The 142,504-nt window shown below is 51.5% G+C and overlaps 1 protein-coding gene and 1 long non-coding RNA gene across 2 annotated transcripts; one reads left to right on the forward strand and one right to left on the reverse strand.

Moving 5' to 3' along the window:
* Positions 1-10,145: 10,145 nt before the first annotated feature.
* DSCAML1 (DS cell adhesion molecule like 1) lies at positions 10,146-113,160 on the reverse strand. The gene is made up of 32 exons (XM_089915893.1): positions 113,148-113,160; positions 111,305-111,451; positions 105,237-105,515; positions 104,910-104,971; positions 101,515-101,884; positions 98,948-99,244; positions 96,745-97,017; positions 87,097-87,375; positions 86,550-86,669; positions 85,481-85,657; positions 60,546-60,745; positions 59,551-59,647; positions 58,832-58,960; positions 51,976-52,143; positions 50,722-50,792; positions 45,009-45,249; positions 41,539-41,685; positions 39,082-39,237; positions 31,188-31,327; positions 25,037-25,190; positions 21,648-21,765; positions 21,105-21,268; positions 20,723-20,821; positions 19,787-19,975; positions 19,115-19,402; positions 17,281-17,436; positions 15,460-15,490; positions 15,193-15,311; positions 14,738-14,890; positions 13,927-14,121; positions 12,388-12,699; positions 10,146-10,612 (listed from the first exon to the last, which is right to left on the reverse strand). The coding sequence occupies exons 1-32, from the start codon at positions 113,158-113,160 to the stop codon at positions 10,146-10,148; spliced, it is 5,811 nt and encodes a 1,936-aa protein (XP_089772019.1).
* A 6,260-nt stretch (positions 113,161-119,420) lies between these two features.
* On the forward strand, positions 119,421-127,142 carry LOC111166902 (uncharacterized). The gene is made up of 2 exons (XR_016393933.1): positions 119,421-120,182; positions 126,566-127,142. It is a non-coding gene; the product is annotated as an uncharacterized LOC111166902 (long non-coding RNA).
* The last annotated feature ends 15,362 nt before the right edge of the window (positions 127,143-142,504 follow it).

The following is a 142,504-nucleotide window of genomic DNA, read 5'->3' on the forward strand; positions in this document are numbered from 1 at the left end:
ATGAGGCTTTGGCAGACAGCTAGCTGTCTCTGACATATTCTGTTCCCCCAGGCCTCCATTTTCAGGACTCTGCCAATTTGGATACACACCAGACAGTGAGCCCCTTGAGCTTAAGAACAGATCCACTGGCCCTTTGCATCCCCACTGCTTAGCTCAGTGGCAGGGCATAGGAAGGGTTTCAGTGTATTTGGTGAGTGAATAAATGCTTGGGTATCATCTTTCTTGTTACAAATACAGATGTCTGGCAGAAAACAGTTGGGCAGTTCCTCAAAAGTTAAACATAGAATTACTATTTGATCCAGCAATTCTACTCCTAGTTGTGTACCCAAAAGAATTAAAAGCAGGGATTCAAACAATTACTTATACACCAATGTTCATAGCAGCAGGGTTCATAATAGCAATATTCACAGTTTGCAAAAGGAAACAACCCATGTCCATCAATAAGTGAATGGGACAAAAAGTGTAATATATACACACAATGGAATATTATTTAGCCTTAAAAAGGAATGAAATTCTAATACATGCTTCAGCATGGGTGAACCATGAAAACATTATGCTGAGTGAAAAAACCTAGACAAAAAAGACAAATACTGTATGATTTCACGTATATGAGTTTCCTAGTCTAGTCACATTAACAGAGACAGAATGTGGAATGGTGGTTACCAGAGGCTGGGTGGAGGGGAAAGGGAGTTAGCGCTTAATGGGTATAGAGTTTTTCTTTGGGATGATGAAAAAGTTCTGGAAATGGATAGTGATGTTGCACAACATCGTAAATGTACTTAATGCCACTGAACTGTACGCTTAGAAATGATCAGTCACAAGAAGAAAACTGGAAAATTCACAAATATGTGGAGATTAAACAACATGCTACTGAGCAACAAATGGGTCAATGAAAAAATCAAATAAGAAATTAAAAAATGGCTTGAGACAAATGAAAATGGAAATATAACATACGAAAATTTGTGGGATGCAGCAAAAGCAGTTCTAAGAGGGAGGTTCATAGTTATAAATACCTACCTCAGGAAACAAGAAAAATCTCAAAACAACCTAAATTTATACCTTAAGGAACTAAATAATGAACAAATGAAGCCCAAAGTTAGTAGAAGGAAGGAAATAAAGATCAGAGTGGAAGTAAATAAAATAGAGACTAAAAAGACAATAGAAAAAAAAATCAATGAACTAAGAGCTGGTTGTCTGAAAAGTTAAAATTGATAAACCTTTGGCTAGACTCATTCAGAAAACAAGAGAGGGCTCAAATTGATACAATCAGAAATGAAGGAGGAGGGAATTCCCTGGGGGTCCAGTGTTAAGACTCCACACTTCCAGTGCAGGGACCTTTGGTTTGATCCCTGGTTAGGGAACTAGGGTCCCACAAGCCAGGTGGTGTGGAAAAAAAAAAGAAATGAAAGAGGAGGCATTGCAACTGATACTACAGAAATAGAAAGGATCTTAAGAAACTACTATGAACAATTACATGCCAAATTGGACAACCTAGACAAAATGCATAGATTCCTAGAAACATACAAACTTCTAAGACTGAACCATGGAGAAACAGAAAATCTGAATAGACCAATGACTAGTAAGGAGATTGAATCAGCAATTAAAAAGCTTCCCACAAACCAAAGTCCAGGACCAGATGGTTCACTCGTGAATTCTACTAAATATTCAAATAAGAATTAATACCAATCCTTCTCAAAATCTTCCAAAAAAATAGAAAAGGAGGGAACAAATCCAAACTCATTTTATGAGGCCAGCATTGCCAAAACCAGGCAAGGACACCACAAGAAAAGAAAATTACAGGCCAACATCCCTGATGAATATAGACGCAAAAATTCTCAACAAAATATTAGCAAAAATAATTCAATAATACATTAAAAGGATCATACATCACGATTAAGTTAGATTTATTCTCAGGATGCAAGGATGGTTCAACGCCTGCAAAGCAGTCAACATTATACACCACATTAACACAATGAAGTATAAAAATCATATGATCATCTCAATAGATGCAGAAAAAGCATTTGACAAAAATCCAACATTCATTTATGATAAAAACTCTCAACCAAGTGGGAATACAGGGAACGTACCTCAACAGAGTAAAGGCCATATATGACAGACAAACCCACAATTAACATCATACATAACAGTGAAAAGTTGAAAGCTTTTCCTCTAAGATCAGGAACAAGACAAGGATGTCCACTCTTACCACTTTTATTCAACATAGTATGGAAGTCCTAGGCAGAGCAGTTAGGCAAGAAAAATAAATAAAAGTCATCCAAATTGGAAAGGAAGAAGTAAAACTGTCACTATTTGCAGATGACATGATATTGTATATAGAAAACCCTAAAGACTCTACCAAAAAAACTGTTAGAATAAACAAATTCAGTAAAGTTGCAGAGTATAAAAATCAATATACAAAATCTGTTATGTTTATGTACACTAATAACAAACTATCAGAAAGGGAAATTAGAAGACAACCTCATTTACAATTGTATCAAAAAGACTAAGATCCCTAGGAATAAATTTAACCAAGGAGGTGAAATACTGTACTCTGAAAACTATAAGACACTCATGAAAGAAATTGAAGAAGACACAAATGAGTGGAAAAATATTCTGTACTTATAGATTGGAAGAATTAATATTGTTAAAATGTCAATAATCCCCAAAGCGCTCTACAGATTCAATGCAATCCCTAACAAAATTCCAAAGTCATTTTTCATAGAAATAGAACAAACAACCCCAAAATTTGTGTGGAACCACAAAAGATGTCAAGTGGCCAAATCAATCTTGAGAAAGAACAGCAAAGCTAGAGGCATCATCCTCCCTGGTTTCAAACTATATTACTAAGCTATAGTAATCAAAACAGTATGGTACTGGCATAATAATAGACACATAGATCAGTGGAATTGAATAGAGAGCCCAGAAATAAGCCCACACATATATGCTCAATTAATTTACAACAGAGGAGCCAAGAATATATGATGGGGAAATTACAGTCTCTATAATAAACTGGACAGCCACATGCAAAAGAATGAAACTTGACCACTATCTTACACCATACACAAAAATTAACTCAAAATGGGTTAAAGACTTGAATGTAAGACCTGAAATCATAAAATTTCTAGAAGAAAACATAGGCAGTAAGCTCCTTGATATCATTTTTGGTGATGATATTTTGGATCTGACTCCAAAAGCAAAGGCAGTAAAGGCAAAAATAAACAGGTGGGATTATTAAACTAAAAAGCTGCTGCACAGCAAAGAAGACCATTAACAGAATGAAAAGGAAACCTACTAAATGGAAGCTAATATTTGCAAATCGTATGTCTGATAAGGGGTTAATATCCAAAATATATAGAGTACTCATACGACTTAATAGAAAAAAACCAATCTGACTAAAAAATGGACAGAAAACCTGAATAAATATTTTTCCAAACAAGACACACAGGTGGCCAAAGGTACATGAAAAGGTGCTCAACGTCATTAATCATTAGGGAAATGCAAATCAAAACCACAATGAGAGCACCTCACCCCTGTTAGAATCGGTATTATCAAAAAGAAATAACAAGTGTTGGTTAGGATATGGAGAAAAGTATACTCTCGTACACTGTTGGTGGCACTGCAAATTGGTGTAGCCACTATGGAAAACTGTACAGAGGTTCCTCAAAAAATTAAAAATTGAACTATCACATGACCCAGGAATTACACTTCTGGGTATTTATCCAAAGAAAACAAAAACACTAATTCGAAGAGATGTCTATACCCTCATGCTCATTGCAGCATTATTTACAATAGCCAAGACATGGAAGCAACCTAAGTGTCCATCAATGAAGAATAAAGAAGATATGATATATATATACAATGGAATACTATTCAGCCATAAAAAGAATAAAATCTTGCCATTTGTGATGATATGAATGGAGCTTGAGGGCATTATGCTGAGTGAAATAAGTCAGACAGAGAAAGACAAATACTGTTGTATTTGAATCACTGTCAAGGGATTCCATGATCTCACTTATACATGGAATATTAAAACAACAACAACAAAACCCCCAAACTACAAGCTCATAGATACAGAGAACAGATTAGTGATTGCCAGAGGCAGGGTTGGGGGTGGGTGGGTGGTGGAGTGGGCTAAATGGATGAAGGGGGTCAAAAGGTACAAACTTCAGTTATAAAATAAGTCATGGGGATGTAATGTATAGCATGGTAACTATGGCTAATAATACTGTATTGCATATATAAAAGTTGCTAGGGCTTCCCTGGTGGCGCAGTGGTTGGGAGTCCGCCTGCCGATGCAGGGGACGCGGGTTCGTGCCCCGGTCCGGGAGGGTCCTGTGTGCCGTGGAGCGGCTGGGCCCGTGGGCCGTGGCCACTGGGCCTGTATGTCCGGAGCCTGTGCTCTGCGGCAGGAGGGGCCACAGCAGTGGGAGGCCCACGTACCACACACACACACACACAAAAATTTGCTAAAAGAGTAGATCTTAAAAGTCACAAGAAAAAAACTGGTAACTATGTATGGTGACAGATATTAACTAGACTTATTGTGGTGATCATTTCACAATGTATACAAATATCAAATCACGTACATACAATATTACATGTCAACTATACCTCAATAAAAAAGAAATATGTTCTTCATGAAAAAAAGTTAAACATAGAATTACCATTTGATCCAACAATTCCACTCCTAGTTATATACCTAAAAGAATTGAAAGTGGGGACCCAAACAGGTACTTATACACCAATTCTCATAGCAGCAGTATTCACAAACAAAAGGAAAGAACGCAAGTGTCCATCAATAAGTGAATGGGATTAAAAAAAATGTGATGTATACACGCAATGGAATATTATTCACCCTTAAAAATGAATGAAATTCTGATACATGTCATAACATGGATGAACCTTGAAAACATGCTGAGTGAAGTAAGCCAACAGAAAGGACAAATACTGTGTGACTGTGATTCCACTGACATGAGACTTCTAGAATAGTCCAATTAATAGAGACAGAAAGTAGAATGGTGGTTGCCAGGGGCTGGGGGAAAGGGAAATGGGGAATTAGTGTTTAATGGGTACAGAGGTTTTGTTTGGGAAGATGAAAAAGTTCTGGAAATGGATAATGGTGATGGTTGCGCTACAAGGTGAATCTACTTAATGTTACTGAATTGCACACTTAAAAACGGTTAAAACATTAAGGAAACAACCTCATTTACCATTGCATCAAAAAATAAAATACCTAGGAATAAACCTACCTAAGGAGGCAAAAGATCTGTACTCTGAAAGCTATGAGATACTGGCGAAAGAAATCGAAGATGACACAAACAGATGGGTAGATATACCATGTTCCTGGATTGGAAGAATCAATATTGTCAAAATGACTATACTACCCAAGGCAATCTACACATTCAATACAATTCCTGTCAAATTACCAATGGCATTTTTTACAGAACTAGAATAAAAAATTTTTTAATTTGTATGGAAACAGAAAAGACCCTGAATAGCTGAAGCAATCCTGAGAAAGAAAAATGGAGCTGGAGGAGTCAGACTCCCTGACTTCAGACTATACTACAAAGCTACAGTAATCAAGACAATATGGTACTGGCACAAAATCAGAAATATAGATCATTGGAACAGGATAGAAAGCCCAGAGATAAACCCACGCACCTATGGTCAACTATTATGACAAAGGAGGCAAGAATATACGATGGAGAAAAGGCAGTCTCTTCAATAAGTGGTGCTGAGAAAACTGGACAGCTACATGTAAAAGAATGAAATTAAAGAACTAAATGTGAGATCGGATACTCTAAAACTCTTAGAGGAAAATATAGGCAGAACACTCTGACATAAATTTCAGCAATACCTTTTGGGATCCACCTCCTAAATAATGAAAAGATAAACAAAAATAAACACATGGGACCTAATTACACTTAAAAGCTTCTGCATAGCAAAGGAAACCATAAACAAAAAGAAAAGACAACCCACAGAATGGGAGAAAATATTTGCAAATGAAGCAACTGACAAGGGATTGATTTCCAAAATAAACAAACAGCTCATGCAGCTCAATATCAAAAAAACAAACAACCCAATAAAAACATGGGCAGAAGACCTAATAGATATTTCTCCAAAGAAGACATACAGATGGCCAGAAAGCACATGAAAAGATGCTCAACATCACTAATTATTAGAGAAATGCAAATTAAAACTGCAGTGAGGTATGACCTCACACCAGTCAGAATGGCCATCATCAGAAAGTCCACATACAATAAACGCTGGAGAGGGTGTGGAGAAAGGGGAATCCTCCTACACTGTTGGTGGGAGTGTAAACTGGTACAGCAACTGTGGAGAACAGTATGGTGGTTCCTTAAAAAATTTAAGAACTACCATATGACCCAGCAATCCCACTCCTGGGCATATATCCAGAGAAAACCATAAGCTGAAAGGATACATGTACCCCAATGTTCACTGCAGCACTGTGCACAATAAGCCAAGACATGGAAGCAACCTTAATGTCCACCTACAGGTGAATGGATAAAGAAGATGTGGTACATATATACAATGGAATATTACTCAGCCATAAACAAGAATGCAATAATGCCATTTGCAGCAACATGGATGGACCTAGAGATTATCACACCAAGTGAAGTAAGTCAGGAAGAGAAAGACAAATACCATATGATATCACTTATATGTGGAATCTAAAAAATGATACAAGTGAACTTATTTACAAAACAGAAATAGACCCACAGACTTCAAAAACACACTAATGGTTACCAAAGGGGAAAGGTGGGGGGAGGGATTAATCAGGAGTTTGGGATTAACATACACACATTTCTATATATAGAATAGATAACCAACAAGGACGTACTGTACAGCACAGGGAACTCTACTCGATATTCTGTAATAATTTATGTGGTAAAAGAGTCTGAAAAAGAATGGATATATGTATATGTATAACTGAATCACTTTGCTGTACAGCAGAAACTAACACAACATTGTAAATCAATTATTCTCTAATATAAAATAAAAGTTAAAAAAATTTAAGAAATAGTTAAAACGGTAAATGTTATTTTGTGTATCTTTTACCACACATACAAAAAATACAAATGCCTGGGTTGCATGCCTGCAAATTGTGATTCAGTTGGGATTGGCGAGATCTGGGCTTCTTTGTTTTTTAACAAGCTTCTCAGGTGAATCTGATGTGCAGCTAAGATCCACTGGTCTAGCTCTGGTTTTTGGCAGAAGGGAGAGAGCAAGGTCATGGTCTCTCAGAAGGCTTTCTAGAGGAGGGCTTCTTGAACTCTAGGGTGTGTACGAATCCTCTAGGGATTTTGCTAAACTGCAGATTTTGATCCAGTGGTCCTGGGGTGAGGAACTCACATTTCTAACAAGCTCCTAGGTGATGCTGCTGCTGCTGGTCTGTGGACCATACTTTGAGTATCAAGACGCTAGAGACACGTGGTGGTCTTGTCTGGTGGAGATTTGGAAAGGAGCAGGAAAATGCTTAAGATGACGGCTCCAGATACAGAGTTCAGTGATGATGAGCTGGGGGTGAGTGAGCAGGAGGTGAGCTAATCCGTGAACTAGCTTCTGGGTACTGTTCAAACAGGCAGGTTTGTGGTTTAGCTAAAGAAACTGGGCACAAGTGAAACTGGCTTGTACTTCACTGCTCTGTTGTCTCTTCAAGTCCTTTTCCTCCTACACGGTCTACCTCTGGTCCAAGGCCGCCTCCAACAGAGCCCCAGAGCTGAACACCTCCCCTGCTATTACTGTCCCTGCCAGAGTCAGCCCATCAGAGCTGCCCACTCCATCCAGCTCAGCATGTTGTAGAGGCTCCCCTCCCTGAATGGCTAACAGTTCCACACTGGCTGCCTTCCCGCCAGTGAGTCCAGCTGGGTCACTTGGTGCTGGCGGAGTGCATCATCCTCGGGGCAGAACTGAAACTCAGCCTCTGAATAGTGAAACATGGGGCAGGATGACCCAGTGGCTAAGGAATCAGACGCTCTTGGTTTGAACCTCATCTCCATGTCTTCCTGCTCCTCTAACCTTGGATAACTTACTCAGCTCTCTAGGATTCCACCTTTCTCACCTGCCCAATGGAGATGGTGATGCCGACTTCCCAAGCCTGCCGTGAGTTTACATCAGCCTCAGCCAATCTTCAATGAGAACTCGGGGCTTGATCATTGTGCCTGCAGTTTGAGAAGTGACCTGCAGGTGGCGCATGCAACCCTGGGGAGGTGGCCCGTCCTCCAGTGATGGAAGGAGTCTGGAGGGCTTTTCCCCTCTAATACCGTTAGCAGGTTCTCCGGGTGCATCCGGGCTGAGAGGGAGTCTCCCCAAGGGCCTAGGAGTCACCCAGGAGCACATAACCTCTGCCCCCTCCCCTCTTTCATGCCAAAAGCTCTCCCCCTGCAATGTAGTTACCCATGGGCGGGAGCTCCTGTGTCCGCACTCGCTGGGGCTCAGGAAATGTTTGTGGAATGAGCTGCTTATTGGAAAGTGCTTCTATCCAAGGTCGTGCATGCCAGGGAGGGCTTCCCTGTGGCCCAGACTGACGGGTACAACTCACATCCTGCACACACCTTCCCTTCCTCCTTCCCTCCCTCCCCAGCCCTGGGGTCCCCTTCCCTTTTCCTTCTCTCTGTTTTGGGGAAGGGGTGGTGGGAACAGCAGGCTCACCTTCCTTCCAGATTCCGGGTCCACAACTCAGTCTCGACTTTGGGTGCTGAGCTCAGGACCCCCCTTTGTACTTCTGAGGGACACTTCCTTTTCACCCAGGGGTCCTGGCCACCGTGGAGGGGCACCGTGAACTCCACGCCCCTGGGCTTTTGCATTCTCCTGGATCTTTCCCTCTCCTCTGCCTATCCAAACCCTCACGTCCTTGGAGGCCCAGCTCACGTGCCCTTTGACCCTCTTCTCAGAAACGCCTCCTTTGCGTACCTGCACGTGGGTGCGATTCCTTCCACCTGGAATCTAATTGCAGCTCCTCTGACACCAGGTGCCCGCTGCCTCATTCTCTCTGGCTGCAACCCATTCCCCTCCTCCATGAGCCCTTTCCACATTTCCGACCTCTGATGACCCCATTCCTTCTCCCTTTGGCCTAATCTTGTCCTAACAGTCAGCCCAGAACTTCAGGCTCTGGCTGGACCCCCAGGGTAATATCATCTCTCCCTCCCTTCCCAGTTTAGAGGCATCTCTTACACAACTTCCCACTAGCGGTTAGCGTAGCTTTGTTCCCCTGGCTACACTGCTTTCTCCCAAAGGAGAGAAGCCAGTTGACACAGCCTTCCACCCCCATACCGGCTCCCCAGCGCTCTCGCCAAGGTTGCCTCATTTTACCGATAAGCAAACTGTGGCTCAGAGAGGTTTAGGAGCTCTCTCAAAGACACACAGCTGGTCCCCTGTAGGGCCCAGCACAGAAGTGCTCAAGGAGGCAGCTTGGCTAATGGAAAGCCTTTTTAAAAGTTTAACGTGCTGAGCTAAAGCTGGGCTTCTCGAAGTCTCTCCCTGAGAGACAGACGGCCTGGTACAGGGGCCTCTCCTCCCTGCCTCCCCACTGGCCCTTGCCAAATGGGAAAAAAGCCACCCTGTAGAAACATAACCTTTATTGCACACGGCGCTGGGTCTTTTTTCATAGAAAAAGGTATCAACACATGAGCATCTGCAAATTGAAGCAACTCCTGGTTTTCTTGGAACAGTAAAATCGCATGCAGTGTCTCTGAGCTGGGATTTTGGTCTTTGTCAAAACCACCTAGATTGGAGGGAGGGTGAGTAGGAGGGAAAAATTGCTGAGCCTTTGTGCCTCTGTCTCAAAATAAGGTGAGAGAAATATATAGATATATAGCTTGTCGATGTGTTCCTCTCTCTCTATATATGTATATATCTCTCCACACATATTTTGTGGGGTGGGGAATTTGACTTGCACTGTCAAATTCTTTGTGCCCTGGCTTCATGGAGAAGAAGAAAATAGTTTCATTTGTACAAAAGAGTTCTATGTACAAGCGTTCATGACTTGGGGGTTGTCTTTCCCTTGTTGGTCGGTTTTCATCTGTCAATTTAATATAAATAATGCAGGAAATCAGCCCAGCTGGTGTGTGACGGCTGGAGGTGCAGACAGGTCCAAGCAGAGGGCCACTCTTCTGGTTGTGTCCCTACACCAGGGTGTAGGATTTGGAGTAGGCCCCGGCTCCCTGCTTCTGAGACCTCCCTACCCCTGATGTGCTCATCTCGAGAAGTGAGTCCCTGGAGCCCCCCATTTTGGTGTGTGGGCCCCCGGCCCGCGGAGGCTCAGTGCTGGGGGCCGGAGGGGCGGCACTGGGGGCAGCCGGGGGCTCGGCAGGGGTGGGACCGGGTGCCGGGGGCGCCGTGCCAGCTGGGGGAGCTGGCATAGCTAGAGTCCTCTGAGGTAAGGTGGCTGTGGCGGCGGCCCCCGGGTGCGGGAGGCCCAAGGGCTTGCTGGCAGGGTCCAGGGTCAGGTGGCGAGCCTGGGGCTGGTAGGTTCGAGCCAGGTTCCTGATGGAGGCCTCGCGGGGCGGGACCACGGGGCAGGGCTCCCGCCCGTCTGCCTTTCGGAAGAAGGCCTCCGACTTGGCGTAGAGGGGCAGGTTACAGTAGTCACCTGGAATGCAGGAAGCAGGGCGTGTTAGCACCAGAGGCCTCTTGGAACCAGCGGCCAGCTTGTTTCCCCACCCCTACCCCTCAGTCTTCTCCCTGACCTAGCATAGGAGTCCCTCCACCAGACAGGCAGTAAAGAGTCAAGGAAAGATGCGTTACTTGGCCTCTCTGAGCCTCAGTTTTCTTATCTATGAAATGGGGATAATCATATTTCCCTACAGGAATACTGTGAGGCGGGAATGAGATAAAGTAAGGAAAGCGCTTAGGACAGTGGCTGGCGCACGGCGATGCTCAGTAAATTGATACCCATTGTTAATTGATCACTATAGCCGATCAGCTTCAGCTGGTGAAGAGCTCATTTCTAAACAGGGATGTCCTAAGAGCTCTGGCTGTTAGAAAGCATTTTTTTTTTTTTTTTTTTTTGGCCATGTCGCGTGGCTTGCGGGATCTTAGTTCCCCGACCAGGGATCGAACCCAGGTCCACGGCAGTGAAAGTGCCAAGTCTCAACCACTGGACCGCCAGGGAATTCCCTAGAAAGCTTTTCTTTACTCCGAGGAGGAGAGGAATGTCACTCCCTGTCACTTCCCCACGTTCAGCCCGATTCTGTCCTCTGAGGACCCCCAGAACAAGGCTTTCCCCTCTTTCTCACCGCGGCCTTTCAGACATCTGAAGTCAGCTACATTTCCCCGTCCCTCTCCTTCGTCTCCTCTTCTCCAGGCAGAATGTTCCTAATTTCTTAAAGTGCCTCCACGGGACAAGCTTCTAGGACCCTCACATGCTGATCCCTCTGCCCTGCGAGCAGCCTCGCCTGTGCACGTGCCTCTCTCCCGTCCACTGTGCCAGGCACTTTCCTTAGGTCATCTCGTTTAGTCCCCACAGCCCCCTGCATAGGTTAATACCTGCCTGCATTTTGCAAGTGAGGAAACTGAGGTTCAGAGAGATTAAGTAATTTGCCCAAATTCACACAGCTACACAGGGAGGGGGAGTCATTCAGGGCTGCTCGCCTCCTAAGTCTTTGTAATTTCTGTTACCCCAGGCTCTTCTCTAGATGACCCTGAGCCCCTAGGTCAGCACGGCCACTTAGCAAGGCCAGTGCTGAGCAGACCAGATTGCCTACTTTGACAGCCTGGGCCTTGCACCCCGTGGCCCTAATGTCTGCTGGGGGGCTTCCCTGCCCCCCTCCCCCTGGTTATCCTAGACCTGCCCTGCTGACCCCAAAGGACATATGCTCTGGCCAGGCCCCTGGAGTCAGATGGTTCCCAGTCAGGCTAGGTCATTGCCCACCATGAGCTTTGGCCACCACGGGCTGAACTGCCAGGATTGCTCCTTTGGGTCTAGATTAAATTCAAACAGTATTGAGACCAATGGCCATTGGGCGGCTGACCCCATAAGCAGTCTCTTTCCATCCTGGCATAGCTTCAGACTAAGGGAATGATCACTACTTAATGAGAACCTACTATGTGCCAGGCACGTATATCATTTCTAATGATCCTTACAACAATGCAAAGTATATGCTATCAGTTGCATTTTACAAATGAGAAAATTAAGGCCAGAGAGGTTAAGTGACTTGCCCAAGGTCACAGCAGTATTAAGAGGTTAAGCCAGGATGTGCGCCCTGATCTGCTTGCTCCCAAGTCCTTGTTCTTTGCACTACCCCCCGCCTGCCAAGGAGCCGTGCTGGGCTGGCAGGACCCAGGTGCAGTTAGGGCTAGGTCTAGCCAGGGCTCGTGGGGTTTGGGGGCAGGGGACACAGCAAGGGAGGTGGTCTGAGCGCTCACTCTTGTTGGCCCGGTGAGGGATGGGCACAGCCACATTTTTGCCGCGGTCGGCATCCTGGGGCTTGGGTGGGGAGGCGGTGAAGCGGCAGATGCCAGGCTCTGAGGGTGTGCTCATGGATGTCATGCTGTCAGCGTTCTCGTTGGTGCCTGTGGTCATCTGGTCAGAGGAGCTGTCGGAGATGAAGCACTCAGTGATCTCAAACTTGGCGTGCTGCAGTTGCTCCTCCAGCTTGGCATGCTCGTAGGCCCGGGCCAGCTCCTCGTAGGTGGAAGAGGCGCTCTCAGTGGACACCATGCTGTTCCGTCCTTTGTCTGGGGAGATGGAAGGCACAGAGTTGAGGGGAAATGAGTGGCACCCCCCATATTCATTGCAGCATTATTTACAATAGCCAAGACATGGAAGCACCTGTATGTCCATCGGTGGATGAGTAAATAAAGAATATGTGATATATATATATATATATACACACACACACATGCACACACACACACACACACACACACACACACACACAAAATGAGATATTACTCAGCCATAAAAAAGGAAATCTTGCCATTTGGAAAGATATGGATGGACCTTGAGGGCATCATGCTAAGTGAAACAAATCAGACAGAGAAAGACAAACACTGTATGATCTCACTTACATGTGGAATCTAAAAAACCCCCAACAACAACAAACAAAACCCCCAAGCTCACTGATACAGAGAATTAGATTGGTGGTGGCCAAAGGTGGGGGGTGGGCAAAATGGGTGAAGGTGGTCAAAAGGTACAAACTTCCGGTTATAAATAAGTCATGGGGATGTAATGTACAGCATGATAACTATAGTTAATAACACTGTATTGAATATTTGGAAGTTGCTAAGAGAGTAGTTCTTTAAAGTTCTCATTATAAGAAAAAATATTGTAACTATACATGGTGATGGATGTTAACTAGACTTACTGTGGTGATCATTTTGCAATATATTACAAATATCAGATCATTATGTCGTACACCTGAAACTAAATGTTATACGTCAGTTATATCTCGATAAAAAATAATGTGGGTTTATGGGGAAAGGGTGTAAATGAGATCAGACTGAGCAGTTTCCCTACCCATAAGCCCAGCAGCCATCTGAAAGCCTGACTATGGAGTGGAGCAGGCTCACAAGATCCTGCTCTCCGCCTGTGAAGGTAGTGGTGGTGGCAGAAGTGGGATATTTGATGTGCTGCCTAATGAAGGGCAGAACATCTTTCATTCTTGAAAATAAGCATCATCCTCTGAGCAACACTTAGCCTTTTCTCCAACAAACGTCATGTGTACCATTTTCTCTGTCATCTTTTGGGAGAGCAAAATGAAATCCTTGACCAAGCAGAGCTCTGCTAGGTCAAGTGTTTTTGTCATAGCCACAGAGCGAGTCAGTGACCAGCTGGAAATGAAATTGACCTGTGCCTTGGACTCCAACAGCTGGCAGGTAGGAGTTGGGAAAACTAAAGGTGGAGATGGATAATGCGAGAGCTGGAGGACAGTGAGCAGAATGAAGGCAGGTCCTTGGGCTTACCTGTGTCCTGGGAGAGGCTGGCACTATAGCTGTCACTCTCGGTGACAGTGACACCATGCTGGGAGCCCACAGTGCGCCAGTCGGAGGTGAGGGTGCGGGCGGGTGTGGAGGCCTGGCACTTGGTCAGAGTCCACTGGCTTGAGTACCGGTTCCGGGTGCTGTGGGCTGACTTTACATTCTTCCTGGACACTGGATCTGCACAGAGGAAGCAAGAGCTAGTACCCTCCAGCTGCAGGCATTCAGGCTTGGGCAGCTGGCATTTACCAGAAAGGGCAGCAGGAGCAAGGGAGGAGGCAGAAGCAGCCACAGAAGCTCCCCTGGGAAAGCTGAGCGAGCTGCCTTTCCTGGCCACACAGCTATCTGTGGAGGAGGAGAGCGGCAGTGTCGGGGACTGGGCGGCGTCCTAGTCCTCCCCTGCCACTCTGTCTTTTCCTTCAGGCTGGGAAGAATGTCACCTCATCTCCTCCTGCCTCATGACTGTCCATTCATTCCCTACAGTCCTGGATGTATTCTATGCTTATGTCCAGAGTCACAATGGAAGATGCAGAAGGCCCTTGGAGAGAAAGAACAACTAACCCTCTCAAAACTTCTAGGTAAGGAAACTGAGGCCCAGAGAGATAAGGTTAGTGACATGCCCAAGGCCATAGCTAGTGAGTCTATAATCAAGGTCTCTAGACTCTAATTCCAGTGCTCTTTCCCTTCTTCCATACTGCTCCTCCCTCCTTTTTTAAAAAAATGTCACCTCTGTCTTATGCTGTGCCCACGAAACCCCGTGTGGGAGGAGGGCTGTCTCCCCAGGGATAATGCATACTGGTGCCTGGCCGGATGTCAGACATGTCGATGAGGGGTCCTGTGCTCTGGATGAGGGCTGGGTGGTGCAAGGAGACACCGGTGCAGAAACTCTGAGGGTTGACAGCTTGGCTGAACTCAGCATCGGTCACAGGGATGGTGGCCTTGTCATCTCCTGGGGGAAGAAGTGCGATCAGCAGCAGTCCTTCCCTTTGGGCACCATCTTTGCTCCCCAAATCTCTCTTTGTCTTTATCCAACAATGAAACCAAGAAAGGTCAGGTCAAGTCTTCCCATCAACGGAGGAGGAAACCTAGTCCTTGTGAGAAGCTGCAGCGAGTTCCTAGGTTGTTGAGTTGTTGACGGGGCTGCTTCTGGAACCCTGGGCCCTGTGTGAGGACTGGTGGTTGCCCTTCGTGGGACGTGGCCTGGGGAAGCACACTCAGCAGGACAGAGAGCTCCTGGCACCTGTCACTCACCCAGCTGCTTGATGCCCTCCTTGTCCTCGATGAGTAGCTGGACCCTGGGGATGTCAATGTGTAGCCGTGGGCCCTGGGGTGGCCCCTTCACAGGGGTGTCAAAGCTTCGGTTGTTCTTGCTGTGGAGAGAAGGGCTGGAGATGGGTGACTCGGCAGCCATAACGGGTTGGGGGAGGGGTTTTGCAGGACAGTGGGGTCTTAGAAACCTGTACCCTGAAGGGAGGAAGGGGGAGGGGAGGAGAGAGGAAGCAGCTATGTGACACCCACCTTATTAACATTTCTGCCAAACTCTTTGCATCTGCAAAACAGTAGAGAGAGGGGACTCAGTGAGAATGGAGTCTGAGAAGGATGAGAATTGGAAGAGGCATGGGGAACAAGGTGGGAGAACTACCTAAAATGGGGCCAGGGCTTGTCTCCTGGGAAGAAATATAAGGAGTTCTGAGACAGTCCAAAACATAAGGTGTCACTGCTCCCAGTTCAGGATTTGGCTCAGTTCTGCTTTCCTTTCCTCAGATTTTTATCTAATAGGGAGATCCTCCCCAAAGCAAAGGGTATGTAAAGTGCTCCATCAGCTTCCTGAATCAACTCTAATCAAACAAAACATCACAGCAGTCTGGAAATGGGCATCAGTGGTAGGTCTATCCTCAGTTATCTGTTGGGGAGAGGAGGGAGTGGGGAATGAAGTAGAGAGGGTCAGTGGGTATCTCCAGATGACATCAACCAAGAAGTTTCATTTCCTTCTCTAGGACATCTGTCCCAAAAAAGTCCATGGATGGATTTGAGGGTCACTGCTTTGTCTCAGAGGAGCCTTGAATAGGTTCAGGACTGTCAGGTTAGGAATTGATGAGAGAGGAGAAGCAAAGGACCCAGGTAATCCACTAGACCTCCGATAACTGAGAATGATCTGTTAGATCAAATCTAGCTTCATGAACGAATTCAACCACCTATCTACCCACTCATGCATCCATTCATTATTGATCTCTCCACCTGTCAATCCATCCCACCCATACATCATGCATTCATTCAACTACCCATCCGTCCAGCCAGCCAGCCAGCCATCCACTGATCCAACCATTCCTCCATTCAACCATCAACCCATCCAACCATCTAATCATCTGTACAACCATCTATTCAACCATTCATCCAATCATCCATTCATACAACCATCTATCCATCTTATCATCCATCTGTCCATCCAAGTATCCACCCATCCATCCATCCATCCTTCCATTGATCCAACCAACTATCGATTCAACTGTCAATCCATCAACCATCCAATCTTCCATCCATCCATCCAACCATCCATCCATTTAACAACCATTAACCACCCACTGAACCATCCTTTCATCTACCCAACTCCTAAACAAACACCCTAGGCAGCCTTGGTCATTCCCTCTTCTGTGCTATTATTGTGCCTTGGCTGTGAATTCTATAAGGGCATGGGCTGTTCCTTCTTCATTCATCTTTACACCTCCAATGTCTGGCAGTATCTACAATACAGCAGATACTCAGTAAATGTTTTCCAGATGTGTGAACAGACATTTATTAAGCAACTAGTGGGTCCTGGGGAAATCAAGGTAAATCAGACCCATTCATGCCAGACTATGGTAGCAGGTGTTGGGACAGGGGATGATATTAAAAACATTTAGCACCTGACAAGGCATGGAAACAGCTCAGTCAAACCAGAGCAAAGTCCTAGAGGCCACTTGGAGGTCTACTCTTTAGTGGCTGGGTCCTAGGAAAGTCTCGGGGATCCTATATAAGAGAATGGAGCACCCAGGGTAGAAGGGAGCAACATCTATTTACCAATCAACATGGAAATGTTTAAATATTTTAACAAGCAATATGGTTTTACCACTGTGTACCTCTAAAAGTCAGCCCTGGTGAGGGCAGGCACAAAGTCCTGGGGGCATAGAGGAGGAAGCAGTGAACAACTAAGGGGTTTCAGAAGGCTGGAGTGGCAGCTCTCCCTTCAAGGGGACACGGGCACTCTCCCTTGTCCAGATGGTGCTGTGAGCCAGTGGAAAGTGGCCAGCGTGGCTGAGGGTCAGCACTCCCTCCCAGGAAGCCCATAGGAAACTCGCCCACCTCGGAGTCGCTTCAGCCGCTTTTCTTTCCTCTTTTTGCGAACGATGAAGAGCAGTGCCACCCCCAGGGTGGCCAGGATGACCGGGCAGCCAATGGTGAACAGCTTCTTCACATCGTCCCCCTCGCCTTGTGCAGACTTGATGGGCGGGATGGTGCCTGAACAGGGGTGAAGAAGGGAGTCAGTTGTCCCTTATGAGTTGAGTGTTATGCAGAGTCTCATGGGCAAGGTAGCCCTTGGACCTCTTTTGCTGCCTTTGGTCTCACTCTGATCTCTACTTCCTGGTGCAGAGCCCCAACTCTCCCCTCTGCTCCCCCTAATTCTGGTCCCATCAGGACAGCCATGAACAGTTGTGTAGTTTTCATACTGCATATGATATTAATGACTTCCTTTTAGAATTTCCCTAAAGTCTCTCAGAGATAGTCTACTCCGCTTGTTGGAGTTCAGTGTTCATTTCTAGAACGCTGAACTTAGATTCCCACATCCAGCTGGTAAGGTTGAGGGGGATGGTGAGGACCGTAGGAGAGAAAAGTCAGGGAAGTGGGATCGTGTGCTCTCTTCCCCAGATGGAGGCAAAAGCCACTCAACACCCTGCATTCTCTCCCTGCTCCCCATCCCGTGGGTGAAATCTGCTAACCTTGGGGGCTGCAAGGAGGCAATGTTGAGTTCTCCTGCTGACATAGCCTTCTGCCAAGCCCCGATGCTTGCTTGTTTCAAAGCCTCACTTAAGAGTCATCTCCTTCATGAAGGCTTCCTTGTTTGAGCCCATCCCCTTCCGATACCACTTTTATTCTGTTTCCTTAACACATAGGTAGACTCAATTTAGCTTGTGACAGCTGGTCCCTATGAATTCAGCCCTCTGTGTGCTTAAACGCATGTGTGTGCATGAGTGTGAGGTGCCCCCATGTGGCAGATACCAGTTAGTACTCAGTAAACATCCGTGTGCTCATCTACATTCCCCAGACTTCCTGGCAGTTAGGTTAGAGCCACGTTACTAGTTCTGGACAACAGAGTGCGACTAGAAATGATGAGTTATCACCTCCTGGCCAGGGCAGTTAGGAGCTGCTGTTTCTTTTTTCTCCCTCTCTTGTTGGTGACCACGGGAGCTACATGTTCAAGGCGGCATAGCTAAAGATGGTGGCCAGCCAACCCTCACAAGGTGTTATGAGGGTGAGAAACAAATCTTTATTGGATCAAGCCATGAAGCTTTTAGTGTGTACTTGTTACTGCAGTGCAGGCTACCTTGTCTTGGCTAATGTACCATCTGAGCAGAGGGTTCTTATAGGGCAGGACCGCAACTGCATCTTTACCTCCCTCTCATCTCTTTTTTCTTTTTTGCGGTACACGGGCCTCTCACTGCTGTGGCCTCTCCCGTTGCGGAGCACAGGCTCCGGACGCGCAGGCCCAGCGGCCATGGCTCACGGGCCCAGCCGCTCCGTGGCATGTGGGATCTTCCCGGACCGGGGCACGAACCCGTGTCCCCTGCATCGGCAGGCGGACCCTCAACCACTGAACCACCAGGGAAGCCCCCTCTCATCTCTTTGAAGCAATGGAGAGCAAGGGTTGCACCTTCAAGGGCCCTCTGTCTTTCGCGTTACTGACCTGCTTGTCTGCCTATCCATCTGTGTTGGTCACAGGTACATCTACCCACTTACCTGTCTACCCGTCTGCTGTTCCTTGGCCTGTCCTTTGCTTGCTTATTCACCTGTCCGCCTTTGTCCCTGACTATAGTCCTGCCTCTTTTCTATTTGCGTGCCCATCTCTTTACATGTCTGCCTCTCTGCCAGCTTCCCTGGCAGCGCCTTGCTCCAGCCCTGCCCACGCTTTCCGACTCACTGCCATCGTAGTCCAGGGTGGCGAACTGGGCGGTCTCGTTGCCGCAGCCAGCGCTGTTGCAAGCCCTCATGCGCAGCTCGTACCACGTGGCCTCTCGCAGCTCGGTCAGAAACACCTCCCCGGACCTGTTGGCGCGCAGGCCCTGCCAGGCCCAGGTGCCCTTGGGCCGGTACTCCAGCACGATGGCTGTGATAGGGCAGCCCCCGTTGCTCCAGCCCTGCAGGTTAAGCCGAGCATGTGTGGAGTTGATGTGGGTGAAGAGGTGCTGGTCTTTGCTGAAGGAGGGCTCTGGGGGGCCAGAGGGAGAGAGAGAGGTTAGAGAGACTGGGAAAGATTTCCCTGGGCAGCTGGGACCACAGTGGCTCCAGGGGATCGGTGGGAGGCGCAGATGGGAGTAGGGATGCTCCAGGGGACAGAGGGGGAGGAAGAAGGGGAGGAAGAGAAGGACAAGGAGAGAAGGGCCTGGCCAAGGAGGAAGACACATGCAGGAAAGAGGAAGAGGTGAGCCACCCATCTGCCATCCCACCGCAGGGAAGCGGGGCCAGTTTCTGCTACCGTGACTCATCCGATGCTGTGGTGATGGGAACTAGGTGGAATCTCCCCTTGAGTCTCCATGCTCCCCTGTGCCCTCCTTCCCTACCCCAGCAGCCTTCCACCCGCCCTGGGCCTTACCCCGCCCGTGGGTCTTGGCCTCGATGATCTCACTGATGCGCCCGGAGCCCACGCTGTTCTTGGCCGCCAGCTTCACCTTGTACCAGGTGCCACACTTGAGGCTGTCCAGCCTGAAGGACCGCTCGCTCGAGCTGACGAACACATCCTTCCACTCCTCGCTGTTGTCCACTGAGTACTGCAGCACGAAGCCTGCCCGGGAGGTTTGCCTGGCTCAGGTCGGGCAGGGTGGGGCCTGGGGTACCCCAACAGGCATCATGGGGCTGGGCGCCGCAGGGGGCAGGGGGTGCTTTGGCCACTGGGATGGGGTGGATGCAAATTCGATACAAAACGGAAAGGCCTTTGGGTGAGTTGTAGGGCTCTCTCCTGTCAGCGCTTGTGTTAGGGTTGAGAAGCCAAGGTGGGGCGGGGAGCAGAAACCGGAGCTGTGAGGCTTACAAGGAGTCCTATTTAGACCCTGCTTCTCCATATTTAGCCCCCTGGCCCCGAAGCATCAGCATCACTTGGGAGCTTGTTAGACATGCAAATTCTCAGCCTCCGCTCCAGACCCCCTGAATCAGAATCTGTGCTCTTACAAGATCCCTTGGTGATTCATATGCATGTTTAAGGTTGAGAGGCACTACCTAGAACATTTGTCTCCTTTTACAGATGTGGAAACTAAGGCCCAGAGAAGAAGACAGGCTTCCTAAGAAAACAGACTGCCTCAGGCTCGCACAGCTCACCAGTGGCAAGGAGGGTGGGTGTTGGAAAGCCCAGACGTCTAGGCTGGTATATTTTCCAGGGCACTTGGGTAACTTCCCTGTGGTCTGAATCGCCCCTCCCCCATTATTTCCTAAGCATTATGAGGACAAGCAGGGGGAGTGAGCGAAGCCCTTCCTCTGCCCCTGGGCCCAGAATTCCTTCCCCTGCCTCCCCCCTCCTCATCCAGACCCCTCTCACCTCGGATGGAGCTGCCCCCATTGTCACCTGGAATCCAGGTCAGGGTGATGGACGAAGCGGAGGTTTTGGAGACAGTTAGGCGGGGTTGGTCCGGGGGAACTGTGAGGGGAGAGCCACCAGCCCGCACCAGAGGGTTAATCTCTGACATTGGGGTGGGTTGAGGGTGAGGGGCTGGCTGTCCCACCCTCTCGGTGCCACCCTCACACTTGCTCATTCTCCTCTCTAGCCCTCCTGCCCCCGCTTCCATGGGGACCCTCTGATCCACCAAGGGTCTGTCTCCCCAGTGGCGGGTCTTCTTCCTTTCGACAACCCTCTCTCTCACGCGATGGAATTCCTCCATCCCTGTCGGCACCAGAGCCCCACCCGCCTCGCAGCGTCTCACCTTGCACCAGAAGGTTGACGATGATGGTGTCGAAGCCCCCAGTGTTGGTGGCTGTGCAGGTGTAGTAGCCCGAGTCCTCAGCCTTCACTGCGCGAAGCAGCAACGTGCCATTGGTGTGGATGAGCCAGTGCCCGTCCATGGACACGGGGATGGCCGAGTCTTCGCTGCGGGGGTGGGGATGGGTTATAGCAGGCATCCCCTCCTCCGGGGGCCTCCCCCAGGTCTGCAGGCAGTTGGAGCTGGGAGCAGTAGGGGGCTGGCTCGGGGACCCTGGATTCTTGGGCTGTTACTCAGTGCTTCCCGGGCATATCCAGGAATCTTGGCCTCTTCCATCACTCAGGGAAGGGAGGTCCTTGGCAGCCAACAGAGGGGAGCCAGGGAGGTCAGGCGTGTGTGTGAGAGTGGTAGCCGTGTACCTGGCTGGGCCCCTGCAGACCTGGAGGTGACTGAGTCACTGGAAGGGAGGGACATTTGTTCTCTTCATGGCTTTTCTGCTGTGCCCATCCCTGGGGGTCACCTACCCCTGCAGGGTTCTGCACACACCTGTCCTTGGTCCACTTCACAGCAGGGGCTGGGTCTCCCACTGAATTGCAAGGCAGCCGGACATCTCTCATCCAGGGTGTTGTCACAGTGCCCCCAAAGGATATGATCTTTGCTGGGGCTACAGGAAGGAAAGGATGAGAGACACCCCACTTTTACCACCAGCACCGCACTGGCTCCCCTTTCTCAGGGCTCCTGAATTTACAATTCAAGTCCTCTTTCCCCTACCTGACCACTACCTTGGGCTTGGGGTGGGGGGAGAGTCCAGGAAATTTCAGATGCGAGTCATTGATACGACAAGCGTTTATCAAATACCTGTTTGGGCCAGGTATCACAGGAGGCTCTGAGGGGCCACAAAATGAATCAGATCTATTCCCTGTCCTCAAGTTGCTCGCCATCCAAGAGGGAGGCAGATACTTAAAAAAAATCATCAGGGTGAAGGATACTATGGTAGGGGTAGAGACAAGTAACCCTAGGAGCAGAAAGGAGGAGGAATGAACTCTGGCAATGCAGTGGTGGTGGAGGCGAAGGCCAGGGGCGGCTTCTGGAATTGGCAGCTTTGACTTGAAACTTGAAGGCTAAGAAGGAATTCACCACACAGAGAAGGAAAGGCATGTCGGAAGGGGGAACGGCACTGAGTAGAGGCACGGGGGCCTGAAACACACGATGGGTGGGAGGATCCTTTGGGGCGACCAAAGCCCAGGGTGAGTGAAAAGGGGGCAGCAGAGCCGGGGCCAGAGCGGTGAGCAGAGGCAGGAGGAGAGCGAGCAGGGCTCTGCTGGCACCTCAAGGAGGCTGGGCTTCCCCTTGAGGTCACGAGGAGGCTTACACGTAAGTAGTGGTATGTTCAAAGCAGAGTTTTAGATAAATCCCTGGCTGCTTGCAGAGGATGGTTTGGTGGAGGTGATCTTTTTTTTTTTTTTTTTTTTTGTGGTACGCGGGCCTCTCACTGTTGTGGCCTCTCCCGCTGCGGAGCACAGGCTCCGGTCGCGCAGGCTCAGCGGCCATGGCTCACGGGCCCAGCCGCTCCGCGGCATGTGGGATCTTCCGGACCGGGGCACGAACCCGTGTCCCCTGCATCGGCAGGCGGACTCTCAACCACTGCGCCACCAGGGAAGCCCATGGTGGAGGTGATCTTGCAGGATGAAGACCAGGGACAAGACGGTGGCTGGAGTGCAGGTGAGAGGTGATACCGGGTGGTGGAGAACAGACTAGGGGCTCAAGGGAAGACATGTCAGGACGTGAAGTCTCCCTAGTTTTGGGGAAGAGATAGAGGGGGAGGTGAAGGTGACTTCCAGGATCCCAGCTGGGCCAACCAGATGGGTGCTGGTGCCCTCGTGGAGTTGAGGCCCACAGGGGGAGGAGCAGGGTAGGTGGGAGAGACGGGAAGATTCTGCTCATGCTAAACCTGGGGGACGCCCACGGGGGTAGCTGGAAAGCAGGTGGATATAAATGCTTTGGAGCATGAGAGAGATGACTGGACCGCACTGATGGGCACTCAGCAGCAGACTGACTGAGGTCACCAGGAGGGGGACTGCGGATTGACAGAGGAGTGGCAGAGCCCTGGGGTCCACAACATGCAGGCGTAGAGGAGGAAGGCATGTCCCCGGGGAGACAGGAGCACCCTGAGGACCCTGATGCACAGGCGGCATCACGAAAAGCAAAGGGAGGCAAAGATGCCAAGGGCCCAGCGAGAAGGTAGTTGTGTCAGGCACCTTGGAGATCTCCAGGCCCAGGGTTGAAAGTGTTAAATTAACCAAGCAACCACGTGCTTCGGGGGGCCACAGTCAGCCCCACTGAGCCACGGGACCCTTCTTGGGGAGAGGGAAGATGTAAGGTGGCTGAGGAAGCAATGCTTAGAGGTTTGGGTGCAGGGAATGGAGGTTCCTCTCCTCTGAGGGCAGCTGACTGGGGAGGACCGCCGGGGGCCAGAAAGACGTGGACTGGACAGAGGGGCCCAGTGAAAACAGCCTCCATCGCGGGCAGAGAGAAGTGTTGGGGGCCTCGGGGATGGTGCCAGGGGCTCTAGAGATCCCGTTCTAGGCCCAGTTCTGCCCTGTGGCTGGGACTGGCTCCTGTCCCTCCACCTCCCAGGGCTGCTGTGAGGACAGAAGTGCATGATGTCCACATTCGAAGAAGTGTGAAGCCCTCTGGGAACGTGTTCCATTTGATTTCCACAGGGGAAGGGGCCAGCCTTCAGCCAAGACACCCAGGCTCTCAGGCCATGCTCTGGGCCAGCGCCAGCTGTCCTGGGAGGATCGGAGGCCCTGGGCCCCTTCCCTCTTGAAGGATACAAGTCCAGAAGAAGGGGTGGGTAGCCCCTCTGGGAGGAGGGGCCAGTGGAGGTTAGACACCTGAGGCCGTGTGGAAAGAGCCCTGACTTGGAGCCAGAAGAGCTAGCCCACCGCTCTCAGCTGTCTTTGCAGACCGTGCCACCCCGGCCTCAGAGTGTCCACTGGAAAATGGGATGACAGCCCCCATTGGCAGGGCAGCTGCGGGCCCTCCGTTCAATGCCCGCTGACCCTGAGCCTGAGGCCAGGGAGGGCAGGCGCCTCTCGGGTCTCAGCCAAAGGAAGCTGGTCACCCCTGGAGGGTGGCTGGGCTGAGGCAGGCACCAACCACCCGAGCCCTGGTCCTGGGGCCCCAGGGCTACAGCGACAGGTGGCTGTGGGACGAGGGAGGGCCCAGGGAAGCCCAGGGTCAGAGTAGAGGCTGGAAGTCTCGGGCCTGTGTGGCTAAGTCCCATGCCCCAGGGTTAGTGCAGGGCAGGCGGCCCGGCAGCTCCGCGAGGTGGCCTCTGTCTCGATCTTGGGCTGAGGCCTCAGAACTGTCATTCCCTGTAAAGTGGGGGTACACGTGCCCCCATGCCACACTTATGCCCAGGCCAGGGGTTCAGCGGGGCACCAAGAATAGACATGGTCTTATTCACCCTGCACGCCCCATCTAGCCCACAGTCTCCTTCGGCATGCCCCCTGTAAATGTCTGCTGGCTGAATGAACCACCAATCAGTGCGGTCACCCCTGCCTGAGGTGTCCCGGCTTTGGAAGGAGGGGGCCGTCTTGGCAGCTCTCTGCGCCGTGGAAGCAGTGTACCTCACCTCAGTCCCCTCTGGAGGAGCTGAGCTGGGCTGGAGTTGGGAGCTGGGGACCAGGCTACATTACGCCCAGCGCCCCTGGCTAGCGGTGCTGCCTCGAGCCTGTTGTGAGGCTTTCTGGGAGTCAGGGGGCAGCAGAGGCCCGGTCTTGGTGCGTGCAGGAGGGAGGCGGGCGGCCGGCCAGCCCCTTACAGCCAGGTCACCGACAGGGTGGAGGGAGGACATTCCCTCCCGGGGGAGAACCGAAATTCTAGGCGGGGGCGGCTTCTGCCCTCTGCCGCAGTCCCGGGCTGCTCACCCTTGCCAGCAGGCTCGATGGTCACCTTCTCGCTGCCGTTGCCCCGGCCGGCAGAGGTGACGGCAGCCACCCACAGCAGGTATTGCTGTCCTCGGTTTAGGTGGGCGATCCGGTAGAAGAGCTGCTCCGGACTCGTCTCATACTCGCTGGGAGCCTGCGGGGCAGAGGGCAGAGGCGAACGCATGCTAAGACCCAAGTCCCCTGGGCCTCCACCTCCGCCTCCAGCCTTGCTGGGGGCCCTAGGCTCGGAGGAGGTGATGGCCGGGTTGGGGGCCGGGGAGGCAGGATCCTGCCTAGTCTGCCCTTTCTGGTTTTGGAGCCACAGTGAACAGAGTTTGCCCTGGACTTGGCACGGGGCTCGGCCCTGGAAGCTGACGGGCCTGCTCTGGTGTGTTGCTGGGTCAGCCTCAGTTTACCTCTTGGACTGATCTAGGCGCTGGCCACTGTGGCTCCAGGCCAGGAAATGTGAGTGTTCTAAGTGAGAGATGGAGGAGAAGGGAGAAGCGGGGAGGGAGGGTCTCAGGAAAACCCTGAGTAATGGGAGTCTCTGGGAAGAAGCTAAATTACTACATTTGCCTTATTAGGGCTGTAGACAGGCTCCCCCAGCCTGTCCCCACTCAGAGTCACCTCCCAGCCCTGCTAATTGCTGCTCCTTCATTCCTGCCCCCTCCCCCACCTCTGGGGGAGGAAGGGGTGGGAGAGGGAACTAAGACACCTTCGGGGGCAGCACTTTATTAATGATTAGTGGCATAGATCGCCATGTATATATTTGTAGGTTATATAAATCTATAAAAGTTTTTAACCAAATGACAGCTTTGACAAGTTGCCAACAAAACAATATCGGATCCCAGTGGTTTTACCAGTTGCTTTGATGAAAAGATTACGTTGTCTTGGAAACCAGAGGCTCAGATATTGAAATGAATTTGAGAAGGAGCTTTTGATAAGCGCTAGTTTGCAGACCTCCTGTCAGCCCCTTCCCTGGTGCAGGCGGGATGGGGCTGACTTTCATTTTATTTTATTTTTTGGTCAGCTGTGGGGAAGGGAAAGCAGGACAGCACCAGGGCCTCTTTGACATCAGGGAGGAAGTCTAGGGAGGGGGAGCAGCCCCGGAACAGATGGGGGACCCCCAAGGCCAGAGGGAGCTAATAATTAGTTATCTCTGCAGTCACGGGATCCTGCACACACACGCCTACATGCACACGCTCACACGCACACGGACATATAGACACATTCACGCACGTGCTGAGGAACAGACCTCCAGACAGATATGGGGTCACAGAAGGACATTCTCTGTCCGCCATGGGAGGGCTGAGGGGCCCAGTGACTTATAATAGGAGAAAACATCCTTTTTGGCCCCAGACTGTCTGCAGGGAGATGCTCAGGAGAAGGTACAGGCATCCCCACAACACACACAGAGCTCCCTGGCAAACTCCTCCTCCTGCCTCCCCTGTGGAGATCTGGCCTTGAATCCAGGAGGTCCCTGAAAGCCACCCTGAGCCCTAGTAGTTGCGAAGTCCTCTCAGGCTGCAGCACTGGGGGACCGTGTGGGTATCTGCAGGTCATATCTGAGCACAAGGCAGGGCAGGGCAGTGGCTTTGATACCTGCTTGCCTCACTTGCTATATGATCCACAGTGTCTCCCATGGTTTCTGGGGCCTCAGTGTTCTCTCCTACTCACTGAGAAAGCAATACAGCTCAGCCTACCCTGTGTGGTTACAGTGAGGCACATATGAGGCAAGGGGTGTGCAAGTCTTTTGTAAAAGGGGAAATGGTCTTCTCCTGGCACATTTTTCTGTGAGGGTGGAGGTGTGTGTGTGTATGTATGTGTAGAGAAAAGTTGAGTGTACTTGCTTGTGTGTGTCAGTGTGTACCTGAATGTACATTTGTGTCTACACAGGGCAGGAATGCTTTGGCTTCCCCCTGAAGGCATTAGCATATTACCCAGATCCTGGGTGCCTTCTTTTAACCTGGATTCCCCAAGAATGTCCTGAAATCACTTTCAGAAATATACAACTCTCCTCCCAAATAAAGTCCCAGTGAATCAAAGGTTAAAAAAAGGTAAAACTATGAAAGAAGAAACTATAGGTTAATATTTATCTGTCCTAATAACAAAAATAAAGGCAAAAATCAAAAATGATTTATAAATTTAAATTATACAAAAAGAAAACCTATGGTATAATAAAAACTAGAATCAAAGGCAAGCAAATACTTGAAACATATATGATCAAAAATGGTTATTATCCTTAATATGTAAAGAGCACTTACAAATCAATAAGAAAACCACGATACACCCAAATAAAAAATGGACAAAGGATATGAATTGACAATTACCCAAAGATGAAAAAAACTGCCAGAAAACACATAGCACTAATCAACCTAACTAGTAATCCAAGAAATATAACTTAAAACAAGACCTCTTTTTTTAAAAATCCCAACTGTCAGAAAAAGAAAAATATATAACACCTTGGATTAGTATGGGCACAAGGAAGAAGTATATACTACTTATAATGCTGTATAAGAAGTATAAATTGGCGCAAAATTTCTGAAGAGTAATTTGCAAACGTGTATGCAAACCTTAAGAATATTCCTACTCTTCGTGACCCAGGAATTCCTATAGAAATTTAACCTAAGAAAAAAATAAAACATGTACATAAAAACTTTTATGAAGAACTCTCAATGAAACATTATAATGGTGAAAAATTAAAAACATTAAATATAGAATAATTGGGGGACTGGCTAAATAGATTATGTACATACAGATAATATTTTAAAAGAATACTTGATGTCATGGGAATTCCCTGGTGGTAAAGTGGTTAGGATCTGCATTCTCACTGCCAAGGGCCTGGGTTCAATCCCTGGTCGGGAAACTAAAATCCCACAAGCCATGTGGTGCAGCCAAAAAAAAAAAAAAAAAGAGAGAATATTTGATGTCAAGAATATTTCAATAAAAAAGAATATTCGATGGTGTGGGAAAGTCCCTTCATATGTTACATGAAAAATGCAGATTATATCACATTGTGTAAAATTTTATTTTAATTTTGTAAAAAAACCAAAACAAAACCATGGTATACGTACAGATCAAAGACTGGAAGATTATACACCAAAATGTTGCCAATGTTTGTCTTTAGGGAATGAGAGTACAAGTAATTTTTACTTTCCTCTCTATATTTTATATATTTACAGAATTTTCTACAATAAAATTGTATTATTTTGATAATCAGAGAAAAACAACAAGTGTATTAAATTGTTTGGTAAAATTTCTAACAGGACTCAATGCAGCTCTGGCCAGCCCTAGGGTGTAATTCCTGGGATCCTGCACCATATGTAGTTTCCCACATCTATTCCGAGGATTCCGCACACACAAGTTCATACACTCCAGTATGTACACACACAGACTCACGTGCATTTGCCTCTCACCCCACACTCACTCCCACAGTCTTGCACCATCACACGTCCACGAGTGTGCCCTCACTCCTGGAGCTCTTTCATAAATGAATTTGTGATGCAGTTGTTTGGAATCTGGAATATATTTCTGCAAAGCAATCATATTACACAATCACACGTGGTGGTTAGGTCCCCTGGTCCCTCGTTCAGCCCAGTCCCTGCCTTGCAACATGGCTGAACTGCAGTTCTCATCACACTAGCACACCTGCCCCATCCCCCATGTGACAATGTCTGATGGGAAATCTCCCCAGGAGAGAGGAGGTTCCTCCATGCTCGGGGCATGAAGAGGAAGGAGGGAGGGTCCCCAGGTCTCCAGCAGCAGGAGGAGGGCATGGGGACCAGGCACACTGCTCCAGAGCCTGGGACATGTGTCCCCAGCCAGTTGACTGGGCATCCTGGAGCCTGAGTTAATGAGGAGGCTGCGTTTCCAGATACCAATCCCTTTGAAAGACTTCATTATCAGAGGAAGTAATGACCATACAAACCCAAGCTGGAGAATGAGTTCCCACCCTCTCATCAATTTATGAAGGGAAACTTGCCCAACGTCTAAGGCTTTACAATTGCCAGGCTGCTAGCAATTCATTCATCAAACACGTATTCTTTGACGATGATGTTCCAGGCACCATGTTCCACAGCTGGGGACCCAAAGATGAATAGATAGATGCTGCCCTCGTCCTCACAGGGCCCCTCAGACCAGTGCGGGAGACAGGTGAGTGAGCAGCTGCCAGCGAATGCATTCAGCGTGTGCTAGAGGATGAAGAACATGCCATGGGCGGTAGGATCAGCGGGGGCAGAGGGCTGGGGGCTGAAAGGCAGAGCGGCTGTCCAGACGGTGACAAGCCGAGTGTAACAAGAGCCTAGGACGTGTGTGTGTGGGAGGGGCAGGAGGAGGGGGCAAAAGGGGCAGAAGACGTGGCTGAAGATGTTGATTGGAAAATTGGTACAACCCCCCAACAATGGCAGGGTGTTCTCAACCTAACACCTGCGGACCCCGTGATCCAGCAGTTCCTCTCACAGGCCCAACAGGAACGCATACACAAGCGCACCAAGAGACACAGACAAGAGTTTTCACAGCAGCACCATCTGTAATAGCTCCAAACGGAAAACTACCCAAATGCCTATCAACGGATAACACAATGGATAAATTGTGATACATACACGTAATTGAAAACTATACAGAAGTGACAGTGAGCGATCTCTAACCACACAGAACAATATGGATGAAATTCACAAACCCAAAATAATGTTGGGTCAAAGAAGCTAGGCAAATGGTGTGTGTGTGTGTGTGTGTGTGTGTGTGTGTGTGTGTGTGTGTCTGTGTAATATAAAGTACAAAAAGAGGCAATGCTACTCTGAAGTCAGGATGGTGGTTACGCCTGCAGGGGGAGGGTGGTGACCTTCTGGGGTGTTGTCCTGTTCCCTGCTCTGGGAATCCCCCCTTCTGCATACTTGGATGTGTGAAAATTCATGGAGTTGTATAGTCATCATATATGTACTTTTCTGCATGTGACGTAGTGGCTGTGAGGATGGAGAGGAGGGGACGGAGTCATTGAAAAGGCATTTCTGGGCTTCCCCTCTGGTAACAGAACTCTGGCCTCACTGGTGAGGCACGGGGCCACCTACGGCTCGGAGGGTAATTCAGAAAGACCACAGGAAAGCAGAGGACAGAGGATGAGATGATGACACAGTTACCGAGCAATTTCAGGGCAGCTTTCCGGGCTGCCGGAAGCTCATCTGCAGGTGCTGGGGCTGCTGTCACATCACAAGTTGCTGATGGAGGGAGAAGCTGGCCTCCTTCTGCTCCCTGCTCTCCCCGGTCCTGAGCACATCCCTTGATAGTACTCACGCCTCCCCCGCAGGGAGGACCCCTCTGCTTTTCTCACTAGACTGAGAGCGCCCCAAGGGCGGGTGTCTTTGCACCTGCTCTTGTAACTATAAGAGGTGTGCTCTAGAGCAGTCACCCAGCAGAACTCTGGTTGAGTGGCTGGAGATAAGGAAAGAGGCAGAGGGAAGGATGCCTATTATGGGATATGGATGCATATCCCACGGCACCTGCCCTCATCCTCTCCTCCCTCTTAGCAACTCTCAATAGAGGGCAGGGGTTAGCCCCCCGCACTGTGCCCCAGCCTGGGGGCTGCCCACTTTGCTCCCAGGTTTAGGCAGATAGAGCTATCTCTCAGTCCTCTCCCCTAGGCTAGGCCCAGACCCTGGCCCAGAGAGAGATGCCCTTGCCTTCCCCCATCTTCTCCTCTCTCTTCAACTGGCACCATGCTGAGGGGGCCACTCAGGGTAGAGCTCCAGCAGCCCTCCAAGCCAGGACTGATCATACTGAAAAGTTGATTCATTTCCAAAGGCCATGGGCCAGCGAGTCCCCAGTCCAGAGCTCTGGGATCTGCTAGGAGCTTCCTTGGTCAGCCAGACCAGAAGAGCCGAGGCCCTGTCCTCCCACCTGCTTGAACGTGACCCCTGACTCAAAGGAGCTTCCAGGGCTTGTGATAATCTTGCAGCCTCTGGAACAGAGGACTGACCCAAGATGGACTGGGGTAAGGCTTTAGCCACTCTTGGGTGACCAGTGCCCATACTTATCCATGAATCCAAGAAGAAGCACAGATATAAGCAGCCCCAGGGTTTGGCTCAGAAGCCAGCTGATCTACAGGTACTTTCTCTTTCTCCTGTCCTGCTCATCATTTGGCCCTGGGCCCACTTACCGGCTGGCCAGACCCGGGGCTGAAGCAGAAGATGGTGTACTTGCGGATCACCCCGTTGGGCTTGGTTGGGGGGAGCCATGACACAACCACACTGCTAGCGGATGAAGGGACAGCTTTGATGCCAGCGGGGGGACCTGGAACTGAGCAGGGGAAGGTCGGGTCAGTTTAGAGAAAGGAGGAGCAAAGCCTTTGGGAAAGAATGATAGGGTGGGGAGAGTGAGGCAGATCAATCTGGGAGTGCTTCCTGAAGGAGGCATCTCTGAGCTGTGGTTTAAAGGAGGAGGTTCTAGCATGGCAAACAGGTGGTGATTATTAGGGGCTTGTAACAAAGTCTCTGAGATGGAAGCACTGGGAGGGGCCAGTTTCAGAACTGTTTGGCCAGAACCAAGGACTTAAGATACACAAGAAACAAACAGAACCCATAAGGAATTCATCTTGATCCCAATGACCCTAATCTGATCCCCACCCCAATGCTCTACTAACGAAGCTTGTACTTAGGCCAAACAAATATACAGGTCAATTTGCTTTTTGCCCTGTGAGCTCCTTGAGGCTGGGGACTCTAGAGACTCACAGAGCAGGCCTCCTCCCAAGGGTCAAGGGTCAGTGGTCAGCCAGTGGGTGACTGTGTTTCCTGTCATGTGCTCAGGGCACTGCCCTTGGGGGGCTGGCTAGGCCCTTTCTCTTTTCAGGAGGGAAAGTCTACTTTAGAATTGGCTGAGAAATCCATCCTAAGTGGATCCAATCTGTATGGATTCTGACCTCCCCTTGCTCTCATGTCTGAGCCTGCCTGGCCTGGCTGGGGCCCCAGGGCTCTGCCTGGGAGACTGGAAGCATCCTGTTTGCAGCCCACAGTCTCCTTCTTCGTCTTTCCCTTGTATTGTTGTGACTTGTCTTCCCTCCTGGGAGCTTTTATGCTCCTTTGAAGATTGTGATGGTATCCTATTCAACTTATTTTACCTTTCTGAGCCTCAGTTTCCCCATCTATAGGGACATAACAACCACATTAAAGGTCTGTAGTGAGAATTAGTGCTAATTAAAATAATTAGGCACGGTGCCTAACACACAGAAGACACTCAATAGATTGTAACAACTAGTATTTTTGCATTCCCTCCCGTGACTCTCAGCTTTTAGCACCTACTTCAATTTTTTAAATCTAATAAGTGGTCAACAATTCTAGGTTAAATAAAATAATTAAAAACAGCATCATCATCCATCCGGGGACCTGAACCCAGAAGCTCGCAATCATCCTTAACTCTGTCCTTTCTCACTGCTATAGCCTTGCCATTTACCTCTGTTAGGGGTCTCTGCAGTTTCGGGAGGCAAGGGGGTCTATGGATGGCCACTGAGGCAATTTGCAGTGTTCAAATCTTCTCTGTCGTTGCATACTTTTTTTTTCTTATCAGTTATTGAGAGAAATATGTTGAAATCTCCCACTACGATTATAGATTTATCTATTTATCCCAACACTACAGGTAGTGCTGTTGGTTTTTGTTTTATATATTTCAAGGTTATTAAGTTCATAAAAATTTAGAACTGCTTTATTTGCCTAGTAAATTAAGTCTTTTACCATAACAAAGTGTCCTTCTAAGAGTGAGTTTTTGCCTTAAAGCCTACTATGTCTGATATTAATATTCCGGTTTTCTCTTAGTTTTGCATGGTATGTCTATCTTTTTCCATCTTCCCATGCTTAACTTTTCTACACCATTATGTTTTAGATGTCTCCTATAAACGTCACATATTTGGGTTTTGTTTCATTGCTAGCCAATCTGGCAATCTTTATCTTTTAATTGGAGAATTTAGTCAATTTATCTTTAATGCTATTACTGATATATTTGGGTTTAAATATCCCATCTTACTAAATACTTTCTATTTGTCTCACCTATTGTTTTCTCCTTTGTGCCTTCTTTTGGATTGAGTATTAAAAATACTCTATTTCCCCCTCTCTGTTAGTTTTACAGTCTTTAATTACTTTTAGATTACAATGTGAATCTTTGCCTTACCAAAGTCTAACATTATTAATTGGCACTTTTCTTCTCAGACAATGCAAGGACTTAGAACTTGCATTTACCTTCTCTCAATTTACATGTCATTGTTGTATATTTTAATTCTGTATATATTTTAGATCCCCCTTCAAGATGATGACATGATCACCATTTTACGCAATCAATATCGATTTTGATTTACCCATATGTTCACTGTTAATTGCTCTTCTTTCCTTCCTACATCACTGAGTTTCCACCTGGGATCATTTTCCTTCTAGTGAAAGAATACCCTTTAGTATTTCTTCCAGGGCAGGTAGGTTGATGATAAATTCAGTTTTTTTGTTTTGTCTGAAAATGTCTTTATTTCATCTTAATCTTGAAAAATATTTTTGCTAGGTATAAAAATCACAGGTTGATAACTATTTTTTCATACATACTTTACATACACCATTGTATTGTTTTCTGGCTTCCATTGTTTCTGATAAGTTAGCTGACAGTCTAATTTTTGCTCCTTTGAAGTGGTCTTTTTTTCCTCCAGTTGCTTTTAAGATTTTTCTCTTTGTTTTTTAGCAGCTCTATTATGATAAGCCTAGGTGTGGATTTCTTTAAGTTATTGCCTGTGAGGGTTGTAGAGCTTCGTGCATTTGGGCTTGATGTCTTTCACAGCTTTGAAAAGTTTTCAGACATTTTATCTTCTGCTCCATTCTCTTTCTCCTCTTCTTTGGGATATCTTCTCACATCTTCTATGTCCTTGATATTCAGAATGTGGTCCATGGATCAGCAGCAGTGTCGCCTGGGAGCATGTTAGAAATGCAAAATCTCAGGTTCCACCCTAGATCTACTAAATCAGAATTTGAATTTTAACATGATCCCCAAGTGATTTGTATGCACAGTAAAGTTTGAAAATCACTGCTCTATATCTCTTATTTGCTCTTTTATTTTCCATTCTCTTATTTGCTCTTTTATTTTCCATTCATTTGTCTTTATAACATCAGAAGATATTATCTTCTGACCTATCTTCCAGTTCACTATTTATCTCTTTGGCTGTGACTAATTTGTTGTTAAACCCATCTAGTGAGTTCTTAATTTCAGTTATTAATACTTTTTTTTTTTTTTTAATGAGGAGTTAGGGGCTCTGGTTTAATTCTGTTCTGCTCTGTTGTTCCTCCAACACCTGTGTTTTATTAGGTATAGTTTGTTCTCTTGTATGCTTTTTTTTTTTTTAGATGTTGGGGGTAGCAGTTTATTAATTTATTTTATTTATTTTTGCTGTGTTGGGTCTTCGTTTCTGTGCGAGGGCTTTCTCTAGTTGTGGCAAGCGGGGGCCACTCTTCATCACGGTGCGCGGGCCTCTCACTATCGCGGCCTCTCTTGTTGCGGAGCACAGGCTCCAGACACGCAGGCTCAGTAGTTGTGGCTCACGGGCCTAGCTGCTCCGCGGCATGTGGGATCCTCCCACACCAGGGCTCAAACCCGTGTCCCCTGCATTAGCAGGCAGATTCTCAACCACTGCACCACCAGGGAAGCCCTTCAGTTATTAATAGTTTTTATTTCTAGATTTTCCATTTGATAGCTTCCAATACTCTTAAAATTTCAATTGTTAAGAAGAATTATTTTAAAGTCCATATTTGATAAAACCTATGTTTGGAACTCTTGTGGACCTGTTTGTCTTTTTTTTTTTCTGCTGGCTTTTGTTCACATTGTCACCATTATTTTTTACTGTATGCCAGACACATTATTTGCAAAATTGCTTGTGGAAATAATTTGAGGTCTCAGGTAATGCAATCTTCCTAAAGAGAGGATTCATGTTTGCTTCTGACAGGCACCTGCAATCTGGGGCACTAGCAACCTGAGGTCACCTCAATCTAATTTCTAGGACTGAGATGATTTGAGGCTGAGCTACTTTTGGTCCCGCCCCTTTTTTTTTTTTTTTTTTTGGTGGTACGCGGGCCTCTCACTGTTGTGGCCTCTCCCGTTGCGGAGCACAGGCTCCGGACGTGCAGGCTCAGCGGCCATGGCTCACGGGCCCAGCCGCTCCGCGGCATGTGGGATCTTCTCGGACCGGGGCACGAACCTGTGTCCCCTGCATCGGCAGGTGGACTCTCAACCACTGCGCCACCGGGGAAGGCCTTTGTGGTCCACTTTTAATCTTAGAGTTCTACCCTTCATGGTCTCAACTCAAAGTAGGCAGGGGTGGGGGGTGAAGGGGATGGGAGGAGGGTTCACCAGACAGACCCACACACCCTAGCAGGCCCTGGCCTCCAATTAATGTCTTTCTAGTACTGCTTAGTTTCTCAGTCACTGCCTCCAGATTCAGCAAATGCCCCTGAGGGGAAGAGCTGTTCCAAATACCAGGCTCACCTCCTGGGCCTCCATTCTTCCTTGGATCCTGGCCCAGTAACTCTTTACTTTCCTGCCAGCTCTCTGATACCTTGAAGCAAGTATTAGAAAATATTTTATTCATATTTCCTAGTGTCCCAGCAAGGAGGAGAGTGGGTTTGAGTTACCGCGTCTACCATTCCTGGAAGTGGGACTCCTCTGATATGTTTTCCTAAACGTGTCCGTCCTCCTCCCTTCATCCTCACTGCTGCTGAACTAGCACACATCTTCCTCTTCTCTGTCTAGATGCCCACAGGTTCTAAGAGGCCTCTCTGACCCAAGTCCTTAATCCCCCATCCCCTTCGTGCGATCAATCCTCCATGCTTCTACAAGAGTTACCATCCTAACATGCAGCTCTAGTTCAAGCCTCTTCCTCAGTTAAAGACCTTTAAAGTGGCCTAAAATCCAACCCAACTTTGCACTCCGAGGCCATGTAGCTAGGTCTGGTATTCACAGGGGAGACAAGCAGTAGGCAAGAGGTTTTGTAGCTCATGAACGGAGTGCAGCCAAGCCAGCCTGAAACCAGGCTCAGACTGAGAGATCTGGACTTAAGAAATGAGCTTGAATTGATATGTTTGCATTTTATCTTTTTATGTATCTTGGCTTTCTCTGAATTTTCTGGTAATTTTTTTCCTTTGGCAAAATGCAAATTCCTGAGGGGGAGTGGTAGTGGTAGGTGCGGAGTCACAGAGTCTTCAGATTAGGGTATCTGTCCCATGGCGCAGCTGGAATTGGAATGTGGGTCTGTCTGCTTTCCAAGTCAGCTGAGTAACAACTGTGATGACTACCACCTACAAATGGGAGAATCTGGTGGAGCTGGAGCAGCACGGCTGGGGCGGGCATGGCTGTCCACCTGCCCCTCTGCTATCATTCCTTCCTATTCCTTGCAAACAGAGTCTCACTCTTGCTTGGGTCACCCATGCTCCTCCACCCTTCAGAGAAAGCTGTCTCCGTCACCTTCACCAGAGGATTTATCAGGCTTAGAGTAAGTCAGCCATGATAATTCCCTTCTCCTTTCAGTGACTAGCTTCACTAGAGGCATATTGCCCCACTGTGGCCGATGGGAAATGAGCATAAACCTGTTGAGGGGATTTCTGGGAAAGGTTTCTTTTACTCCCAAGAGAGGCCCATAGGAAGAGGCCCATAGGAAGTAAAAAGGTTTCTTTTACTCCCAAGAGGCCCTCTCATCCTGAACTCTGTCTTGTCTGGCGTGATGCCTAGAGCTGCAGCCATCTTGAAACCATGGAAGGAACAGCTGACAGGCTGAGGATCGCAGAGCAGAAAGATGGGAACCACTGAGTTAACCAACCCTGGAGCTGCCCTACTCAAGACTTCTTGTTATATATGATAATAAATATGCTTACTGCTAAAATCAACCAAAGGCTTCCTAACCGATACAAGTGGTATGATGGAAAGTATAGAGGCTAGGGAGGCAAGAAAGCCTTGATTTGCCACCCATTGGCTTTGTGACCTTCAGCAAGTTGCCTTAGCTCTCTAGGACTCTGTTTTCTCATCTCTAAAATGGAAAGAATACCTATGCTATAGGGCTATTGGAAGGTTAAATCATGCTTATGATGGCATGTCACACACATGTCAAGTTATGACCACTGTTCTGGATGAGACCTCATCTGACAGCAGGCTCCTTTTAGCTTAGGCTTCCCTCAAGGACACCTGGGTCCATCAGAAGCAGTCATTTCATTGTCAGCTCTTGGCAGGCATAAAGCAACTACCGTTTGCTAGCACTTGACATTTTAGAAAGGATTCTATAGCTATGTTGTTTCTTACAACGTCTAGATGAGGCACTGTCCCCATTTTATCACGAGGAAACTGAGGGTCAGAAAGGTTAAGTGACTTGCCAATAAGTGGCAGGGCTGGTGCGCGCACGGCTGCTGTGTTTGCCAGTGTCCCTTCCACTCGGGGAAGCTGCTGCCTTAGGACCTGGCCCCTGCCTGTGCGTGTCCCTGTGTGTGGCTCCGTAGGCAGCTCAAGGGTAGGGGGTCGACGGCTCCTTGTAGGGAGGGATGGTGCTCTTAGACCTTTGGATACCCTTGTGGGGTTTTGCCTTGGTCAGTTAAACATGTGTAGGTGCTTACATCTCAGGCCTTGCATCAGAATAGGACACAAAAAGTCTGGGGGTCTGGGTGGTTAATTTCTAGAGGCCAAGAAGGTGCCAGTGTGTGTGTGTGTGTGTGTGTGTGTGTGTGTGTGTGTGTCCTTGAGGCCCTGAAAGGGGCCAGGCGCTGAGCGCCATCTCCGTTCGGTCTCCACACAAGAGCAGGTGGCTCTGCCTGGAGCTGTCCCAGGAAACCTCGATGGGGGGATTAATGACAGGAAAAGTAGGGCGGGCAGGTTGGTAAATATTTAATTGCTCAGAGCTTAAGTGGGGGAGGGGGATGATCTGATGGAAAGGGAGGGGCTTAGGGAGAGTAAGGAGCATTGATCTGAGCTGGTCCTGTCACCAAGTCACCAAGCGCGGGGCTGCACTGGGAACATCTCCATCATCACATTACAGCCGCTCCTTGTAACTCCTCTCACCCCTCCAGCTCCTTCTGCTAAAGTGTCTGGGTAGGGCCTAGACTGTGGGTCTCTGTATCCTTTGAAAAGCCCGAGGCTGCGTGGGAAGAAAGCCATTTCTCCCCTGGCTACCGTTTATTAAGCACCCAGTGTGCGCAAGACACTTAACACCAAACTGACTCTTCTGCCGCTATAGCACCTGGCTCAGAAGGGTTAGAATCAACTCAGTGATGGGGTTCGGGGGCGGTGAGGAAGGGAGTGGAAGACGAGCTTGGAGCTGTGCATGGTCACACACAGCACCTCCTGGACCCGGCAAGGCCCCTGGAGGTGTGCAGCTCCAGCTCAGGCAGGAAGTCTGGCCCTTCTCCCAACCTGACCCCTCCTGGGCTGACTCAGCTCCCAGCCTCCCCCATGTGACTCCATCACTCTCCCCTTGAGGTTTGGCTCCTTATCTCTGTTTTCTTCCGGTTCCACCCCCATGGAGAAGGGCTTTGAGATCACAGCTCCAAGTGGAAGCACATCCCATTCCCTCCCTGAGAGCCCCCTGCACACCAGAGTCCAGGGCCTGGCCCATTCTGGGGCCTCTGTGGGGTGATTGCCGAGTCTCTAACCTAGGATATGTGGGGTGATGCTCCCGTTTCCCCCAATCCCAACCACCTGTACCCAGAGGACACCAGGCTGAGCCCTGCAGGGGAGCAGATGCCATAAAGTATGCTCCTGGGGTGGGAGGGACAGGCTTTATCCGGCCTCTGACCCAGTGTGGCAGGGGGAGGGGGTACGGTGGCTCGTAAGGTTATGCTCGAGTCTCGGAGCACCTCACCACCACTTACAGTAAGCTGTGTTCTCCCAAAGCAGGGCCCCAGTGTCCTCAGAGTCACCCTTCAGCGAACCAAAGGGACAGGAGAAAGGACGGGGCTCTGCTCTCACCCTTCTCCTTGGGTGAGCAGCGGGGCGGCTGGAGGGCAGCGCTCAGCAGCAGGCCCTGGGAGCTGCCACGCGGTCCGAGGCCAGGCACTCACCGTCCTCCTTGGTCTGGATGTAGAGCACACTGCTGCGCACGCCGTCCCCGGCCTGGGTGTAGGCCAGCACCTGCACGCTGTAGTTGGTGAACTTCTCCATGCCTCGCAGCTCCACCCTCTCCCGCGTGGTGGTGATGTTCTGCATCTCGCCCCACTCTGCCGGACACGAGCAGCCCTTGAGTGCGGTCCAGGCCGGCCAGGCCACGGTCCCCCAGCCGCCGCCCCTCCGCCGGGCTGGGCTCGGGGCCGGCCTGCTCCACTGGGCTCAGACCTTGACTCCATGGTGGTGGCGACTAGGGGGACCCTCCACCTCAAGTTCACGGGTGCGGATCTGGGGCACTGCTCCTGGACCACATATCTCCCCAGGTGGCCCAGCCAGGGTGAGCGACAAATGCCAGCTAGGCCTTGGCCTCTAGTCAACCTTGCACCAAATTCAGCTTAATACTCTCCCCAGAGGACAGTCCCATCTCTCTAGCTCTCCAAGCCACATTCCCCTGTCTTCCACCCAAACCTCTCTCCATGTGAGGGACCCCAGGAGTGACTTGGACCTGGAGGGGAGCCTGGACCAGGCGGCCAGGCAGCAGCTGTTCCCCTTGGCTGCCCAGCCCCTCCTTGGGCTCTCGGCTCTCCCTAGGCAGTGGATCCACGGGGCATGACAGGCTGAGGGTGCCTCCCCTGCACCTGACCACTCCCGGACCAGCGCCCTGAACTCTCGAGAGGATATGGGGGTCAATCCCCGTTAGCTTCTCCCCACCACTGAGGACACCCTCCCTGCAAAGAACCCGCACAGAGAACACGGGCGAGGCCGGTGGAAGGGCCAAGCCTTCCTCGGGCTCAGCGAGGGCCTGTCGTCCTGGCTCTGCCAAGGAACGTGCTGTAGACTCTGAAGAAGGGCTTAGGGAGAGGGTCCCATGGGATGGCCAGGGCCTTAGGAGGAGGAAAGAGACAGACTCCTGAGCTCACAGCCCTACCCCTGGTACAACCGGCTTTTCAGAAAACAGCCCCAGACACCGGCTTGTAGAAGACTAGTGCCGGCAAACCTACCCTGGAGCCTCTCAGGGAGCTGGCACAGGCAAAGGCCCGGCAGAGGGCCCGGCCAGGGGTAGGCAGCAGTCGGCCAGATTCCAGAGGGTGAGGACGCCAGGCCCGGCCTGAGGGGACTCCAGGTCGGTGCAGGGGAACCTCAGAGGCCTGAGTGGTGGGACCTTCCTTTTTCGGAAGGTTAGAAACCAGGGTGGACCTGTCTAGGACTAGAGACAGAGAAAGACCCAGGAAGAGGGTGGCATGGCCATCAATCCACGTTGCCTCTGGAGACTAGAGAGGCTGATGCCTTCCTCACCTGAGGGCTGAGTGGGGAGCCACAGGCTTAGAAAAGTGGAAGCAAATTCTGGAAAATGAGGCCCCATCCCTGGCTCAGCACAGCTATGTGAGGCCATCTCATCGTATAAGGCCTTGGGAGACCTTCAGGTCTCTGTGTTTTGGGAGGAGATGATGGAGGTGTGGCAGGGAGAGACAACTACTGTCAGCAGGGCTTCTGGGCAGAGCAGAATCCAGGTCGGGATGGGGAGGGCCGCTGCCACGGAGGGATGACCATGAGCTGGAGTCCCAAGTCCTCCAGGAGGGAAGGGAGGAGCCAGGGGACACGTGGCAAAAGGCTGAGGATCTGGGGAGGCAAACTCATTTCCATAGTTTGGGATGCTGGGCCTCTGGCTTGCAAGACTACAGACTTCCTGGTCACTGCAAGGGCTCTGTTACACCACTGGGCAGGGGCTTGGTGTGTCTGGGGCTACACAAGCCTGTCTGGACTACTGCATCCCAGGGGAAGGCAGGCACCCGAAGTGTCGGGCCATTGTCTTGTTTTTTCTCCTTCTGCCATTCCTATCCCCCCAGCTCCGCTGTGCACCCTTCTCCAGGTCCCGGGCGGCTCATCTGCACAGACCACATGCCTCGCTGTCTGTCTGGCTGAGGGGTGGCTCTCCCTGGGTTCTGGTGACCCTGCTTCCTCCTCTTGCCCCTTCAGTCCTAGGCGGTGATGGCTTCCTGCTTCTGCTAGTCCCAGGGGCCCCGTCCTCCCTCCAGACTCCTTGGAAAGCAGCGCCTTCATTAAAGTCTCCTCAATTGCCCTGTTTGAGCGCGCCACCTGTCCCCTGACCGACATGGCCACAAAGTCCTAATATCAACACATTCCATCAGAAAAGCAAATGTGCCTGTCTCGCCCCTCAAATCCCTGCCCAACATACTGCTGTCCAGGAGCAGCTGGTGTCCGTCCCCACCAGGGAGATGACTATGTGTGCCCCACCCACCCTGGTCCCAGCTCTGACCCCGGGATGACAGGTATGGAGGAGGGGGTAGACTTCCACTCGACATCCCATGGAAGGTGCTCAGCTCTTAGTATGGATCTCCACCAACCCCGTGCCTCTCGCTCCACGAGCCGGCCACCACTCCCAGCAGACTCACCCCCATCAACGTAGAGTGACCAGAAGATGACCCGATAGCCTTTGAGGACGCCGTTGAGGGTGCTGCGTGGAGGTTCTGACCAGGAGATGACGGCCACGTCGGAAGTTATGGACAGGGCTCGGACGTTCTCGGGGGGCTGGCTGGGCACTGCAGGGGCGGGGGGAGAGTTGAAAGGCCTGGTTAGGAAGGTACAGGACACACCCACGCGCAGGTGGGGCCCTGCTGCCCAGCCAGAGGAACTATGGGTTACACAAGTGGGAGGCCCTCCTGATTCAACGAGTCGCAAGAGTTTTGGGCTGGTGACCGGGAAGTCAACCCAGTCTCCTTTCCTGGAGATTTGGGTGAATAGAGATCCTTACAGCTTGGTTCCTGGGCTCTGGGTGGCAAACACTGGGGGAAGAAGATGATGAACTCCAGGCGTGAGCCCCTGGGGATTCCCCAGTAGGCACCACAGCCCAGAGAGTCCACGTCCGCTGAACGTAACGGAACCTGGAAGACCAAGCCAGTGCTGGCGGGATCTGTAACTGATGCTCTTATCTGATGGCTGCCAGCCCTCTATGTCACCTGAGCTCGGGGTCTGAACCAAGGCCCCGCTCTAGGGACCCATGTGTCCTCATACCAAGCTGAAGGGAAGGAAAAGAAGAGGATTTGAAGCAACCCTGGGGCAAGGGGAGAAGAGGTTCTGCAGACACCTTTAGGACCTCTAGGATCATTACATTTTTGTCCCTTGTCCCTGCATCTGAAGACACCAAAACGCCTTGGGTGATGGAAAACACTCTGTAAGACCAACTTGGTGGTCTGCCCTGCCATTAACCCTCTCCATCTGAGATCTACCTTTGAGCCTAACCTAAGTCCCGTCCCCTGCAGGTGGCCCTGCTGCATGGTGATGAGAGACAGTGGTGACACCAGGCCGCAAAGAGCCACGTTGGCGAGTGACAACTTTGGTGGCACTTCCACTGGCTTCTGAGGAGCTGGGGGCAAAGGGAAAGGCCACGTCTGCTTTGCTCTGAGTGGGAGAAAGGAGGCACAGGCTGGATGGAAGGTAATTAGATCCCGTTGCCCCACAAGAGGCAACTCTAATTTTTATGAGCATTTAAATGATAATACATCACCCTAACGATCCTCTTTGAGAATGATTATTGTTTCATATTACTTAGGTGTAAAAATATAAGCACCATGTAATTAGGGACCCAGTGTCATAAACTAATACAGATAGCCCGTTCAAACAAAATGAAGGTAATATAATTATGGAAGAGACACTATTGCTAAAGCAGGGGTCCTTGAATACCCCAGGAGGAGTGCTAATATTGCAAGGAAACGATCAGGATCTGACAGGCTAACGAGGGCCTTAATTAAGTATGAAAAACTGCTGAGCAAATGCTGCTGGAAACTTTCATCCCCTTCTCCTCCTTTGTTTGCAAAAGGACTCCACAGCCCATGCTGATCTCTCCCTGTTGGTGATCCCAGCACCCACCCCCCACTGCAGCCCCCCAAAGCAAGGGAGGTGGGGCTCTGATGGAGGCCAAAGGTGGGCCTGGCCTGGCTGTTTTCTGGGATGGCCCCAGTGGACGGAGTTTAGTGTTTGGTCAGGTGTGCTGGGTGGTCTTGGGGCAGCTGTTCCCCCTGGACACGACTTCCCTGAGCATCCTGCATCCACGTCACTTGGTCTTGCATCCAGCCCTGCCCCCAAGCAACAGGGTAACAATAGGGTGAAGTAGAAAGAGGGTGGGATTCAGGGTCAGGGCTGGATTTTGACCTGGACTCTTCTTCATTAGATGGGCAATTCTGCGCAGGTTCTTAACCTCTGTGAGCCTTGGCTCCTTTTATGGGTAATGACCTGGCTGTTAATGCTGTGGTTCTCACAGGTGCTCCCTACACCAGTGGCATCGGCATCACTTGGGAATTTATTAGAAATGCCCGTTTTAGGCCCCCACCTCAGACCTGCTGAAGCACAACCCTGGGGGAGGGCCCAGCAATCTGTTTACAGCCCTCTGACGTGCGCTCAGCTCTGAGAACCAGTGTCAGAGCACTGCTTGGGGTTGGTACTGATGGTACTAAGAGGCGACAAGCTGATCTTCCTCAGTCTAGCCGGGCCCGTGGCCAGCATCATGAAAGGGAGGGGGATGATGGGGGGCTGGTGAGGCTTTGGGCTGGTGGAGGGGGTTGGGCAGCTGGTGGCAGTGTAGCCCAGGTGCTTCTCTGTACCTCTGTGCATTCTATGCACCTTTCCCTCTCTCTGTGTTCTCCCTTTTCCCCAGGGGCCCAGTGCTCTGGGGCTACTGACACCTGCTCCCTCTCAAAGCCTTGCTTGTGCCCCAGAGCAACTAAATGGAAATCTCTGGGGATGAAGCATCAGGATTTTTAAAACTCCCCAGATAATTCCAATTTGTAGCCACTTAGGTGTTTCTGACCTGATGCATCCTCCCTCCCAAGGATGTCTGCATTTTCAGAGAGAATGAGGCAGGGAGAGGGCATTGCTTAACAAAAGGATGGAATGCTTAACAAGAGGGTGGAATGCTGGGTATCCTGATGGCCATGGGGTGATGTCATTATGTTACTGGGGCAGTCAGTTCCCTCCCTCTGCTGGGGGCAGGCTCAGACTTAGTGACAGCTTTTAATCTCACATCGTGGTTTTAGGCTGGAGCATCAAGAAGGAAGCTCTGTTTAATCTGCTCTTTGTGGGGCTGTGACCAGCCCGGCTCTATATCTGGGGGGCATCAAGGGTCACATCTCCTCTCCCTTCCTGGCACAGGCTCAGATACCAGCTGGCTCTTCTCTGTGCTTGGAGAGCAGGCAGGCTCCTGCTGCCTTCTAACCCTCTCCCCCGTGAAACCGGGCCCCTTAATTCACTCATCAGAGTTGGAGTGCTCTCTAGTCCTCAAAGAATTCAGTTTTAAAAGTCGGGCCCTAAATCCTCTGTCCATGGACCTTGGGATATCGTACCTCCACAGTCTCATCTCAGGTCCCTAAAACAGATGGTGGACAGATTCCAGCCCAGAAGTACAAAGGTAACGTGGCTCCTGCCCTTTTTCCAACCTGGAGGATGTAAGGGAGGGGAAACAGGACCCAGAGTACAGAGGAAAGAGGTTGGGGACAAAGATGGGTGAGGGGCCAGAATGAGGAAGGAGGAAAAGGTAGAGGGAGAAGCACGGACGGAGAGTCAGACAGGTGCACAGACAGGCGCTCAGACAGGCCAATAGATCAATAGAGAGACCGATGGGCAGAGCATTAGCAAGTGATGGATAGAGAGCCAGCCAATGGATGGAGAGGCCCGGAGTGCTAAATGGACCAAGCATCCCTCGAGGACCCAATGGGTGAGAGGAGATGGAGGGATCCAGGGAGCCTGTGTGGCCCACAGGACCATGACGGGGCTCAGGAGGAGGGAAGGGGCCCGAGCCCTCCCTGGCAGCCCTGGCTCTGCCCACAGCTGAGATCTATACCCGCTTGCTACCCTCTACTGGTGCCCTCACCATCCTCCAGGGTGGTGGCATTGATCTCGCTGGATGAGGGCCCCGTGCCAGCCCGATTGAAGGCCTGGACCACCACCCCATATTGGGCGAACTTCTTGAGGTTGTCCAGGGTGTAGACCTCGCTGTCTCCAGTGGCCTTCATCTCCACGATGCTGTACTGCCCATTGCTGCCAGGGCTGTTCTCTCTGTAGCCGATCTGGTAGCCCCGGATGACGCCGTTCTGCAGCTCCTTCTTGGGTGCCTGTGAGTATGGGGTGGGGTGGGGAGGAGACAGACACAGTGACATTCTTAGAGGATGCTCTTTTTTTAAAAAATAAATTATTTATTTATTATTTATTTTTGGCTGCATTGGGTCTTCGTTGCTGCCTGTGGGCTTTCTCTAGTTGCGGCGAGCGGGGGCTGCTCTTCGTTGCGGTGCGCGGGCTTCTCATTGCGGTGGCTTCTCTTGTTGCAGAGCACGGGCTCTAGGTGCGCGGGCTCAGTAGTTGTGGCTCACAGGCTCCAGAGCGCAGGCTCAGTAGTTGTGGCACACGGGCTTAGTTGCTCCGTGGCATGTGGGATCCTCCCGGACCAGGGCTCGAACCTGTGTCCCCTGCATTGGCAGGCGGACTCTCAACCACTGCGCCACCAGGGAAGCCCTGAGAAGATGCTCTTAAAACCAAAGTCGGATCATGTCACTCTCTTGCTTCCAAGCCTTCAAAGGCTCCCATCTCGCCCAGAGTCAAGGCCAAAGTCCTTACAATGGCTACAAAACCTTACATGATCTGACCCCACCCCCATGCCTCTTGGACCCATCTCCTCTCCCCCATGCTTCCTATGCTCCTGCACACACCTCTCTGCTGTTCACACCAGGCACACTCCCATCCAGGGGAACACTCTTTCCTTGGATATCTACATGGCTCGCCTCCTCAACATTGTGGTGTCCTTGCTGAAATGCCGCCTTCTCAATGAGGCCTTCCTTAAGCTCTTCGTGTAAGAGTGCTCCCTGTCTTCCGTTTAGTGCTCCTTACCTTTCTTCCTGGTTTTATTTTTCTGCATGGCAGTAGTGTCATCTGACATTCCATATAGTTTACTTATGTCTTTGACTATCTGTCCCCATTGGGATGTAAGTGCCGTGGGGATGAGGAGTGTTGCCTATTTTGTTCTCAGTGTCTAGAATGGTGCCTGGCATGTAATAGGCCTTCAATACATATTTATTGAATAAATGAATGGGTGAATGAATGAATGAATAGGGATATCATTTGGCATGGGCTCAGGGGCCCGGGAGAAATGCAACAGCAGACAGAACGTAACCCGATGGAGAGGGAGGTAGGTAATTAGTTTGAATAAAAAGAGAGAGTCCCAGGCTTCCCTGGTGGCGCAGTGGTTGAGAGTCCGCCTGCCGATGCGGGGGACATGGGTTCGTGCCCCGGTCTGGGAGGATCCCACATGCTGCAGAACGGCTGGGCCCGTGAGCCATGGCCACTGAGCCTGCACGTCCGGAGCCTGTGCTCCGCAACAGGAGAGGCCACAACGGTGAGAGGCCCGCGTACTGCAAAAAAAAAAGAGAGAGAGAGTCCCAAGATACCACTTCACACCCACTAGAATGGCTATTATCAAAAAATGAAAAATCACAACTGTTGGTGAGGATGTGGAGAAACTGGAACCCCTGTGCATTGCTGGTGGGAATGTAAAATGGTGCAGCCTCTGTGGAAAGCGGTTTGGTAGTTTCTCGAAAAGTTAAACATAGAATTACCCTATGATCCAGCAATTCCACTTTTGAGTATATACACAGAAGAATTGAAAGTAGGGATTTGAAGAGGTATTTCCACACCCATATGCATAGCTGCATTCTTCACAACAGCCAAAAGGCGGAAGCAACCCAAGTGTGCACAGATAAATGAACGGATAAACAGAATGTGGTCTATACATGCAATGGAATATTATTCAACCTTAAAAAGGAATGTAATTCTGATATATGCTACAGCATAGATGAACCTTGAAAATATGTTAAGTGAAATAAGCCAGACGCAAAAGGACAAATATCGTATGATTCTTCTCTGAGGTACCTAGAACACGCAAATTTAGAGACACAGAAGTAGAATAGAGGTTACTAGGGGCTGAGGATGGCTGGGTGGGGAGTTAGTGTTTAATGGGCACAGAGTTTCTGTTTGGGACCCTGAAAAAGTTCTGGAGATGGACAGTGGTGACGGTTGCTCAAGTACTGTAAATGTACTTAACGCCACTGACTTCTAACACATGAACATGGTTAAAATGTTCAGTTTTATGTAAATACAATGGTATGTATATTTTACCACAAGTTAAAAAAAAAAGAGTCCTTGACTCTGATGTAGGCCCAGCTCCTCTTGGAGCTGGATTGCCCTTGACATCCTGGCCAATGGCTGGGGTGTGTTGAGAGCTGAGGCCTGAAGCCAGCTCCTGGATGGAGGGACAGAGATGGGCGAGGACAGGCTGGTGACAAGGGGGCACTTCGGAGCTCTGCCTGGGCCAGCTGGAATGAAGGGCTGATCCCAGCTGGCCAGGCAAAGGGAGAAAACTCCACTGGCATCAGCCTGGAGGGTGGAAAACATACTGTCACCCCCAGCTTGAACCCTGATACCCAGCCAGCCATACACATAGGTGTTCTGAGAGAGAACGCATCAACAGGTAAACACTCACCAACACAGACATTCTCATACACGATCACACACACACACACACACACACACACACACACACACTGGATCCCAATATATCCCTTCACATCCAGACCCATCAAAGCAAACATCCCAGTCCACACCTACCCGTGGCCAGAAACATTTAGACCCACCAATAGAAACTGGCTCTTTTAATGTAGGGGCCCGCCCATCTATATACTGAGAGACAGCACACACCCCAGGGCATATAAGAACAGCTTGAATCAGGGGTTTAAAGACAATGCAGTTAATTTAAAAGCCCACCTTTTATTGTACTAAAAAATAGTACAATATTATTTTAATTATTTTAAATAATAATTATTATTCTAATAGTACTACTATTTAATAGTACTTAATATTATTATTTAATAGCACTTAATATTATTAATAGTACCTAATAGTAAAACAGCCCATTTTTTAAAATTTAATGAATGTTTAAAATGAACTGCATTTTTAAGCTCACTGTTAATGCAATAAAATGAAGTTTTAATTTTAATAATTGTTTTGAACTCATTAACTAGGTGTGCGTGTATTTAATTCACTTGACTTTTTGTTAATGCCTGAATAATGTTTCTCTCTGTACTTGGGCAGTCCTGTTTGCTAGTTTGTAAGGGGGCAAATTTCTGAATTTGGGTTCGTATCTACACACTCACACATTCAGACAGACATCTATTAAGACACAAATATATCTGCAAGGTGCCCTTGTTTTCGCACTGACATATACTCTCCTATTACATACCCACGTCCCTATTGAAACACACTGACATATACATCAGTACACAGTGGCACATATGCCTATATACACAGAACCGCCTACACCATGATATACACCTGTATATGTGTGATATACACAGTACCACGTCACCTTCATTCACATCACAATATACTGGCAGAGGCCTTGGATAGGCATTCAGGCATACCCTGCTCCATACATATAGATATTCACATATTGTTATAAATCTTGACACATGTTCCCTCTCTCCCTTCTTCCCTCCCTCCCTCTCTCTCCCCTCTCCCCATACTGCCCCACCTCCCCCCAAAGAGGCACCCTCAGGATTTAAATCAATCTTAACAATATTTCTCTTAAGTATTAAGAAATCAATAGGGCTGATTGCAAATTTATGTCATAAAGCAGTGGTGATCCATCTCATGGAAAGAGTCTTAAAATGAAGTGACTTATCTTTCAAGTGAATCTTTATTTTTCATTAATCTGTTTCTTGGTGTTAAAAAAAAAAATCCCCTGAGAAGTCAGCCCCAAATTTATTGACGGGCTCGTTCATTCTGAAGTTCTAACTTTCTAATCAATTTTATTTTTCATTATGAGACTTTGGAGAAATAAATCTGATTCGAAATTTTTATCAACCTCCAGGTTGGAGCTTTGTAGCCAAAATGTCTCAGTGGTTTACATACTTATTCAGCCCTGCCCCACCTCCAGGCTTCCTTGGAGTATTCTCAGGAAATGGGTGCAGAGTCAGGATGCAGACAAGACTTGGGGACCAGACTCCAGGCTTCATCCCCAGTTTCTGAGAGAAGCCCTGCCACCCAGATCTGAACCTGGAGGGAACCATGGCTCTGGAGTTATCTGCTAGGAGGGCTGGTTCCCCGGGGAGGACCAACTGCCCAGCCTCTGTCCCACCTTTATCCTGGTCATTTCTCTGGGGAGGGAAGGAACCAGGCTCTGCTGCCTTGTGTGTGTGTATGTGTGTGTGTTTGTGTATGTCCGTGTGTGTGTACATGCCCAGGCATGTAGTCTTTTTAGGAAAAATATTACTAGGCCCTTCTGAATCTCCTATTCTTGAGTCTACCTTTTTGAAGGGCCCAGAAGGAGGACTAAAGCACCTGGACTTTTCCCACCAGGAGTTCAAGTCAGAAAATGACCTTGGACTTTGATCCCAGATGTAGATGAGGCAGCCCCCCCACCCAAGCCCCACTGTTGAGATGGGAGAGATCCAAGAAGAAGGACATGGATGGGACTCAGAAAACTCTCTGTTCCTGACCTCCATGCGCTGGGCTCTGGTGAGGAGACTGGGCAGGGGCTCCAGACTCTGTGCACTGAAGTTCTGCACCTGTCACGACTTGAATGACCATGGAAGTCACCTTGCATCTCTATACCGTGGCCTCCTCTGATGGATGGGGATAAAAATACCTCTTCTGTCCACTCCACAGGAATAGAGGGTCAGATAAATTGGTGCAAGAAAATACTCAAACACTGGAAAATGCGGTGCAACAGGAAGCCATCAAGGATGGGCAGCCCTTCTGTGTCCATGGCAGGGATGTAGCAGTGAGGCCAGAGTTACCCAGGAAAGCGTTTCTTGGTCCTGCTCAAGGTTATTCTGATCTGTTTCCCTGCCCAGCTGTGGAACTGCCTCGAAGATTTCCCCTCAGTGACAGTCTTCAGATACCCTCTAGATTTACAAGTTTCTTCCCCTTAGAAACGGCTGCAGCACCTACTGGTTTGTTTTCTCTGCAGATCCCCTCCCCCAGAGCTGGGGAGGGCAGTCATTTTTTAATCCTGATTTTATAGAGGAGGAAATCAAGACCTGAAAAGACCAAGCTCCCTGTTCAACGCTTTACCATGAGAATATAGGGGGTGGCTTCACCCTAGCTCCCAGCTCTAGTCACAGGGCCAAGATGAGGGTGAGACTCTGTCGTTTCATCTCCCATAATCCACAGGGCCCCTTTGAAATTTACACATAATCAATTCTAACTCCAGACTTATTACAACATGTGGGGTGTGTAGGACAGGCCAGCATGGTGGAAGAACCATCTTCCCTCCTTGGCACTGACAAATTCTTCATCCCACCCTAGGCATGGGCGTCCATAAGAGAGTCAGGGTGGAGAAGGGACTGGGGATTGGTGAGGGAACCAGCCCCTTTATCCTCCTCTCTTTCCACCCCTCCAACCTCATGGATTTAGCAATAAACAGGGTTGGGCACTGTAAGAGACCGGAGACTAGCTAGTCTGTTGGGGTTTCATTTGTAGATTGAGAGGGGAAGAAAGGAGGTATTTCAGAGGAAACTGCCTTTGAATTTACTTACCTTCCAGGTCACTTGGATGCTCTGTGAGGTCACTGGCTGCAAGGTTACATCCATGGGGGGCCCATCAGGAGCTGGGGGGTCATGGGGAGAAACAACATTATGAGTCAAGTCTTGGAAGAAAAGAGTCCTATGTTCTTACTCCCATGCTTGAGCTGGAGGACTGCTGGGGAGAAAGGAAAAGCTAGTCTACAGAAGCAGACAACCTTTGTTTGAGTCCTTCTGAAATGATCATAGGGTTTAAATTTCCCCTTCATTCTCCATAACTTGCTGAAAATGTAGCAAACAATGACTATGAAATACTGCTCCACATCCAGCAGGCTGGCAAGTATTTTTTAAAAGTTTGGTAGTACAAAGTTCAGACAAAGATATGAAGTGGCAGGAGCTCTTGTACACTGATCATGCGAGAGCAAGTTGGTACAAAACTTTGGAAAACATTTTGGCATTTTTTTGGTTAAAGGTAGAAGTTTGTCCATCTGATGACTGTAATTCTACGACTGCTTATATCCCTTGGGAGGAATGAAAATACACAAATGATACAGCTGTACTGATGACATGAAGCTCACAAAAAGAATATTGATCAAAACAAGGAAGACAGAGAGAATATATGAAGTATGATGTCATGCATATATTCTATTAGAAAACAGGCAAAACTGAACTGCATGGGTTATGTGTACATGCATTGTGGTGACAGTATAAAAAAGGAAAGAAAGGAAGTTGGGATACTGGTTACTTCAGGGGGAGAGGTTATAATTGAGAAAGGGCATATGGAGGACCTCTGGTAAGTGGTAATGAGTGTTGGTTATACTAGTTTTTCTTTATGATTATTTGTAAAACTGAACACGTATATGTACTTTTTTGTATTAATTTATATTTTTCAATGACAGGTAAGAGAAAATACAGCAAGGAAAATCTTGTTTAAACTTTCAGGAAAACTTCATGACAAAAATCACAGGAGATAATCCAGGGCACTAGCACCCTCATCCTTTGCAGATCTAGCATATCTGTCCTTTCCAGACAGGCTGCGGCCAGGTGAGTGGGGGCAGGACCATGGACAGCTCCCGAAAGCATTGCCTCGAGAACCCCATCTGGAAAAGGTCAGACGGAAGAATCTCCAATGATCCAGAGGCAGACGCAAACACCTCGGAATCTCCCCCTTCTCCTCTTCTAACTGCAAGCCCACTGCCAGTGGACAGGGTGGGTGTGGCCCCGGATGTCCCGAGCCCATGCGCAGGGGTGGCTGGGCAAGGTGCTCACCGGCCTCCTCAGTGCTGATGGTGAGCTCCTTGCTCGGCTCGCTGCGGCCAATCTTGTTGAAGGAATACATGCGGATGCTGTACACGGATGCCGGGTGCAAGTCCACGATGTTGGCCTGGTTGATGGTCGGGGAGATGTTGCGTGTGGACTGCTTGAAGTCCCAGGAATCTGGACAGAGGACACCCATTTCTAACCACAGCCAGGCAAACTCCAGGACCCCTCTCCAGCCTCAAGCAGCAGCACATCCCAACGTCAACTTAGATGCCCAGAAGAGGTCTAGTTCACAGAGACTGAAGCAAGAGAGCCATCACAACTTCACAGAGGACCAAAGGGTTCTGTTCCATTAAGCTCAAGTGGCCAAGGGATGCCTGAGGATGGGAGCAGCAAATGCACTGCTTGGAAACTCAGGGAGCTTAACCCTTCTCTTCCCTGGGCCGCCTGGTGCACTCAGACCTCAGATGGGGGTCAGATGTCTCCTATGGTCCTTTCCAAGATCACCATTTGCTTGCTATTCCTGAGGGTCTGATTGGCCAGTGCCCTTGTTCCTGGTTTCTCAGACCACATCAGAGACCTTTTATAACTGTGAGACACCCCCTCAACCCATGATCCCAGTGCAAAGGGGGTAGCCAAGTCTTATACCCCTTTCTCCTCCTATGTGTGCTTCTGTATTTCCTTTCCCTGTGCATTTGTGTGGTGGTGGTCTTGACTGCTTCTTGGGCTGTCAGGGGGGACAAACCATGTGCCAGAGTCCCTAGGCAAACCCTACCCTTTCTCTCACCAGCAAGAGAATGGTCTCTGAGTCTTTACAGGCAGAAGCCAACAAAGGGATGAGCATGTTCCCGATTCATCCAGGGGGACTGACAGCCCATTCCAGGGCTAATGTTTAGCAAAACTGTAGAATGTGAAAAATACCAGATAAATACCACTCAGGGATACTGTGACAGTAAACACTCTGCATCTCCAGAGGAATCCAGTCATTCTTTCAATATATTTGTGCTGTGCACCTACCAGGGGATCCCAGACAGACATGGAAGGGGTTGCAGTCACAGCAATGCCTCAGCCTAGGACCTTCCAAACGCAGAATTCATAACCAGATTACGTTATTGGCACTTTGCTTTGAAAAGAAACAGAAAGGCAAAGCACAAGGAAACTAGCTGATAGTGGGCTTAAAAATCTTCCCAGGGTGCGTCCTGATGTGACCATTCAGTCTAATTTTCCATGTCTTTTAAATCCACAGTAGAGGATCCTGAAAATTCTCAGTAGACAAGATTAAACTGTATTCACTACAGTTTGACCCGTAAATCAGGGAGGGAGGCTAGCACATTCTAGAACAAATTTTAGGAAGACTTTTTTTTAAGCTAATGCCTGGTAAATCAGGAGAATTGGTTCACTAGAAAAGACTATCCCATCCCCCCAGCTTCTGGTTAATTGAGGTCTTGACGTTTTTCAAAACACCACTTTTAGCTACACAGGCTTGGCATCTGTGAAGGGCACTGGCCCAGCTCCCCATCTGCAGTTTTGCATTTAATTCTTTGGTTTCATGAGCCAAAGTCACAAATGGCAGACAGTGGATGCTCAGAAAAACAGTATTTTCTCCTTGTCATTTAAAACACCCCAACTGCCCAAGAGTCACTATGGCTGGCAGGTTAAGCCAGAATTGCAAATATGCAGGCTCCTACTGCTGCGGGTACTGCTTTGGTTTGGGAGGAAATGGGCTAGTGTGCGGAGGCAGGTGTTCACTTCTCTCTGCGGCATTCTGGGAGCTGGTGCCAGCTCACACACCATATATGATTTGCCTGTGTTTATAGGAGAGGGAGAGTGATCATGAGTCAGTGCATTCATTTTTGATGAGTGCGGCAGAGGAAGGAGACCACATGATGTGTCTGAAAACAGAGGGGCTAAAGAAAAGAGGTGCTAATATTTATCAAGCACCTGTGATGTGCCAGGAGCAGTGATGGACATGATGTACTCTTCCCTCCTTCCAATGACATCAGCACCATATCTCCACTGTATAGGTGATGCTCACATCATCAAGGCCGATTTCTCACTTGGCCTTTAAGGTGTGTTCAACGCTTAGCCCTCTCCCTTCCCGAAACACTTCTCTCTTGGGTTTCCTATTAAAACACTCTCTAGCTTTTCCTATTCTCTTGGGTCATCGCTTCACTTTGCAGGTGCATCTTTTTTACCTTACCATTAACGGTTCGAGTTCCTCAAGGCTCCATCCTAGGCTCCCCTCTCACTCCATGCACTTTTCCCACCAGTGGCTTCTATTTCCATCTACACACAGATAAGCTCCCTGAAGGCAGGAACCATGTCTAAAACTTTGCCCATCTTGCCCACTTGGCACGCGTTGGGCACTTAAAACCCACTGTTGGTTTTAGATCAGAGCCACTTCGTTGTCCTGGACTTTGGACTTGCAGTTCCTCTGCATTTTGTAGTCACAAGAAGTACCCTTTGCCTTTCCCTCCCTCGCCTCCTTCAGCTGTCAGTCACAGGAAGGTTGGGGGGGGGGGATGCCCCAGAGAGTGGCCTCTTTTTGTTCTGCTTTTGCCAGTCATTTCCAGGTGGATTTGCCCTTGTGTTCCCAAATCATCTTTGATGTTGCCACAAAATGGCTCTCTCCCCATAGTGCCTGCAGGCTAACGCATCAGAGTCAAATCTGGAGGTCTCTAGCTGATTTTCCATACTTGATCACTGCCATCTCTCTGACCTGAATAGCTGAAATCAGGGGCCCTATTTTCTTCCCTTTCCTTTTCAGCTCTCAGAGTACTGAGCTGGCTTTGGTGAATATTGTCTCTTTTAATATTCCCTTTCATATAAGCCTGGCTTACCCAGATTAACATATTTCATTAAGGGCTCTCTCTCCCTTTCTTCATCAAAGGGTTTATGATGCAAAATATTCTTCTTAAAAAATAAGGAAGTGGCTGGGGAGATGTCAGTGCCTTCCACTCTGTGGGCTGCTTGCTGGGAGGGGACCCGGGGCCTTTGGTGTTTCAGGGGACACATTCACTGTAGAAGGGGGAGCAGTTTGGACGAAAGGCACGTCCGGAGCATTTAGCTGCCTGTGCTTAGGAAACAAATCTATTCTGCGTCTCTGATTTCCTCCTTGCATCACAGCTCTGAGCCCACCACGGCAATCTCCGCAGCACCGAGAAAAGGTTTCCTGGGTCACCACCACCACTCACCACATCCCAACACCAGACCCTCTCACAGCCCCACTCCAGCTCACACAGAACGCCACGCCACACCGGGCTGGCTCACCCCATGGTGGCTGACGGTGCGCACACCACGAGGCTGCCTTCTGGGCTTGGAGGGCCATCCTCAAAGAACCCGTCCCTGCTCCTTGCTTGGAAAACAGGGGTGAAATGTGGTGTCTGCATTTTTAAATCTGCACAGCGCCATCTGATAAATTTGTGTGGACGGTGCTATTTATCATTCAGCATTCATGTATTATTACCCTGCTGCCTGGGGCCAGGAGAAGTCAGCGTGAGCGGGATGGCTTAGAAAGGGCAGACTTGTAATTTCCCTTGGAAAATTAGCATGATGAGCAACATGGCAGAAAACCTGGCAAAGGCACAGTTGTAACACAGAAGGGGGTCAGGGGCAGATGGTCCAGACCCAGGATGGGTGTGGTCTGGGGCAAGAGGAAGAGGGGAAGGGAGAGTGGGGCACAGGATGGGGACCCATGGAGGGTTATTCTGTGTCAGGCTCTGTGCTAGGCACATGCACATAAGCCATCACATTCACGTAATCCCTACAGCCACCTTGGATTATGTGTTATTGTCTCCACTGATAGGTAGAGATGCCCAAAGACCTTAAGTTGCTTGCTAAAGATCATACAGTCCTGACACTTGGTCAACCCAAGTCTTCTGCTTTGAGAATTGTTCTTGTTCTACTATTCCACCTGCAGGCAGAAGATCTACTTACACACACACACACACACACACACGCCCCTCTCTCCTTTGGGTCATTCATCCGTTCCCTAGGATACCTTTTACAGTTCTCATGTAATTCAGTTTGTGGTGTGTTACATGTGATTGGATAATGCTTTGTAATGGTCCTGGAAGTGCCTTCATGTGTGTGTGTGTGTGTGTGTATGTATGTGCATGCGAGCATGTGTACACAGTGTTTATTCTCATTCCAACTGCATTGTAAGCTCCAAGGGCAACACTCTGTCTCCTTGTTCTTTCTCTTTCCCTACCACATGGCTGGTGCATGATTCTGCAAGATTATTATTGGCACTCAGTACATGTTGCTGACTGACAGACACATATTTCAGCCTGCAAGTCCCACAGGACTATAAATTGCCGCATGAAGTATTTGAGTTAGAAGGAGGAGAGGAACTTACATTTTTTAAAGGTTGACTATAGCCCCATGCTAGATGCTTTCTCTTTATTCCTCAAAGCAATCCCACAAGGTAGGCATTACTGTTTCCCCCTCACAGACAAGGAAGCTGTGCTATGTTCACAGCCTCTGCCTGACTCCAATATGGTAATTCACTGCAGTTCCCACGGGATTCCTTTTCCTAAGTGCCAGGATAGATGCCCGTCTGAGTGGGGTGGCCTGGAGTAGTCCTACCTGAAGACAGGAGAAAGGACCAGCCAGCTTCTCTGTGCTTGTGATCCTGTGATTTATTTTGCTGGTTTTTTTTTTTACAGGTGCAAAGCCCTTGTGGATGGGAGAGTCTGAGGTTGAGTTTTCATTACCCTCCTCTCCACCTTGCCATCCATCCTGGCTCTGGGGTGGGGTATGGCCATTCCTCATCTTTCAGGAGAGCCAGAGGGGGTGGGGGGAAGATGTGGATGAGCTCTGAAAATAGCATCTTCCCTGCCCACCTCTCCTTCTGCACCGCTCTCCAGATGTGTGATGTTCTCAGCTTCGCCCTGCTGAGCAGTGCCCCAGGAAAGGTTTCCACACATTGGAGGGTGGCCAGTGGAGGGGGCCGGGTGGGCAACGGGGCAGCATGGGGGAGGAGGGCAGGGGGGCAGTCAAAAGGAGCAATAGGGGAGGGGCCTGAGTGACAGCCCAGGCATCCACTCCCCGCCCCCGACAGGCCACATCATCCAGGCAGGGAGATGCTGGCCCATCTTTCTGGCTCCTGGGGAGCTTGTGCCCAGACTCGGGAAGCCTCGAGGGGTGAGATGAACACAGTGGGCTTCCTCTCCTCCCCGTGGCCTCTGCCTCCACTGAGGCCCGGCCACTGCTCATCACCTGTCCCAGATGCTGGGCTGTGGCAGCCTGCTCACTCAGCTTCTGGACCTCTCCTTCCTGTTGACACCTGATGACCCTTTTCAAGGTGCCATGCCAAGTCTCTCTCTGGGACCTCAGGCATTGTTAGTAGCTCTCAGTGACCTTCCCCAAGGAAGTAAAAGGTCAGCCCAGAGCTGCCCCCGCTCCCCCAACCTGGAGCCCAGAGCACATTTTAGTCTTGTTGACCAGGAACTGGGTCTGTGAACCCTCTGTTAGCCGTGCTGCTCCCTGGAGAGCACTGCATCGTGCTGGGGCTCGGCTGTTCCCGTCTCCCTGAATCTAGGCCTGTTAGTGTTCCATCTTCTCCCAGCTCAATGGAGCGTCTACAGGGACCGGGGAGATGCTTCCCTGACGACCCCTGTGGGCACAGTCCCTCCTCCTCTCTACGGCCCGCCTCCTGCACTGAGAGTGACCTCCCAGGGGCGCTGGCTGTGAGCTGACTTTTCTCCCCAACCGAACTGTAGGCTTCTGAGGGCAGGGTCCCTCCTTGCCGAAACCTGTATCAAGGATGACGAACCCAGTGCCCCAGACATGGTGGCTTCTCAAGAGGCGAATACAGCTCAGAGATTTGCTGTGGACGCTATGCCAGGTGCTGTCACTCTAGGGGAGTGGACAGCCAGCTGGCCAATGACCATGTGCTATGCTAAGGAAGAGAGGAAGTGTCTGGAAAGCTTCTGAGGAAACAAAACCTTGGATCTATGTTAAGACCTGGAAGATGAGTTGGAGTTGGTGGGAGAAGGGGGCTGGGGCGGCTTGAGTTTTCCAGACTCTCCTTCTGTGTCTTATTTTAAGATTATTTTGAAAAGCTTTTCTGGGCTTATGGTCTTGAATTCCGAAGGTATGAAAGAACCCAAAAGGAGCAGCATGCTCCTCGTTCTCTCACTCCCGTGTTGGGAGTGAGGGGGCAGCCCCCTGTTGCTGTACCTTCTAGAGAGAGTCACACAGATACAAACATGATTGCTCTTTTTTGGCTTGGCCTCTTGTCCAGGCCTCTTGTCCCCTCCTTGCCATTCTTGCCACATGACTGTGGGTCCCTTGTTTCCCCAGAGACCTAGGGGTCCATTGTTCACTCTGCTCTACATGGCTTCACAGTGGCGGGCAGCCTCAGGAGCTAGCTAGGGTCCCAAGGGAGGGATCTGGGAGGGCTTCTTGGAGGAGGAAACTTAGATCTATGCTTTTCCAGGGACTCCCATCCCCCAGTGACTCATTCTTGGCAAGGGCCAGCTCTCTGACTCCCAAGCATGTCCATCATCCCACACCAGGAGTGCCTAGATGACCCAGTGAAACTGTGACGTCTCTGACCCCACAGATACAGCCCATAGCCCCCTGGCTCAGGGCCCTTAAGCTGCTTTAAATCAGACCACCCTATGGACCTGCCCAGGGACAGTCCTGGGAAAAAGGGGCTGACACCCCCTCCCCACCAACTGAGGGTTCCCCTGTTTGCCCCCAGGGTTCCTAACCTGACCAATGTTCCTCCCTTTGGAAGACACAGGGGCTTGTGTGTCTGCCTTAGATGGGCAGCCCTGACACCCAGGGGCTGTCCCACAGAGGGGCACCGTCCCGGCACATGGTGCAAGGGGTCACAGCAGGCCCAGCCCTCACCCACCTGATTTGTTCTTGTATTCGATGTCAAAGCCCGTGATGATGCTGTTCCCGTCAAATCGCTGGGTCCAGCGCAGGTTCATGCTCCGGGCCTTCACCTCCCGGATCTCCAGCTCTGGGGGGTCGGGGGGTTCTGGGGGGTGGCAGGGGAAGGAGGCAGAAGTGAGGATGGCAGCAGAGAGCTTGGCCTCCTGCCGATCCCTACAGAGGACCAGGGATCTGCCCTGGGGGATCCGTGTCACCTGTGATCCACCCAAGGGCCCTGAGCCCTGGAGTTCAGGCAAGGCAGGAGGGGGTGAAGGGTGCCCAGCAGCAGGGCTCAGAGGCAGAGGGGGGCCTGCTCGGTTCCTGCTCTGCTCCCCTCTCTTCCTTAGCCCCTTTCCTACTTTCCCCCATGCAGAGCTCCCAAATTTTCCCAGCTTGACTTTCCCTTCCCATACCTCCTGCAGGGTCTGCGCCCACAAATCCAGGCCGTCCACTTCTGGGAGCAGCAGTATGCTCCACAGGGGCCGCAGCCATTGCAAACCTCGCTGTATGCAGTGTGCCTGGAAAGACCCTATCACCCCACTCTGGGCAGGAAGGAGGGTGGATGGAGCTTTTCCTCAGGGCTGTTTCTGGTCAGCCTCCGCTAGATGTGGGCAGTGTCCCTGCTCTTGAGGGGAGTTGGCAGTGAGCGCCGGGGTCCCAGGGGAAGGGGCTGGGGGCGTGGGGCAGGTGAGGTACCTTGCACCGTGAGTTGGATCAAGCCCCGGTCCTCCCCGTACGAGTTGATGGCATGGCAGCTGAAGAACACAGAGTCCCCACGGTCAGCAGGCTTGAGCTGGGAGGCAGCCGGCAGGGGCAGAGGGCAGCGGCAGGGAGAGAGGGAGGAATGGGAAGAGTCTTTTAGAGCTGGTCTGCTGAAGGGGGCCCATCTACCCAGGGATCAGCAAGGCCACATTCTTCTGGGAGGGGACCCACCAGGGGTTTGTCAAGGGCTCCTCTTTCCAGAAAGTTCAAAGGATGGAAGTGTGGAAGAGTCCCTGCAGGGAGGCCAGCTCAGGAGTTCCAAAAGAGGGAGGGGCTGAGGGGGGGGACCCAGGATAGAGGGAGGGGCTGAGAGGGTCCAGGAGGGAGGGAGGGGCTGGGGGGGGGACCCAGGATAGAGGGAGGGGCTGAGAGGGTCCAGGAGGGAGGGAGGGGCTGGGGGGGGGACCCAGGATAGAGGGAGGGGCTGAGAGGGTCCAGGAGGGAGGGAGGGGCTGGGGGGGGGACCCAGGATAGAGGGAGGGGCTGAGAGGGTCCAGGAGGGAGGGAGAGGGCTGATGGCATCCTGGGGGGAGGGAAGGAGGGGCTGGGGGGGCACCCAGGATAGAGGGAGGGGCTGAGAGGGTCCTGGAGGGAGGGAGAGGGCTGAGGGCATCCTGGGGGGAGGGAAGGAGGGGCTGGGGGGGGCACCCAGGGTAGAGGGAGGGGCTGAGAGGGTCCAGGAGGGAGGGAGGGGCTGAGGGCATCCTGTGCGGCGGGAAGGCGGGGCTGGGGGTGTCCTGGGAGGGAGGGGCTGGGGATCCCACACATTTAAAGGTGAGGAGTTGTCAGAAGGGGGACAGAGTGAGGTTCTCAGGCAGAGGCTGGTGGATGAAGGAGGGAAAAGGAGAGGTAGTTTTTGGGGTGGGGCAGGGGCTGCCAGACCCCGCATTCAGCTCAGGCAGTGGCCGGGGCCGGGGCGCGGGGCTCACCTTCAGCGTGGAGACCACTTGGTCGCCGCTGTCCCGGGTGGCGATGGCGTACCGCGCGGCGCGCGCGGGGTCGATGACCGTGTCGCCCTTCTCCCAGCGGATGATGATGGGCCGCTCCCCCCGCGCCGCGCAGCTGAGCTCCTTGGCGTGGCCCTTGATGGCGATGGTGGTGTTGGGGTGGGAGGTGATCATGGCCGGGACTGGGGAGGGGAGGAGGCCCAGGGGGTCCCAGTGAGGGCGAGGGAGGCCAGCCCGGGAGCACGTGCCCAGCGCCGAGGCCCCGCCCCCCGCCGCCCCTCCCCACAGAGCGCCTCATGCCCAGCGAGAGGGTCTAGTAACGGTTGGGGGAGGGTACAGAAAACCCCACTGCCTGTCCCTTTCTCCCCAGCCCACCCACGACTGGGGCAGCCTCTCTCTTCACCAGGGGTTCTGATATTCCATGGGCCCCTTTTCAGAATCTTTTAAAACGCGTAAGATACATAAAATGACAAAGGAAACCAGATACGCTGAAGTATGGTTATACCAGTATGAACATTCAAAAGCAAACATCACATATGTTCTGTATTCCTCTTTATGAAATAAGATCTAGTGCTGGATTGTATTAGAACAATTTTGTAATAGTGATGAGCACAAATGATAGCTTGAGATATCTGCCAGGGCTGTGATATGAAAATACCTATTGGTCACAGTCACAGGTGCTGCTACTGCTGTGGCTTGTTGCTTACGTTCAAAATGGAAGAAGTACAAAATTTCAGTTAAGTTAGTGAAAAAAGAAGTTAGTGAAAAAAAATAGGCCATTTTACCCCAGCCCCAATTCACGGACCCCTTGAATTGGATCCATGCACCTTTGGCGGGGAGGTCTGTGGACCCTGGGTTACACGCCTGGTGCCTCTGCTTTGTGTCCATGGCTCGAGCTCTCTCCACAGCGGTCAGCTGGCTTACCCCCTGCTTCTAGGCAGCAGGCCCCTCCCAGACAGCTGAGAAACTCTCCTGTTCTTCCAAACAAAATGCAACAGAGAACCCTGGCTAGCAGCACCGTAGTTAAGAACCTTCAAGCCCACTAACAGGTTCCCCCATCCGCCATCCCCCAACCAATGACCTGAGAAAATCGTCATGAAACAACCAAGGCCCTGGCTGGCCGTCAGGAGAGCCCGCCCACTGCCCTCACAAGAGGCATCTCAATCCCGACCCTCCTCCAGGCCTTAGCACCATGGGCAGCAGCAGGAGGAGGGTGGGGTAGAGGGAAAGATGGTCTCGGGCCAGTGACATCCTGTCCCCTTTTTCCCCCATCAGCTCAACAAACATGCATCCAGCACCTATGCCATTACGCGGCACGGTGCCAGGCTTGGGGGAGACGGGGTCGTTGCCTCCTGGGAGGAGGGGTCAAGGGGAGGGGGAGGTAGGCACCTGTGCGAGCAACATGAAAATAAGGAAAATGGGATGAGTTTTTCAAGGAGGTATCAGGAGAAATTAATTTTGGCGGAGGAGTGTCAGGGAAGGCGTCACCCAGCCATTCAACGAGCATTGATGGAGCACCTACTAGGTGCCAGAACTTATGCTGGGTTCTGGAACCAACAGTGCACAGGACAGACCCGATCTCAGGGAGCTTCGCTGCAGTGGTGAGAACAGGCAACACAGTAGGAGTGCCAGGAAAGATTGCTAAGCACTGTGCTAGGAGAAGTGCCCACCATCTGACGTGGCAGGATACACGTGGGGAGAAAGGGTCCCCTAAGCGGTGGAAACTGCTGGAGCAAAGGCTCAGAGGCAGCGATGTGCAGGGCAGATCCCAGAGAGATAAGAGATCTGATGCAGCTGGAGGACTGTCCTTGTCCTTGCCATTTCCTCACCACTTTCCTGGGAAACCTTGCCTCTTAGAGTACAGGTCCCCAGGGCTCTCGTCTCCAGAGGAGTGCCCATGAGCCATGCTGGAGTACACACATTACGGGGCACTGTGGCTGACTGCAAGAATCAGACAGCATTTCCCACCCCCGCATTGCGGGAAGGAACCCTGCTCACACTGAGGTCTGCAGAGTAGACAGCCACCCCCTCACTGGCCTGCTTGGGCCATGCGACAAGAGGATGCTCTGTCTTCTCTCTCTTTACACCCCCCCCACCCCGGAGGCTCCCCTCTGGGGCACTGCATCCCTGCTCCACTTCTGTGGATGCCCCTTTCTTTCCCTCCTAGCATCCTCAGGATTTTTCTCCCCTCCAGTTTTGTTTTGTTTTGTTTTTGGCTGCCTGCTTGGCTTGCGGGATCTTAGTTCCCTGACCAGGGATTGAACCCCGGGCCCCCTGCAGTGAGAGCTCAGAGTCCTAACCACTGGACCACCAGGGAAGTCCCTCCCCTCCAGTTTTAAACACCTACTCAGACAACATTCTTCCCAGCAAACTCTCCAGGGTCCTCTGACTTCTAAGGACAAATAAGCCTTTGGAGAAAGGAAGGAAGGCATGGAGCTGTAATAGTGTGACCTGAGACGCCAGTCAGCGGGTGAGGGGACATCTGGAACAGGTCTGGGGGATGAAGGGTGGTTTCTGGCATTCCCTGAAGTCACCATGCAGCCAGCCACCTCCTCTGCCTTCTGTCATGTGGGACTGGATCCTGAGGGCAGCTCTGGCCCCTGGCCCCTGCAGCAGCATCTCAGCACAATCCCCAGCCCCGGCTCATCATATAATGAAGCAGATACATTTTATAATGCACGGCGTCACACCAGTATACAATAAAACGTGGAACACAGATAACAAGGTGCAACTTACAATGAAGAAAAAGCCTGCAGTCAGAGACATGCGAGTATGAATTATTGACTAAGGTTTTACACTCTCAAGGATGTGCGGAGGAATATTTTTCTATCAAAGATTTGCATAATTCACTTGTATGAACCTGGGTGGAATATAGAGTAAGATTTTACATCGACAAGTCGGGCCTTGCATTGCAGAAGCCTCCATTTTTCCTGGAGGATTGAAATGCCGGGATGTGGCGGGAGGGGCGCATGAGCTGTTTCTGCTCCCCGCAAAGTGAATGGTCAGAGACTGGGGCCTGGCACCCTTGCTTGGCCTGAGCCCTGAGGCCTTCCTGGGGAAGAGGAGGCCTAGCTCTCAAGAGGCTGCCGCTGAAGACACAGACGAGACGGGGGTGTTCATGCTGAGGGGTGTGTGTGTGCGTGTGCGTGAGCGTGCGCGCGCGTGTGAAGGGGGATGGGGGCAGGGTCAAGCCTCAGCGTAGGTCACAGGTCCAAAGAAGGAAGGGGAAATGATGAGTCTTCATTTTTGGTAGGAGGACCTCAAGGCTCTGCGCCGGAGTGAGAAACTGGCAGCTCATCCCTGTCTTGCTCTCCAGGTAGGGCTGTACCAGCCTGTCCAGGGCCTGTGTGTGAATTATAAAGTCACCCCTCTGGCTGGATGCAACATGGTGCTGGGAGCCACAGCTTGGCCAGTGGAGCAGGGACTGGGCAGACTTAACTTGCCCCTTAGGCTATGTAACTTTGAGCAGTGCACAACCTGTGTATTCATACATGCCAGTCCCACCTCACAGGGTCTTCCCAATCAGGTTTGTTCAAAGAGACAGACACAGGGGCAACCAGAGACCACAGGGCCTCAAGAACCCACTTGGTCCTTCAGCCCTGAGTATTAAACACAGCTGGGGCCAGGGGGTGGGCTCCCTTCACCGTTGTTATGGCAGCAAACAGCATGCAGCAGAACCCGATGTTCTCCTCACAGCCCCGCAGCTCAGGGCAGGTTCAGGGGAGCTCCTCTGTGAAGAAGATACTGCTTCTGTGGACCCCACCCAGCTTGAAGAGCTTGGGGGCCAGACGGACGTGTTTCTACCCAGCTATGTGGTCTTTAGTACAGGCTACTTGACTTCTCTGAGCCTCAGACTCATTATGGGTACTATTCCCACCCCAAGCGTCTCACGCTCCTCTCCTGTTCCAAGAAAAGCAACAGATAAATACACGCACACCTTAAGATGTTACTTGCCATCTATTTTACAGAATCGCAGAGTCCTAGAGTTGCAGAGCCCACATAACGTTCAGCATAGTCGCTACTAGCCACACGCGGCTATTGGCCACTAGAAACGTGGCCAGTCCAAACTGAGACGTGCTGTGACTGTAAAGTACACACTGGATTTCAAAAACACAGGAAGAAAAGGAAAGAATGTAAAATAGTTCCTTAATAATTTTACAGTGATTACATGTTAATATTTTAGATATATTGGGTTACATAAAATATACTATCACAGTGAATCTCACCTGTTTCTTTTTACTTTTTTGAACATGTGACAACTAGAAGATTTTAAATTACATAGGCGGCTTGCATTTTGTTTCTATTGAAGGGCACAGGTATAGATCATCTACACAGACCCTTCGTTTTACAAATGAAGAAACTGAGGCCACGCAGGGAAGTGATTTGCCCCGGTCATACTAATAAACAGCAACACTTCTTAAAAGTGGACAGATGGGAGAGGCGATACATAACGTATGAGGCTCTAACACTAATGGTGGAAGATGAACTGATGCCAGGAGAACTAGCGCCCAGGTCTTCAGAACATAGAATGACAAGCTCTAAATTACTCGTGAAACATCATGTCTCGTTCTGGGCTCTCTACTTGATGGAGGACATTGACAAGCTGGAGTGTGACCAGGAAGATGGACAGACTTCAAGCCATGCCATTTGAAGAGTGGCTGGAAACTGGGAGCATGTAACTTACAGGGAGTTGGGTGGGACATGGCACAACAGCTCTTCAAAAGGGGGAAGGCAGACCTCCTGTTTGGCCTAAGAAGGAATTTTCCAATAGTTTTGGCTGTTTAGGGAAAGGGCTGCCGTGGAGGCAGGGAGCTCCCCATACTAGACCACCTGGGCAGCGTGGAGAAGATTCCAGGGCAGCGCAGAGAAGATTCCATGTCTTTGGGCCCCTGCGGGTGTCCGGGTCCCAGGAGAGAGGAAAGATGGTCTGGGAATCCGGCTCATTGTTATGGGAGGATTCTGTGAGCATACTCTTCTTGCGTATAGGGGTCTAGAGCCCCTCATCCTGGGCAAGAATCAGAGGACCTGCTTCCTCTTTTCTTCCTGCCCTATGCAGTCTGCCTGTCAATGCCAGAACACGGGACTCTGTCACTGTGCCCCTCCCCCAGACCCTGTCCAGGCCTCCAAGGGCCTGGGTGCCCTCCTGAGCCCACAGACCAGGGGCCTCCGCCCTCCTGGCTGCTGTACTTAACAAGGCAGCCCCCTAATAGAGGGGAGCCCAGGGCAGCAGGTGCCCACCCTATCTGCTCTCCTTGTCCCTCCATCTCTCTCTTGCTTCTTGCTCTGGACCACAAAGTCGCTCTGCTTCACTGAATCACAGTGGTAAACATAGTTGAATCCTCACTGCACCGAGACCTGGCTGTGCTCCAGAGCACTTCCTGGGTTGAAGGCAGACCCCAGGAATTCCCTAGAGAGATGCTCGTGTGCGGTCACCCGCAGGAGCACAGATGCGCGCGTGCACACACACACACACACACACACACACACACACACAGAGGCAATGTTAAAAACACCCCCAACGGATGGTCACAAACACAGTCACTCTCACAGCCTACACTCTGACACCCGTACCTTAAACTCACACGTGGTGTCGTCATACAGGTAGCCTGATGCAACTGTCAATTGCATGTCAATATCCTGATGTGATTGTCTAACACATATCTACTCACAGCCCTGCGTCACATAAGCGCACCCTCCCTCTACACACACACACACACACACACACTTTTATGGTTACCTTTTACTGGGAACTTCCCATGTACCATGTGCTGGCAGTATTCTAGTACTTGACATGAATTAAGTCATGCGGGTGGGTACTGTTGTTATTCCGCAGCTCCAAAGCCTGGGTCCTGATGTATTTCTTGACCAAGCACCATGGCCTTCCTGTGCCCACAATGCCCCTGATGGAGCAGGCAGTCTGCTGGATGCCTTGGCCCCTTGGTTCATTGCTTACTGGCCTTCCCCAAAAACAGCCATGAGAAGTAAGTCTTACGATAGTAAGAAGGCAGTTTTTCCCTCTTTAAGCCTGTCCTACTGTAGGGGCTGGCCACCTCTGGCTGTCTGTCTGTCTGCCATGCATGCACAAAGAATCTGGCTTTGGGAAATGGAATTTGGTTGTCAGCAAAACGCTGTGGCTTCTCTATGGTGGGCGGCCTCAGCCGGCCTCTCCTAGGGCGGGTGTCAGGGACTGCAGCTTTAGGGGAACGGGCAGGAGAGCCAGGGAGGGGGCGGGGACTGTATGCACAGGGCTGAGTTCTGCGTGACAAGTGCTAATAGCAGCCGCAAAGGCAACACAGTGCTCCAGTAGGACACAGGAGGCTTTAATGAGATACAACTTCTCTGCTTTCCTGCAGTGTAATTCAATTAACAGCCAGGGAAACCTAATTTCTTTTTACAAAGATGGGTGCAGTAAGAGATTCTCTGGGGACTTGGGAGCAGGGAGGGGCTGGGCTTAAGGGCATCGAGGAGACCCAAGTGGGTGAGCTGCCCCTTAATACATAGCTCCTTCCAACACAGCTCCTTTAGGTGGGGAGGGTGGGCTCTTCCCTGGGATCCTGTGGAAGGTCCTGGGGTGAGCTGGGCCAGTCTTATTCAAAGCTTTACAACCCCGGTACTTGGTATAGCGCCGGCACTGCACATGGCCAAATTGGGGTAAATTCTGGTCGAGCCCAAAGGGGCTTCCTGATGACTCCCAGGGCCCTTCCCTGACACCCCATGTCACTGCAGATACCCCTCCTCTGGGCATTGAGTGTCCCTGGCATGGCACATGTCATACTGCAGTGTCCTTGGCTCTGACTGTGAGACTCCAGGGTAGGAGCAACCCTGTTCAGGACTTAGCATGTTTTTGTGGAAAGAAGGCAGGCTCCCCCAGTGCCCTGGGGCAGCCTGCCCTGGTCCACAGACTCACTCCAGGGCAGGGAGGAGCCTCTCTGGGCCTCTGGCTTGCAGGCCACGGCCTTATAGCCCTCCAGAACTCCCAGATTTCCTCCTCCTGGATCCAATGGGGCTTTACGGCTGAAGCCACAGAGGGGAGAAAGGCACCAGCCTCCACAGTGGACTCACCCCCTCCTCTCTCTCCAGGGCCCTCCTGGGGCAGCAAGCCCAGGGGAGAGGAAATCAATTTCAGAAACAAGACAGTTGTCAGAATCCGATGTAACCGGTTTCTGTCTGTGAAATTACTCACAGGCCGGCTCCTGTCACCCCCAGGTCCTGCCTGGACCAGCTGCTATTTACATTTTAATTTGATAAAATGTAAATTTTGAGAGGCTGATAGGTTTTTAAAACACCACAAGACAGCTCTGCTTCCTCACTCCCCCCCACCCCTTCCCCGAGCATCCACAGACTTTCTGAGCAACCCCCAGGATTGGGGATGGAGTTCTAAGGCCCCTAGACCCTGCCATGGGGATTATAAACTCTGCACCTACTCGGCCCCTCCTTTACCGCTCCAGCTTCCCTCTTCTCTGGGATCCCACCCATAAGCTGGGGTGGGCTGATCTTTGCAGTTTACAGAACACCAGAACATCTTTTATCAGGAGCTTCATTCCTGTTAAGGAGGTAGCCTGGGGGCTTTTAGCCCCCAGAGTATCAGTGAGGAAATGGAGGCTCAGAGAGGCTAAGTGTTTTGTCTAAAGTCACACAGCTGGTGAGCGGCAAGAAGCACCAGCCCCAAGTCCCCTGACAATTCACCGGCGCCCTTTCCTCTGCTTTCATCCAGCCTTCCCCTTCTGCCTGGTGGGCTATTCTCCCACCTTGGGCTTTGTCCCAGAAGTAGGAAGCTGGGTGGGAATGACACGATGTGGAGGAATCCTGGGGGCAGTGCAGGAGGCTGAGAACTGGAGGGCTGGGCCCGTGGGGCAGGAGGTCAGTCCAGGGCCAGCTGGGGCTGGGGGCAGGAGTTAGGGGGGCGGTGATTCGGGCCTTCTCTGTCTCTGTCCCCCTCCCTCTCTTCCGCCTGATGATAGGAGCTCAGCTGGTGTTTCTGACAGTCCCCGAGTCACCAGGGAGGGAAGATTCAGTTACGAATACCCAAAGGTGGAGAGCAGTGTGTGCAGGAAGGAGGACGTGGAAGAAGAAGGACATGGATGCCACCAGCTGTTGGGAGAGGCCTGATAAAATGGGAAAGAGGTGTGGAATGTTGCATTCCAAAAGGAAGCCTGGGGTACTTCTTAACCCCATTTGTGGGCACCAGTGTACGATAATCCTAGAAGTTCACATTATTGCAGGCTTACTATTTGTAGGCACTATTCTGTATTCCTTTACATGCGGTAACTCATTTAATCCTCAGAACAGCCCTGTTTTTATTCCCACTTTACAGATGGGGAAACTGAGGCTTAGAGAAGTAAATTGCCCAAGGCCACACAGCTAGTAGGCAGCAGAGCCAGGATCCAGGGCATCTGTGGTTTTAGCCATGATGCGCCACTGGTCAGAGAAGGGCAGGAGGCAGGGGAGCAGGATGGGAGTGCAAAGAGTCCAGTTTCTCTGAAGAGAAATGCAGCCAAACTGGGGGTGAAGCAGATTGGTCTGGGAACCCGGACACCAAGGTGTTAGGCTGTTCTGCTCTTCTAGGTGGGTGGCCTGGGGGAGGGGGTTGAGGAGCTTTTCACAGGGTCTGAGGGGAGAACCCTAGCGCTGGATGACCCTCCTCTTCCATCCCCATTCAAGTGGATATCCCTCTGGTCCTTCCACCGCCTCAGGCAGGACAACCTCAAGGCCGATAAGGTTGGAAGAAGGGCAGCAAAGTCAGGGTGTTCTTCACCAACCTTAAGGACAGGACTTGACTGTCTCAGGAAGTCCTTCTGAGAGTCTAATCGAAATCTCTCCAAGAGTCTCGTAGAGTTTTTTGCTAAAAAGGATGCTTTCTCTGGCACGCTAAAATGCTTTACTGGATGTCCTCCTCCTTGCCTTTGGGGGAGGCTTTTCCAGGGGACAGCATGTGCCCTGAAGGCTCTAGAGACCTCTGCACACCACCTTGCCATGGGAGAAGGGAGCCTCCCAGCTCAGAGGCTCTCATCTCCTTTTGTTTCCAAAAGGATTACAGGCACCCATCTGAGGGGAGTGGGCCCCTCCTTCCCCCCAGCTCAGCCCACTCCCCCCCCTCCTCCCTCCAAAGGCTTGTGTCTCTGCTCCTTGTTAACAAGATCCTGACAAGAAACGCAGCCTTGTTTGGCAGTGTGAGATAAGCTGCCACAAAGGGGCATTGTTGGCATCTGGGGTGGTTGCCTGGGGAGGGGCCTGGTGGGTGGGAGAAGCTCTTTGCGCTCAGCCCTGGCAGCCGCTCCAGGCTTCCCCTGGGGAAGGGCTGGTGCTGGGGGAGCCTTCTGGTGCCTGCCTTGTTTTTCCCTTCTTAAAGAGCCAGGGCCTAGCGTTGTTAATTTGATTGCACCCACTTCGGCTTCTTGTCTCCCCTGATTAGCCAAGCTCCACCTGAAGCATGAGATTAATTCAAATTGCATGGAAGCAATCAGCCTTGGCTCTGAGAGCTGGTGGGGAGATGCCAGGGGACCCTAGCTGTCCACTGCCTGTGTACGTGGGGAGCAGAACTGACAAACAGTGTATGTGTGAAGGGGGTGGGACGCGGGTCAGGGACAACTGTGGGGCCTTTGAGACCTGGACTGCAGCCCTGTTTCTGCTGCACGGTGGGCCCAGCTGAGATCCTCAAACTCACCAGGTCTTGCTTTCTCTGGCCATAAAATGGATCAGTCAGTCCCTCTCTTGACTGCTTGCCAAGGAGCATAAGCACAGGGTCGGGGCCCGGGAGGTGGGGGTATTATTCTCACATGAGGGTAGGACTCGGTCTTCCACTGCCTCTGGTCTTCTACTCTGCCCAGAATCTCAGAAAAGTGATAGTAATAATGAAAACAGCTAATGTCTACTGAATGCTTATTATGTGCCATGCACCCTGGTTAATGCTTTACATGAATTATTTCATTAAATCCACCCCCCAACCCTAGGAGGTGGGTCGTGTTTTTATTCCCATCTTAGAGATGAGAAAACACTCAACTCTGAAATGACCCCGAATATCCGAATCCTTTCAGAGACAAAAGGAGACACCACCATCTTTCTTTAATTACTTGGAAGGTAGTATTTAGGGGTCATTGCTGTGAATACCCTAGAGCTGGGGTCACCAAACTTTTTCTGCAAAGGACCCACAGTACATGTCTTAAGCTTCGCAGGCCATAGGTCTCTGTTTCAACGACTCAACTCAGTTGCTGTAGCTCGAAATCAGCCATGGACAATAGGATACGAAGAATGGACGTGGCTGGGCTCCAGCAAAGCAGGTGGCGGGCTGGATATGGCCCTTGGTCAGTTTGCTGACCACTGCTCCAGGGTTAGTGCACAGGAGAAGCTTGGCTTGTCGACTCTCAACAAAGAAGGGGTTTCTGTTAGGAGGCTGGTTGCATTCAGACAAGGGCAGTTGTAGGATATTGGAAAGGAGAGCACTTCAGCTTCCAGAGTTCTGGAAAGCATGCAGTTATGGATAATAAATCACTGGGCTTGGGGATTGTTGTGGTTTGAACTGTGTCCCCCAAAAAGATACGTCCAGTCCTAGATCCTGGTTCTAAGGCAGGAGATAGATGGGCCCCAGGCTAAACAGTTTCTCCCCTGTGGACAGAAACTCCATAATAGCAGAAACTCCATAAAAGCAGGATGATGGAGGAGGCTGGGCCCTGCCCAGATGGAAGATAAGAGACCACATATTCCTCATTCTTGAAATCAAGGGGACCTCCCCAGCTACACATGCGCAGAAAGGCTCCGTGGAGGTCAAAGAGGGAGGGGGTGCCACCTCATAGTAAGTGATGCCAACTACCCATAGGCCTCTTCACTAGAATCCATCTTGGCTAAGAGATGCGCACGCACACAGGGGAGGACCCTGAGATAAACCAAATACGGACTCAGAACCAGGCAAAGCAAGACGACTGGCCAAAGGAAACCCAGAAGAAATGCCACATAAAAGTGATTTAAACTGCCACGAGTGAGCGACTCTCTCTCTCTAGGCCCGCCCATGTGTCTATCCACATGTACTGTACTCTTTTTCCTCCTCATAAACACTTTACTTGCTTCACTACTTTCCGTCTCTGTGTGGAAATTCATTTCTTCATGGCTGACGGGCCAGGGCCTTGTCGCTGGCCACTGGTCCCTGGTGGTCTGGTGGCTAGGATTCAGTACTCTCACTGCCGCTGCCCGACCTCAATCTCTGGCTGGGAATCGAAATCCTGCTTCAAGTTGTTGCAGGCCGAGGCCACATGAGATCAGGACCTGTGAATGTGACCTTACTTGGAAATAGGATCTTTGCAGATATAATTAAGATGTCTTACTGGAGTAGGATGGGCCCTTAGTCCAATATGACTGATGTCCTTATAAGAAGGGTAAGGGAGACACACACAGAGGGAAGATGGTTTGAAGACACCAGGGGAGACAGAGGCAGAGACTGGAGGGATACATCTATAATCCAAGGGATGCCAAGGATCGCAGGCAGCCCGCAGAAGAGGCAAGAAAACATGTTCCCTAAGAGCCTGCGGAGAGAGCACAGCCCTGCTGACACCTTGATTTGGGATTTCTAGCCTCCCAGAACTGTGAGAGAATACAGTTCTGTTCTTTAAGCCATCCAGTGTGTGGTACTTTGTTACAGGGGCCCTAGGGAACGAATACAAGGTTCCAGTGTGTGACAGAAATTCCCTGTGCAGCGTTTCCAGGAAGACAGCCACAGCCTGTCCCCATGGAGCTGGAGGGGGCTTCCTGAGGTGGGAGGTTGTGGGCTTTACCCTCTCTGCTCTGTGGGGAGCCCACCCCCGTTACACTCCCAGCGCCACGGACAGGCTGGCAGCAGGCGAGCAGTGGCAGGAGCGTGCCCAGGCCACAGTGCCCTTCCCCGCAACTTCCACCCCAGCACCTGGCCCTGGGATGCACACCCGCTGCCCATGAGCAGTGCAAGGAGGAAGTTTTCTCCGAATCTCAACTTTGCCAGGTCTCACGTCTCCGTAGACCTGAGAGGCCCACGTGGGAGCCTGACGGTGTCCTGAGGACTGGGCGGGGCTGGGGTCAGGGCTTGGGCTGCCGGGGAAAGCCCACCCGTGTCATCCTTCCCGGCCCAGGATAGGACAGCCGTTAGTCACACGATGACTCCTGAGTCACCTGGCGAGGTGGGAGCTGTAGGGGTCACTGGGTCCAGCACACTCCTCTGAGTAGAAATCCTGGCAGAAAGGCAGCCAGGGTTCGGCTGCGTCAGGGCACCCCCAGCACGAAGCAAACATGTCATCTCTCCACTCCCATTTTTAAAAAAAAATAATTTGAAAAATATTTATTTATTTGGTTGCCCTGGGTCTTAGTTGCGGCTCGCCAGCTCCTTAGTTGTGGTGCGTGAGCTCTTAGCTGTGGCACACGTGCGGGATCTAGTTCCTGGACGAGGGATCGAACCCGGGCCCCCTGCATTGGAAGCGCAGTCTTAACACCTGCGCCACCAGGGAAGTCCCGCCACCTCCTTCATTTTTACTGGTGGCACCGTCATACTTATCCCTTAGCCTGGAGACCTTGACTCTCCCCCATCCTTTTCCCAGTCCATCATCTGGGCTGGCACCTGTTCCTTCTCAGCGACTCTTAGGCTCCCCCTTTCTCTCCATTCCCTGCCCAAGACCCGAGGAGCACATCCAGACTTCGGCGCCACTATCCATCCCCTCATCCCCAGCCCTCCTATCAGACGTCCTCCCCACCGCCTCCCACGCCTTCCACCTGCCCGTCCTCCTTTCTTCCCTTTGTTGATCCAAACCCTACCTATTCCTAAGGTTCCACCCGAGTCCTGCTCCCCTAGAAATCTCTGTCTGACCATGTCTGTCCACACTGGGTTTTTCCCTCTCAAACCCAGCACTGCACGTGTAACCCCAGACCTTTTTATTTTTATTTTTTTTAAATTTCCCAGTCTGGATGATTTGTATTTATTAAAGTGAATTTAGCAAGATTTAAGGGTACAAAATCAATGCACACAAAAAAATGTGTTTTTTTTCCTCTTAGTATAAACAATCAGAAAATGAAGCGGACCTTTTAGCACGCTATCTTGCCTCGCTTCCTGAAGGTTAGTGCCAGCTTCCTAACTAGTTTCTAAGCACCCTGAGGGCAGGGGTGGTGACTTACTCTTGCTGTTTTCTCTTTCTCAGACCTTGAGGCCACGTTGGACACATAGGGGCTTCTCAGGAAGTACATGTGTATGGCTTGACCAATCCAATAATTTATTCCGCCCCTGCCATCCAGAGGGGCTTTGATCACAACCGGGGTGGGGGGAGCAGTTCTGGGCTCCCCACCTACGGCAGGGTCTGGAGGCACTAACGTAGCTCTTGGCCTCTGTCTGCATTTTCTTATCTAGGAAACTGAGGCACCCAGTGATAGCCCTGACTCCCTTGTGCCTCGAAATTACTGGCACGTTTTCCTTGGCTGGCAAGTACAATGAGTGTAATTTTGTTATTACAAATTTTGTTATTAACATCCAGACCTGCTGGAGCTGAATGTAGGGAAAGCCTCAGATGACCCCTCAGAGCCCAGATCCATCTGGAAGGTCTGCCATGCTCACGGTCATGGGGACTGACTGCAGGGGTGACGGTGGAGTGGTGGTGATGTGCTTTGTGCCACCACTGCCCAAAGCCTCCAAGAAGGACATAAGGGCCCAGATGAGGGCGTGGGACAGGAGTTTTCCAACTGGGAACGGAGGCTGCACAGGCAGGTTCATTCCTGTCCCTTCACTAAAATCTCTCCTGCGGTCAGGGGACCTGGCTTGCTGTGATGATGAGAGGGGGTGGGACTGGGTTGGGGGGTTGTTTCACATGGAGACCTTTTTTCCTATCTTAAAACCTTTGTACAAAGGTCCCTTTGGGGGTGGGTTTGGATGGGACATAACTTGCTCCAATGATACTGTTTGCCTTTGGAGGTCAGTATGATCTCCCATGTTTCTCTGATTTAGACTTGCTTTTTAAAATAAACCCCTAAAACCCCAGCTCCTGAAAGATAGGCTCTGGAACTGTGATCACACTCCCTGCCAGGTCTGCACTGGCACAGCAAATGTCACCCACTCGTTGAGCTCTGTTAATGCCTTGGGGGCTGAGGGAGAGGGAGAGAAGAATCGTGACTCCTCTGAGCACAGGAGCAGACTGAGTCCCAGGGAGAGGGAGTGACTGACCCCAGTTCACCCAGAAGCAGTGGGGGAGGTGGGGGACAAGAGATCAGGACTCTCATCTCCCTGGTCAAGGCCTTCCTGTTCCCTAAGCCTTCTACTCATTTTGGCCGCCCTGGGTCCTACATAGGGCAGGGGAGCCCAAGCTGGCCCATGGCTTGACCTCCTGGCCAGGGCTCAGTGGGGGCTGCAGGAGGGAGCCTGGCCTGGTGACAGGATGCATCCAGCCTGGTCTAGAAAGGGAGCTATGGGCTCTGGGTGGCCATGTCCTTTGGCTGGAGACTCCTTGCCCTGTGGGAAGGGTGGGCACTGAGGAGGGCAGAAGAGGCCCTCCAGAGCAGGAGCCCCAGTCACCAGGCCTAAGGGAGGTGCTGCTTCTGCCTGACAAGGAGGAGATTCCTTTGGGCAAATTTGAAATTAGGACCACCTCAGGTCATCGGATACACAGTTATCTTTCCAAGGTTTTGCATCCTGACCTCTGCACCAGTGGTGAACCACTGGTGGGTGACCTGGTCTACTCAGGCCTGGGGCTTCCGTCCACCAGGGTGGACACCCCCCTTCCCCACTCCCCCAATCCCCACTTGGCTCCTCCTCTCCTCCCTCCTGAATCTGTGACTCTGCAGTTGCCTGTGCAGTTGCTCTGGAGGGTTCTTGGATCTGGCTTTAATTGGTCTGACATTTTGCTAAACAAACAAATCAAAACTCAGACCAAACAAAGAGCCCTTATGGGTTTAACTGGCCAAGGGGTTTGCCTTGGCCCCATCACTGGAGCTTTCACAGAGAGGAGGGGAGCCTGGGAGATGCAATAGGACCTATCTAATCAGGTAACCTGCAGCACAAGGGGGCTGCCGAGTCCTGTGCAGTAGTGGCATCAAAACACAGCCAGCAAGATAACCTCATCCACCAGAGGGCAGACAGCAGAAGCAAGAAGAACTACAGTTCTACAGCCTGTGGAAGGAAAACCACATTTACAGAAACATAGACAAAATGAAAAGGCAGGGGACTTTGTACCAGATGAAGGAACAAGATAAAACCCAAGAAAAATAACTAAATGAAGTGGAGATAGGCAACCTTCCAGAAAAAGAATTTAGAATAATGATAGTGAAGATGATCCAGCAAGAAGAGTGGAGGCAAAGATTGAGAAGATGCAAGAAACATTTAACAAAGACCTAGAAGAATTAAAGAACAAACAGAGATGAACAATACAATAACTGAAATGGAAAATACACTAGAAGGAATCAGTAGCAGAATAACTGAGGTAGAAGAACGGATAAGGGACCTGGAAGACAGAATGGTGGAATTCACTGCCACAGAACAGAATAAAGAAAAAAGAATGAAAGAAATGAAGACAGCCCAAGAGACCTCTGGGACAACATTAAATACAACAACATTCACATTATAGTGGTCCCAGAAGGAGAAGAGAGAGAGAAAGGACCCGATAAAATATTTGAAGAGATTATAGTTGAAAACTTCCCTAATATGGGAAAGGAAATAGCCACCCAAGTCCAGGAAGCACAGAGAGTCCCAGGCAGGATAAATCCAAGGAGAAACACGCCAAGACACATAGTAATCAAACTGACAAAAATTAAAGACATAGAAAAACTATTGAAAGCAACAAGGGAAAAACGACAAATAACATACAAGGGAACTCCCATAAGGTTAACAGCTGATTTCTCAGCAGAAACTCCACAAGCCAGAAGGGAGTGGCATGATATATTTAAAGTGACGAAAGGGAAGAACCTACAACCAAGATTACTCTACCCAGCAAGGATCTCATTCAGATTTGATGGAGAAATCAAAAGCATTACAGACAAGCAAAAGCTAGAAGAATTCAGCACTCCCAAACCAGCTCTACAACAAATGCTAAAGGAACTTCTCTAAGTGGGAAACACAAGAGAAGAAAAGGATCTACAAAAACAAACCCATAACAATTAAGAAAATGGTAATAGGAACATACATATCGATAATCACCTTAACTGTGAATGGATTAAACGCTCCAACCAAAAGACACAGGCTTGCTGAATGGATACAAAAACAAGACCCATATATATGCTATCTACAAGAGACCCACTTCAGACCTAGGGACACATACGGACTGAAAGTGAGGGGATGGAAAAAGATATTCCATGCAAATGTAAATCAAAAGAAATCTGGAGTAGCAATACTCATATCAGATAAAATAGACTTTAAAATAAAGAATGTTACAAGAGACAAGGAAGGACACTACATAATGATCAAGGGATCAATCCAAGAAGAAGACATAACAATTATAAATATATATGCACCCAACATAGGAGCACCTCAATACCTAAGGCAACTGCTAAAAGCTATAAAAGAGGAAATCAACAGTAACACAATAACAGTGGGGGACTTTAATACCTCACTTACACCAACGGACAGATCATCCAGACAGAAAATTAATAAGGAAACACAAGCTTTAAATGACACAATAGACCAGATAGATTTAATTGATATTTACAGGACATTCCATCCAAAAACAGCAGATTACACTTTCTTCTCAAGTGCACACGGAACATTCTCCAGGATAGATCACATCTCGGGTCACAAATCGAGTCTCGGCAAATTTAAGAAAAATGAAATCATATCAAGCATCTTTTCCTACCACAATGCTATGAGATTAGAAATCAATTACAGGGAAAAAAATGTAAAAAGCACAAACACATGGAGGCTAAACAATAAGTTACTAAATAACCAAGAGATCACCGAGGAAATAAAAAAATACCTAAAGACAAATAACGAAAACATGATGATCCAAAACCTATGGGATGCAGCAAAAAGCAGTTCTAAGAGGGAAGTTTATAGCAATACAAGCCTACCTCAAGAAACAAGAAAAATCTCAAATAAACCTTTTGGTGTAGGGTTAGATTACACCTAAAGGAACTAGGGAAAGAGGAACAAACAAAACCCAAAGTTAGCAGAAGGAAAGAAATCATCAAGATCAGAGCAGAAATAAACGAAATAGAAACAAAGAAAACAATAGCAAAGATCAATAAAACTAAAAGCTTGTTCTTTGAGAAGATAAAGAAAATTGATAAGCCATTAGCCAGACTCATCAAGAAAAAGGGGGAGAGGATTCAAATCAATAAAATTAGAAATGAAGATGGAGAAGTTACAACAGACACCGCAGAAATACAAAGCATCCTAAGGGACTACTACAAGCAACTCTATGCCAATAAAATGGACAACCTGGAAGAAATGGACAAATTCTTAGAAAGGTATAACCTTCCAAGACTGCACCAGGAAGAAACAGAAAATATGAACAGACCAATCACAAGTAATGAAATTGAAACTGTGATTAAAAGTCTTCCAACAAACAAAAGTCCAGGACCAGATGGCTTCACAGGTGAATTCTATCAAACATTTAGAGAAGAGCTAACACCCATCCTTCTCAAACTCTTCCAGAAAACTGCAGAGGAAGGAACACTCCCAAACTCATTCTATGAGGCCACCATCACCCTGATACTAAAACCAGACAAAGATACTACACAAAAAGAAAATTACAGATTATTATCACTGATGAATAGAGATGCAAAAATCCTCAACAAAATACTAGCAAACAGAATCCAACAACACATTAAAAGGATCATACACCATGATCAAGTGGGATTTATCCCAGGGATGCAAGGGTTCTTCAATATACACAAATCAATCAATGTGATACACCATATTAAAAAATTGAGGAATAAAAACCATATGATCATCTCAACAGATGCAGAAAAAGCTTTTGACACAATTCAACACCGATTTATGATAAAAACTCTCCAGAATGTGGGCATAGAGGGAACCTACCTCAACATAATAAAGGCCATATATGACAAACCCACAGCAAACATCATTCTCAATGGTGAAAAACTGAAAGCATTTCCTCTAAGATGAAGAACAAGACAAGGATGTCCACTCTCACCACTATTATTCAACATAGTTTTGGAAGTCCTAGCCACGGCAATCAGAGAAGAAAAAGAAATAAAAGGAATACAAACTGGAAAAGAAGAAGTAAAACTGTCAGTGTTTGCAGATGACATGATACTATACATAGAGAATCCTAAAGATGCCACCAGAAAACTACTAGAGCTAATCAATGAATCTGGTAAAGTAGCAGGATACAAAATTAATGCACAGAAATCTCTTGCATTTCTACACACTAACAACGAAAGATCAGAAAGAGAAATTAAGGAAACAATCCCATTCACCATGGCAACAAAAAGAATAAAATACCTAGGAATAAACCTACCTAAGGAGGTAAAAGACCTATACTCAGAAAACTATAAGGCGCTGATGAAAGAAATCAAAGATGACAAAAACAGATGGAGAGGTATACCATGTTCTTAGATTAGACGAGTCAATATTGTGAAAATGACTCTACTACCCAAAGCAATCTACAGATTCAGTGCAATCCCTATCAAATTACCAGTGGCATTTATCACAGAACTAGAACAAAAAATCTTAAAATTTGTATGGAGACACAAAAGACCCCAAATACCCAATGCAGTCTTGAGGGAAAAAAACAGAAATATAGGTCAATGGAACAGGATAGAAAGCCCAGAGATAAACCCACGCACCTATGGTCAACTAATCTCTGACAAAGGAGGCAAGGATATACAATGGAGAAAAGACAGCCTCTTCAATAATGGTGCTGGGAAAACTGGACAGCTACATGTAAAAGAATGAAATTAGAACAGTCCCTAACACCATACAGAAAAATAAACTCAAAATGGATTAGAGACCTAAATGTAAGACTGGACACTATAAAACTCTTAGAGGAAAACGTAGGAGAAACACTCTTTCACATAAATCACAGCAAGATCTTTTTTGATCCACCTACTAGAGTAATGGAAATAAAAACAAAAATAAACAAATGGGACCTAATGAAACTTAAAAGCTTTTGCAAAGCAAAGGAAACTACAAACAAGACGAAAAGACAACCCTCAGAATGGGAGAAAATATTTGCAAGCTAATCAATGGACAAAGGATTAATCTCCAAAATATATAAACAGCTCATGCAGCTCAATATTAAAAAAACAAACAACCCAATCCAAAAATGGGCAGAAGACCTAAATAGACATTGCTCCGAAGAAGACATACAGATGGCCACGAAGCACATGAAAAGCTGCTCAACATCACTAATTATTTGAGAAATGCAAATCAAAACTACAATGAGGTATCACCTCACAGCAGTTAGAATGGCCATCATCAAAAAACCTACAAACAACAAATGCTGGAGAGAGTGTGGAGAAAAGGGAACCCTCTTGCACTGCTGATGGGAATGTAAATTGATACAGCCACTATGGAGAACAGTATGGAGGTTCCTTAAAAAACTAAAAATAGAATTACCATATGACCCAGCAATCCCACTATTGGGCACATACCCTGAAAAAACCATAATTCAAAGAGACACATGCACCCCAATGTTCACTGCAGCAGTATTTACAATAGCCAGGTCATGGAAGCAACCTAAATGCCCATTGACAGACGAATGGTAAAGAAGTTGTGGTACATATATACAATGCAATATTACTCAGCCATAAAAAGGAACGGAATTGGGTCATTTGTAGAGATGTGGGTGGATCTAGAGACTGTCATACAGAGTGAAGTAAGTCAGAAAGAGAAGAACAAATATCGTATATTAACGCATATATGTGGAACCTAGAAAAATGGTAGAGATGAACTGGTTTGCAGGGCGGAAATCGAGACAGAGATGTAGAGAACAAACATATGGACACCAAGGGGGTGAGTGGCGGGGTTGGGGCGGGTGGTGGTGGGATGAATTGGGAGATTGGGATTGACATGTATACACTGATATGTATAAAATAGATAACTAGTAAGAAACTGCTGTACAAATAAAATAAAATAAAATTCAAATATTCAAAAAAAAAAATCCTCAAGAAACACAAAAAACCAAAAAACACAGCCAGCCCCTTGCCACCCGGACTAAGCAGCCTTTCTTTGTACCTGCCTCTCGGTGAAGCATTCTCTTTGAAGATGCTTTATTTTTTCCCCCATGTGTCAGTTGGAGGACGGATTGCCTCTTTCCCCTTTTGGTCATTATCTCTCTTTTATTTAAATTTTACTTTGTAACAGGGAGATAAAAGGTAGCTCTGTGGATATAGTATTTTCTTCTGTTAATTACATTTATTTTTCAACCAAGTTCTGGGAGGTGGTCTGGTATCCTGAAAGGACCATGCACACAGCTAGAATCATAGATTGTCTGAGCTGGCAGGGACCTTTGGTTCAGCTATGACTAGATTCTAGTCCAGGCCTCTTATTGTACAGATGGGGAAACCGAGGCCCAGAGAAGGGAAGGAATGGCTCGCAGATACGGAGCCAGTGAGTCGGAGTCGGGACCAGAAACCAGTCTTCTCTCTCTTGCTCTGTGCTCTCTCTACCAAACCGTGAGTAGACAGAGGCAAGCTCCTGTCTCAGCTGGGCCGATATCACCCAGTGACCTTGATCCAGCACCTTCCCTTCCCTGAGAAGGAGCTATTGCCCACCAACCTCACAGGCAAGGTATGGGCTTTGTACATTGTCAAGTGCTGAGCACTGTGCTGTGACAGTGGTAAGGCTGGGCTGTGTGCTCAGGCACCACCCACGCTCTCGGGGTCAGGGAGGAGTGGGGAACAATCGGGACTGGATGGTTGCCAACACGGGTGTCCAGGGGCTAGGAAAGACTTTTGCTCCCTTTAACGAACTCTTAGAAATCTGGGGCCTCGAGGAAAGCAATTCTCCAAGAACCACCTCTGGAATCCCAACCGCCATCAGACCCCTGAGCTTCCGGAACTCTGGTTTGGTGCCTGATACTGAGAGTCAACACTGCATAAAAAGAAAACATTTCACTTCCAAAACCCATAAGCACCTCACATGTATTCTCCCCGTCCATCCTCCCTTCATTCTCCACCAGACACCCTAAGTTCCCCCTTCATCTGATGACGCGCACGGCCTTGCCTGCCTCCACGCTCTTGCTATACTTTGTCCTCATCCTGGAATGGAATGACCTTTGCTTCTATTGGTCCTTGTCAGAATCCTTTTCATCCTTCAAGTTCTACTTAGTGACCGTTGCTTTTGTGGAGCTTTTCTTGGCTTTCCCTTGTAGGCCCTGCAAATTAAAACTGACGACTCCATCCCTGATTCTCTCCGTGTCACATTGTTTGTGGCTTTTTAAGGCACTTATCACTTTGTGTATTATAGTTATTTTGGGTATATGTCTCTCTCCTGTTCAAGGTCCTCAATTTCCTGAGAATAGCAACTCCATTTTATCCAGCACTAGATTTTCAGCACCTAAAACTAATGACTGCTAATGATTATTGAATGTGTATTTGGTGTCAGGTACTGTGTTAATTGCTGGAAGTGCGTGTCTCACATGAATCTTAGCAATGAGTAAATAGCATTATATTTCCAAACTTACAGAGGAGGAAATTGGGGCCTACAGAGATTGCTGTCCAAGATCCCACAGCTATCAAGTGGCAGAGCTGGGATTTGAACCCAGGCGTCTCTGGTTCTGAAGTCTGTGCTCTAATCCACAGAGTTTTATGGACTATTTAGTGAGTGCCCAGTGAGCAACTGTTGAGTTATCACTGGAAACTGTCAGGGTCAATGGTTCCCAACAGAGGGCAACCACAAATGTCCAATTTGACACTTGAATGCTTTTTATGATGTATATCCCTTTGATACATTTACTCTCTTACTTCTACTTGGCTAAAGCGGGGATTAAGGTCAGTTTGCCTTCTGAGAGGTCACACAAGTGTGAGGTCTGACAAGGTGGAGCCGTATAGGGTCAACGTTTTCCTGAATGTGTTAGGGGCATCAAGGAAAGCCGCGCAGTTGGCTTTGTAAATGGCAGGTCTTTCTGTAGCTGGCCTTGCGGGTGGTGGGGGTGGGGAGTGCTGGTGGTGTGGGCTGTCTGGGATGGACTGAGGGATGACCAGGAAGGGCTTAGCCCTGGCAAGCCCATCTGTGACCCACGGGCCCAGGTCCTGTGGGTCCTTCCCTATCTACCTGCGCCTACCTGGGGGAGGTGGGAGAGGTAGAGGGAGAGTGAAGGAGGAAAAGGGCAGAGCAGGCAGGGGGAAGGACGTCCTAGAGGAGGAGCTGAGGGTGGGTTACCTGAAGCAGTGTGACCGCAGAAAAGCAGCAGGAAGCGGGATGGAAGTTCCCAAAGAAGGTCAGGACCACCCCACCCCCATCACCAAACTGTCCCATTGTCACAGGAGCCCCTTCTGAAAGCCAGATCTGGGTGGAATGATTCAGGCTGGTACTGAAAAGCAGTCAGACTCTCCAACCCCAGGCAGAGGCCCCAGCCGTGCTCAGCCCTCCACACCGACTGCCCTCAGGCCTCAAAATCCTCGTCCTCTCCTGCTGGCATTTGGGGCGGCACAGGGGCCTCTAGCATGGCTGGCAGGTCACTGGGGAGAGCGGGGCTGGAATGGAAGGAGGCGTTTGTGACAGAAAAAGTTGTGCAAGGAAAGGGTCATCCGAGGGGGCACACGTGGGTGAGGGTTTGGAGACCCCGGGTGTGCAGAGGGTGTGGGAGGGGGCCCAGCTGGAAAGCGACCTGTGGGGGAGGGCCGTGTGAGGGGGGATGTTGCGTGAGCAGCTCAGAGAGACTGTGTCACAGGCAGCCAATGAGGGGGGCGCGGCGAGTGGGAGAATACGAGCCGGAGGTGTTTGTGAGACAGAGCAGATGAAGGGAAGGCGTGCACCTGTGCCTCACTATGGAAGGAAGCAGAGCAAAGCGACAAGGTGGCTGGAATGAGGACAAGGGGGAGGACGGAAGGAACAAGGTCCAGATGCTGCCCACAAGTGAGGACAAGTAGGACGGAGCTCCCATCATCCCTTGGGAAGAGGGGCCAGAGGTGTACACTACTGCGAGAGTGGTGGCTGAGTGTGTGACTTGGTGCTACACGTGTTCGTGAGGCTGCCCGGGATTTACGAGGTGTGTGCTCGTAGCTGCTGCCTGGGTCGTGAAGTGGGGATGGCACCGAAAAATGCAGGTCCAGAGGGGAGAAGAGAATTGCCCAGGATGCCCCAGGACATCAGGGACAGGCCGACGTGAGCTGGGTCACCTTGCACACAGCCCACCTCCTGACCCCTGCGTCTCCCTTCACCCATATCCACCTCAGCGCCACAGAGAAGCCACGGGCCACAAAGGCACCGCCACGCTTGCCCAGTAGAATCCCCTAACTTAGAGAAAAAAGGCAAAGACCAAAAAAAAAAAAAAAAACAAGCCTGAGAGTTTGAGCTCTTTTCTCCTGCTGACGGTGGGGAGATAAGGATCAAATACCAAGGACAGCGATAGTTCCACGAGGTGCCTACTATTTCCTCTTGCCGCACGCAGGCAGAATTAGCAAAGTTCTCCCCGGCTGAGGGATGTAGATTGATTGCCTGGTTTTATTAAGGACAAAGTGCTTTTTGATAGTGTGAGGGAAGAGCTCCCCAGGGCGGGGATTCCGGTGCCTGGAGCTTCCCGAGCATCGATCGATTGCTGGGGCTTCCCCGTCTTGTGCTGAGTGAGTGAGGGTTTGGCAAGCGATAAAGAAGCTATGATTCTTAAAGGCGGGGACTCCAGGGAGACGCTGGGCGGACCGCACACTGGGCGCTGCTCTCAGCTGCCTTTCCTACACGTACCTTGGAGTGTCTCCCGTTAAAAACAAAACTGGCGGCTAAATCTCTGATGGCCTACTGGGTGCCAGTTACCATACTGGTTGCGTTATCCATGTCATCTGACTTACTCTTGATACAAAACATAACAGGTAAGGCACTCTCTTGACCCTCCTTTTGTACATCAGGAAAATGAGATACAGAGGCCAAGGAAACCCGTTAGAGGTCACTGTAATTACCACACGGCGCCCAGATTCACAGTTGGCTTGGTCAGATGCTAAAACTCAGGCTCTTACTGCTGTTCTCCGTGGCCCATGGTCTGTTTCATGACAAAGGGCCAGACACTGTCTTGATATGATTCCTGGGGGCTCACTATAGCGTAAAGGGATAGGCTTGTCCAGTAGGAATGTCTGTGTGTGACTTAACAGAACTCAGGGATATTCTAGACTTCAACGCCATTGATTCCGGCTCTAGGTCTGGGGATTTAGAAGCCAGAGATATGGTACTGAGCTAGAGTGAGTTTTACTGCCCTTTTGGCTTTTCCAAAGCTTCTTCCCCTTTCTATGATCAGTTCCTGTGTTATTTACGATGATTTTGGGAGCTGAGTGGGCTGGGAATGAACCTCTAGCACAGGTGAGGAAAGGAACCTAGAAACGTGAAGTCACTTGCCCAAAGCCAGGAAGCTCATCAGACAGATCTGGAATTGGAACCCAGGATTTCTGCCCATAGGCCTATCTCCTACATCGCATACGTGGTCTCCTTCTTGCTAAGCCACAAACAGGTTATACACTAGCAGGTGTACATTAAATAAAAGAAATAAGTTGTTTGATATGACTATTCAGATGGAATTGCCAACCTACAGAGCAAAATAAATGGGCTGTCGTACGATACCGTGGTACAGCAAATCACGAGCTTATCATGACTGGAGTGGAGCGAGCTGGGGCCATTTAGAGTGAGGCCATTGTTTTAGATGAGAGCTTTGGAATCCCCCAACAGAGGTTCCCAAGCCCACCTCTGTCTAGGAATCCTTCCTGCCTTCCCTTCACAGAAGGAGCGATGGAAACCAAAGGGGGAGGCAGGGTGAGTGCAGAGATGGGCCTTGGTCTATGATCAGGGGGTGTTTGGAGGGTTGCACGGGGGCAAGACTCACTCTTAACAGTGAGGAACATGGACTTGCTGATGTCGGTGCCCACGCCGTTGCTGGCCTGGCAGAGGTAGTAGCCGATGTCCTCTTCCAGGACGTGGCGGATCAGTAGCGAGCTGTTGGGTAGGATCTGGATGCGGCCGGTGAGGGGCACTGGGTGGTACTGCTGGGGATTCCCGCTCCCTGAAAGGAGGCGGCAGTTAGGAGGTCTGGTGTCTAGGCTGGGGAGGGTTGGAGTGCCTCAAGGAACGGCCCTGATACCTTTCTCTTGCTGATCTAGGGCCATTTTGTAGCATCCCCAAAGTGCTGGGAGCTCACATGGTTCTTGTTTCCTGGGAAATAGGAAAGACCCTCACAGAAGTCTGACCCTGCCTCAGATCTGAGGTATGGATCTGAGGTATGGAGTTGGGGGGGCCTCAGCTCAATGCCCACCTTGGCACTGAGCTTCCTTTGGGCTGAATTCCTTGGAGGGGAAGGAAGAGTTCCCTTTGGGCCACTTGGCAATAGGCAAAGGGAAGATTGAGCCCTCAAATGGCGGTTGCCTGGTTGTAGGCAGTCAGGCCTGGGAAAGAAGCCAGCCATCCTCCAAGGGGGGCTTTGGATACCTCCTCCCTTTGCCCCAGAGTCAGCCATGGACACAGTAAGGATAAGAGGTTGGCGCAGGGCTTAGTCAGAAACCAAATGCATCCTTGGGATGAAGTTGGGTTCCGAGAAGGACCAAGATCCCAGAATAGGTTGGACTGGTGAGAAGCAGGGGTCAATGAGACTCTGGGACCCTAGGGTGGGGTGGGGAGAGTTGGGGAGTATACTGAGTTCTAGGGTTGGAGGGGGGAGGGGAGAGGTCAATCTACGGGGACAAGAGGAAATCTGGAATTAGCATGACAGCTATTCCTGGTCCATAGACCCTTTGCGGGTGGCTGAGGATGACTTCCAGTTCAGGTATAGCTTGGGGTCCCCTTAAAGTTCTGAAGCCAGGGCTAGGAGTCATGTGTAGAGACCAGGCCCAAGTCGCATTAGTATCCTCCCCATCCCATCCCTGGCCATGCTCAGAGATGCTGGCTGGCCAGGGGCTTACCCTTGGCATGCTTCCACATGACCTTGGGTGGGGGGTAGCCGTCCACCGAGCAGTTGAGCACACCAGCCTTGCCATAGATGCCATCCTGGTTGTTGGGCTGCACCACGAATCGAGGGGGCACTGCAGAAAGAGGGAAGGTGGGGGAGGAACAGATCATCTCGGTCTCTGATAGGTTTTCTGGGGGCTTTGGGCACCTTCCATTCAATGTTAGCCTGGCCTGGACCATTATAAAGTTGGGAGCAGGCACCTCTGAACATCTGAAACCCAAGATGTTGAGAGCTTTTGCCAGTCGCATTGGGTTGGGAGCTGGGAATTGAGTGCCAATTCTGACTTCACCAGTGACCAACTGAGCCAGGGTCTTCTCCTCTCAGGGCCTCCGTGTCCTGGCCTGGAGAGTAAGAGGTTTGAACCTCTTGATCTTTAAGGCCCCTGCCAGAGTCAACTTTCTCTGAACCCGTGATTCAAACTTGAAATCTAGAGAGCGTTTTTAGCAGCAGACAGAGCTGGGCCCTTCCTCCTCCCAACCTCGCTGGCCCGTCTCACTCACCACGCACGATGAGCTGGCGTTCCCTGCTCACGGTGGCCGCTGTGTTGCTGGCGATGCATGTGTAGTTGCCATTGTGCTTGAGGGAGACGCTGGAGATCTGCAGGGAGCTCATGAATTCCTTGCTCTCGATGGTCACGCCCGAGCCTGAGATGATCACCTGTCCATCTTTCCTCCAGGTGATGCGGATGGGCATGTCCCCTGAGGACACCACGCAGGGGATGTAGAGCAGCTGGCCAATGGAGGCAGGCGGGAATTCGAAGGGCTGGATGAGAGGGGGCACTGGGAAGGCAAGGGGAGTGCTGCTGTCAGGCTCCCACTCTCCCCAGCCTGGCCAGCAGCATGCCCATCCCTGCCTGGCCTTCGGGAGGGTGGGCTGCGAATAGAGTTCCGTGGGCACTGGTGCCTGTTTTCCCATATGTGCAGAATCTCCTGGGGTGCCCTGTCATTGTCCCCTGGCTCCCGTCCCTCTGCCCACCCAGGCCTGGATCTGCTGTCTCTGTTCAGGGCCTGGGCTGGCCTGAACTAATCATGACCTTCAGATTTTTACTGGAACTTGAATGGTGATGACTCATGTGCTTCTTGACTCCTGTCTGCTTGCTGACACACTGCCCAGCTTTTAACCTGACTTCCCTGCCATTCCTCGGTGCCCCTGTGCTCACTGTCTCATCCCAGAGCTGAGTCTCCCAGAGGCCTGGGGGCCTGGGATGGATAGAGATGACGTGCCTCAGATGCTGAGGCTGTCCTTCGTGTGCACCCCACAGCTGCTCATCTAAAGCCAGGCTGCTGTAGCCTGATCTCCTCTTGTAGAGGTCTCATCACCCACCCCATTGTCTTCATGCATTAGGACGGGCGAGAGGAAGCTCCCATCACTGGTTGTTTTCAGCTCCTTTATACACACCTCCCACCAATAATGTGATATGGGCTTAATTGTCCCCACTATACAGATGAGAAAACTGAGGTTCAGAGCAGAGAATTCATTTGCCTTAGATCACCCAGCTCATAAGAGGGGACTGTGGGATTTGAAACCTGATCTGTCTGCTCTCCAAGTCCAAGCTCTCTTTCTTATGCTACCTGGTTGCCTTGTTGAGAAAGCCCCAAACATGCCCAGACCAGAGACCCCTTTGTCTCATAAACAAGCTCCCCATGGGTGGCAGGAAAGAGCAGAGAGGGAGCCCTGTCATCTGCAAGATAACCAGTTGGTTAGACTCACCCAGCTAAACGTCATCCACATAGCCCCCACCCCCCAGAGATTCGGCCCTTCCCCTCTCCTACTGCCCACATCTCAGCCCCTGGGGGGGGCCTGTCTGGAGCCTGAGCCTCTGCAAGAGGGATCCTCCTTTCTCAGCTCTGGCTAGAGCAACAGCCATTATCTTTATGATAACTCAATTAGGACACAGTGACTTCCCCAGCAAGTGGGGGGAGAAGAGAGAGAAGGAGACAATTAGCTTAACAAGGATGAGCACCCAGTAGATGAGATATCCTTTCTGCAGTCAAATAATTAAATTACAAGGCTGTCCACAGTCCTCTGGCCTTCTCCCAGGCACCAGCCCCACCTCTCCTTGGAAGCTTGCTACTCTCCCCACCCAGAGTGGACACAGCAGGGGGTGAACCTTGAGGGGAAGAGGATAGGTGACATCATATGCATGCCCAAGGCACCCCAAGGATTTTCAGGGCTCAGTAGGAAGCGGCCCCTGTGAAGTGGCCAGGTGTGGACAGGGCAAAACCCTTGGCAGCCCTTTGGATCTCTGGGGAAGTTCCTGGTCAAGACTTCTAGGTCCAGAGGAAGTGACATTTAGAAGGGCTGTTGCCCCCATGCCCTATGGGATGAGAGCAGGGGCCTTAGCTGACCTTCTCAATGTCACCTCCCACCTTACCCTTCACTCTGGCCATGGGGGCTCCATCGGTTTTCCATAAACACCCACAGTTCCGAAATTCAGCCCAGGCCTGGGTGAACACAGCTGGGCCCAGGGTGGAAATAACCACCATGTGTGCTCTGCCATGGGCCCAAATCCAGGTCCGCAGTCCAGCCAGGTTTTCTGGGGCTCTGGTCATTGTCTGGATCTCCCCACCCCCAAACTCTGCCTGCTGCTACTCCCTGGGCTGGGGCCTTGCCCCCAGTATTCTGAGTGGTTTGTGGGGCCTTGGATATCTCCAGAGAGATTTCTCTGGAACCCTGACTCTAGTAATGGCCCAATGCTCATTGCTGAGATTTCCCAGAGATTCCTCGTTGGGCTCTGCTGATCTTCCCACTGCCCTTTTTGGGGTACTTTGGTCAGATTGAGTCCTCTGGCCTCCGTGGACTTTTTTTTTTTTTTTTTTTGCGGCACGTGGGCCTCTCACTGTTGTGGCCTCTCCCGTTGCGGAGCACAGGCTCCGGACGCGCAGGCTCAGTGGCCATGGCTCACGGGCCCAGCCACTCTGCGGCCGCGGGGTCCTCCCGGACGGGGGCACGAACCCGCGTCCCCTGCATCGGCAGGCGGACTCTCAACCACTGTGCCACCAGGGAAGCCCTCCTTGGACTTTTTGATGGAATTGTTGCAGAGACCCAGATCTGCCAGCCAGTTTGTCTCCTTAGGTTTAGCAGAACCAATTCTGGTCCAGTCTTCCTTCCCACAAAGACCCAAATCTAGAGCCCAGCAGGCCTCATGGGAAACTCCTCTCCGTCCTTTCAGACCCCGCTCCCGTACCACCTCCTCTGTGAAGCCTGCCCTACTCCTGCAGCGCCCTACAACACCTGGTTCACACCTTGATCATGGCGCTCATCACATGCCGGTGGGGTATCTGTTTGCATTACCACCTTCCCTGGGTGTCGGGGAGCTCCTGCAGGGCAGTAACTAGGACTTATTTACCTGGCAAATTGTAGGAGCCCAATAAATGCTTGTCAGGTGAGTAAATGAATAAATATATGTCTGGATATCATTTCCTGGGTTGACCTTAGAAGTTTCCCAATGAGGTGGGCAAGCGGTGGGGAGAGCACAGGATGGGGGTTTATCCAGAAAAAGGGGGAGCTCTACCCTCTTCCTCAAGATGCTGTATTTATGCTACAGAATTTTGGAGCTGGGAGCTTCTCCCTTGGTTCTTCCTGAGGTTCAGGCCCTTGCTAGCACCAGAGCTGGCTCCTTTAAGAGCCCTAGGGACATGGGGAGAGTTGTGGTAGTCATGAGGGGAATGTGTGGGTCAAGCAAGGAGCTGGGGGGCTCTGCCTAGAGAGGAGAGGGCCTTGCTCCAGGGATGGATGGCCAAGAGCTCCATTTCCGTTGAGGACAGAGCAAGTGGAGACTGGAACTAGGCAGGGAGATTTAGCTCAGGCAAGGCAAAGACTGTCTCTCTCAGTAAGAAGGGATTTAGATAATGGAATAAGTTACTAAGGCAGGTTAATTCATTAATTAACTAATTCATCTAATATTTATGAAATGCCTGCTCTGTGAAGGCATTATGCTCCGTGTGGGCTGGGGAAAGTGGAAGCATGCTTAAAATATGCATAGAACCTCCGGAAGCATAGCATTTGCTCGGGAAGTTAAGACATTTCCCTCAGTGGTTATTGGACAAGCACCACGTGAATACACAGATACTGAACTCAGAGATGAGAAGGGGTGTCATCTGGTCAGGTGAGCGCAGCTGCGTAGAGGAGGTGGCATTTGGATGGAGGCTTAAAGGACGCACATGCTTTACAAAATATATGGAGTGAGAGTGTGGGAAAAGGCTGAGACAAGAGGCAGAGGCCAACCAGGGGCTGTCATTCCCTTCCGGTCTTCAGGAATAACACTTATGGCAATTCGAGCGGCCGGGGAAGGAGAGAGCGGCCAACCTCCATCCTGGGGGTGGGGGTGGGGGGTTAGGCATTCACCCAGGCCAGCCAGAGCTCTCTAGTGCACTGCTGCCCTGCTGGAAGTAGATGGCCAGATCACCCCCAGGGGTCCAAGGAGTAAGGCTCTTTACTTCCCGCCCCACTCTGCCCTGCTGCAGGTTGATGGGGCAGGTGTGGTTCTGTGGCGGTATAAGTGTCCCCTTAGAAACTCCTTGGTGGGAGTGGTAGAGGCCAGAGCTGCTCACAGAATTCCTCAGCCCCAGGCTGGCATTCCGATAACCCTATAACTCCAGCACATGAGGACCGCCTGGAGGGAGAAGAAAGCCTAGGGATCCTGGCTCCTTCACGGGCTCGCTGAATACCACCAGCAGGAGGCTGTGATGGGAGGCTCTGAGAAGCAGGGTGGGGTGCCCCGTGATGTGGACATGGGACTGCTTTCTGAACTGTGAGTCTCTGGTGTCTCCCCTGCGCTCAGAGGTGGATACGGGCTCGTTGAGTGTGTGTGTGTCCATTTCCACTTCTGTGAAAGAAGAAGCTGAGGCTCGGATCACCTCCATGGCGGTGATGACAAGGGACCTCTTCAGGGTTGATAGTCCACGAGGACTTCCCTCCTGCCCATGACTCCTAGCATTTCCCCAGCACATGGCCTGAATGTAAGGGGCATGGATGCTGCATAACCAAGGGATTTATCTCTGGAAGCCCTGCTCTGGCCACAGTCATCTTTGGTGAGAGGGCAACTCAGTCAGCTGTGAGGGAAGCAGGGTCAGAGCAAGATGCTGTGATGGCGAGAGGTCAGAGGCTGGCGTGGCTGAGAAGACAGCGGTCGTGGCAGTCCCTGTGGTCCCTGGCCACCATAAAGCTGTTTCGGCCACTTGTTTGGGGGTGTTGCACAGAGGACGGCATGCTGACCACCAGCCCAGCCCATAAACACTTTATGGTGTCTCTCATGATCTCTCTTCGGGACCGAACCTTTTTATTTATTGCACCATTTAGTAGAGAATGGGCGCTGTGTGAAGCTGGAGCTTCTCTGCTTGTGCAGCACGGAGATGGCGAAAGACACTATAATCCAAGAGTGACGTGGGCAGGCTGCATCGTCGCCACCACCCTGTCTCTGCCCCCGAGCCTCAGTTTTCTCATCTGCAAAACGGAGGACTTGGATAAAGTAATCTCTATAGCCTGATGCTGATTTTTCAGTTGTAACAAGTCTAATATTATAGGAATATTAATAACTCACTTCAGTCTTTTTAATGCAACCCCCTCTTCTCAGGAAGGCCTTCCCTGACCACCCTATTTAAAATTGCAGGGCTTCCCTGGTGGCGCAGTGGTTGAGAGTCCGTCTGCCGATGCAGGGGATGCGGGTTCGTGCCCCGGTCCGGGAAGATCCCACATGCCGGGGAGCAGCTAGGCCCGTGAGCCGTGGCCGCTGAGCCTGCGTGTCTGGAGCCTGTGCTCCGCAACGGGAGAGGCCACAACAGTGAGAGGCCCGCGTACCGCAAAAAAAAAAAAAAAAAATTGCAAACCACTCTTCCTGCCCCTTGGCACTCTGATTCCCACTCCCTATTTGACATGAGACATCTTTTACGGATTTCACGTTATTAACCATTTCCCTAATAGAATGTAAGCTCCCCAAGGGCAGGAATTTTTGTCTGTCTTGAGCACAGCTGTGTTCACAGAATAGCGCCTGGAATATAGTGGGTGCGTAGTTAACGGCACTGAATGAATAAATAGATACTGCTTCATCCTCCTCCCCTTCATCGTGGACACCGTCATGACTGTGATCGCTGCCTGTCCAGTAAGGAGGATGCTTGCTCCTGTGCTCCTGGCTCCCTCTGCCGAGGAAAAGGGCCGTCGGCAGCAGCATCCTTGGCACTCCCTCCCCCCAGTACATTTGGCAATCTGCCCCTGCGGAACCTGTTGTGCCCCCTTCCTCTGGATTCTGGTGTGTTCCTTCCAAAACTCCACCTGTGCCAATGGCAGGCCTTTGGCCAGGGGGTTGGCTCTCTCTTAAGCCCCCTGATCATAGAAACCCCCAACACATTCTCTAGGGTGGAAGGGGGCCTCCCCGAAGGCTCCAAGCACACGGCAGGGACTTGTTGAGCAGCAAGGGAGGAAAGGCTGTGGATGAGGAGTACAGGCACTAGGGAGTGAGGGTGCGTGCGTGCGTGCGTGCGTGTGTGTCTGTGGGTATTGGCACTACCTCTGGGTCCTGGCCTTACTGAGCATGGGCAGAAAGCACCTCATGCCCTTGTTCTGGCTCCGGAGGCTCAGATGCACGGGTGGAGATGTTCCCTCACTGAGCCAGAGCCAAGAAGCCCCTCTTGCAGCCCTGCCTTCTTATTTAATTAAACATTCGGCCTGCGTGCCCAGAGATGCTTTTATGCTACATTATTTTTCAGCTACAGAGGGCCCTAAAGACACCAAATCTAGGTTGGATCTCTGGGCCCTCCTCTTGGCATCCTGCCAGGGATCTCTCTGGGTGCCCAGAGACAAGCACTCGCCATCCCCACAGCCTGGCTCTCCCCTGCCAGTCAGTGTCACATGCACCCAAGCCCAGGCAGCCCTCGAAGCATCCTCACCCTCTCTCCCCTTGGCCCTCCTGCCTTGCTGGATCACAGCAGGCTCACTTAGGCGACATTTTCTATGGTGGCACCTGCAGCCACCTCTTGTGGCTCAGGAACGTTGCTTCACAGGAGGATAGAGACAGAGGGAACATTTGTGTATGTGCAACTGCACGTGTGTATGTGTGCAAGTGTGGACAGGCTAACGTGTCCATTTGTGGCATGCATACCATGCGCACAGTGCGTCCATGCTTGTGTACTTATGTACACAGGTCTCTGCACATGTGTGTGCACGCATGTGCACGTGTGTCTGGTGTGTTCTGCTCTCTTCAGCTCAGTGTTTGAAAAATTCATCAGAAGACAAGCAATCCCAGAAGGAATGGAGTCAACAGTGGTTTTTCCGGCTCATGGAGCAGCCTGGGTTTATGCCCCGCCCTGCCTGCGGGCTCTTGGCCTCACAGAGAGATGGGGGGTAGGACTTCCAACAAATCTCAGCCTTCTAGTGCCCTGTCCTGCCCCCACTCGCCCTTTCCTACACTCCAGCTCTCTGCTCTCATCCTCTGTGTGGGACGCACGTCTCAGCCGGGCAGCAGGAGTGGGGTGGAGAGTGCTGCCCTTGGGCCCTGTCCCTCTCTCCCCCAGAGTCGGGGCCCCTTTCCACGCCCAGGGGCACCTCCTCCACCCTCCTCCTTGAGTAGCTCTTAGAACAGCACAACAGCTAATCAAGCAGCATGTTCGTAATCAGCTCTGATGGGTTCTTCTGCAAAAGCGCATTCTAATGAAGTGGGGAGAGGGAGACTGGGAGAGAGCAGGGATGATGGGTTTAAGCTTTCGGACAGGCAGGGGCACAGGGTCCCAGAGCCCTCATACAAATGCTGCTTCTCGGTCTGGAGAGAAAACAAGTGACCATAGCCCTTCTGGGGCTGGATTTGCAGACCCTGTGGGTAGGCAAGGGGCCATGTGTGCACACACGCCTGTGTACTATACACACACATATGGCCCTGCTTTTGAACTCCAAGCTTGTGCTGTGTGCCGGGAGCCACACGTGCCCAGTGCAGGGGCTCTGCCCTCTGAGATCACACACACACACACACACACACACACACGCACGCACGCACGCACACGCACGCGCGCGCGCGCGCGCACATGCCCCTTTCCCTCTCCCAGGGCTGGGAGACATGGTCGCTCAGCACAATCACAACAGGCCCGGCGAGTCGCTGAGACGGAATGCATCAGATTCAATTCATTAGGACTGATCGCTCCCTGAATGCGGTTGAATAATTGATGAGCAGAAGCAGCTTTCAGGAGGTTCCGCATACTCCGAGGCTCGCTGGAGCCTTGTTATTTATTTATTTTTTTAAGCCAACAAACCCGGCCAAATGCTCGCTGGTGCAGGCGGGTGAAGGGAGTAGAGCAAAGGTTAGATGTTTTAATATGTGATGTTTACACTGTAAACTCTCGGTCCACGGCTTGTGACAGAAATGGATATAGGCAGGTCGCCCCGAGATGCTGGGAACGGAAGGCAGGCTGGGGATGGGGCCTGGGGGCTGTGAGGTTCCTGCCAGCACAAGGCCCCTGGGCTGGGCAAAGGTTTTAGCCTGAAAGGGGGGGCCAAGATGCCCCTCAGCCTGGCTGGGGTGCAGCAGTGGCGGGGGGCCAGCGAGGCAGATGCTGTTAGGGTCTCCTCTCTCCTCCCCAGGCTGCAGAGGGGCCACAGAGACAGCCCGTCCCCCAGTTCTCAGGCTCAGAGCCAGGCTTCCCAGAAAGTCACTCCAACCCAGACTAATGTCTCAGTTTCAGCTCAAGAAACAAACACTGTCTGGCACTGTGACAGGTGGTGGACGCACAAGGGCGCATGGGACGCGGCCCCAGTGTGCCGATGAGACTGAGCCCTGGTGACAGGAGCAGAGGGGCGAAGCACTGATTGCACGTTTTGCTGCTACCTTCCGTTTCTCCAGCTGTTCTCCTGACATCTGCCCCGGGAGGTCCCATCTTCACCGCACGCGTGAAGGGGCCCAAAACGGAGGCAGCATCTGTCTCCCCAAACCTTTCCTTCCCGCAGACCCCCCTCTTCCTGTCCACAAGGCCTCCACTCCATCTTGCTTCAGGAGTCTGGGGCCCCCTGGGGCCTTCCCCCTGTGCCAGGGCCCCTTTGCTGGCCTGGACCCCCCTGCTTTCTCTTCCTTCCCATGGGCCCTAGGGCACAGGCTGGCCCCCTCTCCGGGTTCATGTGGTCCCTTGGGGGATATGCGTGAGCCTGCCCTGGCTCTTCAGAAAGGGACATAAGCCCCTTACCCAGCACGGCCACCACTGACCCAGTGACTTTCCACCCCAGCTGCCTGGATTTTACTGACCTCTCCTTAGCCAGGCCTGGCAGGTGCCATCTCTCCATTCTGCCTCCTAGGTGACCAGGCCACCCTGCCCTCACCCACCGTCCAGACAATCTCCAGGCCTGTCAGTTCCAAAGAATGTGTTTGGGAGGGAGCTTCACACACCCGCACAGCCCCTAAACCCAGGGGACAGCTGTCGTCTAGTCACGAATTCATTTATTTGCTCATTTATATGCATTCATTTGTTTAATCCGCAGACATTTACTGAATGGCTGCCATGAACCAGGCACTGTGTTAGGTGCCCCCGCACAAAACACAGACCTCACCCAGGTGAGCGTGGCGGGCCTGGGAGGGAGGAGAATTTTAGGCACCAGGCGGTGCTCTCCAGGCCTCCAGCTGCATTAGCAGGTGGAAGGTCCTTGCCCATCCCATAAAAGCAGCCTCGGCCGGCCAGTCTGAGCCCTGGAAGGGAGTCAGGGCACCCAGCACGTGCACCCTCTGCCCAGCTTCTTGCTGCTTCTGCTCTGCGACTCCTGCCCCTCTCCTACCTGTTGGTCTCTCATGGGCCCTGCTGAGTTCTGGGTGGTTCCATGCTAACATCAGGGGAACAATATAGCCTGTCCCCTCTGACCTGGGCCTCTTGCCCAGGTGCCACTGACCCCTCATGCCCCTGGGGCCAGTGCTGCCGTGACTTGCAGCCCACAGAAGGAACTGGAATGTAGAGGTACCCGTGGCCTTCTTATGTACCCCCTGCAATCTCCCCCCTCCCAGCCCCCAGCAATCTTCCACCCTGCCCCCTTTTGTCCAAACTCCAGGCCGGAGCCCTCTCTTCCGTGGCTTTCCACTCCCTCAGGACTGCCTGTTGCCACCTGAGTGGCTGGCTGAAGAGTGGCCCATAATCCTGGGTGACCAGGAGGGCTCCGGTTCAGGCTGGCAGTGGGGGGAGGCCTACCTTTGACGGCCACGTGGACGCTCTGGCTGATGGAGAGCTGCGGCTGGATGAGGACGCTGCACAGGTACTCCCCTTCGTCCATGCCCTTCTGCACATCAGTCAGTTTGAGAGTCCCGTTCTCGAACACCACCTGGCGGTGGTTGTCGGGCAGCAGGAGGGCATCCTTATACCACTTGATGGAGTAGTAGGGGTAGCCGATGACCCTGCAGTTGATAAGGGTGTCCCGCCCGGCGACAGCTGTGATGTTCCTCATCGCCCGGATGCTGGGGGGGCCTGGGCAGGAGTTGGGAGGGAGGGGGAGAGGAGGGGCGATGGCGCGGTTAGCCAGGGACGGCCGGGCGCTGCCCCGCGATGCTCTTCTCAGTTACTTGGACTCGGAAACTCTTAGGGGATGGAAATTTGGCAGGGGGAGAGGGAGGCCTTTTTTATAAGACTAAAGGCAGAGAGCTCCCCTGGTGGCGCAGTGGTGGAGAGTCCGCCTGCCAATGCAGGGGACATGGGTTCGTGCCCCGGTCCGGGAGGATCCCACATGCCGTGGAGCGGCTGGGCCCGTGAGCCATGGCCGCTGAGCCTGCGCGTCCGGAGCCTGTGCTCCACAATGGGAGAGGCCACGGCCGTGAGAGGCCCGCGTACCAAAAAAAAAAAAACCCACAGAAACAAAAACAAGACTAAAGGCAGAGGTTGGAACTGGGGGCACCCGTGGTCTCTCCCGGACTCACTGTTACTATCTTCAATTAGTTGCAAACAGACATGTTTCATTCATGCCCAGGGCGAGACTCCATTTCCCTAACGGGATAGGCTAGATGAGCGAACTGAAGCCTCACCAAGAAGTTACTGGGATTTGGGAGGGCGAGTCCTCATTTATGAGGAGATTAAGATTCAGGGGTTAAAATGGAAAAGTAGAGAGTTTGTTATTTTCATTTGATTTGCTCATAATGGTCTTGTACCAAAAGGGATCGCACATACATTAACTATTTAAAGGACGATAGGAAGGTCTTCAATGGATGATTTTCTTTCAACAGGTAAATGTGTTTTGTGGGCCCCTGAGAAGGGGCTATAAAGAGGGGCTCTGATCACACTGGCGGAGGGGAGGGAGTGTCGTCACCTGGGTCAGGTAGGCGGATGGCCACGTGGGAACTGCAAAGGGGGCTCAGAGGCCACCATGCAGTGTTAGTGCTGGAATGGGTACATGAAACTCTGGGCTTCCAGCTCCCCCCCACCCCAGTAGGTGAGGGGCAGGACCAGGGCATCTCCCACGACCCTGCAGCTCTGTCCCCTTCCAGTTCAGAGAGGGCGGGAGGGTGGCCAAAGGGAGGTCACATTTCTCATGGGGGGTCGGACACCTGGCACAGGTGAATTTAGCGTGAACCCCCCGCTCCCCTTCCCCGTGCCCACGACAGCCACCAGCGCCCCTAGTCCAGTGCCCCCTCTCTCCCACTCCCCTGTGCCTCTTCTGCTCTCGTGTCAGGGCTCACTGGTTGGGTCAGATGAGGACCAATCTGACGCCACAGGGCTGCAAAGAGCTTCAGAGGATCCTCTGCTCTCCCCACAGCAACCTGGAGACCTGAGGCACGGGGATGGTCATCTTGAGGACTCCTTCCCCCTCTCTTGAAGGTGCTTGCCTTGGGGCACCCTCACCCAGCCTGAGTCCCCTATTCTTGATGGCTGGGGTCTTGGAGGGTAGCCAGGGGAGGGTGGACTGAGAGATGCTGGTGCCCTGGCTCCTGGCTGCTTACACCCCCTGGAGTATCGTGGGAGTGGGATACAGCTTCGGTGGACACCCCTATCAAAGGGCAAGCCTGGCCCCACTTCCCCTTCCTTGTCCCTGGCCTTGCAAGGCCCCGGTGGGACTGTAGGCACCAGTGGAGCGCTTAGTGTGCCTGGGGCCAGAGAGATTGATGGGGAGGAACGGGGTGGGGGGCAGGATTGTGGGAGGGGTGAAGGGGTATGGGGAATGGGAATGCAAAGGGGGAGAACGGTACCAGACACACACACACACACACACACACACACACACACACACACACGAATGGATGATGGGACTTGTGGAGGGCAGGGAAACGGGCAGAGAGAGGAGAGGGACCTCTATTAAAATCAAAATGACGATTAATAATAAGTACTAATCACCACAAGAAGAATGGTAAGCACAGAGATGGCAAAGGAACTCAAAAGCCTATTCTGATATTTAAATGTAGACAGGCACCTCTTACGTTTATTCGCGCCTGATATTCAGCACTGCCCACCGAGTTCCGTGCCGTGCACCGGTACACGCCCCCGTCGCGGATCTGGGGCCCCGTGACATTCATGTGGCTGATGGTGGTGCCGTCGGACATGGTGTACTGGCTGCTGCGGTGGCTTCCGTCCCGCATGATGGGCTCGTCGTCCAGGGCCCAGGTGACGGTAGGGGGCGGGGCGCCCTTGGCTGCGCACATCAGTGAGAACTGCTCCCCGGGGTTGACCACCTTCTCGCTGAAGGACGAGACGATGCGGGGCGTGCCGTCTGCAGGGAGCGAGGAGCCCCCTTAAGGGTCACCGAATCACAGAGAGACCATCCCCCCAGGCCACCCCACCTCGTCATGGGGAGGAGGCAACGCAGAGGACATAACAATGGTAAAGCACTTCCGCGTACTTCCAAGATTCACGTACCATCCGCAAAACCCTGTTTAGTGCACGTGAATGAAGACTCCTGGATTTGAATCCTCCCTCAACTACCTGTTAGCTCTGTGTCTTTGGGCAAGTTACTTAACCTCTCTGAGTCTTTCCATCTCCCCTCTGTGGAGGATGGAGATAATGGGGATAACGTTTATATCCTCCTGGATATATGTCCTCCTGGTACTGATGACGTGAGGAGTAAATGAACTGATACATTAAAGATGCTTACACAGCACTTCGTAAGTGCTTAATAAATGTTAGCTCCTCTCAACTTTTCCTTTTCTGCCTCTTTCTCCTCCCTTTTTAAATAAAGCCATAGAGGCTCAGAGGTTAGCTATGTGTGGAACCAGGACCTGAACGGTCCAATTCCAGCTCTGATTCGAGTGGGAGGGGTGCTGGTGCTGTAGCTCTGTTAGCAAAAGTCTGAAGCTTGAGCCTTAAAATGAAAGCTGCCCGGGGCAGTGGTGGTGATGGGGTCTCTTTTGGGGCTTAAGTCTTGGTTAATGGAATAACCTTGGACAACACAAGTAAACCCCCGGGGCCCCACTTCCTCCATGGATCATGGGGGATGTAATCATTAACCCTGGCCATCCTTCCACACAGGATTGCTGTAAAGGATTAAACTAGGTGCTAAATCCTTGAAAAAGTCAAACACCAAAACACACATACCAAAAAAAAAGCAAGGCAAATGTAACATGGCACTCTACATCCCACCCACATTTCACACCAAAATGCTGACGTTAACTCAGGCTGCCGGCCCCTGGCCCCATTTCTGAGGGAGACCCTTATTTCCAACCTGGGGAGAGCCTGGTGCCTGGTGGAGCCTGGTACTGCCCGGCGTGGCCACTGCCTTTGGTCTCTCCTCTGCCTCTCCCCCCAGCCCTCCCTCTCTGGCTGCCCCTCCCTTCCAGCTCACTGCCCCTCTCACCAGCCTCATTCTCCACATCCCAGCTCTGAACTGGCGGGTACCAGCTGTCCTGTAAGATCCACCAACGGCATAGGGGTAGCCCTCAGAGAGAAAATGCACTGGGTGGGAGTAGTCTGCTCCTGGGTGGGGAGTAGTTCAGACAGGAGGTCCCCTGAGATGAAAGACACCCATTTCACACTAGGTTGCACCCAGCTGATGTGTTTCCTCATTGGGAAGAGAGACCAGGGATGGGGCAGGACGAGAGGAGGCAGGGGCTGAGGAAGGCAGTTTGCTGGGCACTGGGCGAAGGATGAGGGCTTAGTTTCGATGGATGCCCAGCTCTCATGCCCCACTTGCCAAGGAATGAGGACCCCTGGGCTGTAACAGTGAGACAGATACCCGTGGGGTTTGCCTAGGTTTGGTGTTTTTGTTATCACAGTGAAAAATCCTTGGAAGGAACAGGATTATGGGAGCAACAAAGGAGCTGGGGAACCACTAAGTTTGTTGGTAAGGATAGGGCCTCTGCTAACTCCCCCTGCATCTTTGTGCAAATATGGAAAAGGTGCCTCCTCTGCATGGTCACAGCCCAGTGTGGGTGCATGGCTTGGTAAGTGGAGTGCAAGCTGGATTTCAATCCTCACCCTCTTAGTTGAGCACCTTGTAGAGTGAACGACCCGAACAACCATACACAGAGGTGCTGGGTGCGGAACCTTGCGGGGGTGGTAGCTTTAAAAGGAGAGAGAAGCAGGTAGAAAGCCAGGTCCATGGTAAGAAACAGGGCCTGCTGTGAAGAGACCTCAGGCAGGGAGAGGATTCAAAAATCCAGAGGTTCCCAGCACCCTTCCAGAGCCTCTGGGAGACCGAGAGTCTTTGAGACCCTACTGAAGGCCCTTCTAATAGTGAAGTTCTAGTAATTTTGAAGGGCAGAGTCAACAGAGTATGCGGTTAAGAGCCCTGAGTTCAAACCCCAGCCCTCTTCCTTAGCAGGGCCGTGTGACCTTGGGCAAGTGACCGAAGCCTCGGCTTCCTCAGCTGCCAAATGGTTATTATAAAATAAAAAAAAAAAGTGTCTCCACACAGGGCCCTCGGGAGGGTTAAACAAGACAGTGCATCTGCCTGGAGTGCTGTGAGCGCTGGATGAATGCCTCCTGCCTCTGGCCCGGCTGTAGGAGCCCTGAACCCGCCCGTCTGCCCCGGCGGCCCCAGCTCACCCTCGAGCACAATGATGGCGAAGTCCTGGGCGGTCTGGGCTTTGCGGGTGGCGAAGCACTGGTAGGCCCCGGAGTGGCTCTTCTGGGCCGAGGTGATGAGCAGGGTCTCGTTGCTGAGCCCGCGGATGGAGATGGCCTCGTTGGGCAGCAGCAGCTCGGTGTTGCGGTACCAGCGAATGGTGAACTCCGGGGAGCCCGTCAGGGCGCAGGAGAGGATGACCGTGCTGCCAATGCCGGTCTTCAGCTTCTTTGGTGTCAGGGTCACATGAAGAGGGTCTGCGCCGGACCAGGCAGGGGAGGGGCGAGGGAAAACAGGGAGGAAAAGAAAAGAAAAAGGACTCACTGTGAGTGGAGTGTGGCTAGGGGTGGGCTGTGGTCACAAAAGGCCCCAGGAGTCAGGAGGCCCTGATTCTGTCTCCAAGACTCTTTGTAGCAGGGGGGACCAGGACGAGCGAATTCCTTTCTCTAGGCCTCAGTTTACTCATCTGTTGAATGGCAGGGTCAGGCCAGGAGATGTCTCTACGTCTGTTATTCTGATGGCCTGTGCTTTCCTGATGTGGGCCCTTTGGCTGGGCGGGGCTGGGAAGCTCCCTTTGGCTCAGGAGGAGGATGGGAGCTCGTCTGGTTCACTGTCCTCGCTGTCACCCACCCTAGAAACCAGGGGGGCACCCGTGGCCGAGCCACCTGTCTCCTGTACTTATACGGATAACCACTTGCTACCTTCTGCTGGTCTGGCTTCCTTTATATGCATCAGTTAATCCCCTGCCCTTCATCCTCACCACCCCTGTCCTGCAGCTACTGGCCTGGACCCGTGCAGCACTCTCTTCTCCCTGCCTCCCTTTTCCCTGTGTCCCGCCATCAGTTCTCCATGCTGCAGCCAGCCACCGCCCTGTTCAGAACTTCCACGGCGCCCAAAAACTCAGCGTGGAATTCAAGGCCATCAAGGCCCTTGGGGACCTGGCACCCTTCTCAGCAATGCAGTGTCTAGACCAGCAGCCTGTGTGCTTCCTGCACACCCAGAGTCTCACCTAGAGCACCCTTTGCCCCCTCTACCTACTTCCTACTCATCCTTCACATTGAACTCAGGTGTCCTCTCTTCCAGGAAGCCTTCCTGGACACCACTCCCCTCCCAGGCTGGGTTAAAGATCTCTCTTCTGGGGCTCCCTGTGTGTAACTAACACAAGACTAAGGTCATGGTCTTCTAATCACCACTTTGTTTCTATCTCTCCCTCTGGACTCTGAGCCACTTGAAAGCAGGGCGGTGTCCCTCATCTTTATATCACTACTGCTGTCTGAGTCATGTTGATTGCTTCACTGGCTGGCTGGCTGGTTACCACCCCCAAGCTGGCCTCTCTCCCTTCACCTCCATGGGCTTGGGGTTCTGTACAGGAGGCTTGGACCCCCAACGAGGGAGCTTGCAGGAGATGGGGGCACGGCAGGCCCGTCTGGTGGGGCACAGTCAAAGCACACACAAGTCTGGTCACACTGTGCTCTCCCTACTCACTCCCAGAGCCTCTGCCTGCTGTCCAGGAAATGCCAGTGCAACATGACGCAGGTGGCATCCTGCTTGTCCCAGTCACCAGCCAGGGCTCTCAGGGCCCGGCCAGCCAGCCGCTCTCTCCTCACTGCCCCTGCACGGGCTAGGATGCGTGGGAGGCTTTGGGGCAGAATGATGCGGAGTATGGAAAGCATTGCTTTCCCCTCCATGAACCTGGCAGAGAGGAGCTATCACAAGGATGGAAGACAGAGAAAAGCCAAGTCACTTCCCTTTGAACCTGGTTGTCCAGCCAAGCCCAGTGTGGGAGAGGGTGGGGAGCTGTCTCAGAGGAGAATGAGGTGTACCCTTCCACTCGGGGGCAGGGGCAGGCGGTGCGTGCACGCAGCTGTAGGCAGTTACTTACTGTGTGTCTGTGTGCGTGCTCTAGGATGACAGTGTGTTACGTGGAGGAATGTGTGTATCTGTGAGTGTATATGGGCACCATATATGTGTGCACGTGTGTATGGGGAGGTGGGCATGTGATCTTTCAACACATCTGCCTGTGTGTGTGTGTGTGTGTGTGTGTGTGTGTGTGTGTGTGTGTAAGTACCTGCCTGCCTGTCTGTCCTGAGGCAGGAGCTCTGAACACCAAATTACTCAGAGTTAGGTTTGCTACTTTTCCAAGGATGTGGGGGTACGTGGCCCTCCTGACCTGTTCCCTGAGACAGTGTGTGTGTATGAATGTGAGTTTGAGTGTGTGTGTGTGTGTGTGTGTGTGTATAGCAGGAGGGATTGAAGGTAATTCTAGACCAAACAATTTTGGACAGTGCTTAGGTCAAGAGGGTACTAATCCTGGTCCTTCTACCTGCCTCCTCTGCGGTCCAGGGTTTGTCTATACAAGAGGACCGCCCCTTCCCCCCAAGCCTTCAGCACTGTAACCTAAGCATTTGTATTATGAACTGTTGCTCCCAGAGCATTTCCTGGGGCTGTTCCTGCTCTTCCAGCTTCACAGTGGATTCGCAGAGGGGGGGCTCCTCCCCACACTGCAGGTAAATGTGCTCCAACTGCCAAGACCCCCTTGACTATGGGGAGGACACTGGGCCCACATCTGGGCTGAGGGCGACAGGACAGCAGAAGGCCAGGAGGGGGTGGGCTCTGTGTGGTTCTCTGGTCCACCTGAGGGTCCGCAGACCTGCAGCTCTGTGCTCATGAGATAGGTGGTGAGCTGGGCGGAGAGCATCTTTGGTCAATCTTAACGGCAGAGCGGCCCTTTCTGCAGGATGGGGATGGGATCACCTCTGGACGGCCTCTTTCTGCCGCCCAGGCCGAATCCCTCACAAAGCTCTCGGGTGCAAAGTTCAAGGACTCAGGCTACTGCTGCCCCACAGGGGTGAGATCCCACAATCCTGGGTCTCCAGATCTCTAAATGTCAGCCCCGCTGCTGCCAACACGTTCCCTGCAGCCCCGAGAGCAGGGAACTCGAGGGAGGGATGGCGGGGGGAGGGGGGCAAAGGATGCCCCTGGGTCTCATAAATCCCCCTCCAGGGTTCTTTCCCTAGCTTCAGCCCCTCTGCCTCGACCTCTCTGCCCTTCCGGCAGCTCAGCAGCAGCAGGGGTCTGCGAAGACCTCCTGCTCTCCACACGTGCTCCCTGGACCCTGGGGCTCTGGGATGGGGAGGAACAGGAAGGACCAGAGTTAATGCCCAACTGGCAGGTCCTGGAAAGGCTGCCTTGGGTGTTTACATCCGGCGTCTGCCCTGATCAATCGGTACCTCTATTAATTATCACTAAATATTCTGAATGTCGCCTCTGGTGGGTTCATATGTCCTCTGATGGATTCACATCAGCATTGTTTCCTTTAGTATAGACTCTGCCTCCTCCCAAGAAGCTGAGAAGCCCCGTGAGCTTATCACATCACCGTCATTGTCCCTTTTGACCCTCGTGACCTCTGGGAGGTAGGAGGGCCAGGGTTATTATCTCCTTTGACAGAAAAGGGCACAGAGGTGATGCCCAGGGTTATATGATTTTCCCCAAGTCAGTTACTATCTGGTGATATCAGAACCAAAAGGCAGGTCTTCTGATTTCAAACCCAGTGCTTTCCCCAGGACACCAACCTGCCTTCCCCAACCAGGGGATCATCCCCTGGGGCCAGCCAGAGGCAGGGGCGGCTGCCCCCACGCCCCTCCCCACCACACACGGCACTCTCAAAGGTTACTGAAGCTGGAAGAGGGGCTTCCCCGCTCACCGATGACTGTGAGGGTGCCTGTGGCCTCTGCTGAGCCGAAGGTGTTGGTGACCTCACAGATGTAGGTGCCGCTGTCCTCGGTCCGCAGGTCACTGATGGTCAGCCCCGTGATGTGCTTGGTCCAGCGGCTATCAGCTGGGAGGGGTCGGCCATCCTTGAGCCAGCGGATGGCAGGGATGGGGTAGCCAGAGGCGGTGCAGGGCAGCTCCATGTTGAGGCCGGCCCACACTTCCTGGGAGTGGAAGCCGTCCAGGATGGTGGGGACCGACTCGGCCGGGTCTGGAAGGCAGAGGACACGAGAGGTCCTGGCCAGCCCTGGGTGGGAGCAGGGAGGCAGGCCCCCAGAACTTGCTGCCCACCGGTGCCCGGAGTGAATGATACCCAGTGTGCAAGGCTCTCTGTGTCTCCCTGTGCCCCAGACTCTGGCCCAAACGCTCCTACTCGGGCCAGATGGAGGCCCTGAGAAGCACGGCTGGGAGCAGGGGCTGGGGGAGGAGAGGATATGGTGGGCAGACTAGGCTAGAATGACAGACAGACAGACAGAGGGAAAAAGGGAAACAGCAAGAGACACAGGGAGGGAGAGACTTTCATACAAACAGTCCCTGTGACATGAGGATCATGACATCTTGGGTTTGTAATTCTGGTCAGTCTCAGTCTGGGCCCGTCAAGGATGGGCATCCCTGTCCCCTCCTGTCTCTTGCCACCTGCAATCTGGGCAGGCTCAGAGGGGGCAGCAGGCTCAGAGGGGGCAGTGCCTTTCCACCGGGGCCCAGAAGGGTTCGGAAGTTAAGCCTTCCACAAAGCACACTGGCTACCCCAACGATGCTTCTGTTTTTTGCATTCCCAAACCTAGAGAAAGCAGCGACTGTGGGCCTGCGCCCTACATTGCAGGAGGCCTAGGCCCTCACTGGTGGGATTCTGTGTGTGATGCCCGTGTTATGTGAGCGGCGTGCTGGCTGCTACCTCAGTCTAGTTCTCACCCTAAAAGGCCTCTCTGGGTTTTCTGCCCACCGGGGACCTTCCCCTGATGTAAAGCTCCCATAGGCTCCCTCTACCTACATATTACAATCCACACTTCTTATCCTAAATTAGGCCTTCTGGGATCTATGATCTCACGCCAACCAGGTCCCTGGTCTGGCCTGCCTACCCCCCCACCCCCGACCCCTTTCTGATCTCACCAGTTCCCCACTCAGGGCATGCTGTCCGCCAGCCCGTTCTGCTTGGCCAACTCCTACTAATCTTTCAAAACCAGCTTCAACGTCACCTCCTCTGGATGCCTCCCTCAGGCCACTTTCACTGGATTCCCATAGTTTTCCTTTGCTTTCATTTTATTTTCAAGCAGCCTTTTCTTTTAAAGAAAAAGAATGAAAAGTGCAAATATGCACATGACAAAACTTCAGAAAGTAGAGGAGAGCACACAGTGCAAAGGGAGTCCCCCTCAGCCCTGCACCCAGCCACCCCGCTTCCCTCCCAGGGGCGACCACTGTCGCCACTCCCCACCAGGCCCTTGCCAACAGCACAGCACTTAGCACCAGGCCGTGTATCTGGCTCCCCTGGAAGGCCGAGAGCTCCTCGAGGCAGCACTGATCCCCTACGGCATCTCCACGTGCCTGGCACAGAGCAGGGCTACTGAACCATAAATGTCTGAGGGAGGGTGAATGGGGGCACGTGGGCATGGGGCGGGCCGGTGGTCTGCCTTTTCCACATGACAGAACTTTACAGGCTCATGGAATAGTAGAGCTGGCTTAGGGACTCGGAAGGCACACACAGATGAGGGCCTGGAGACCAGAGAGGTGCAGTGACCTGCTCAGATCACACTGCAGAGCCAAGATCCGAAACCAGGTCTCTGCCACCCTTGTTCAGTAAATGGGGTCTGAGACGGAATAATCTAACCCCGGATTCTGCTACAGAGTGAACCGTGAGAGCGCTGACGCCCCTCTCAGCCCCTTCTTGACTAAATGGGAAACTTTCTCTGTCCTCAGCTCACCCGCCCCCCGCCCCCTTCGGAGACAGGCTGAGCTAGGAATGCTCCTTCCCGGGGAAAGAACTTTCCAGAAGATTCTCTGCTCCTTCCCTATTGTCCATGGCTTCTCACAAGGAGCCTGAGACTGGGAATCAGGAGACCCAGGCTCCAGTCGGCCTGGGTCACTGATAAGCCATGTGACCTTGGGTGAGTCCTATGATCTCCCAGAGCCTGAGTTTCCTCGTCTGCACGTGGAGGTGATACCACTGCTTCCAGATCTCCTAAGGCTGTTGTGGGCAACAGAGCAAAATGTGTGTCAAAGAGCTCGAGTGACACTAACCCACCACGCAGACATGCCCGGCGATTACTATTCTGCCCCCGCCCGCCCTCCCTCCCTGCCAGCTTCTGAGGCCTCTTCCCCATCCTGTGGGAATGGTTGGGCTAAACAAACCCAGTGCCAGGGAAGAATTACTCAATGTGACACTTAATTGATGCAAAATACACAAATTCCGTGGCGCACTGCAGAATTTACAAGTGGAGGGGCCCATGGGGCGGTGGAGGAAGGGGCTGGGGGTGGGGATGGAATTAATCGCCGAGTCTCAGGCGTGAAATTAAATTCTGAGGGAAAGAAACCTCTTTCATTACTCTGGAGCAGAAGTAAAATGCTGTGGTGTGTATGGTGACAGCCTGGGGGGATCGGGGGCTGCCAGGGCCAGTGCAGGGCTGGGAGACAGATGGCCTGGTCCTGAGAAATCTCTGGGGGTACGCTGGGGCTGGGCTGGCGGGGGGTAGGGGTTCAGTGTGCCCCGGGGTCGGAGTCGGGGGCTGCTGGGACCTCTCCCAGCTGGTTGAACAGTGCTGCCCTGGAATATGACTTCTGCACCTGGCTCGGCACCCCGTGAGCTGGGGAACCCTGGTCCAGTCTCTCAACCTTTCTGGTCCCTGGTGCCTTCCTTTATAAATGCAAATGATGGTGCCTCTTCCACAGAGCTAATGCCCATGACAGCACTTGGTAAACTCCAAAAAGCACCTCGATGTGACGAAGGGTTATTAGGTTGTATTTTTAGGGAGCTCAGTCTTTTCTCACAACTGCCTCCTCTTCAGAGAATTAACAGAAAAGTGAAAAGTCCTTCCCCGCCCCCGCCCCCTGAGATGTAGTAGGAATAATAATCCAGCGACAATAGAACAATAATAACAACGACCACAACAAACAGAGCAGCTACTCTCTGCTGAGCCCTTCCTGTGTGTTCGGTCCCAGGCTAAGCTTTCTACGCGCGGCACCCTGTTTAATTCTCACAACAACCCCAAGGAGAACATGTCACTCCCATTTTACAGATGGGGAAGCTGAGGTTTGGAGACATTATTGATTTGATGCCAGGTTGTACAGCTAGTGAGTGCTGAGGCTAAGACTGAAACCTTGGTCTGATTCCTGAGTCCTTTTTCCAGTACGTCTCACTCTCTCCTTCCCCCGTCCCTCCCTATTACTTAATCAAACGCCTGGTGAGAACTGAGAAAACCACAGGTGTGGTTGCTGCCCTCATCCAGTGACCATCGATAAGGCACTGCGGAGGGGATCATTCTGCCCCTTCCTCTTGCCTTTGTACCTGGTGAGGAGGAGGGGCAGCCATCCCTTGGGGTGTGCCGGGCTCAGACACCCTCAGCCACCAGGTGCCTTGGCAGGGCCCAGCTCTGCCAGGACACGCAGCTGCATCTCCCATCCCTGATTCCAGGGGCTGGCCCGGAGCTTCTGGCCAGGGAGGGATGACACCCTTCCCGACCACCAGCCCCAGGAGCTCACAGGGTTCTGGCCACTAAGGAGTGAAACATCTCAGTTGAAAGCTGCCTTGGGACTGCCTCAACTCTGGGAGTGGATCTGAAATGTGAGGCTCTGGGCGGAGGCCTGAGCCCTCCTGACACGAATCTCCTTCTGCACTGCCTCACTTGGGTATCAGTTGCATTTTTGCCGAGACAAGCTGCTTGTAGATTGCCTTGTCACATCACATCACATCAGGGCCCGCGTCACTCCTGGGGCCCCTTCCCCTCCGCTCCTAACGTCTTCCACCCTGTCGCAGTCATCTTGTCTATTCTTGTCTCTCTGTTAGGTTTCTGTTTTTCTCTGCCCTATGTTTTTCTCTCTCTGTGCCCATGCCTCTCCCCTTTTGTCGTCTGGCTGCCTCCCTGTCTTTGCTTCTCCGTTTCTCTATTTGGGCTTCATCTCCGAGTCTCTGGTAGCATCTCCCATTCTCCGCATCCCCACCCGCCATCCCCAGCTGGTGGGCAATGAGAGCAGAAGGAGAAGGATTGGCATATCCTCCAGTTTAAAGGGTGCCTTTTTTGAGGGACAAGAGTGGAAGTAAGATTAGTAGGATGAAGGGGCTAAATATTCGTGCAGGGGAAAGGAGCAGGCCTGCAGGAGGGAGGATTTCTGTGCCTTTCCCACAGCGTATGAAAGGCATGCAAATGAGATGCAAAACACTACACAAACAAGTCCCTATAATCTGGAAGGTAACCACTGACACGTTTGGGAATTGGGCTGCAGATGGCAAGGTCTAGCCACAAAGATGGGGCCACACAGCACAGCCCCATCTCCTCCCCCACGTGACAGCGCAGTTTCCCTTGGCACTGATTAATTCCACAAATATTTACCTAGCACCTACTATGTGTCAGGCACAGGGCCAGGCTCTGGAGACACAAGGGGGAATCAGAGAGCCCGATCCTCGCTCTCCTGGCTTCCGCTTTTCCGCTCTTGCCCCCAAATGCACCAGGCAAATAAGAGGGGGTCCTGGATAGAGTCACCTGCTGGTCAGGGTAGTCCTCGCCAAACCACAGAATGTCAGAGGTAGACAGAATCTGAGCTGTCACCTAATCTAGCTCCTTTTTCAGAGATCCAGAGACATTGCATGATTTGGTGGGGGGGGGGGGGCTAGTCCCCAAACCCAGGTGCTCTGACTATCAGTTCATCTCCCTTCCAAAAGCCACTCTGATCCCACCTCCACAAGAGCAGAGATTTTCAAATTGCAGGTCACAAACTATTAGGAAGTTATGAAATCCATTTGGTGAGTTGCGTCCAGCATTTAGATAAATTGAGATGGGATAGAATAGAATAGAAAATATCAGAGTGCATCGCGATGCATGTGGTAGGAAATACCAGCGTGCGTTGCATAGGTCATGATGTCTGTGGATCACTGTCCACAGTGTTATTCCGGAAAGCCTTCCTTGAAGAGCGCCAAGTGCCCTTCTTTCTTCTGTGACTGGGGCACGTGTGTGGTATTTGATTAGCCCCTTCCATGAGGGTGTGCAGCTGGAGGATGCTGGGGTCAGGGGGCTCAGTGTGAATTCTGGCTGTGCCTCCCACTGGTTAAACAGTTGGGGCAAGTTGCTTGGCTTCCCTAAGTTCTGGTTTTCTCACCTGTAGAAATAAGGAGAGCAGTGCACACCTCACCAGGCTAGTATAGTGCCTAAGATACAGCACATAAGTGAAATTTCTGGCACACAGAGGGATTCAGTAAATATTAGCTTTCATCCTTCCATAAGGAGCTATAATCACTCCAGAATAAAAATCCTTATTTAATTTAGAGATTTATTTTTTTAACCTTTTGTTTGCCTACTTTCAAATGTTGTGAGGTGGGCTATAACAAAAGACATACATGTATTCAAAAATAGATAGAATAGAATCCTAAAAAATTCTTGGGGACACAAGGAAATACAAAATCTCCCTAATCCAATCCAATCCCATTGAATCATTACTATGTTTGCATAGCAGATTGTATCTATGAACTTCCTGGCAGCAAAGGCAAAAAAGGAACGACAGGATAGGTTCCATATCCCTCATTATTTGATAAATGGTAAAATAACAGTTCTTCAGGAGAGTTAAGCTTTCTCAGGTATAGACTCCTGAAAAGAATTTAACTGTACGGTCCTTATATGAAGGATACCCAAAACCAAACTGGACAAGGTCTCCCCCAGTGGTTTCTGCACCTGTGTTCTTTAATCTCCTTCTCTGAATCCCCTGAACACACAGCAGACTCCCTGATCAGTGGTGCCGACATGCCCACCCAGTCCCGGGGGTGGGCTGGTGCCCTTCCTCCCCAGCCTTCTCGCCTACCTGTCACGGAGAGGCGGGCCCCGTTGCTCTGCCGGGTCTCCCCGCTATACTTGTGCTTGGTGATGCAGCGGTAGGTGGAGAGGGCGTCCTCCTTCTGCACGTCAGAGATGTACAGCCCGCCGTGGTAAGTAATAAAAAACCTGTTTTCTGGAGACATAATCAGGACACAGTCGATTACTCCTCTGGCTGGGCACACTACCAGAAGCAACTTGGGCCTGCAGGTGGCCTTCTCCTAGGCCAGGACTGCTGCCCGGGGGAGGGGAGGTGATGGGGAAAACAAGGGGGTGAAGCTGAGGTAGTGCTGAAGGCAGGAGAGCATCTCTAACCAATGAGGATTTTCTATGTGCAAATCAATAGAAATTGCAATGATTATTCCTTTAAATGTAGATACTTCAGCTTTTTACAGGAAGATGTTGGGCTTTGGAGTCAGACTAAGATCTGGGTTCCAATCTGACTCTTTTACTTATTAGCTGTGTGACCTTGGGAAAGTTACTTAACCTCTCTGAGCCTTATCTGTGCAACAGAGTGCAAATAATCCTTCATAGAGTATTATTATTATTAGAGTATTATTATTATTATTATTAAAAAATAATAAAGTGTCTGGCACACAGTGAGTGCTCTCTTAGTGAATATCAGTCCTCATCTTTCCCATCTCTTTGCAAGAGTTTGCAAAGCTTTAATGTTCATTGCTTGCTTGTTCTTACAATTGTTTGAGGTGTCATCTCCATTTTAAAATCACACAGCCAGTAAGTGGATCAGAACTCAGGCCTTCCGGCTCCCAGCTCTCCCTTTGCACTGAGCCTAAACACAAGCCTAAATCCCTTTCTCTCAGTTTTCATCATTTATTCACCCAAGAAACAATTATTGAGGATAAGCTATACTAAGAGTGGGGACGTGGAGACACAGATTTACGATACTAATTCATCATACAGTTTTTGATACCATTTTGTTCAAGGCAAAGGTGCCAGCACTGCGCCCTCCACGGTCTCACTGCCGTGACAGCGCGAAGCAGAAAGACAGAGTAGTTTCACCCATTTATCTGATTACGAGACAAGACTACACTCCGAGGTAGAGTGGATTTTCTTGTCCAAGGTCCTAAGGCAAACCCTGAACTTGAGCTAGTCAGGGCTGATTTTAAAAGGGGGAGAATGTGGACTTGAGGGTTGGGGAGGGGCTTGCATCTGGCTTTGGGACTCTCTAAGCTCATGGTCTCCCACCCAAGACCCAGCTAGACTGAGATCGAGAAGCTAACCTAGGGTCCCTCTGCCTGCTCTCTAAGGGCACAGCTGCTTCCCCAGGAAGGCATAGCAGACCTCAGGCTGCCATTTTCACCAGAGGGGGCATCAGAATCAGGACAGTGAATAATGACTTACAAGAAAGCTGCAGGGGAGAGGGTAATGCTGACCTCATACAAAGGACCTGCTAACATTGGACTGTCAGGCTTTCATAAGGAAACGTTTTGGGTAGCCCCATGTCCTTCAAATCCTATTATTTTGAGGTCTGCTTCCTCCCACCTGGGTGCTGAGTGAGCCCTCTCAACCACTGACAACAGCCCTGATACTGGCTCATTCTCCTATTAGGAATATTCTGTGGTGTCTCATCCCTCCAAGCACAAGCCCAAGATCTCAGCACCAGCAAAGAGGGACCTCACCAAAGGATACTTTCCAACAATGAAAGCTGTAGAATTGCAGGGTTGAAAAGCTGAATGTGCTTGACCACATCTTTAACAAAGCTTCTCTGGCCTTCATTTGAATACCTCCAGGGCCGGGGAACTCACTACCTTATTTAGTGGCCCATTCCAAAATTGATAGCTCTGACTTTGAGAAAGCTCTCCCTTGCTCACCACTGAGCTCCATGGGTCCTGGTTTCTACTTGTTGGACCCTTACAGAACCAGCCTATACCTGTGTTACTGACACACTCCCTCGCAAACTGGAAGGCAACTATCATGCCCTTTGACTTTTCACCAGGCTAAGCAGTCTTTGGATTTTATTTTTTAATCGTTATTTAGTATGGTTTTAAATAACTTCATCAATCTGATTGATCTCTCGCTTAATAAACTTTGGTTTATCTACAAATCTCGGAATTTTCCCTCCCTCCCTCCCACTCTCCACCCTCCTCTCCTTGTCTCCCTCCCTCCCTCCCATCTCCTTTTCATGTATCTTTGTACAGGACTAGACCTGCTATGTGGCAGGCACTTTGCCAAGTGGTGGGGATCCAACTGTCAGCTTATCTGACCAGGGTGGAATAGAGCAGGGCTACCAACTTCCAGCCTAAGCTGCATTAACTTTTTAGGGGAGATTGAGTGGGGGTGGGGAGGCAGACCCATTATACTACTGCTTCATACTCTGCCCGCAACTAAAGGCTCTGGTCGTGTGTTTGCAAGCTGCGGCTAGGCCACTTTCCTTCTCTCCATCCTTGGACACCTGGCCGTGTGGGCCCAGGTCCAGGACTTCACACGGATCCCTGCTGAGTGGCATCCTGTTGGGATCTCCCTAGATGAGCACTTGGCCAGCTGGCAGCCTGCCTGGAGCTTGTGGACCCCTGCCCCGCCCCCTCCAACACGCAGACCACACCTTGTAGACTCCCGCTCAGTGCTGTGGGTAAAAGATGAAAAGGAAGCGGGAGGGAGCCAGGCCCTGCTGCCAGCAGTCAGAAGACCCACGGGGAGCACAGAGAAAGCCTGGCTCCCGCACCAGACTCTGCATGTGCCGTTTTGTCTCCATGTTGTGACATCCCAAAGTCAAATGCGGAAGCTCTCCCGTAATTTATTATGTAACTGGGACTGGAATGCAGAACTACTGGAGGGTGTTGCTGCCAATCAGAAGTATCAGGATTGGAGGTGGTGGCGGCAGTGGGATAAGGAAAAACAGGAAAGACCCTAAAATCAACCCTAGCAACCCACAGGTGCTCCAGCCTGGACGGCTAGGACCCTGTTGTCGCCAGAACGACGCTGACAACGGCGCACTTGGCCCTAAGGAATTTTAAGCTGGGGAGGGGCGCTGCCATGCTGGTGGTGGGGAGCTGGGGTTTCTATAGCAACGAGCAGCTGCTGCACCTGACGTCTCACATCCTTCCTTGTCCTCATTTCCCCCCTCCCTTCCCCCCTTCTTGTGCATACTTAATTGCCGTAACATTTCCAGATACAGTGTATCGCTCCTGAAACAAAGGCCGGCCGCAGCCAGGGGGATGCGCAGCGAGCAAGACGGGAAGGAGAAATCAGGGGTATTATGTTAATCCCCACTGGGGGGGCTTGTGCAACATCAGTTCTGCATGTTTGACGAGAATCAGATGATCCCTGCTGGGGAAGGAAGGAGAAGGGGGCCCGTGGAGTGAGAGGCATACGGTGTGGAGAGCGGAGGAGGCACAGATAGCTGGTGGGGGGTTCAGAAGGGCCAGGGCTCCAGCGGGGCGCCCTGACAGTCTGGCAGCCCATCCTCCGCAGCCCAAGTGGGACCAGCTATCCTTGGACTGGGTAGAGGAGCCATTATCCCACATCTTGTTTCCTCCTCCTCGGGGCAGGCTGCATCCACCTGGAGGAGGACAAAGTGGCAGCCAGGACCACCACGTCCAGCCCCCAGCCCGAGGCCGTTTGGACATGCGCGTCTGGGAGCATTTTTGGTTGACACCATAACTTGGGGGTACCAATGGCATTTAGTGGTCAGGTTAGAGTAACAACAACTATTCTACCCCAAATGCCAACAGTGTGCCCATGGAGGATCACTTTGTTTTAGGCTCTAGGACCAGGATATGGAACTGTGTCTAAATGTAGACTCTGCCACTGGCGCTGCCTGACTGGTGCATCTCAAAGTCTGCAGTGTCATCTGAAACACGCCTGCGACCTGAGAAGTGCTGTGCATGGTTAATGAATCCTTTTCTTGTTTTTATTATTACTCGAATACTCCAGCCTGCTTCACTATCCTTTTTCCTGGTGATCTGGAGCACAGCTCTCCTTTTTTTTAAAGCTAAATATTTATTGAGCATCCATTACATGTTAGGCCAAGGGCTTTAGGAACATTATCTCATTTAATCCCCACACCCCTTTGAAATGGTTATTATTGTTGTTACTAACCAAAGCACAGAGAGGTTAAATAACCCACTCACAGTCACACAACTAATAAGTGGTAGAGCCTGGACCATTAGTCTACTTCCTATGCTCTTCCAAAGCTCTGTGCTAGGCTGACTCTCCTAGAACAAGAGCACTTTTATAGGGACACACGCTCAGCTGGCCTCTGCCTGATTGCTTCTGTTGATGGGGTCCTCACTTCCTCACGAAGGAGCAGTCATCCATTCAATTCAGTTTGGCTCCATTTATCGAGTCTTTGTGGAGCATCCCTAGGTACTGAACTGGGCTCCATGGAGAAGTCTTGAACTTGGTATCCACCCTCTGGGATTCCACAGTTAGAAGAGAACGTTCTTCCACCAGGAAAGCTTTGGCCTTCAGTGTTGAGGGCTGGTGAAGGGTGGGGAGGGGGCTCGATGGAAGCCATTAGTGAGAAGAGGAGGATGAAGAGGGGTCGAGCCACCCAGCACTGGGGGACAAGCCCAGGACTGGGACTTAGGAGGCTGAGTTGGAGCCCTAGCTCTGCCACTAATGATGGGGTATATACTGGGTTAAATAGTGTCCCCCCAAGTTAATGTCCTCCCAGACCCTGTGAATACAAATAGAATCAGGTTAAAACGAGGTCATACTGGATTAAGGTCGATCCTAAATCCAATCTGACTGGTGTCCTTATAAGAAGAGGGAAATTTGGACACAGGTGCACACGCACAGGGAGGAGGCCATGCGAAGATGGAGGCGGAGATTGGAGTAATGTATCTACAAGCAAAGAAAAGTTAAGGATTGCCAGCGACCCCAGAAGCCAGGCAAGAGGCAAGGCGGGATCCTCCCCTAGAGCCTGCAGAGGGAGCAGGGCCCTGCCCACACCTTGACTTTGGACTTCTGGCCTCCAGAACTATGACACAGTAAATCTCTGTTGCTTTAAGCCACCAGTTTGCGGTAATTTGTTAAGGCAGCCTTGGGAAACGGATACAGGGTGACCCTGGGGAAGTCCAGTCCTCTCTCAGGCCCTGTTTTCCCACCCATACAAAGAGGGAAGGGGTGGAGGAGGTATGTGTTTTTAACTGTGTTTGTACATTAGAATCACCTAAGAAGTTTTTAAAATTAAACTCAGAATCTCTGGGTGTGTGCCCTGGAAATTGGTATTTTTTTAAAATTTATTTATTTTTGGCTGCGTTGGGTCTTCGTTGCTGTGCGTGGGCTTTCTGTAGTTGTGGCGAGCGGGGGCTACTCTTTTGTTGCGGTGCGCGGGCTTCTCATGGCAGTGGCTTCTCTTGTTGCAGAGCACCGGCTCTAGGCGCACGCGCTCAGTAGTTGCGGCTCGCGGGCTTTGTTGCTCCACCGCATGTGGGATCTTCCCGGACTAGGAATCGAACCCATGTCCCCTGCATTGGCAGGCGGATTCTTAACCACTGCACCATCAGGGAAGTCCCTGGTATTTTACAAAAGCTTTTTGGGTGATGTAATGTGAAGCCAGGGTGGAGAACAACTGGATTAGAAAAACTAAGTCCCCTTCACTCTGGAAATGGATGTCTCTGTGATCACACCAGACTTCTCTGAGTTCCATTTCTCCTTCAGGAAAACGGAGATAATAACTAGGACTCAGGTCACAGAGTTGTTGGGAGAATTAGATGAAAGATGAGTTACTGCATGGGAAAGTCTCCAGCACGTGGGTGGCACTGGTTAAATGTCATCACAAGTGGCTCCATCTCAGGGAGATGGTGGGCTGCACACCGCTGGGGGGCTCTCCACCCCTCCCTGTGGCCAGGCTCCCTGCAAAGTCTCCCCCTTCCTCTCGGTAGCTTGGAAGTAAAGGAGGCCCTCCTTGGCAATTCAGAGGCCTTGCACACACATGCTAAGTGAGCCGAGAACATCTTTTCTGTCTTCTTCTAAGAGGTCAGAGAGTTGGGCCTTGGAGACTCCCCAGAGCTGCAGGAGTCCCGGAGAGGTAATGGACAGAAACCTTGGGGCTCCTGGTGGCCCCGGAGGGCTGGGAGAGAAAAATCTGTCTTCTGCAAAGGTGGGGCCCTCTCCCTGCCCTCAGGGAGGTGTGAGGGTGAGTTGGTGGGGAGAGGGTCCCGGGCAGAGGAGAGGGGAGGAAGGGTTTGCTGGAAGGTGTGACCTGGATAGATCCCCCTTCAACCTGTAGAGCAAAGGAAGGGAATTACTGAGTGAAGCAGGGACAGCAGCTTCCTAACTGGCCCTGCCCCTCCTCTGTCTATTCCTAGGAGGCAGCCAGAGTGATGCTTCAAAACCTAAGTCAGACCATGTGGCTCCTTTGCTCAAAACCCCTCAATGTTTTCCCATTTCACTCAGCGTGAAAACAGTGCCTATCACAAAAATAGGCCCTTGATCAATATTTCTAGAATGAATGAATGAGTAAATGAATGAATAAATGAATGAAAGAAACGTCCCCAACTCTAAGTTTGTTTTATCCCCATGTGCAACTCAGAAAAGCCAGATCTCAGCTCTAAATTTACCTCTTCCAGGAAGCCTTCCCAGATTAGCCCACTCCCATTTCTGAGTGTTTGTACATCTGGCAAACCTCTTGCCACTGCTAATCACTGTTTCTACTATATTCAATTAGACTTTTAAAAATAACTACTTTTGAACATTCAGAAGTCAAGATTAAATAGTATGGCAGTTCCTCAAAAAATTAAAAATAGAATTACCATATGACCCAGCAAATCCACTTCTGGGCATATACCCAAAATAATTGAAAGCAGGTTGTCGAAAAGATGTCTGTTCACCCATGGTCATAGCAGCATTATTCACAATAGCCAAGAGATGGAAGCAACCCAAGTGTCTATTGATAGATGAATAGATAAAGAAAACGTGGTATATAGATACAATGGAATATTATTCAGCCTTAAAAAGGAAAAGAATTCTGTCACATGCTGTAACATGGATGAACCTTGAGGACATTATACTAAGTGAAATAAGCCAGACACAAAAGGACAAACACTGTGTGATTGATTCCACTTATAAGAGGTACTTAGAATTGTGAAATTCTTAGAAACAAAAAGTAGAATGGTGGTTGCCAAGGGCTAGAGGGACGGCAGAATGGGGAGTTGTTAATGTGTCTAGAGGTTCAGTTTTGCAAGATGACAATGAACTTAAACTGAGCTGAAACGTTACTGGACTTAACACTTAAAATGGTTAAGATTGTAAATTTTACATTATATGTATTTTACCACAGTTAAAATGTTAAAGGTCAAGATTATAAAGAATTGGAATGTGTCTTTGTGAGGTAGTGAGTTTCCTGTCATCAGGGGTAATTCAGTAGAGGCTGAAGAAGCACTTGGCTGAGATATTGCATAGAAGATTTAAGTATTAAGTGAGGGAGATAAATTGATCCTCTTTAAGGTCCTTCCCTCCCAGCAAGTTATAAATTCCTAGCTTAAAGAAATCAGAGCAGCAAGACCCCTGGAAGATCACCTACTACAATGGTTTTCAAATCAGTGTGCATGTGCTCATTTCTATCCCAGGGCCTTTGCTGTGACCATTCCTTCTGTGCCTGGAATGCTCTTTCCTTGACTCACCCCTGGCCCTGTTCAGATCTCTGCTCAAATGCCAACCCCTTGGAGAGGCCTTGCCTGACGCCTCTATCAAAATTAGGCTGAGTGCCACGTCCCTGCCCAATTCCTTACCCTGCCTTCGTGTCTTCAGAGCACATGGCGTTTCTCGTTGAGAGAAGGAGTTATTTTAGTATCCCAGCTCCAGAACGTGCTGGCACACAGTAGATGCTCAGTGAACATGTGTCGACTGAATGAATCCTACAGTAAAGGGGCGCTTCCAATGAGCTGAGACAGCTGGATCTCTAGCCTGGAGTCCTGTCCTGAGGTCTCCCGCACCCTGGGGTCTCTTCCCCCTCTAGCCCCCGCTGCCAAGGTTTGGGCCTCTGCTCCCCGGTTAGGCCACTTTGGTCCTTGTCTCGGTTCCCCAGCTACAGGCGGGCATATCAAAACCAGACTGATGGTTTGGAGCTAGCAAAAGGGAAATCAACAGATGGTGACACAAGCTGGGCAATCTGGAGCGTACACTCTGGCTGACTCATCTTAAGGGAGAGGCCCGCAGCATGGGATGACCTCACGCTGCCCAGGAGCTCGTGAAACACGAAGAGACCCAGGGCAGCAGGGCCCAGGGAGAAGGAGGGACACGGACACTCCATCTCCAGCCAGCCTGAGGCTGGCCTCCCACTGTCCTTCCCTGACCAAGACCTTCCTTAGGTGATTGGAGCAGAAATGCTACCCTCGCTCGGAGGAGAAATTACTAACGACAGAGCCCACTGGTTCCGGGATGGAACCACATGAGAGTCCCAGGGGCCAACATTCAGACCAGAGGTAATGCAGTAGGGCAGTGGCGGCAGCATGGCACCCTGCCCCTCTGCGGACAGGGAAGTTGGAGAACTGAGCTTCCCTGAGTGGCTCTGCCTCTGCCTGTCTGGAGGTGAGCTCAGTCCCCTGGGTCTTAGAGGTTTCCAGACCTGGGGCCTTTGAGAAAGGAGACCTCTGTCCAGGGACCTGCAGCTGTGAACTTCCCGTCTCCAGCGCCCTTGGGGACCCCTCCCGGGCAGCGTCCACCCGGGTTGGGAGAGGGATCCAGGCTTAGCCGGTGACTTGTCTTCAGTTGTTTTACAAACTCAGCAGGAAGGACGCCCCAAGGGGCATGAATCAGTGGGTGCCTGTGTGCCAGGCTCTGGGCTTGGCACTTTCCCTTGATGTACATCCCTCTCTTAAGTGTCATCACCGGCCTAGGAAGCGTGTGCTGCTCTTCCTGTTTCACGGACGAGGACGCTGGCTTGGGCAGAGACTCGTCCGGTGAGTGGAAGAGACGGTACTCCCACCTGGGTCTCCTGAACACAAATCGAGAGCTGTTTTCCCCAAACCCAGCTGCCAGGACAGCGGGTGCTGCGGTTTGGAGGAGCTCTGGCTCACCCCTTCCCTGCGGGGCAGACTTCTCCATCCCTCCTGGGTAGTGGCCGGGCCCCTTGCTTCTTCTGGAAGAGGATTCCTTCTCACTAGTCAGGGCAGGAGTGGTGGGCGAGCAGAGAGGGCGAGGCGCGACCAGCATACAGTTATTGACTGAAAGGATGGATGAACGATGTCCATCAGGAGGCCAGTGTGCAGTGAAGCAACAGGTCAGGGCTATTAGGTGGTCATCCGTTTTGGGAGGACTCAGGGAATGAAGAAACTCTGCTGGCTCCGGGTGCTATGTGTTAGCAGGAGGGCGGGCTCATGGGCAGGGGACTGCACGTGTCTGTGAGGGAACGAAGTGCACGTGCTGGCATGCACACTGCTGGGGAGCCGTGCATGGGCCTATGGGGCACCACAGGGGACACAGAAGGGGTTGGCGGCTTGGGTGGTGGGGCATATGCTCCAAGGGGTGCTGTAGGGAGCACTGTATTTGGAGTCAGAAACGGGAGATTTGAGACCCACCACCTACCAACTGGGTAGATTTAGGAAAATCCCTTAACCTTTCTGGGCTTCTGTTCTCTCATCCCAACACTGGGGATAATAACCCCTGGTTTCCATGGCTCACAGGGTTCGTTTGTGGTGCCCACGTGATGATGACCATGAAAGGGCGTTGTGACACATACTGCGCTCTACACGTGTAAGGAGGGGTTATTACCGTAATGTGAAGTGTGTAAAAACACAGGGAGTATGTGTCCATAACACATACACGGGGTATAGATATTTGTGTAGGTGTTCTGTTGAATGGATGAATCCTGGCAGTAGAGATGATTCTTGGCTCTGGGAATCAGATGCCTTCCTGAAGCAGGAAAACCAGAGGCTAGGGATGGGGGTTTCTGCTCTGCCCGCCTCCTTCGCCCCTGCAAGGAAGGTCCCAGGAGGCAGTGGGAGGTATGGAGTGGGGGAGGGGAGGTGCGGAGGAATGGACGGAGCTTTGCCCTGAGACCAGGCTTTGGCTGGGGTCAGAAAAAGCATCCGGTCTCTCTTGCGAGAGAAGAGATGCTTAATCTGTCACAGCCCTAAGTTTCCTGGGGTGGCCTCAGGATGCCTCACTTGGCCCCCTGGGGCCTCCCAATTCCCAGAGAGAAATTGCAGTCAGTAAGGTTACCAGTTACTGCTCTATCCCATAGAGATTTATCAAAACAATGTGGTCACCCTGCCGCTTGGAGGCTGTGGGTGGTGCATGGACTAATGAGATAACTCACCCCAGTGGCAGGGCTGCTGTCTCCTCCCAGCGGCAGGGTAGGTGGGGATGATCAACACCTCTGGGCTGGCAGGATTAGCCCTGCCTGGGCGCCAACACCAGGGCAGCCTACCGGGAGCTACTTGAGGCTGACTCTGCAGAGCACCCTCCTCTCACACCTTTGTTATTCCTGCTGAGGGTGAGGGCCCTGGGGGAACCTGCTAGCCTGGGTTTGAAAAGCCCAAGGGAAGCCAAGGCCCTCTTCTGCCTCTTCTGCTCTCCCTGGACTCTGGACCCCCAGGATTGCAAGCCCTCCACCGAGGCCCCGGAGAGAGAGTTGCAGCATAGTGACATGTGAGTCTGGAATTTGAAGTCAAGTCCCAGCTCTGGTCTGGCTGGCTTTAAGCCCTAGATCCTCCCTGTTGTGGACTGATTTGTGTCCCCACAAAATTCATATGTTGAAGCCTTAACCCCCAGTGGGACTGTATTGGGAGATTGAGCCTTTAAAGAGGTAATTAAGGTTAAATGAGGTCATAAGGGTGAGGCCCTAATCCAATATGACAATTCTTATAAGAAGGAGAGACACCAGGGATACACAGGCACAGAGGGAAGACCACGTGAGGACACAGTGAGAGGGCGGCCACCTACAAGCCAGGGAGAGAAGGCCCAGCAGAAACTAAACCTTGATCTTAGACTTCCAGCATCCAGAACTATGAGAAACACATTTCTGTTGTTTAAGCCACCTGCTCTGGTACTTTGTTATGGAAGCCCTAGAAAATGAATCTCCTCCTCCTCCTGCCATGCTGTTGCCTGAGGACCCTTCCAGTGTTAAGATTCTGGAGTCAGGTCCTGCTCCGTAAGACACTGGGGTGAGGGCTGTAGGGTAGGAATGGGGAGGAGGACAGTGGCGAGCTGGCCCTGAAGGTCACCAGGCGGACCACAGAGGTGGGGTTCAGAGAGTGAGAGCGTGAGGGTGGGGAGACGCTGATCCCGAGGACCCCGCCCCCCCACGGGTACCGAGAGCAGAGGGAGGGACGAGGTGGGCAGGGCACCGGTGTGGGGAATGGGCCTTTGATCACAGACAGGGCCTCGTCCACACTCGCCATCAATCATTCAATCTGATACACCGCTGCATGGGACACTCGAGGAAACAGAGGGTCATGCAGCCAGTCTGGGTCAGAGTGGAGCTGTCGGGAGAGGCCTCCTGTCTCCGGGCCCACTGCTCTTCCCCATGGAACTGAATTCAGGCAGAGCGAACACATCTGGGTCATAGGGAGTCTGGATGGATGGGAGGTGGGACCTTTGCTATGAGAGCTTGTACGGGGCATGCAGAGCCACAAACCCTGCCCTGCCCCGGCTGGCTGGAAGAGGGAGGGGAAGGCAGCCAGAGCTTGACAGGGGGTCACAAGTTAACAACCTCCTTGTGGCAGGTGACAGGTCCACCACCTGCTGTCTGGCACAGGGGCTCCAAGGAAGACACCATGGTCCCACATTCATCTTCAAAGCCTGATGTCAGGCTGGGCAGGGGATTAGCGTGACAGGCTCCGAGCGGGTGGCACAATGCGTGTGTCCCCAGGGGCCTGGGGGAGCAGCACCACTGCCACCTCTGAGATAAGAGGGTGAGCGGTCAGAGAAGAAGACACAGAACTAGGGAGCAATGCCCATTTCTGCCCCGTAGGAGGGATTAGCCAGATCCCCCATCTTTATCTCTGCCTTTGGGGCTCTACAGGAGATGGGGTTACTGGGAAGACAGGTGTCTCAGGAGGACCCAGCAAGCTGATAGCATGATGGAGTAGAAAAAGCCCGTCTTGAGTCAGAAGTGGGGTTTGAACTATGTTCCCCTCTCGAGCTGGAATATGCTGGATGAGACTCTGAACCTGTTTCCTATGAGAATGAAAGAAGTTAATGAATGCACCCAGCACAGTACCTGGCACAGTTAGGCAGTGGTTAGTGGCTGTTGAATGACTGAATGATCGAACGAATAAATGAATGTATATCTCTTGTAAGGTGGGCACTCTGAACTTGATCTGAGTCTCAGCCTCCAAGCCAACCTTTCCCACCGCCTCCCAACTGCCCACAACTGGCCTCTTATAGGTGAGAGAGTGTAAATTTCCAGGGAGGCACCAGGCTCAGCTCACCAGGACCTTGCCGACTGACCACTCTGGGCAGCTGAGATCTAGGAGGTGGGGGGCGGGTCAAGCACTGTCTCTGGAGTGGCCCCCAGGGAGCTGGGGTCACAGGGGGTGTGAGGATGGAGCGTCTTGGGGAGGGGAGCCAGCAGGAGAGCCTTGGTGGAGCGGGACAGAGGGGCAATGGCTAGTTTTCTCTCTCTCCCTGAGTCCTTTTCTCTAAATACAGCTCTATCTTCCTCCACCACAGGATCAGCACACATCTCTCATTCTCCTATTGCAACACGATTTTATTTCTAATTATGCTGTAATAAAACTGGAGCGCTCCCAGGCTTCCTTTCAAATGACTTGTACACACACCGCCGATCGGATCCTCCTTGGCCCCATTGTAATAGCATTTCCCTGACATTCATTAGACATGCATGAGAGGGGCGCTTTAAGAATAGAATTGCATTTAAATGGATTTGCTGAGAGAGGAAGATGGAAAAAAAGAGAGGCGAGGGGAGGAGAGGGAGAGGGAGAGAGGTTTGTTGAACAAACTATGAAAACAAGATGCCATAATAACAGGGTGCTGAAATAAGCCTCTTTCTTCCCCGGCCTCCTCCTGTTGCACGTGGCCGAGCCCGGCCTCCAACCTTCCCCCCGGAGCCCCCGCCCACACTTTTATGGTACCCTCTGGGGGAGCTTCATAGCTCCTGTGCCATGTGTCAGATGCTCATGGTGTCATAGAAAAAACTGTTACTACCATTCAGGAAGGCTGCCTTGCTTTGACAGAACCCCAAAAGCCAGGCTGCCGCCCTCGGGAAGGGGGAGGGATGGTGACCGTCCCTCCAGCGCTCATCTTTAAGGCCCCCACCCCTGTGTCCCTCCCCTTGAATGACCACCCGCACCCCGAACTCCCATGGGCCACTGAGTAGCTGTGAGTTTTCTTTTACCCTGGGTGGCTCTGAAGCATCAGGCGTAGGAGATCCATTGTGACCCCAGGGCCTTACTCCCTGCGGAAGCGGACTGTCCCCACAGCATACTGTGTGTGCCATATACAGCCTACTAGGGATCAGAGGCCTACCTACTAGGTGTCCGTACCTATTGTGGTCTCATTTAATTTATTCCCCTCACTAGAGACAGATCCTCTTAAAATGGACATCTGATCATACTGAAAACCATCTCGTAAGCTTCCTCTTTTTCTTCAGATAAAGACCAAAATCCTTAACAGGGCAGCCAAAGCCCACCACCCTTCCACTGGCCCTGTTTAGTTCCATGTCTGGCCCTGGCCCCAACTCCAGCCACACCAGCCTTCCTCTGTCCTCCACGGTACCCAGCTCCTGCCTTCTTTCCAAGCCTTGCTGCTACTCCGGACACTTAGCCACCTCTTTCCCAAAGTTTCCACTGACCCACCCCTCGGAGCTCAGCTCACACTCCCTTCCTCCCTAAGACCCTCCCACCAGTCTTCTGTCTCCTGTCCTCTTCGTTGCATACTTGCCACAGCTGTACTGAGTCACTAAAGACCTGACATTGTCCCTAGACTGTAAGCCTGTTGAGGGCAGGGCAGGGTGGGTCCTGGCCGTCGCCCCCCCCCCACACCCCCGCTCTGGGGTAAAGGCTCAGTACAACGGGATGGAAGCCAGGCATTGTGCCGGGGACTTCCCGATAAGATACCTTAGCTCCTCCTTTCATCCTGCTGCAGGTTTATTGAGGCTGAGGGTTTTTCCTTCCCCTCTAATAGACTAGGAAACTGAGAATCAGAGGGTTCAAAGCAATTTGCCCCAAAGCACAAAGCCGGAGCTGCCAGAATCAAAAGCCATGCTTTTCCTATGATAACTTCCTGGTACCATGGGCATTCCTACCGGTTCCTTCCCACGTGGACTGCCTCCCACCTCCCCTGTACCCAGCGAAGCCCTTCTCAAACCCTCCTTCTTCTAGAAGTCTCCTTGAAGAGTCCAGCTAGTGCAGACCCTCTCCCCCTCTGCAGACAGGGCCTCAAGTTTCCCATTTGGATTGCTCCCACCTGTTCTGTGGGATCATTCTTATATCCCCAATAGACTGCAGGTTCCTTAAAGACAGTGCGTGTCACTCTTCTGAACCCCCAGTACCCGTGGGCCAGGATACTGCAAATACACGACCAGTAGAGCATCGGACCGCAGCCGGGAGAGCCGCTCTGCCACTTAGTAGCTGCGTGGCCTGGAGAGGAGCCCACTGAGCCTCCACCACTCGTCTAGAAGGTGGTGCTGTTGACACCTACCCCATAGGGTCACTGAGAGGCCTCAATGATCTGTGGCAGAGGTGGTGCCTCACAGAAGCTCATTTCTCCTCTTGTCCTATTCCTTCCTTGGGGCTCTGTTTGGTGACAATGGGAATGAGAAAGTTGGTCTTACAGTGTCCCAGAAGGGGGTGTGGCTAAAAGGGACATGGCACTATGGCCCCTCAAAGCCATCTGATGTGGCTCTAATGGCGCTGAGATGGCAGGGGAGACCATCCCTCCGTCCTTCCTACGTCTGCCTCCAGATCCACCACTTTCCCACCCCCAGGCCTGCCTGGTCCAGGGTCCACACGCTGCAGAGATGATGCTCCCATGATGAGTGGTCGGAGCCCCCGAGGGCCAAGAGCAGCTGGAAGGTCTGTCCACCTCTGCCTCCCAGGCCTGGCCCAGTGCATGTTCGTGAGACCGTGGCCTCCATGAGGGCAGGGGCTGCCCCCTGTCCACTGCTCCAGGCTCAGTTTTGTGTACAACACCTGCAAGTGGTGATGCTCAAAATATATTTGTTGAATGAATGAATGAATGAATGATAAATGGAGTGAGTGTATGAACCTCAGCCTTTCTGCCTCCATGGTAAGTACTTAGGCTCTGAAGTCAGCCAGACTTTTGTGGGATCTTGCACAACTTACCTAACCTGATTTCATTTCCTCTCCTCTAATAATAGTTCCAATCAGAGCTGGAGTTGTTGCAAGAATGAAAGCACCTGGCTGCTGCCTGCACAGCGATGGTTCGATAAGCGATAGCTCTCATTGCTCCATCTAACGTCTACTTCAACCCACTCGGGAGCTCGGAGTGGCCACTCGTGTTGGTGGTTCTAGATTGCTCCAGAGGCAATTCTGCTGTTTTGGAACATCTACCTTTTTTATTTACAGGCTAATCAACATGGCTGGGTGGCACCCCAGCGATGCCAGCCAGGGAACTTATCAGGAAGGGTAGACATGGTCCCAGTCCCATCCACATTTGTGTCTTATCAGCTCCCAAAGCAAGTCTTGTCTCATTGAAATGATGCGAACACGAACACAGAAGCGCCCTGCCCCAACTCTACTGGCCTACTCATTTTTTTCCCCCAAAGCCGTACAATCTCAGCACCTTTGGGCTCTTAATTACATCCTATGTTCCCGGGAGGCGCCCCTCCCCAACCCAGCCCTCTGTCATCTCTTCCTCCCCTAAACCTGTAATATCTGTACCCTTTACCCGGCTTCCATCATATGCTTATTTGTATTGTTGATTTAAAAAATGCATCGGTGGCTTGTCTTCCTTGGCAGCAATGCATGCGGGATGAAAAGGGGAGGGTGATAGGGATGTACCTCTCATTTACGGATCTCCATTATGTGCCAGCCAGAGGGCTACATACTTCATGTGCATGGCCTCAGTTTAATCCTGAGAGCAGCAATATCATCCCCATCTTACAGATGAGGAAAGCGGGCTCATGGAGTTGCAGAAACTTGCCCAAGTCACACTGCTAGAAAACAACATAATTGGGATTGGTGTCCAGGTTGCGTGACTCCACAGCTGCTCGAGGACAGAGGCCGCAAATCCCCACAAAGGATTTCCATGGGCCTGGCCTGGAAGCCCAAGGTCTGTAATTAACATTAGCCGTTGACAATGGCCATCTTTCAGGGAGGTATGACATTAAACGAGAAACAAGAAACGTAGGTACACGCTTCCCCCTTGGCCAGGCACACAGTGAGGGCTGTGTCCTTGCGTGTATGTGTTCCGAGCGTGACGCTGGCCCCGGCTACAGCCCACGTCCTCTCAGCAGAGCTCTGGCCCTACCAGCTCCCTGGGCACACGCTGCCACCTCCCCCTTGCCCAGATTGGCGCCAGCTCCCCAGCTTCCCCACACGCTTGGAATTCTGAGCTCATTCACCAGACAGGTGCAATTTCCCACCTCTCACTCTCCGGCACTTTCTGTGCAATCGATCACAAACTGTTTCCAAATTAACCTAGATTTAGCTCCGGTCTCCCCTCTTTCCACTCGGGCAATCTCCTACCTACCCCCGGGGTAGGTTTCCTCCCCCAGGCTCCACTCCCTGGGTGTCTGTCTCTTCCTGTAAATTTCCTACTGATCCAGAGACTGGGTTTCTGTCCAGCGTGACCCTCTTGCCCTTGGTCAAGACTATTCTGGACTTGATCTCTTTCTCAGGATGCCTCTCTGCTCTGTTCTTGACCGTGGTTTAGGGGCATAGGACAGGCAATTCCTTTCTTCTCCTGCTACCCCTTCTTGGGATTCACCCTATATGCTGAGCTTTCTTTTAATTAATATTTTGGGTTGAAGGGGCCATAAAGATTCCTCTGCATAAGTCCCTAAAAACATGTAAAGAGAAAGAACTTTGGGAGGGCAGAGATCAGAGGGAATCAGCACAAGGAAAGAGTTTGGGGATATAACTCAAAGCTGAACAAGAATTTCTTGGTAAATCCCGAGAACTGCATACCCCACCCTCAGTAAACTCCTGTCTCGAAAGAGCAGAGTAGGAAAATAGCATGAATTGAGCTCCTACTATGTGTCAGGTACTATATACTCTGTGCATTACCACAGATGAGCATGATCATCCCCAATGTACAGATGAGAAAACTGAGGCTCAGAGGGGTTGGCCAAGTTATTGTCTGTGCCACAGACCCAGGAAGTTCAACACTCTCATCCACTGTGCTAAACTACCTCTGCATTCTCCCTCTCTAGAGTCTTCTGGGGGATGCGCATGTGGGGAGGGGTAGAAAGGGAAGGAAAGGAGTAGATGTGTGGGGGGGCATTCATCTACCATTCTTCTGCCAGGTAAGCTCCAACATCAGATCTGCCTCCTTGGCCCATAAGTTCGAGGTAGTTGCTGCCCCAGAACTGGCAGCTGAGGCAGGTAGGAGTGGGGGTGGGAGGGGGTGGGTAACAGCGGCAGAAAATCAGAAAGCGGCTGACTCTGGAGGGAGACAGCCAGTGAGGGCCTCGGGGTAATTTCCCCACAAGGCCTCTGTGGCCCAGCGGCTGTGTGGGGTGTCCTGGCACATCAGCCGTCACGGGATCAAAGAACAAATAGGAATTAATATCCCTGAGGTGGTCCGGAGCTCCTGATACCAGCAGAAAATTACAGAACATGAGACGGGAGCATTACAGAATGAATGGGAGGGGACAAGAGATTTCCGTGGCTAATCCTGTTAACAAGACAATTTCTTATCAAACTCATTATGCTTTTGAAAGGAGAGAACAAGAGGGGGAAGAGGAGGTAGGGGGAGCGTGTGATGGGGGCTTAGCCCTGGAGAAGGAAGGAGAGAGGTAGGGGAGCCGTGGTTACAGAGACTGCAGGTTTCCGTGAAGTAGGCATGTGAGTGGCAGGCGTCTGGGGGAAGAGGACTCCCCACCTGTCCCTGCCCTAGAGGCCAGGGGCAAAACCCCTCCCTGATGGCTAAGTCCCTGCTGAGCTGCTGGGAACACCCTCCCTGTCCCGCCAGTTGTCTGAACCCACAGGTGACCGGAGAAAAGCAGGCTCTCAAACTTCTTTCTTTGACCATATCTCCATCTCGTCCCATCTCCCATGGGTCAAAGAGGACCATCCCCATCTGTGTAGATGCTGACAAAGCAAAGCACACCACGGGTCTGCTAAGCACGTTCCTGCCGGCGTCTCACTTCTCCTTGTGGCCCCGCCCCCTGGGAGGGGGGCGGGGATGGGATTACAGGGCCTAGGAAGTTAGAGGGCCCTTTCTGGCACTTCCCAGCTTGGTATTTTGGGCAAACCACTTAACCTCTCTGAGCAATCATTTTCTCATCTTAAAAACAGAGATTAAATAAATCTTGCCCTACCTACTTCACAGGGTCCTTGTCAGGATTAAAAAGGACAGTGTAGGCAAGAGGACCTTGTAATCTGCGAACATTTTACATACACAGAAGTGATGTTTGGGGCCACTTTGAAGTTAAGGTAGTAAGTTAAGTGTCTTGCTGGACATAACGAGGTGGAAGTGGGAAGCCAGGCTTGAACCGTTAGTTTCAAATCCAGGGTCATTTCTGCTGCCGGAAGATCACTCCATGGGCTTGTCTTTGACTAGGCAATCACAAGGGACTTCAATTGGCACAAACTTAATATCTGTTTATTAAGGGCCCACGTTGCACTCAATATTCTCCCAGGCTGGCTTGGGGAAAGAGTGAGGTCAAGGACAGAGTCCTCATCATCAAGAAGCTTGGCATCCAGGTGGGGCAGAGGAGTCAGATCCAAGGAGCAATGAGAAGAATTCAAGTCAGGGTGCCTCCCTCACCCCCACAAATACCCAAGGGCACAGTGTGAAGGGCCAGACAAAAAGTCCTGTGGATGAGTAACAAAGGCAAAGACCCTGGGCCGGCACCATGAGGGAGGGCTTCCCGGAGGACTTAGGACTCGCAGTGGGTCCTAAAGGATATGTGGGGTGTGGAGAAGGAAGTCAGGGAAGAAGTCAGGGAAACATTAAACAGACATTTATGGAGCACTTGCTGTATATCTGGTGCTGTGATAAATTAGGGCCAGATACAAAGATGCTTAAAATCTTTTAGAGGTCAAGTTCAAGGTCAAATCCAAGCCCCTCAGCAAATGTTGGTGAGGGTGAGGAAAAGCTGGACCCTTGTGCACTGCTGGAGGGAATGTAACATAATGCAGCACTATGGAAAACAGTATGGTGGCTCCTCAAAAGATTAAAAATAGAACTACCATGCAATCAAGCAATCCCACCTCTACGTACATCCCCCAAAGAACTGAAAGCAGGGACTCTGAAAGATATTTGTACACTCATGTTCACAGCATTATGACGCACAATAACCCAAAAGTGAAAGCAACCCCAGTGTCCATCCATAGACAAATGGATGAACCGAATGTGGTCTGTAAATACAATGGAATATTACTCAGCCTTAAAAATAAAAGGAATTCTGACACGTGCTACAACACGGATGAACCTTGAGGACACTATGTTAAGTGAAGTAAGCCAAGCACGAAAGGACAAAAAGTGTATCATTCTACTTATATAAGGAACCTCGCATAGCCAACTTCATAGAGATAGAAATTAGGATGCTGGTTGCCAGGGGTTTGCGGGGGGCAGGGGAAAATGGGGAGTTGTTGCTTAATGGGTACAGTTTCAGTTTTGCAAAATGAAACTGAACTTAAACATTACTGTTTAGAGATGGATGCAAAACAATGCGAATATACTTAACACCACTGCACCATACACTTAAAAATGGTTAAGACTGCAAGTTTTATGTTCTCTGTATTCTAACATAACTAAAAATAATAACAAAAGGGCAGGTTCTATTGGCACAAACCTTTTAACCATTGTCCTTCCTCCTTTTTTCCTGCTTAAAAGATGGATATGTGGCTCAGAAGCACAGAGGCTGTCTTGCAGTCATGAGGATGGCAGAGCGGGAAGGGAAAAGGAGTTTAGTTTCTTAGCAACTGGGCCAGCCCTAAGCTACCTGTACCCAGACTCCATTATACGAGAAAAACTACTCTCCAATTTGGCTAAGCCATTGCCTTTTTGTTACATGCAGCCAAACACCATCCTAATGGAGACAGTTTCTAAAGCTCATCACCTCTGGCTGTTTCCACCCCTCCTGCCTCTTGTATTACTATCTTCCTGCTCAAACATCTCTGACACGATGGAACCTTGTATCTCCTGGAAATGCCAGGCTCTGTGCCTTTGTGCACGCCAGGCCCTCTGCAAGCCCTTCCTTCTGAGCAACCTCCTTGATTGTTCCAAAAGCTTCTTCCATGGCCTCCTGCATTCAGGTTGGGCATTGTCCTGGATGGGTGAGTTACCCTTTGTCAGGACTGCCCTAGCACCCCACACCCAACTCTCTCATGGTATTTACCACTTTTCTCGAGAGTGGCTGTGTTCATGTTCTCTTCCCTCTAGACAGCAAGCTCCTAGAAGGTCAAGATCTGTTCGGGTCTGGACGCCCGGTGCTATGTGGCAGGTGCTGGGTAATGATGGGTGGACCAGAACTCTTCTGACTCCCAGGGGTCACAGTTGGAGGAGGAGGATTCAGACCCAGAAGCAGTTCCCTGAGAGGCGTGGCCTGAGGTGCCGGGGAAGCCCAGAGGACCAAGTGACTGCTCTGTCACAGGGGAGGTCACCGTTGAGCTGGGGCCGGAAGGACTCCTCCTGGAATGGCGGTGTCTGCCTCCCGGTGTAGGGGTGAAGGCGTAAGGCATGACAGCGCAGGGAGCCTCTGGGAAGCAAGGTCTTGGGAGGCAATGACATGATGGGGCTACAGTGTCAAGAGCTTGCCTTGTAGGCTCTGCACGGAGGGGCTGCTGAGGAGAAAGTGTCACGTTGGGGGTTCAGGAGCCAGGCACAGAGTCAGCGCTGCACACCTGTCAGCTTAACCACTGTGATCAACTCTGATTCATGAAAAGCTCTCCGGCAAAGTGTGGAGGATGGCGGGGAAACCGGGAGGGGTGGCAGCAGGAAGACGGTATGAGCTTTTGCAGGAGTCCTGGTGCCTGACAGATGAGGAGGAGGGGGAGGGGGGTGGGGTCTGCAGGAGAGAGAGAGAGGAGACTGCAGTCTAGGGCCAAGACCTGGCTCTGTCACTTACTGATGTCACTTAGGGCCAGTTTCCAATTCCTTTGTGCCCATTTCCACATTAGCAAAAGAAGGTCATTGTGTTACCAATCTCAGAGGCATGTCATGAGAATTATGTGAGACAAATGGTTATAAGTGATAAGCACGAGGCCTGGCACACAGCAAGTGCTCAGTGACCCTGAACGAAGAGGGGGGAGAGGGACCATCCTCAGTCCCTGTGGGATATTAAAAAAAATTTTTTTTATTTGTTAAATTTATTTATTTTTTTGGCTGCGTCAGGTCTTAGTTGCAGCATGAGGGCTCTCTACTTGAGGAGCACGAGCTCAGTAATTGTGGCACGTGGGCTTAGTTGCCCCACAGCATGTGGGATCTTAGTTCCCCGACCAGGGATCAAACCTGCATCCCCTGCATTGGAAGGCAGATTCTTTAGCACTGGACCACCAGGGAAGTCCCCCTGTGGGATATTTACAGACAGTAAAACCTGTGGCCGGAGCTGAGGGGTAAATTGGGGGCTACAGGAGGTCCAGGTGGTTGAGAGGGGAGGGCTGGATGGCAGAGGCTTTGAATGCCAGGGCAAGGAGTCTGGGCTCATCTGAAGGTTTCTGGATGGTGGCATGTATGTAGGACGGGAGGAGTGCTTTAGAAAGATGAATTTGTTTCCGTTTATAGAGCAAAGAGAGAGAGAGAGAAAGAGGGAGGGAGGGAGGTGGGGGGAGAGGGGGACAGAGAGAGAGAGAGAGAGAGAGAGAGAGAGAGAGAGAGAGAGAGAGAGAGAGGGAGGGAGGGAGGGAGGCTGGAGACTAGGAGGTGAGAGAGGACCAGACTTTTTCCTTTCCAGGCTCATAGTCATCAATCTAAGTCCTGTCCAGTTTCTTTCACCCTCCAACTTGGCCCTACGAATGGGTCTAAGAGGAAGTAGGTAGAGGGGATGCGGAGAAAAGCTAGAGACAAAGGCACATCCCATCAATATGCCCTGTGTGAGATCCCACCTGACTCCAGGGCCCAGGGAGTAGGCACTCAGCCTGGGGCTGCAGCTACACTCCCCACGCGCCCGCGAGAGCCAAAGAGATGGATGTGGTCATGTCCTCCACCTCCAAGTGAAGGTCAAGTGCTTTGAGAAGTCAGCTTGTTCGGCAGGACTTTGCGTGCATTGGGGAAGGGCTGGCATCATTTTGTAGCCACACCCACCTAGAGCTTAACGGCCCGCTTATCTGCATCTTCTTAGCTGTGGTACTGATCCATTTTTGTCAGATTAAATTGGTCTGGTGGGGAAGAGAGCGCTAGATAAAGAGGTGACACGTTGGCATCTCCCCAGCAAAAGGGGAGCATTGTCCTTCCTGGAGATGGATGCAGGGAGGGGCCAGTCCAGACAGGACCAGGCAGGGACTAGACCTTGGATGAGGAATCTTTTTTTTTTTTGCGGTATGCGGGCCTCTCACTGTTGTGGCTTCTCCAATTGCGGAGCACAGGCTCCGGATGTGCAGGCTCAGCGGCCATGGCTCACGGGCCCAGGCGCTCTGCAGCATGTGGGATCTTCCCGGACCGGGGCACGAACCCACGTCCCCTGCATCGGCAGGTGGACTCTCAACCACTGCGCCACCAGGGAAGCCCTGGATGAGGGATCTTTTAAAACAGGCATGAGGATTACTTCTGAGCCCTTCATGGTGATGCTGAAGGAAATGAAAATGTCCCCTGGAAACTCTAGTGCGTGTCAAGGGTCACAGATGGGAGGTCAAGAGCGTGGGGGCCTGGGAAGCAGGTGCAAAGGCAGAGTTCAGCAGGAGGGGCTCTGACAGGAGACTGAAGGCACCTCCCGAGATAAGGCTGAAAGTGCTTACTGCCAGTGCAGGCTGCTTCCCCGGGACAGACGTGGGGCTCGGGACCCCTGCCTTCTAGGGAAGAGGCTCTGCCCTGCTCCCACCTGCCTCTGTACCTTTGCAGAGCATGGAACTGGCCCAGGCTTCCTGTCCTGGAGGGAACCAGGCCCTTCTGGGCCTGCAGTCCCAGCCCCACCCCTGCTCTCCCCCTCTGGAGGACCCAGTGTCAACAGAGGGGGTGGTACAGTGGGCGCTGGGAGGGAGTAAAGCTTCAGCTTCTCAGAGCCCCAGTCCCTCTTCCTCCCTTTCATGGGAGCCAAAAACAAGGGAGAGGCCCCAGGCGCCAGCAAAGCATTTTGCTGTGTGCAATTTGCACTCGGTCTCCATCTTGAGCAGCCTGGCTTTGGGCCACCAGGAGAAAGAGCAGTGGCTCAAGCGGAGAAGGCGCTTAGTCCAGTGTGGGGTGTAAAGTGTTGGTGGTAGTAGTGGGGAGGGAGGGGCATTGCTCTGAGGCAATGAGAGAGGGGAGAGGGGAGAGGGGAGGGGGAGGGGAGAGAGGGGAGGGGGAGGGGGAGAGGGGGAGGGGGGAGAGGGGAGGGGGAGGGGGAGGGGGAGGGGGAGAGGGGAGGGGGGAGGGGGAAGGGGAGAGGGGAGGGGGGAGGGGGGAGAGGGGAGGGGGAGAGGGGAGGGGGGAGAGGGGAGAGGGGAGAGGGGAGAGGGGAGGGGGAGGGGAGGGGAGAGGGGAGAGGGGAGAGGGGAGAGGTGAGGGGGGAGGGGAGGGGGAGGGGAGGGGGAGAGGGGAGAGGTGAGGGGGGAGGGGAGGGGGAGGGGAGGGGGAGAGGGGAGGGGGAGAGGGGAGGGGGGAGGGGGGAGGGGGAGGGGGAGGGGGGAGGGGGAGGGGGAGGGGGGAGAGGGGAGGGGGAGGGGGAGAGGGGAGGGGGAGGGGAGAGGGGGAGGGGGAGGGGGAGAGGGGGAGGGGGGAGAGGGGGAGGGGGAGGGGGAGGGGGAGAGGGGAGGGGGGGAGGGGGAAGGGGGGAGGGGGAAGGGGGGAGGGGGGGAGGGGGAAGGGGGGAGGGGGGAGGGGGGAGAGGGGAGAGGGGAGAGGGGAGAGGGGAGGGGGGAAGGGGGAGAGGGGAGAGGGGAGGGGGAGAGGGGAGAGGGGAGAGGGGAGGGGGAGAGGGGGGAGGGGGAGAGGGAAGAGGGGAGGGGGGAGAGGGGAGGGGGAGAGGGGAGGGGGAGAGGGGAGGGGGGAGAGGGGAGAGGGGGGAGGGGGAGAGGGAAAGGGGAGAGGGGAGGGGGGAGGGGGGAGAGGGGAGGGGGAGAGGGGAGGGGGAGAGGGGAGGGGGGAGAGGGGAGAGGGGAGAGGGGGGAGGGAGGGGGGGGGAGGGGAGAGGGGAGAGGGGAGAGGGGAGAGGGGAGAGGTGAGGGGGGAGGGGAGGGGGAGGGGAGGGGGAGAGGGGAGAGGGGAGAGGGGAGGGGGAGGGGGGAGGGGGGAGGGGGAGAGGGGAGAGGGGAGGGGGGAGAGGGGAGAGGGGAGAGGGGAGGGGGAGAGGGGAGGGGGGGAGAGGGGAGGGGGGGAGAGGGGAGAGGGAGCAATGCACAGGGGTGGGCGTTAGGGGCCAAGAGGGGAAAGGCCTAGGACAGTGATTCTCAGGTGGGGCGACTTTGGCCCTCAGGGGATGTGGCAGTGTCTGGAGACAGTTTTGCTCATCATAACTGGGTCGGGGGTGTTGTTCCTGGCATCTAGCGGGTAGAGGCCAGGGATGCTGCTAAACATCCTACAGGGCAGCCTCCCTTATCAGGTCAACAGTGCCGAGGCTGAGAAACCCTGGTTGGGTGGAATCGGAGGAGAGAGGACAAAAAGCAGGGAGGAGGTGGGTGGGCAGTCAGCTCTAACCAGCGTCTCCCAGGCACAGGGCAGCGCTGGGCACTGCGGCGTCAACAAAATGAGCAGTGGGTGTCCAGCTGTGGGCAAACTGATAAGCTGCTGTCAGGACCCACTTTACCAGGGCCGGGTGCCTTGGAGAAACACAGGGTAAGGAGGCTGGGTTGAGGAGGGGCAGAGACCTCGGCACAGAGAAAGAGGATGGAGGGAATACAGACCTGGGCAAGGTCAAAGTTCACACGGGGGGCCACCGTTCAGGCGCAGAGATGTGCGGGTTGGCTGGGTGAGTCAGGCTCAGGTTAGGAGGAGCTGGGGCATAGGGCTGGGGGAGAGGAAGGGCCTGCCCCAAACCCAGAGAAGCTCCAGCCTGGGTCCGAGCTCCTGAGGCCCGTTCCCCGAGTGAACAGGTGTGGCTTCTGGGATGGGGTAGGGGGTACAATGAGCAGGTGAGGGGCTGAGGTCAGCCTCTTGTTGGAAGAGAGGAGGGACCACCCTGACCAGGGACATATTGAAGAATTCAAGGGCTGGAAGGGACTGTATTCTATTAGCAATGAGGAGGAGGAGGATGGAAATAGTAACAGTTGTAACACAGCTGTCGTCCGTTGAGCACCTGCTTCGTGCCAGGCACAGTGGTAGGCGTTTTAATAAAGTATCTCACTTAATCAGCACGACAACTCCATGCGGTATGCAAAGAAGCCCGGAGGGGTGAAGTGATGGTCCAAGCTGTCGCCACCGCAGTCCCTTTGTCTACTGTCACAGCCTCGCAATAGCTCATATCGGTGCTGTCAAAACAACTTTCTCATTTGATTCGCACGTGGCACCATGAATTAGCCTGGGCAAGTACCAGTAATCCTATTTTATATTTAAGAAAATTGAGGACACCTAGTTTATTAGTGGGAAAGCCAGAACTAGAACCCAGCTTGTTGACTCCTAGCCAAGGCTGTTTCCAGAACTCTCTAGAACTTAGAGAGGGCAACCATTCCTGCCCTGCTTCTGCCTCTGCCTCTTCATGAGGGGGCTATCGCATCCAGCTCCTGTGCAACCTGCCTGAGCCGTCCCACCAGCTCCCTGTACCAGACCTGGGAGAGGCCCGTGGGCTCAGAGTGGTGTCAGAGCAAACTGGCGTAAGATCCTGCCCAGCCATGCTGGCCTCAGGGGCAAGGGCTTCCATCCTGGGCACGTCTTCACCCCATCTCCCCCACTGCCCATCCCTTTGAGGTTTTCCTTATTACTGTAAAATTAATCTTCATTTACTCAATAACTCATGAGGCAGTGACAGGAAATGCTTAACAAAGCGCAAACTCCCCAGTCCCGGCTGGCCTGGACCACAAGCTGTCCCGAAGGCTAGGCTCCAGAGTTGCCCAGAGACAGAGATGGAGGGTGGGCGCTGGGCTCCCAGGCACAGCCACAGGTGAGCAGGAAAGCCCAGGCTGCAGGAGCAGACGCTCCAGGCGATCAGGGCACAGGGCTCACTAGTGAACACGCAGCGTGTGCGCTGTGCAAGACGGAAGCCCCCCGGGAATGAGGCCCGCCTCTCATCAGAGCAGCGCAAGGTGAGCGGAAGCCCTTTTCCTCGTGCACCTTCAGATCCCCCCTAATGGGAAGTTAGACTACGCCCAGGGCAGTGAGCATTGGGCTATGCGTCAGGAGGCTTGGGTCCTGACCACTTCAGTGATCCTGGACCTGTGGCTTCCCCTCTCCCAGCTCTGGCTTCTTTGTGCAGAGTGAGGACTTTGCCAGATGACTCTTTAGACCTCGCCCAGTTGGGGCGCTCTGTGATGCTGCCACTCCATCTCTTAAAACCCTGCAGCGGCTCTGCGCTGCCTCCACGATGAAAGCTGAGCCCCTTTCTAACCTCCGCGAGCTTTTTCCTGATGAGACTACTGCCTGCGTCTCCAGCCGTTCCCTGCCCCTCACCTTACTCCATCTGCCCAGAACCACACGCTCTTCCCCTGGTTCTCTTACCCTCTCCTAGGGGCCTTTGCACCTGAAGCTTCCCCCCGCCTGGGAAGGTCTGGGTCTCTGTTTCCCACCCATCTGCCCCCTCCACTAGCATCTTATCTTCAGCCGCAGCTCAGCTTTCACTTTCACTGAAAACCCCTCAGGGACCACTCAGGACGGGCTGGACGCCCCTTGTACACGCTGCAGAGCACCTGGGTATTGCACACCACTGCATGCATTTGCCTTTGACGTGTTTCCCTGTTCAAATATATGCTCTCTGAGGATGGGGCTGCGTCTGTTATGACCCTAGCTGTATCCCAGTGCCTTGCGCAGTGTGGCTTGGTAGATGTAGAATGAATAAATGACTGCATGCGATGATTCCACGGGCATAGAAGCCCAGGAGAAACATGTTTCAAGGCAAGGATGGGGGATGAGGGAAGGAAGGGGGTGGGGAGGCAGCTGGAGCAGCCTCACAGCCTCTGCTGGAGAGAGAGTGCTGGGAGAGACAGTGCTGGGAGAGAACGGGGTATCACAGGCCACCCACGATAGGAGCTCTTCTGCCTGCAGCCTTGTTTCAGAGGGGCAGGCATTCTGGGGTTGTGGGTCTGACAGAGCATGCCAGTGGCCCTCTAAGATGCCAGCCTGCCGTGCGGAGCCTGAGAGCTCAGGCTCCCATCAATAACACATCATGGGTCCCCAGGCAGCCCCTGGGGCCCCATGTATGCTCCCCACCTAGGGTACGCCTCTCCTTGAACACATCACAACCCCCCTCCCCTTATGTCTGGACTCCACACAACCCCCATGCAAATGCCACCTCCTCTGTGTGCCTCTAGACCTCCTTGGAACCAATTCTTGCTCTGAGCCCTCACACCTCGTGGCACGTGTTTAATGCTGTTGTGAGTTGCACAGAAATGTTGACATGTGGGTCTCCTTGGTGGAAGGCAAGTTTCTCTGAGGCCCAAGGTCAAGGAAGCATGAATTAGTGGAGACCAACAGACTTGGGCTGAATGTTAGTTCTTTGCCAGTAGCTGACATAGAGCATGAATGAATGAATGAATACGTGAAGGTGCTTCACTTTTCTAAACTCCAGTTCCTTCTTTCTAAACTGGGAGCATCACATCCACATCACAGGGATATCGTAAGTCTGGCAGGCGTGGCATAGAAGCGTCCGATGCAGAAAAGAAAGGATTAGTATTATCGCTATTCATCAGTGCACGCCACCCACGCCTCCCATCCCAGCCCACTGCTTGCTGAGATGAGGTGACCGTCCAAAGCCATCACTGGAGCACCAAGCCCACTTCCTGGTGGTGTGTCACCCACCCCAACTCCAGTCCTGGGATGGAGGCTGCTTGCCGCTAACTGGGGTGGGGGGCAGTTTGCTGTTTTATTATAGTGTCCTTCTTTCTTACACATAGAAGGAAAGTTAAGAGATCCGGGGAAAGGGGGAAAAAGGAAAGAATAGAAAAAGCAAACCCAAAGAGCAAGCCAGCACCGTATGAGGTGGACGGAGCTGCAGGATCCATGGTGCTGAGGCAGCTTGCCTTGGCCCCCTCCTCCTCCAGGCCCCCAGCTCTAGAAGCTTGTTAAATACTGAGCCCCAAGCTGAGGTGGAAACTAGGCAGGGCTGGGAAGGAGGGTTCAGGGGCCAGCTGCATTTTAAAAACAACTGATGAAAGCTCCTCTCCTTGTGAACTTTCTACCTCCAGACCTTCACAGATGTGAACAAAGCTGCGTGCCAGAGGGAAACTGAGTCTCATTGGAGGCCCTGAGGTCCTTAACGCCCTCCTGCGTCATTTGGGTCTCCTCTGTCACGGTGTGTGTGTGTCTCTCACATTTGCTACTTGTGCTTAGTTTTGAGGAATTTTACCACCATTACATTAACTCCTTCTTGTTTGGAAAATGTAAAAGCAGTTAAGTGCTGAGCAGAGGAGGAAAACTATTAGGATGGGTACCAACACGGGGAGACTCTAAAAAATGAGAAGTGGAGAGAAAATGACAAATGTTGCACCGCTTCCCCACGGGATGAACTGTGTGACGGTGAGGACCACTCCGAGGGCAGAGAGCAAACTATACAAGATGTGAAAAGGGCAACCGGAAGACTGAGTTGGGGGTACAGCCAGATCAGGGATAGTGCAGACCCTGCCCCCCGAGTGCCGGAGCTGACAGCTGCAGAAGAGCCGGTTCATTCTGTGAGGTGGGCGGGCATCTCTTGGAGAATGGTCTTCCCCACCCCAGGGTCTGAGGACTGATGACCTGACCTGGTTCTCAGAGTTTATGCTGATCCTAGATAACATTTTTGAGTACTCACTATGGCTCAGGCACTTCATGTGGATTGCCTTATTTTATCCTCCCAGGTGATTTTTATCATCACCATCATCTCTATTTTATAGAGGAGGGAATGGAGACTTACAGAGGAACTTGTGTTTTTTTGTTTTGTTTTGTTTTGTTTTTTTGGCTGCGCTGCGAGGCATGTGGGATCTTAGCTCTCCAACCAGGGATCGAACCCATGCCCCCTGCAGTGGAAGCACGGAGCCTTAACCACTGGACTACCAGGGAAGTCCTGGAACCTGTGCTTTTAGAGGAGCTGGTCAAGTGAAGGAGTCAGAAGGAAGGTTACCCTCCACCCCTGCTCGGGAATTACAGAGACAGAGCATGAACCCAGGCCCCTTAATTCCCATCCTACCTCCTTTCTATCACACCAAGCTACCACGCTTAATTTATTCTGTACTAATTTTGCTAAGGGGAAGGTCAGAAAGGCTTCACGGGGGTGGTGACATTTGAACTGGGTCTTTGTGGCCCGGATAATGTTATGGGCCAAGTCTCCTTTCCTTGTAGGCTCCGAGAGAAACTACATTTCCCAGCCTTCCCTGCAGCCAGGCAGGCCTGTATGACTGACCAATGGGATGCGGGCTGAAATGATGCACCCACTCCAGGCCTGGCTCCCAAGACCTCCTGCATGTTCCTCCACGCTCACCCCCTCTTCTCTGCTTACTGGCCATATACTGGGTTGGCCAAAAAGTTCGTTTGGGTTTTCCCATAAGCTCTTACGGAAAAAGATCTTTTCCATAAGATCCCGAACGAACTTTTGGGCCAGTACATGGATTCCAGTGGAAGGCTCTGAGACCTCAGGAGAAGAGCTCTGCCCCCAGCGACTGAGAGGGACATGATGTGAGAAATGAACGTGTAAGGTACTAAGTCATTGGGACTTCGGAGTTGCTTATTACAGCAGACTGTTTACGGGCTAATACAGCCCTGAAGGATGAGGATGTGTTTGCGAAGGCAAAGAAAGTGAGGAAGGACTTCCTGAGAAGTGAAAGAACACCTTGGGCAAACTTGTGGAATGTGAGGGGGAGGTTGTCAAGCCGGCAGGCTTTATAGAGGGGAGGAGGGAATGAGCTAGAATGGCGGGGGCAGCCGAGAGAAGGCCTTGAGTGCTGTGCTGGAGATGATCGGGGGCCTTAGGGGGTTTTATGCCAAAGACTGACACGTTTGATCGGAGTTTTAGAAGCATCATTCTAGTGCTTGCTTATTCAAGACCTTTCCAAGGAATTCCGGTCCTGAGAGCTGTTCATAGAAAATGCAGTTCTGCCTGCCCTTGGAGATTCACAACACACATTAACACCTCAATCCCACTCTAGCCTTTACTGGTTTACTTTCTTCATAGCGCTCGCCACAATTTGAAGCTCTTATTTGCTTACACATTTATCTTCTATCTCCCCTGCATTAGAATATAAGCCCCGTGAGAGCATAAAACTTGTCTTATTCACCACCTATTGCCAGCAGCTAGCCGAGTACCTGGCACTTGGCGGGTGCTCGATATACATTTGGCGACTGAGCGACTAAAGGCTCTGAGAAGTCCTGTGTAAAGAACTGGTTTACTGTGTGTGCAAGACCTATTACAATTTCCCTTGACTATCACACTTCGTAAATGCTGTTCTCGTGGCCAGTGGCAGATGGTGGAGTTCTTTGCTGGCAGTGCCTACTGACCCCAGGGGCCACTGAGGGCTATGACCCTTCATGGTGTTGGGGGTGGGAGGTTCAGCTAAAATACAAGGATGCCACTGGACAAGGCAGCTGGAACCTGGTGCTGAGGCTGGAGCCTCTCTCCCTGGAGAGCTGAAAGCAGGATTAGCTCTCCTGCTTCCCGCCAGCCTGGCTCCACGCCAGCTGCAGGGCCAGCTTTCCACACATGGCAGTGGAGGAATGAGGCTAAGCTCTGAGGATTAATACTGGCCTTGTACAGGACCCAGCTCCCATGTCAAATGATCTTCAGCTGGGCACCAGGAGCCCAGACAAATGAGATAATGAAATCCAAGCTTCATTGGGGGAAGGAATAGGGCCCAGAGAGCCGAGCCCTGGTGGGGAAGGTACAGGGAGACCAGAGCTCTGGAGGGCCCGGGGCTGTGTCCCGCTCAGTTTCCTCAAGCAC

Source organism: Delphinapterus leucas, chromosome 7 (genome assembly GCF_059928025.1).
Source record: "Delphinapterus leucas isolate spDelLeu-1000000601 "Yukka" chromosome 7, BTC_Dleu_Yukka2, whole genome shotgun sequence".
Lineage (NCBI taxonomy): Eukaryota > Metazoa > Chordata > Mammalia > Artiodactyla > Monodontidae > Delphinapterus > Delphinapterus leucas.

What these genes read in the sequence shown, in the direction of transcription:
- DSCAML1 (XM_089915893.1), bottom strand. An exon ending in GATCCAACTCACGGTGCAAG is followed by an intron (nt 58,961 to 59,550) that starts GTACCTCACCTG and finishes GCCACCCCCCAG; the next exon opens with AACCCCCCGACCCCCCAGAG. An exon ending in CATCAGCACTGAGGAGGCCG is followed by an intron (nt 50,793 to 51,975) that starts GTGAGCACCTTG and finishes ATGACCCCCCAG; the next exon opens with CTCCTGATGGGCCCCCCATG.